Below are 140,964 nucleotides of genomic sequence, written 5' to 3'. Positions count from 1 at the left end.
TATTTTAGGTTTGTTTATGTGTTCTTCCTCCCCACGGCACCCTTGTAATAACAGCACCCAACCCATGTTTGAAGTCATATAAGAAATACCCTTTTAACCACCTTATCTGGTGTACTTCATCTGATTCTAAAACATGACAGATTCAAGGAAGGAAGCTAGCATCGCTGCCTAAACTCCAGGTCCTCTCCATTAATCAATTTAAGCAATTATACACACAATTTTTCAGAAAGTATACTGTGGCCTTGAAAGGAAACACATTATCTGTAACAGAACAGAGAATATTCAATCAAAAAATATATACGTGTGGGAAAGAAAAGGTGGAAAGATGGTCACCCTTGAGATTGAAAAGTGGCTGCTTTCTGTCACCGTATACATGTACATGTAGGAGTTCTAGGTTGTCTTTGCTACTCCGTATATAAACTTTATGAACATGCAAACCTGTGAAAGGCGTCAAGTTCCTAACATCATGTCGGAGCGCTACTCCATATATAAACTTTAGGAACATGCAAACCCTAATCATCGAGTTGGCAAAGCTACCGCCGCCCATGTGCCAAAGCAGGGTATTACTTCTATGCTGTGTTAATTTATGGTGGCACACAATATCTCACTCAATCAAACCTGGCGAAGGGGAAATGGCACAAGTTCGTACTGGAAGGCCAATAAAGAACTGTAGTAACAGTCTACTTCTTAGGACTGCTGGAGTTCTACGACGCAAAGTTTAGGCAAGAAATTCTTCTACCAAACCAGCCCTGAAAAGAACCCCACAGCTGGGAGGCAACTACATAAACCAGGCCACAAGGTGCCAAAAAAGGAGCTGGAGGGGATAACCATGCTTCTTGACAATCTGAGACTCTGAAAGGGTTGGTCCACAGCAAGTAGGATAAGGTTAGGAAAATGGGAGCATCTTGACGAAAGCTAAAAAAGAGGGCTTCAATATAGCATTATCAACATAATTAGTTTGGTCAGTGCAGTTAATGTGCGGACATCAAACAGGACCGGTCTTTGCCTCATTTGACTTTTTTATTCAAGATTTGTTCAGCAATTTAATTTCTTCAAAGCTCATCTTAACTATCCTCGTAGTATTAACAGCAATAATCCACGTGAAATGGAACATTCAAGCAGTAAATACTCATCAAGAAACCAGCTGCACTGCCACGGAGACTAATGAGGAACTACAAACCTTCATTAATAAGGTGCAGATTTACAAAAGTCTGAAAGATACATAAATAAATCATGCAGACTGCAAGGTGCGAACATGTAAAAAAAGTTACAACAAGAATCAGAGTGTAATGTTGTACCTATTTGACAACTAAAAGCAGCAGATAAATCCCATTCCTGAAGCTGTGTTACTTCAGCTTCCATCAATGCATTGATGCTATACAAAAAGCCATCGCTCCTACAATGAGATGCTGCCTTTGAATGAAATAACTGTGGATAGTACAAAGGAGGGCTGCTTTCATTGCAGATGATCTTTTATCCAGCTACGTCCAACCAGAAGCAGGGATTCCCTGCTTTTGAAACCATTCAGGCATGTGGAATCTTTCATAGAGTACAGGTCTCACATCTTTCTGCTGAGAGAGTTGCTTGAGAAGTGGAAGAAGTACATCCAGAAGCTGAACAGCCCATAAAAATGGATAGAGAGGGGGAAAGTAAATGAACAAACAAGATTGGGGGATAACTACGAATTTTAAGTAATTTTAGACCTTTCTACCTGTGTATCGTGTGGTTGTCCTGCAGAAAATGGAACGCATGGAATTCCATTTAGTGGTTGCAACAAGAAACTGAATGGATTGTTGTCAACAATAACAATCCGGCATGGATCCTTGGATATGCAGGAGAGATCTTTCACATGCTCCCGATACTCCCTGTATAGTGTTCATATACAGCATGAGTGGTCTGACAAACTAAAAAAGTAAATCTTAAGCGTAAGAATACAAGAGAAGTTAATACCTTCATTTAGAACTAAATCAACTATACAGAGCATCTGCATTTGATTAACTTAATCACCCACAGCATCATATTGTTTCATTATCAGGAATTCACGTGTTAATCATCAAAACTTTCACACCCACTCAAAACTAGAAAGATGGGTTCAAACCACTAAAAGTGTGGCATAAAGCACTTGTGAAGAATTGGACATATTATTGAAACCAAGCAAATCCATTACAATTAATAAAGAAATAAGATCATTATATGATGCTTAAAGAATGATAAAGTAGCTAGACATCGCAATTCAAGAAAAAAAAAGATGGTAAATATGAAGTCACTAACTAGAATACCAAGGCTCCATTACACTGGAAATTAGTGGAAGCATACATCATCTGGTTTGAGTAAAAAAAGAAGGAAGTGAATTCAAGATCCAACCAACCAATAGCCCCAGAATTAGTCAGGATTGGCAGGATGTGTCCTCAGAAGCAAAGCGTGAAATTAATTTCCACAAAATAATTAAAACCTTATTTATTTTGAAAGCAGAAAAAATTTCTAACATGGTATTTATAACAATTATAACTTATTTGAGGTGTATTAGATTTATCTTGTAAGAACTTAAAAGAAATTTTCTAGTATTTACTTTAACACTAACCACTGACAGATATTACAGATGATTAAGTAAATTTTCTACTTAACATGAAACCATAGTAACTTGAGTTGACATGCAAAAGGTAAATTTTGCACGATCATAACAAGATGTATAGAGAAACTCTAATATATACAACTGGCAACAAAAAAATATATTCCTAAAGACTAAGTTTTAACCGTTTCCAATAAAATCACTCCAGAAATAAGTAATAGTCATAACTCATATCCAATTCAAAAACAGATGTGTGCAGACTTCATTGTAAAATACTGTTAACTGGTGTATACTTGTATATTCAGCAAACTAGAAGGACAAGAACACAGGTTCAACTTGTCCTTGTGAGAGGCCTTTTCATCTAAAGAAGTAAATATCCTAAATTTTGAACAACTGGCATGCTGTCAGCAGTTACAAATTCAAGGAAGAAAGGAATTGAGGTGGGAAAAACCAGAAAAATATAAACACAGCAGCTTGTGCTTACGTGCTAGATGTTGAAGGCCGATAAAGACGCAGACTAAATCGATTTTCTGTATCTATTCTGTCAACAAGTGGTCTGGCATAACCTGCAAACATTCAGAAGTTTTATATCAAACTTGCTAAGAGATTATCAATAAAGAGGGAAGAGATAATATCCAATACAAAGACTTTAAAAGCCAAATGAACAGTGAAGTTATGATCAAACCTTCAAGTCCAGCGGTAAATAGCACAAGCTCTGCAAATTCACTAAGTTGTTTTAGGAATTCATCTAACCCTGGACGCTCAAAGACCGTGACATAATTGATCTTAGGTTTCCCTTCACATTCCTTCAAGTCCCAACATTCTCAAGTCAAAATAGTATATCTTATATAGATATTGCACAACAATTTTACTTAAAATGATTTTCAATAAGAACCTTGTCTGAAGATACGCAATCCAGCTCAAACCACTTCAACCCAGCTTCTGTTGCTTGATCGCGCAGAGCAGCTGGCAAACTAGATGTTTCATAAGCACATACTAAAGTTTCATCCAAGTCAAGAACCACCTGCAGTAAATATCTGGGTATTTTAAAATTTCTAACACGGTTTCATAAAAGTTTTGGGAAAGTAACACATGTTAGAAAAGTATTAGGAAAATACTAAAATAGCATAGTTTGAACACAACCGTTGTTGAGAAGAGACAAGAGCAATTGAATACAATTGTCATTGAGAATAATGGTTGTTCTAAAAACCACGTCTCTCTCAATTCATTAACCACAATTGTTATTAAGAATAACGGTTGTTATTGAGAATAACATCATTTTAACTTTTAGCAAGCAATGCCATTTTTCAAAAAAAATCCTAAATATTTTGGAGTCAGTGTCATGTTGAATAATTATTTTTAAAGAAGCAGAAAAAGAAAAGAGAAAAACCTGCTAACACCTTTCCCACAAAGACTTCACAGATTAGAAAGTTAAATACCTAAGACCAGCAACACATATCAATGCATTGCCCTCAGAATTCTAAACCCTCTCAGCACACTAGCACATGAAAAATCAATAGTAAGATTTCACAGCAGTGCTGTATTTATTCCGTAGACTTTAATTACCTAACTCACATTCCAAGTGACAAATTGAAACAGATATCAAAGCCTATAAACCCAGAAAAGGGTAGTGCTGTTAGAACTTCGAATGTTGAAGACTTAAAGGGAGGTGTAAAAAGAAGAAAAACAGAAATAAATATAACAAATGTAACCCACGTATGATATGCAAATACAAGAAGGTAAATGTAAACACTTGAACACGAAATCATATCATACACAACGGGAAAACTGAGCAAGATGCTAATAATCATCTCGTCAAATGGAACATAAGACGCGAAAATAATCTAAAGCATCTACATACGCACACTTTACTATATCACATAAAAATTAAACAAAGTTTCTAGATTTAACTCATAAACATAATTTCTCAAATAGTTCAATCTACACCAACATGCAACACTGTTCTAAATAGTGGTAACAGGTCATAAAGCTAAAACTAGAATTTCCCAATCTATTACTGTCACCTAATTCGAGTAACTAACCAACACCTTAATTTAGCCTTAACTCTCCATGCCTATCTAAATCATAAAATAGAACCTAGCTAACCGAAAAAACTAACAAACTCGTCAAAAAACAACTCCGTCTTTTTTTGGCATAAATCAGAACACAGACAGAGCCACTTTTAAAAGCAAATATCGCAAAAATAACAGCGGTAAAAAGAAAATAATAAAATAACATTAGAGTCATGAACTAATGGGATTCAATATCATGATACCTTGAGTTTCTGGATAGGTTCGTCTGCGGAAACGGCGGCGGTGCCAGCGGAGATCTCGACGGTAGCGGGAGGAGGATCGGTGGTATCAGGCAACTCGACGAGAGGCAAAGGTTTGAAAGGGTGAGAAGAAGAGAGAGTTTGGGGTCCAACGGCTCTAAGGATCTGTAGCAAGATATGGAAGAAGAAAGCTAGCCAGTCCCATAGTGTCCTCCATAATTGTATTGAACGCGGTGAATAAACCACCTCGGGCTGAGTCAACTCAGCCATTGATGATCAGTAGCTTGTTCGATTTTAGAGGTAATTCAAAATCTGTTTTTCTTGGTGGAGGTAACAGTCTAAGCTGTTAAGAGAGCCAATCAATTTTTTTTTCCTCGCTGTGTGCGTTTGTTTTATTCTATTATTCTATAATTCCGTGCTTTTATTATGGTGATGGTGATGAGGAGAGATGATGTGGGTGTGGTGGTCGGAGGTGAGTTGAGTGATTATTCTGAGATTTGATCAAAGTCAAGAGAAGGATGGGAGTCAAATCTCACGCGCTTTTCGTTACGGGTGGGAAAGCTGGGTTTATTGATGCTTGCCCGGCAAGACCCTTAGCCCTAATCAGGAACAATTATGTTGTTTTATAAAAAATTAAGAAAAAAAGTTAAATTATAATTTGATTGGTATGGTGAAGCCACGAGTTTACTTTACTTGTTGAGTCCATCAAATCAAATTAGATTAACTTCAAATTATATTTAAAAAATATTTAATCTAAGATCAGGATTTAATTAGCCAGATTTCGAGAGGAATTACAATCTCAGATGATTTAGTTTGGAATTTAGTCCTTTGACCGAAGATATGAAATAATTGTAAGATTTTGTGTTTTGATTCCTGATGTATAATCAGTAATCCGACGTGGAGCGGGACATGAATTCGGAGAATTTTTTCCTCTCCCCTTTAGATAATCTGTGTGTTGTTTGACAAGTCCTGGATTTTATCATCCAAACTAAAAATCTTAAAAATTGTGGATTTTATTGAAATTAAAATAATTAATGTATAAACAAGCAATGCTTGATGATGAAGATCATTGATGAGAAGTGACTATCTCCAAATTTTGATATAGTTCGTTTAGTAGGTTTTGTCTACGTTTTACTTAAAATACATATACAACATGTTTAATAAAAAACAATATATAATTTATTATTTATAAATTCTATAATATTTTTATATTTGAAATATAAAAAAAATAAAACAAATTATTGTTGTTTTTAGAGCAGCTAGGTCAAAGAACATTGTAGCATGGTTATATTATTTACGTGGACAGTTGAGAATTTCTTCACTGTTCATATGAATAGTGAAACACATGCGCTATTGTTTCACCTTGACCGAGTTTGGTTCAAAGTTTAAAATATATTGTACCGGGTTCAATTCAGTAAAATAAAAATTATTTTTTATTTTTTAATTATATTTTATTTAAAAAATTAGTGTTTAATATTATTCAATGATACTATATAAATTAGACGGAGATCATTTGATGACGTGGTATTTGAAGAATTTGATCTCAATCCTAATTTTGTTCCTGATTATATTTTACTTGATATTGCTACGTGCTTAAAAAACAAAGAAAATTATAGTTCTTGTCGGATGTATTTTATACCTGATGAAATTATGGATAGTTTAATAGAACAATAAAAAATATTTTATATAAAGTATTATTTATTTCATGACATAATAGCAATAGTTAAATCTATAATATTTGAATAAAAAACCATCAATATTAATATATATCTTTTAAAATTATTTTATAATCTCAATTTCAAAACCATTTTAACCAAATATATTAAATTATTTTTTATTCAATCTCAATTTCAACTACAGTTTTAACCAAACATGTATAGATACTAAATCAACTTCAATCAAAAATATTTTTTATAAAATAATTTTTTTCAAAGTACAATTACAAAAGCTACCATAATACTAAACAGACTTATATATAAAAAAAAAGACAAAATTTACGGAGAATTTTAATTAATTACTCATAGTCAAGTTAAGAAATTAACAACCACGGTAAATATAACCAAAACTAAATGATGGGTTTTTCTTTAATAAGTTATATAATAAATTTTGATTATGTGATTCATATATAGTAGTGAATTTTGTTCTTGAAAATATGTTTTCCGAGGAGGAAAAAAAAAAGCATTCATGCTATATAAAAAACTAAGATCTTCTCCTCCTAGTTGATGTAAAATAGTGTAGTTAGATTTCTTTTAATATAACAAGATATCCACGATTCATTACTAAAAAGAGAAGTTTATGAATGTGTCTATGAAATTATATACGAACTAAAAGGAAAAAAAACATTTTACTAAAGAAATGATATAATTGTAAATTTTTTCAATTTTTTTTATTATAGTGGTAATAAATTTGTAATTTTTAGGGTTTTTTTTTTTTTAGAAAACAAGTTTTTCTTATATATTTTTTTTCTATATATACTTTATATTTTATCGTTTTACACTTGGTCTACTTATAACTATTTTTTAATTATCTTAGTTTGTTTTTGTAATATTGTTTTCTTTTTTTCTAGTCTTTTTCTTTATATATTTTTTTAAAAATATTATTTTTTTTATTTTTCACACTTTGAATATTTATCACTCCACTCACTTGACTTATTGATACCATTCTTTTTATTATTATCTGTAATCAGCACATTTAAAATGCTTTAAACAAGAGCCAATCCATGCGAATGCCTTGCACCATACACTTTGAACTCTTTATTATTGTATGTGACTGAATTCCTCTTTTTCGTCATTCATTCTCCTTGGTCCTGGCTCTATTCATGAAATATCTGTCCCTTTATTATATTCTAGATTGCATATTAAATCTATAACGCATGCCTTGTACTAAAACTATAATTGCAAAACAAAATCAGTAACTTTCAAAAGACCTGGTTTTAAATGGGATTCTGTTAATTATAGAAAACATACTATTCTTCGAGTATATGATATTATATGGCTAAACAACATAGATCTTTCCGTGCTAACTACTAACCAAAAGGCTCCCGATTGAATGATTGGATTGAAGTAAATAAAAGCAATTAAAAGATAAAAATTAAACAAAATATAAAATTATTATTTCTCCTCAATCTAAGATAGATAGATATATATATATATATATAAAAAAAGCCCAAGAAAAAAAAAACATTAAAAAGAAAAGCAACACCCAAAAAGTGAAGGAGTCAAACTTGGCTTGCATGAGAAAAATAGAAACAGAAGAATGAAAGGGGAATAGAAGGATCAGCCTGCTGCTAGTGGTTTTCTGGAAGAAAAGGATGCCTCTGCTCTGATTTTGGGTTGTTTAATTCGTGGCAGAAACAAAAAGGCAATAATGAGGTACAATATTCCACCTTGATATAACCTATGATGGTGTGTGCTAGTTAAAAAAGAAAAGAAAATAAAATAAAATGCAGGTCATGAAATGAAAAGATTAACTTGTATAATATTGTGATAACATTTATTTTTTAAAATGTTTTTTATTTGAAAATATTTTTTATTTTTTTAAATTTATTTCTAATATTATTGCATCATAATAATATAAAAAAACTAAAAATTAAATTTGTTTAAAAACGTTTTTGAAACAATAAAAATAAAGAGGCTGGTTCCACGAAAAACACAAGCAAGCAACAGAGGTCTACGTGGAATGGATACGTGTATGATGGGAAAGGTAAACGAGGAAGGTGATGGGTATGCACGCGTGGGCAGAGAGCGTGTAATGTAAAACAGAGGAGAGAGAATAGAGAAAGTGAAAGAGAAGGGGTAGGGAGGTTTCCTTTTATTGATTAATGAACAGAACAGAATCAGCCACTGCCAAAGAGAAAAGGACAATATTTGGCTCCTTTTATTTTCTTTAACACCTCTGTCCTTCACTTCTGTGCTAATTATTACTTACCACTACTGCTCCTTGTAAAGTGATCATGTCCTGAAATTAGGCCCAGGTGATCTCGTGAACTTCACCGCTGCCCAGAACCAACTACAACCCGTATTTCTTTTTTAAAAAACAATGTTTGAATTTATATTTTAAAAGTATTTTAAATATATATATATATTATTTTTATTTTAAATTATTTTTTATATGCTTTTATATCATTTGATATTAAAAATAATTTTAAAAAATAAAAATATTATTTTAATATATTTTTAAATAAAAATATTTTTAAAAACACAGTCACAAGTAAATATAAAATACATTAGTTTTATCTGATGGGCTGTGTAGCTCAATGCTGACGGTGGCAAGTTATTAAATTTTAATGATTTCTTACCTATACCCTTGGGACACATTTCAAAACAATATAATATGCAAAATTTATAGATTTAGTTAAAACTAGTTTTTTCTTTTTCTTTTTTTCTGCGGGCAATGTTTGGCGACAAGTTTTCTTTAACTTAATTTTTTTTATATATTTTGATATGTTAATTTTAAAAATATTATTTAAAAAAATATTATTTTAATATATTTTAATATAAAAAACAATCATAATTATATTTTTAAATAAATATTTAAATATCTATATGCTAAAAAATCATACAGCATGCAAAGATATAAGGTTAATATCACCAACATTATCTTTCAATAGAAGCTTTAAGCATAGGAACACATACCACACAAGAATGTGCTTTATTGTGAACGACAGAAAAAAATTAACACAAAAAAAATAGAGTTGGGATTGGGAAATTCTTTAGTATTGTCATTAAACTTGATTAAATGAGTGAACTTTGAAAGCCATGATTTAATTCTTTAACTAGTCTAGGTTTTAAAGTAAACAATATAAACTATCTTAGTATAAACTTGAAGGAAATCCAAACAACATATAAAAGCATGATTTAGTTTTGGTTTTTTTTTTAAGATGATATCTTTAAAAAGAAAACATATTGAGATCACAATTTAATGAATTACCCTAACTTTGTGACTTGTCTGGTTGGAGCCATGATTCAGATTATGAACTTCATTAAATTTAATAACCTTTTTTCATAAAAAAATATTTTTTATTTAATTATAGGATAAAATATAATTTTTATAAAATTTATATCTCATATCATATCATAATATTTGTTTAAGATCGCGATAGCTTACAAAAAGTAAATAAAATTTGTCATATTAGCTAATTTTCATTAACCCTGTCAAACATGGATGATTAACTCAATCAAGTTTATTGTTTGTAAACACATAAACTAGAGTGAGTCGAAGTCCCACCCCACCACATGAATCCTTTATTTATACCTAATAATCATTCTCATAAACATACAAACACAAATCTTAGAAGTCGCATAATTTTACGAAAAGAATATTTTATCCATATATAAAAATGTTTATTGAAGACTCAATTATAAAATGATTTATTTTTAATATAAAAAATATGGTTGTTTATTTTATTTTAGGATTTTTTTCATGAAAAAAATAATAATTTTATTTCGGCCATTTATTTCTTCTCTTTTTGACTCTTTTTTTTCCCTTTCTTACTTGCTTCTCCGCTAGTTCTTGATTTATGCTGGTAAAAAATGATTATCCAATAAAAAATAATAGTTTAATTAAGAATTCAGTAGATGGATATCTACATTGACTGAGACTATTACAATAAGGAGAAAAAAGAAGAAAAAAGAAAAAAAAGGGAAGAAGAAGAAAAGCAAAAGAAAATCTATATAGCCACGTTTACCAATTTTCCACATGTTTTTCCGGGAAAGTTCTCCTTTTTCTCCTTCAAAATTTGGTATGGTCCAAGAAGAGGTCTCTCTCTCTCTCCCCCTCGAGTGAATATAGAAATTTGGTTCTAACTGATGCTCCAAGTTATCTACGGCTTCAACTCCAAATAGCCGCCTTATCAGATTTGGACTAGCAAGGGATCAGCTCTAGGTTTTTCCTAGTTTTCTCTAGGAAGACACGTTAATCACATGCCATTTCTATATAGATACCCGAATGGGGAGGGAAAAAAATACCTTCGATTCTTTTTTATAACTTCAAGCTGTCTGTGACTAGTTAGAGTCCCCAAAAAGCGTATCTTTATGTATTCAGCGCAGCCCACTTGTTAATTCAGTGAAAAGTGCTTTCACAAGAATATTTTTTAGATTTTTTTTTTAAATTTAATATTAACACAAGAGCACCTAAAAAAAAAATAGATTTGATGTTTTTATTGAACCACAGAAACAAAAACCGCTGCTGGGCAGGGTATAAAAACGCATTTGCATTGAAAAGACATAGATTTATGTGGCCTTTTGAAAGCACTGCACGCTCGTTGACAGCTCTGGAGGTACATTCCCAATCAAATGATACTTACAAGCCCCACCAAGTGAAGGAAGAAAAGAGAACGCAAGAAAACTTCCTACACAAAATAAATACGTACTCAGCAAACAAGGGTGGGGTATATAATATATATGCAGCATAGCATGTCTGATGTGGTTGCATACACTGAAAACCAAAACTGATACTGGAAGGATGCCTTCCAGAAACAAGAGACATAAACATAGTCAAGAGTGTTAAACTCATCCAGAACTTCAGTAAGAATGTGAAAGCCATGGGTGCTCTAGTGCCTCCTTTGCAGTTAGTCGCCTCAGGGGATTGAGCTCAAGCAAGTTTCTCATGAAATCAATGAATCCAACATCAGAAATTTGTAGATGATGCTCCAGTGAGGACTCTTCAGGAATAAGGTATTCCATTTGATTTGTCTCCTGGACATGGAAAGCGAGGTACGAGTCAGAATTATGATTGGCAATATATTTCATCGTCCTTGAAGACAATTGAACTCAACTAGCATATTTAATCACGTCGTTTTCAGATCTTGCTCTCATGCGGGTAATGTGCTGCCTGCCCTTGTTAAACACTCAAAGCATAGATAATGAAGAGACACATCTCCTTGGCCCTTTCTTAAGAAAAAGCACAAAATAAAAACCTAAGTTGATTAACTATCATACAGAAATTAAATGAAAATGAATGACCACAAGCTGATGGATGCAGAGTTTACAAGAGCGTAATCTTTCCCTCCCTCCTGGATACTTTTATACATATTATATTCCAAAAAACATATTCTGAATGCATAAAGGTAAAAAGTTCAACAGTCTGCCAGTCCACATGTATCTTTTGAACTGAAAGAAATATGACAAACCTCATTTGAATAATACAAATCGTATTCTTCTGTAAAGTACTTGTGCGTTTCCTGTCCCCTCACCAACATCTCTGGATGAATAGGACCCAGCATACCAATCATGCGTGCGAGGATCATTACAACGGCATCATTTGGAAAGAGCACCTGACAACCCAGAGCAAACAATATAGGTTACCAGGAAAAATAATCACTGAACGCTCAAGTCAACCCTGGGCGGGTATAACTAGCAGCAATATCCACTTTAATTTTATTGAATGAAGCAAAGCAAAGCCTGACATACTTCCCCAGAGCACAGCTCAGCCAAGATGCAGCCAAGAGACCATAAGTCAATCTTCTGGTCATAGGGGAGACCTAGAATGACTTCAGGGGCTCTGTAGGAACGAGATTGAACATACAGGCACAAGTTGTCTGACTTAAAGCAACTGCTTCCAAGATCAATAACCTTTATCTCACATCTCCTATAACTCTTTATAAGAATGTTTTCAGGCTTTAAATCACAGTGAATAATTCCCAGGTGATGCAAGTATTCTAGTGCCTCCAAACATTGACGGGTTATGACCTGCGAGCCAAACAACCAACAGCCCACTGTTATACACATTTCTAAACCAAGAGCCGTGGGCATGATAAAAGAATGAGGTCACACCAAAGAATCAGAAGGAATGCTAATATGAATTGAGGCTTAACCTAGCTAACCTGCAATCTGCTCAAAGTGAAATAAGCTTTTCCACCTGATTCTTGACTAAATTTCTGAAATTCATACAGGTTCGCCTTAAGGAGTTCACAAACGATGAAGAGATGCTCCTGTTAAGGTTCATTAATTAGAAAATGTTAGTAGGTGTTCAAGAATTTGCCAGTAAGAGGATGGCAGAAAATTCTTTTAGCAGGCACAGAATAGCATCTATATAAGGAGAGTGATTAATGAAACCATGCCAATTTTTTGGAGAAAAAATTAACTACCCATATTTTCTAGACATACTTGATGATAGAAGTAGTCATAAAGGCGCAAAATGTGATGTTCATCCGCCGGATCATGCTTGTTGACTATCTTCAGAAGTTTAATTTCATCTAGACTCTGATCAAAGAAATCTTTGTCATTTTTAATAATCTTCAAGCAAACATCCATTCCTGTGTGAAGATCATGTGCCTGAATGACCTTACTGAAAGCAGCTGAACCTAGGTATTCCGTGACATAATATCTGCCAGCAATGACAGTATTTAGCACAATGGGCAGATCCTTGTTTTCCTCAAATCCAGTCCTGTAGATGGCATACCAAACAAAAATGAGAACAGAGTTCTAAAAATTTAACCTGCATTGCACAAGCATCAAATCTCTGTAAAAACAAAGTACTAACAGCAGGATTAATTCCATGACTACAAGATCTACAGTAATAGGAGGGAAAATTCTCTACAGAGGCAAGTCTGTACCTTCTGATCAAGAATGGGTGGATAAGTTGCTAGCATCGAGAAACAGGTCAGTATTATCTTAAGTTATATCGATTCCTAGTGATTTAAAACCAGCTGCCAAGGCAGACACAAAAAGTTGAGCTAATTTGCCTATTTCATGGGAAGACCAACCCAATTTTAAGACTCTCTCACTTGACATGCATGCCAAAATTTGAAGCACAAAGCAACACAATTAATCAATCTACTGTCTTCAAGAACCTGTTTTTCCTGTGTATAACTCGCAGATTGAATACTTCATATTCATCCTCCTGGTTATAGTACATCAAAAGTTCGGCAGCATCAATATCTTCTCCACCTATAGCAGCCTCAAGCTCGTGGGCTTCTCCATTTACTTCTCCACCATCTCCGACTTCAAAGTCATCAATTACATTTTCTATGATGTCAGAGGTACTCTTAAACCCTTCAATCCAGTCACTGTTGAGACCTTTTTTACAATAGTAATTAGCATTCTCGTTTCCCATGTGCACATGGGCTATATCATAATCAGCAAGGCCTTCCCCACCTTTTAGCTGAAAGTCACCTAAATCAGTTTCTTTAGAGCTCAAGTAGATATAGTCAACAGGATTCTTGCTGTAAGTCCCTCCTGTTTTTTCACAGCATTTGCAATTGGAGGCTGAACTACCATCCCCCTCAATGTCTCCTTCAAGCTGGTTTCTTATATCAAAATGATAATAACTCATAGAGTGAGCCTTGTTTTTATTATTCACAGACGTGATGTTGAAAAGACACTGCTTATCCAAGTAACCAGCTGTTCCTTCAGTTTCACCTTCAGATTTATCATACAAACCCAAGTAGTTTTCAAACTGCTTCTCAGTCTCTGATGTCATGACAAACTTATCCTCACTCGGACAGCTAAAGTAGTCTGGCCCATTGAAGCAGGGAGTCATGAAGTGGCCATCCTCTTTCTCATCATACCAACAAAAGTCATTTTGCAAGTCAAAATCACGGTAATCACACGCTGTGCCAAACTGAGACAGCCTATCAGATGAAGTTTTTGAATTAGCCTGAGATGGAGAATGAAGTCCATATGGATTTGAGAACTCTGCAGAAACAAAAGGGGGTCAAAATGCTTAATTGCCCTGCCAACTAAAATTGATATAGAATAGCAACCCAAACTACAAGCACAAAGCACGAAAGAATAACCATGGCAGGATACCAGAAACGAAACAATAGTGTGATAAAGAGTTTTGCAGATAGCTTTCATTCAGCATGCAGGCTTCGATAAAATGCTCACACTAACAGATTGCTAATTTATGCGGTATATTCTCAAACTTGATTCCCAGAGATTATTTGGCGTCAGGATCAGTGCTTTGACTAATATACTGATTGCCATATTCTGAAAATGAAGTGATGATGGACTATTAATGGGGTGAAACAGAAAACGAATTTGTAGAAATGATGAAGATGAGAGGTGAATTAATCAGAACAATGGATTCAATATTTTTTCTGAAAACGAGTGCCTTCCAGGACAAATAATTCTTCCGAATTTGACAAGGAAAAAGAAATGACGGAGGGTGAAATAATAAGAAAAAAGTGGTTTTGTAATCGCTAATATGACGTCAAGTCCCTTACTTCAAGTCATAATCAAATAGAAATTTTCAATAACGAGCCATTTACTAGTAGGAATCTTGCAGGCAATTTTGGAGCTTCAATTGCAATGATACTCTAATAAAAGAATAAAAAAAACATATCAATTTGAAAAACTTCCACATTGCAGTAAACCATATGCCATCCATCAATCTACAAAAAATAAGATTTCAATCAAACAACATCAAGTGTCCCCTCTGGAACAACTGATGAAATCGGACCGATTCAGAAAGGATCAGCGTGACCATTTAGCAAAGACGACACGCACAAAACAATAAATTCTTGATTCTAAATTTTTCACGATGTATGACAAGATAAAACAAATAGTATCTGCTTCATCATAAGCAATATGATTGATCAACAAACTCAAGCAGAGCTTTTAAAAATCGTATTACCAGCATAACATAAACACGACTCAAGATTCTTATCTCTTGCGCATTTCTTCATCTTCTATAATGCCTTGATCAATCAAGAGATTTATAATTAAAGAAAAAACAACCAATCAAGAATTATACTTTAATCACAATCAACCAAAAAAACCTGATATAATATCAACGACTACCTGAAGAGTACACACCGCTGGCAGTAGTAGAGGACCCCAAGCTAACAAACTCATCGGCCGACAGAGAACCAGAACTCGGTTGCAACCTCTCGCCACCGCCGCCAAATCCTTCGACCTCCAGTAGCCGCCCATTCGCCTGAATCCTCACGGGTGGCAAGACAAACAAGAACTTCTCAAAGTCAAAGGAACCCAATTCAGTGTTTCTCTCATTCATGTCCTCTTTAAGAGCCAACTCTGCGTCCTTCAACCCATTTTTGCGTAGAAAATCCAACACTGCTTCCACGTCCGGGGCTGCTAGTCCTGTTTCTGTTTCCGGTCCCGCCATTAAAGAAAGTCAAAATATTTGAAGCAAAGAATAAACTCGAGAGCAACGAAAGAGTGGTGCTTGCATGTGAATTAAGTAAATTTGGAGGGTCAAAAGTGGAAAAACGCATAGCATGTTTTAAGGTTTGCATGCCTCTGGCTGTTTTGCTGTAAGGCTGAAGCCAGAGGGAGGTTGTCATGTCTTTGTATTACCAACTCTGGGGAGAGGGTTTTTTGGGGTCACGTGACACGTGGATAAATCAGGAGCATACAAGACTTAAGTGGATGGTTCTGATGGTTTTTTGGTCTCGGTAGTTTTTGGTAGACTGTCATTTTGCTCGTTTAAGGGGACCATTTCCTCCTTTTTATCTTCGAGAAAGCGTGTGTTGATCTTCTTTTTTTCACTTTTTGGTAGTGTGGGGCAGTAAATCTCTTTTCCACTGCTGGGCGTGATTTGGACATTGATAGAATTTCTGGGTTTAATGAGACTCCTTGTGGGTTAATTAAATCAGCCACTGCTTAAAAAGTTCTACCTTGACATTTACCTTGACTTTTCTTGTGTTCGAGATCTTGTTCAGTAGCGTTTTAAAAATAAATTTAGTTTTAAAAAATATTTAACTGTTATTTTTATTTAATATTTGTTTTTGATGTAAAAAATTATAAAAATTCCGAACACTATATTTATAATTTATAATTGCAAACTAATTTCTTCATCCAAAGACTTGAATCAAGTTGACTTTCATTCCATGATATACATGGTAGTATTGTTTTGTTTATAGAAGTTTATTTAATTTGAACCGAAATCCCAAAACCAAAATCAAAATCAAATTATATGCGTGTTAACTGTAAAATCTTGTTTAATCACTTCATAATTGATTTACTTTTTGCAGTTAATAATCTAATTGGATAATTTCATTTGTTCCTCGCACTAATAAACAGGCAAGGTGATATTTGTCTCTCCCCCCCCCCCCCCCCCCTCTCAATGACATTTACACCAACCCACGAAGGATCCTTGTCTGCCATTGTTGTATTTCTACTTCGACTAGTAGAAAATAGCAATTCTGAATCACTAAGAAATAAAAAATTCTTAAGAAAGCTCTTTCACCTTGAGCCCAGGAAGATTCCCAGTCCCCGATTTTACTATCCTTAATTTATCCTTTACTTATGAGAAAATTAAGGTAGCTGCTTTCCTTTGGCTTTTGGCTGAAAAAAAGATGCGAAGGCTATACCAAACGAATAATTGATCACCTATTGTCCCAAAAACATCATGATAGTGCCCTAGTTTTTAATTTCGGTGGTTGGCTACTTTTCATGATCAACAACAGAGACTCTTTGGTATTGGAATTGCAATTGTTTTGTAGAATAATTTTTATTTATAAATATATTAAAATAATATTTTTATTTTATTTTAAAATTTTATTTTTCACATCAGTATATTAGAATAATAAAAAAAAATTAAAAATTATTATTTAAAAAAAAAAACACAAACACGCTACATTGCCATTCATGAAAATTAGTTGCATTTATCACCCTCGAACAATATGTAAATGATAACTTTTTCTACAATCCAAGTAATAACAGTCTTCTCAGCGGTTAATTTAAACTCTCCTTCTCCTCGAATTTAAAGTAGAATTATACTAGTGCTAAGGTTCAAGGCAGTGCTTTCTTATTTTTTTCTGAAAATTAGCTTAGTTTTTTAAAAAATTAGCTGAAAAAACCGTAATTTCCACTTACCTGCGAGTTTTTAAAAAACCGGAGGTGCTTGCAGGTGGGAACTGCTGTATTTAAATAAATTCCAAGTAAAAGCTGCTATTCTTTTTCTTTTTTTTTAAAAAAAAAGCATAACCAATTTTTAGTGTAAATATATCTTACTTTAAACACTATTTCTAACTGTTTCATTTCTCATAACCTTTTTCTACGTATATTATTTTCTCAACTTTCTAACAGGAAAAACACCCTTCATTTTTATAGGTAAGAAGTCTTACTATCTGATGAGGTCTGACTAATTAATCATTGGTTCAAGTCTGATGCGAGGGCTGGTGATTATTTTACTGGTATAGTCTTCTTTTCGTGGGGATCATCATGATAAGTAAAACACCACAACCCACACTTCACGTCATAATGTTGTTTCTTTATGAATTGTGTGACGCAAATGGCCTTTCTTTCACTTTCTAGTCTAGTTTCTTTCCCATGTGACCATCGTAACGATTGATTCAGCTGATGTTTTCCTCCCTCCTCTTCTTCCCCGTTTACTACCATTATTGTCTTCTTACTGTTCTTTCCTCTCCTTTTCTATTGGATTCGAAATTTGAACCAATTGCCCGTCAGGCAATATCAGTAGTAATTCACTGTTACCATTTATATTTATTCAGCTAATTGGAATATGCAGGTGCCAATCCGGACTTGGTGAAGTGGGGGGCGGCTATATGATTTTGATCTTGGAGGGACTATTTTGTAAGAATTGTTTTTTTTTTTTTTTATATAAGTACGTGGGTAATTTTGGATGTTTCTTAGACTTTGGGAAGGTGGCCAGGCCACCCTGGTCATCCCTACATTCGTCACTGGGAACACGTGTATCTATGCCAGTGTGGGAGATGCTCAGATTTTACACCAATTTTCAAAGTTAGGCATGGAAAAAAGAGCATTCTGTGTTTCCGGAATCAACTCAAACATGAAAATGAATCGACCAAGACTGGACAAATCCCGTGGGATCAGGCACTTAAAGGGTTGTGGTAGCAACTCATCTCCGGTAGGAAAAGAAAAGAGAAGCAAAGGGTTAGCAGGATAATGGTTATTTATCAGGCATAAGTAAAACTCATACAATACACCGTGAAGATAGCGCTATATGTGAACAAAATACACCGTGAAGATAGCGCTATATGTGAACAAAATACACCGTGAAGATCAGCAGGTGTTTTCTTCTGTATGTCGAGAATGTACCCAGTATGGTAGATAATATTAAACTTGTTTATGGGACACGTTATATATTCTTTCATCTCTAACCCTCCTTCGTCACTTGAGAACGTGAGAGTTTTGGCAACGAAAAGACGGATTTCCAAACTGAAATTCCTCTGATATATAAGTTTGACTCCCTTATTTTTTCTCCTCCTCTTCGTACATTGACCTCATAAGATCCAAGAACGAAGAAGGGGTATAATTTAAGCGAGATCCCGAAACTACCAGCCACCGGACCTAATTCATGGTAACCCACCACCTTCCTAGTAAGATACCTGCCATCACCCAAAAGTCTTGTCAAGTGTGAATATTGTTGCATGTGATTTTCTTAAGTTGTGACTGTTTGCCACATGCTCATTTGCATTTTTTGGAGCCTCTCGATTGAATGTGCTAACGCTGAAATTGCTCGTATTTGTGCTTCTTGAACGGCTATATAATTTCATCGGATAAAACAATCGACGAGATGAATCTGTATTCATCTTGTAATACAATCGATGTCGTTGCTAGACTAACAAGCAACTAATCGAACAGGTGATTATTAGATCAGTGTCCGAATATTTTCAATTAGCCTTGGGATTTTACCTCTTATAGCTTAACTCGAAATTTGAATTTAGATAATTAAAGAAATAACGCTTATTATCAAAAACTAATTGGAGACACTGTTCACTTGAATCATTTTTTATTTTGAAGTTTTTTAAATTTATTTTTTAATAAGTTCATTTATCCTGATTTCATGACCCAGGTTTAATATGTTATTTTTAATTTTTATAATTTTTTTGTAATTGAATGTTTAGTTGATTTGAAATTAAATTTTAGAATTTTTTTCCTATTTTTCCTTACAAAGTTATCCCTGCCTCGTTAATTGAGTTGTAAATTTAATAAATTAACTGAGTTTTTCTTATAATTTTATTTTTTAATATTTAGTTCATTTGAGATTGGGTTTCATATTTTTTTTTATTTTGCTTTTATGAAGTTATCACAATTTCTTTACTTGAGTTATCAGTTTGACAAGTTAACCCGAGTTAACTCGTGTCATCTTTTTTTTTATCATTTGTTTGGTTGATTTTTTTTTTAATTTTATCATTTACTATAGTTTGATTGAGAGTGAACTTCAAAATTTATTTATTTTTTCTATGGAGCTATTTCAGTTATATAATTCAGGTTGCGAGATTAACATATTAACTTGGGTTAAATTAAGTTGTTTGTTTTCTTAATTTTATTATTTAACATTAAGTTAATTATAATCTGAATTTTATAATTTATTTTAATTTATCTTATAGGGTTAGTTTAATCCTACAATCCAAATCTTGGATTTCATATATTAATGCGGGTTAACTTGCGTTGATTAAATGTGTTTTTATCTTAATATTTTTTAAAAAATATTATCTTGAAATTTTTTTAATTAAATTATATTTTAAATAATTATTTATATTATTTTTGGATATATCAAATTAACTAAGTAATATCAAATTAATTACACATAATTTAATTTATTTTTTATTAAAAAATATGTTTAGAATATCCGAATATTCTTTATATTAAAAATAGGTCGGGTCAACGATATAGTTCTCATCTATAACACCAGCGAGCACCCCTTGTTTTTTCCTAGCTTTTCTCAACGAGATTTTTTGAAACCACATATACGGTGAGTGACGGCGAGTTGCGAGACAGGCTGTAAATTTCAATTCCAGACATCCCTCTCATACTCGGTCCTTGGCTAATTTTTGGATCTTATATTTGTCATGTTTGTTATTGCGATTTAATTAAATCGTGTTTTTTAAGAGTTTTGAGAGTTTTCTTTTAAGCTTTAAATTATGTTTTTTCCAGTATTTTTATACAATTTTAACATATTTATATTAAATTTAAATTTAAATTTAAAAAATAAAAAAAATATTTTAATATATTTTAAAAAATAACCGATAACTGTAATTAATTAGCTAAACAGCTGAGATGGTTCCATGTCCATAATACTCCCCGCCCTCGATTTATGGCCCATCTAATAATGGATTAATATTTATGGCCCATCTAAAATGTGGGCAAGAGGGGAGCATTGCTAAAATTATTAGAATCAAAATGCACTTTTACCCTGATGTGAACTCTGAGATATGCTCCATGCAATCAAATCAGAAATGGTCCCAAATAAAAATAGAAGAAGGAAAAAACAGGGCAGTAACTATCACTTTAAGACAGGGCAAACCCCAAAATCCGGCTTTTGTTTAATTAGAAAGCAAAACTAGCTTGATTGAATGACAGGACACTGTTGGACATGGACGAGACCATTTGGTCTAGTTAAATGCCCTCTTTTCTGTAAGATAGTAACCCCCACGAGAATTATGAATGCTTTTTTCTAGTTAAATATTGTTCACAGGTTATTAATGAGCTTCGGTGCTGGAAAAGAAGAATTAAAAAAGGTTTAGCTCTTTGATGTTTTTTTCTACTTTATTTCTTGCAAAAATAAACTCATGTTTCTCGATCGAGTGAAATGACTTTGTGCTTCTTCTTCTCCCGCTAGTCACCGAAGGTTTCCACAAGCAGGATGGGAATTTCTCGCACAAGGCCGGTTTTTTTTTTAAAAAAAAAATAAAGATAAGCTTGAAATAAAATAATAAAGGAAAAGCCCTAAAGAAAACTTTTCAGAGTGCGAGCTATCCATTTCCTATTCAGTAAACTTTAACTTGAGGTCACAATCAAAGAAGCATTCTAACACTATTAAGGATTAAAACATAAAGTTCTTAAAGCTCGAGAGCACCATGACTCCTCAACACTTAAGTGTAGTTCCACCTCTAAATGTTTTCTTGATTGTCTTTGACTTAGTTTCATCATTGTAATTTTAATTTATTTTATATGATGAATATAAGCTTACATATCATTATTATCAACTTCTTCATTTTTCCAAAACTCAGAACCATATTTTTTAGAATTTATTTAGGGATGACTATGCATTGACCTAAGAGCTTGTTTGTGTTTATGTTTTTTAAAAAAATAATATTTTCATATTATTTTAATATGTCGATGTTAAAAATAATTTTTTAAAAATAAATAATTATTTTAATATATTTTCAAATAAAAAAAATTTAAAAAAATAATCTTGCCATATTTTCAAACTCAAATATATAAATTTAGTGTATTTTAAGTGTGCCTTTGGTGAACCTATTGAAAGAGTTTTTTTTTATTAATGTTTTTTTTTAAAAAAAAAGCATCAGAAAAGCAATGTAAAACAGTTTTCTAAAATGACCAATGGATGTAAGAATATAAGATCAGACACCAATGTCGCTGAGGCTGGGTGTTTTATGATCTTGAGCTATTCAATGGACCCAACCATGACTTCTTTCTTTACCACTTTCTCAGTCTGATTTTCACATGATCTCGGTGCAGTAGAAAGTGACATACCTATTTCCTAAAACCACTACATCGTCTGTAAATAATGTGTTTTAAAACACACACACACACATATTATCCATCCTGGAGAAAGTGAAAATTTGTCAAAAGTTGGGAAACTAATGGAGGAGTACTAGGTTCCCCACTAGCTGAAAACATATATTCCTATTTAGGGTAAAATTCCAAGCAATAGCCAGTAGTCCACTAAGCCACCCCACCCACCTTGTGCTTGTTCATCTTCACATAGTTTTCCCCTTCAACATCTCCATAATTGCCTCTTTACGTGGAAAAGAAAAACTTTTTCCACAGTTCAAGGATCACTTCCATGGTCCTACTCATCTCCTACTAATAAACAGGGATCCGCACAATTAAAAAACAGGGACCATTGATTAGATATCTTTGCTTGACTTTAGTGATTGTAGCCATTAAAACACGGTCTCGGTGGAGGCAAAAAACACTATAGCATATGTGTACCAGATATGGCAAAGAAATACAAGTGTGGAGGAGCTTCCACAATTGTGTGGAGGGCGGGGAGTGGTGAGTTTGTTTCAACTATAGACTAAATTATTTAAGCCGGTTTGATGTGAGTGGCCTCTTAATTCTGGCAAGTGGGGTTTCCCTGCCAGAGGCCTTTGAAATCAATGATATCGGTGTCTTGTCTCCGGCCATCTGTATTTTCTTACACTTCCTTCTGGTAAGAAATTAGTGTCCTGTCAACGGGCATAACAACCGTTTATGGAGATGGATTCCTGATTACAAATCCTCGAGATTTCTTTTACTGCTCACATAAATGCACGAGGGAGCAGCGTTTCAAACCGAGCCAGCACTGCCATGTGATTAGTTGTTTATACAAAATGAGTTTGATACTGGGACTAGGTAGGATTTAAACACTTAATTAGGAGTTTTGCGTTTAAATTTGGCTTGGACAAGATGGAGACCTGCAATTAGTGCGGGTTATTCCTATTATGCAACACAAAGTCCATCCAACCCCTCACTGGCATCAAAAAAAAAAAAAAAACCACCTTGAGGTTTCGTTAATTATATATATAAAAAAAACACTTTTTGTCAGTGCAATGAAAAAATAAACAGCAAGGTTTCGAAGCTCCACCAGTGCCAATACCAAGTTACCATTGGATTAAATTCTGAGAAATATAATTTAATTTGAAAAGTTTTAAATTTATTTTTAGATGTTATATTTCATATTTCATAAATCTCTATGCTATTATAAACCTATATAACTATTAATTTTAAAATTTATAGATTTTATCAAGGTATATATAAGCTAACCTGACCATCTACATAAATAAAAAAAAATTAACATCATATCAGATAAGTACAAAGAAAAAAAGTTGATACTTCATAATAATTATTTTTTTTTATATTTCAAACTAAAATAAAAATAATGTTTGTTACTTGATTCGATCTTCTATTAATCTTCTTTGTAGCACTCTCTCTAAGAAATAATAATTAAATAATTATATTAATTTAATAGCTTAAATTTACTAAATAATATTTTAAAATATAATTTATATTATTCTCTAACATATTTTTTTAGATAAAAGTTCTTTAAACTTAAAACTTGTATAAGTTTATACACTATATTATATTTAATTTTTATAAAATAAATAAAAAATTAAGGTTCAAGCTTATAATCATTTAATTATTAAGATTTTAATATTATATGAAAACATTATTTAATGAAATTTTAAAATATAATTTATATTATTTTTTAATAAAAAAAATAATTCAGGCAAAATCCTGTTGAATACGACGATAGCTGGCACCATCTCGAAGGATTTGAATAGAATGGCCTGAAGAGTCTTCGTAATGGTATGACATGCGAGGGCCTCCTGTATGTTTCTGCACTAACACTAATATTTGGCAGCTATGTCCATGTAATTGGAATGGTATCTCCACATAAGATCTCGCCAAAACTTAGACTGATTCTATTGTCGGCCAGGACTTGTACCAACAATCTGTGTCATGGTTATTATACTGTTAATTTCCACTTGCAATTGATGGCAATTTAACTCAGCCAATTGATGGCAATTTAACTCAGCCAAAAATCCATGTATAATTCTCTTGTTGTTAACTAGTTTTGTGTTTGACAATGGACACGCTATCACATATATACTCGGAATCTCTCGGAGGGATTGAAAAATAAAGAAGCACTGGTGTTTCATGTCGTTTGCACTTTGCTGTCCATGTGCCAAGGCATATCTCCCTACGCTATATTGCTAGAGCTCATTAATCACAAATAACATGTATATCAATAATTCAAGAGAATCAGGTCTCCAATTTTGAATTTTCATTCAAATCCCATATCATAAAAGGATAGAACAATCCAAAGAAGAATGAAAGAAGAGGAGGAAGATGAAACAAAATAATCGAAACCCATGTCTAATGGAGATGAAAGGAAGGAATATTAATCCTAAATAAATCAAAAAGTTAAAAAACGGCTATTATAAACGAATATTCAAAAGGATTATCAGTGCACATGAAGCTCAAGTGATAAAGAGGATTACCATGTTTCTTAAAAAAAAAGGGACTAACCACCTAACAATGCTTTGAATAATATGGCAGCTAATTATCTAACATCTCCTTAAGTATATTTAGTAAAGAAAAGGGATCGAATTAAGAGAGTGATGGGAAAGAAAGCAGAAAAGAAAACATGAGAATGCAAGGTATCGGCGCTTTAATTTGTGAAACAAAGATAAGAAATCAAGAGTGAAGTCAAGTCTATTAACCCTTTATCCGACATGCACGTTGTGTCATCGTCATAGAATTATAGCCAGAATTCCAGTCTCAGAGTGATAGCAACATCGAATAGATTCATGGCGTCCTTCATCTCAACTAATCAAACATATTTACAAGCCGCAGTCTCTAGAAGTTTCATTTCATTGCAGTATAGAACTCCTGCCTATATGAATATCTTGTTTAAATGTTTAACTAATATAAGCTTGTCAGTTCCTCTTTATCGAACTGGGAATACTGTTAACATGATCATAAGCTATGTATCCTTTCAAGATTTTAACTAGTTGCTAGCTATGCACCTGAGCTCTTAGGCATTGGCAGGCATGCTCCCCACACAAGAAAAGAATTTGCTGGTACGTAAAGTTTTGGTGAATAGTTTGCCACGAAAAGTCTGAACAAGCGAATCAAATGTTTGTTTGGTGTACAGAAAATCCTAGTTAGTGCAGTTTAATGTCAAAGGGAAGGCACGATTGCTATGGCTCTCGGTTTGGAACAGCGCATGTACTTTTGAATGGGTCATTGCTTATGGTGGCGTCCAGTTATACCATATATTTATGCGCACCTCGTCGGCTCGTCCTTTTCCTTAGATACTGAAATTAAAACAAAATAAGTATTTCATCATCTATCAAGAATGCAAGCTGAAGAATTATGGCTATGGAATTGTACATGCAGCGCAGATGATAAATTTGTAGCCGATGTTGAAGATTTGATGCTGAGAGAGACTGTGATTGTAAGATTATAGTTTGGAGTCTAAATTTAATGATGAATGTTTGAAATTGTCAAAAATTGAATTCGAGAACTTATTTTATGAGATGGTAAAATGCAAGGATAACTATTAAGTTTTCAAGGAGTATACAACGTGATAGTAAATTTCAAGTTTAAATTACACGTATTTTTTGTAAAATTTTGAGACAAATAGAGTTTTATTCATTTACCTAGATCTATAAAATATATTTTTTAAAAAGTAAAGTTTGCTCAAATCCAAAAAAAAAGAGATAATTATTAACTTATGGAAATAAAAAAAATGAGATAATATTAAAATAATCTAAAAATATATAGAATGCGTGCCATATTTTTTTTTTTTTATGGAAGAAAGAAACTGATTTCGTAGATTTTGAATATAAAACTACTGAATTAAATAGAGAATTTAAAAAAAATATGAAGGCAGAAAAATATATATATTTTTGGGTGTTATTTAATTCTCAAAGTTTAAAAATATGAACAGTAAAAATAATTATTTTTTAAAATATTTTTTACTCGATAATATATCAAAATAATATATATTTTTTATTTTTTTAAAATTATTTTTTATATTAGTATATTAAAATATTTTAAAAACACAAAAAAATAATTTAAATAAATAAATAAATTCTCACAAAACACCTTTCGACACAATTCCTAACAACATCTGAATCAACCAGGTTGTTAAGCAAATTATGTTGTTTAACCATCGCTGTAGGTTGAAGATGGAGAATGGTTTGATTATAGAAAATTCTTAAATCAAATTCAAGCTCGAATCACCGATCGTGATGGCTTTGAAAACACTTTAAATTTATGGAAATGGCTAACACTCATGCTCGTGATTTTTTTAACAACCTGGTTAATGACAGGATGTTGGTAACTAACTCAGGTTGAATCCATGAAGGACTCGGGTATTTGATAAGCTTGTGTCATTAGTCCTTTATGTTTTAGGATTCGGAGATTTTAGACAGGTGATTAGTTTAATTTTAAGTGTCTAGTGGCTAAAAAAAATATTATTACAGTTTTAAGAAAATTAAGTTGTTAATTAGTGCAATATCTTAATCAATAAAATAAAGAGTATTGGTTTGGATATTTTAATTTCTTACGTTAAATATCTTCAATGACCCCTCCTCTGATGCAAGTAGCATGAGGTTGTAAGCAAAATTTTGGTGTAATTAAATACCCTGAGTTAAATGCTGGCAAAACTTTTGCAATATATCTTCGATGGTATAATTAATTGCCGCTATGGCACTTGATAATTGCTTGAAATGTCGGGTGCCCTAATGAAACAATTATTAATCATTAACAAAAACTAATTAAGAAAGGGAAATCATTATTACTCTTGAAAGAATACTCTTTTTTTATAATTTTACATTTTATTTTTTTATTTTTTCATTTAATATTAAATTTATTAAAAATCTAAAATTAAAAAAAATTAAATCAACTACATTAACTCATAAAATTTATAATTTAGACTAATTCTTGTGACTTAAATTATAAACTTTACGAAATTAATTTTGTTGGTTTAAGTTTTTTAATTTTTTAATTAAAATTATTTTTTGAATTTTATCTTCTAATATTTGAAGTAATTAAGAATTATAAGCTTTATAATTTATTTTTTATAAAATTATTTTAATCTAATAATATAATTAATAAGTTTTGTAAATTAAACCAATTAATTTAGTTTATCTGTAATTGATTTTTTCTTCACTGACGGGATTGTAATTTTATTATTTGAGGTTAAAAAAAAAAAGGTTAAGTGATTGTACGGAAACAGCTGCAGAAAAGGAGGAGATACAAGTGAATAAGAAAGTGGTTAGCATATACTATGCAGAAAAAACAAGAGAATAAATGACGGCCACAGAGCCTCCATCCGGCCAAACACAAACTTTATCAACGACGGCGCAACGGCTGGCCCGGTAAATTTTATTAAATGTGAGTTCCATAAAACTTCATGCTTAATTTGTATATTATCCACCACTAATAATAGTTTATAAATAAAATTATCGTCTGAAATTTACATATACACCGATGCCTGCACCCATAAATGATAAAATGTAAATTCCATAAATTATTAATCTTAAACTATTGTATCTGCCACGGGTAATGAGTGGTTATTCGACTTTGATGGTGAGCTAATTAGCCAAAGATACAGTATACCTCTCTCTCGAAAAGAAAAGAAAAAAAGGAAAGGATGATGAAGTAATATGAAAAAAAAATTGTTCGTCCATCTGATTATTTATGCCACCAAAATTGTGTCGTCCATGATGCATGATTCTCCACATTTTGACTTGACTAATGCCAGAAAGATGGTGGAGAAACGGCCCCGTCTAATCATCACTCGGAGGGGAATGTTTAGGGGGGAAAAGGGACAGTGAGCACGAGATACTTGAATAAGTGCGGTTTCTTTCTCTATTTTAAAAATGTTTTTGAAAAAATATAAAATTTATTTATTTTAAATTAAAATATTTTTAATATTTTTAAATTATTTTAATATGATGATATTAAAAATAATTTTTAAAAAATAAAAAAATATAATTAACATATTTTAGCATAAAAAATTATTTAAAAAAAAACGCAACCATTTTGTCAAATAAACTTTAAGTGAGTGATTTATATTATGGTGTTTGTTAAAATATATTAAAATAATATTTTTATTTATAATATTGGCATATTAATATTATAAAAATTATTATAAAAATAATAATTTAATATTTTTAAATAAAAAATAGATTATAAAGCAAAAATAAATCACAGGAATAAGATTCAATTCTTGCGCATTTGGAGATGGATGGGTACATAAAGATAAATAACAATAACGATAATAAAAATAATAATAATAAAGGTGAAATCCCATCACTCTTTAAATAGAAAGCTAAAGCTTATTCATGAGCAATGGTGCTCAGCAGTTTGAATTAATAAACAAGAAGTGAGAGGAAAGGTGGATGGATGTACATCTCTTGCAAAATATCTAGTAGCTCCATTTTTATGTTTTTTTTTCCTGAAAGGCGATGGGCCCACCAAACATAGGAAATTGGTATTCCGTTGCTGGTCCCCGACAAATCAACCAAAAAAAAGTTGATCCCCTTCCCTTTAAATTATTCGCTTGTAGTTTAGCTTCTGTTCTACAGATCCCTATATGAAAGATTGCCTGTGCCAGCAGTACCGAGAGAGAGAGAGAGAGAGAGAGAGAGAGCTAGCTATACAGGAGAGGGCCACCAATAACGTCCTCATAATAACCTGTTTCTGCTTCCCTTCCCACTGCTCATACGGTTTAATGACACTGCAAGTTCTCGTGCTATCGATTTTAATAAAAACATGCTTTTGCTTTCGATTTCAGTGGTTGGATTTTTATAGTATGGTCGTCCGGTAGCATGGGTACCTTCATTTATAGTCGACCCCACATCACGTGTTTAAGAGGGAGGAGGGACACGTGTAAGATTTTTTATTGGTTGTCATTTAAAAGGAGATGGTTAGAATTAAAAAAAATGTATCACAAATCTTTGCCATTTTTTTTATTTATATCTAGAAATATCTTTTAGAGTTTCGTATTTGCCTTGGAGTTTTTTCACTTTATTTCAAAAATAAAAAAATGATAATATCTTTTTTTTGTTGTTTTTCTCAATTAGCTTATGCTGGATCTTTCTTATTTGTTTGCTATTTTAGATATCTTAGCTAGCTGTCTTTTTACTTACCATAGAAAATATTTTTTTTTATAATCCTTTTTCTTTATTCTAAAAAAATTGTTAATTTATTTTTTTTACTTTATTGATAAAGAATAAAATTATCGATTAATTGATGAAACATATTTTATACCATTTTTTTTCATAAGCATGGTTCTACAATTTATTTTTTTCTTAAAATTTATGATCTTTTGTATTTGATATTTTATAATTTTTATATAAGATTAATTTCTATCCAAACATTTTTTCTTTGAATTTTGAAAATAAAATAAAAACTCATGTGGAAAAATTAAAAGAATAAAACAATCCAGTATGAATTAACAAGAGAATTATAAATTTTTCTTTTCTTTTTATCTTTTCAAAAATAATTTGAAAAAAAATATAGCTGGTGAATGAAAAATCAAAAAACAATTTATAGCAACAAATATATAAAAAGTTGGAAGAAGAATTTAACAATCTTTTTTAAAATATTTAATATTTTTTGTCAAAACTCTAATCAATTTTTTTATTTTAAATTGAACCAGTTTAAGTGTCCAGCCCCCTCTATTCAAAAAAACAAAATAAATGGAATATTGGATAACTAGAAAGACCTTTTCTTTTCAAGGGACCAAACCATAAGAATTTAATTATTCATATTGAAAAATAAAGGTATGTTGATAAAAAATAAAAATCGAAGCCTTGAATCCAAATCTAAAATTGAATTTATTTATTTTTCCCCAACCTGGAAATAAATTAATGTTTAAGCACCACCAAGACACCTGGAGAAGAGTTTGAAAAGCATCCCACTTTTTATTTATTTATTTACCTGTTGACCATGGACTGTCGTGGACAGATATCTCTGCAAAAAATCTCTTACAAACCCTAAAAGTACCTCGTAGAATACAGTTTTATCATCAATAAAAGTGCTCAACACGCCCCCCGGTTGCCTTTGCACACGTCCATTGAGAGCAATGCAATAAACAATTTCTGACCAGGTAAGAGAAAGACGAGAGATCTTCCACGCCCAGATTCTAATTCCTTTCCTTTCCCTGTCACAAATTTCCTTTCTATGCCTTTTTCCAGAAATATTTGATTATTATTTGTAGTGGGACAAGAATGTATGTCTCTTTGGCTTTAGAGAGGACAGCAATTTGTCTTTGTTTGAAAATGACAGTGCAGTAAGGTATACATACACTCACCCGCACGTGATCACGCACTTCTAATTTCTAGCTTTATAATTAAGTAACCCCGCGCAACGAACAATATGCGGACAGAGACTCTTACACGTATACCCAGATAGCTGACCTTTTCCCACCCTGATCCTGCTCGCCAAGCATATCTCTTATTAGCGATGCTCGGGTGTTTGATTCCTTAACTACATATAACTATCGTTCACAAAAAGAAAGAAAAACCACCAATGATTATCCAACTCACCTCCACCTCCACCTCCACCTCCGTCTCGGTATTAACATTGAATTTTAAAGGTTATTTGTAAGTATTAGTAGCTATAATTTAATAATTTAAAGTGTTTTTTATTTAAAAACATATTAATTTTTTTAAAATTTTTTATATTAGCATGTAAAAACAATGTGAAAATATAAAAAAATATTTTAAATAAAAAATAAAATTTTAAATCTTTAAAAGACACGATTTCAAACATATTTTTAGATATTATGTTAGTTTTTTTTATAACAGTAATCTAACTGTTAAGATAGAAAATAGGGTTAAACCCAAGAAAATTTGTTTACGAGGGTGGGGAAGAAAAAACTTTAAGATAAATTTTTTTTTTTTACCGTATTTTTGCTTTGTTTCCCGACCCGCCCCCACCGTTTTTTTTTTTGTCCGTGTTCTCTGCGTTTTCCTTCTCTCTAGTCTTCATCCTGTTAAAGGGTTTAGACAGTCTTCTCCTACGAAGGCATGGGAATTCTTAGAAAGAGAGTTGAAATATTTTCTTATATATTGAATTTGGAGTTATATTATAGTCACGGGAAGCGTAGTTACTCAATTTTCCATATCCTGCTACCTATGTTCTTGAATTAGAAGTAACCTAGGATCGGTATAACCGTAGCAACCCGTAAAAACCTCGTCTGACGAGCATCTGTTCCTCTCTTTAATAGTTGTATCGGTTTTGTTTGATTTTATAATTTATTTTTTTTAAAAAAATTAATATTTTTATTTTAAAATGATATTTTTTAGTTTTTTTAGATTATTTTAATGCATTAATTTAAAAAAAATAAAAAAAATATTATTTTAATATATTTTTAAGTTAAAAATATTTTAAAAAATAACTATAACTATAATTTTATAAATTATAAAAAAAAACAAAAAAAACATATATTAGTCTTTAAAAAAATAAAATGTTAATAGGCTAGTAGCGATGGAAGAATAGCAATCAACTTTTATGAAAAATGTTTATAAAAATTGTTTATATTATTTTTTATTCATTTTCTTATTTAGGACAAGGTTGAATAATAAAATCACTAGCTATCAACTTTTATGGAAAATTAAAAGTTAATACAATTTATGATAAGTAGTTTTATATGAAAAAAATAAAAATAAAAATTCCTATTTTATTCATAAAATTAAGAAAGGTTAAAGATATTTTAGTCAAATCAAATGCTTGGACATGTCGTTTATACCTTTTATATTTTGTGTTTGGAAATATAATAGTAATTATTTTTTAAAGTGTTTTTAGTTGATAAATACATTAACATATATATATATATATTAGTATATGAAAATAATTTAAAAATATTAAACAAACTAATTTAAAGTAAAAAATAAATTTTTTAAAATAAAAAATAAACAGATATATAGTAGAAAAAGAAGGCTAATATTTAATTTCTAGACCCTAACAAACTTATAACTGAAGATATCTCAACAAGGGGCAAGCCACTATTAATATTAGCGGCAAAATTAAACTTTACTCTACACTTAAAGGAGAAGTTGCGGTTGTTCAGAAAAATAAGGAGCCGTCCCTACCTGAAGGTGTATTCGCCCATCAACAAAATATTTGAAAATTTTAAACTGTAACCGCCACACATATAAAATATATATAAAAAATTTGACGCGTTGAGTCATCCGTAGAGGACCGGAGGCGGAGTTATTAATAATAAAAGGAGCTACCCAGGAAGCGACATGCGTCTATTTTGAATTCATGTTAAAATTTGTTTTCTAAAATATTTTTTATATAAAAATATATTTTTTATTTTTAAAAATTATTTTTAATATTAATATATTAAAATAATTTAAAAATAATAAATAAATAACTGAGAACCACAGTTCATTGACACTCTCAAGCACGTTACAAATTCAAAGAGAAAAAAAAGGTGATATCCGGGGACCATTAATTGTCTTGTGTTGGGTACTCCAGCACAAAATATTTTTAAAATAAAAATGTATTAAAATATTTTTTTAATTTTTTATATTACAACATCAAAATTATTGAAAATAATATAAATTTATTAATTTAATATTTTTTTAAAATAAATATATTTTTAAAACATCCTCAGATATTTATCCAAACACAATTTAAAACCCACTCGAAACAAGTACTTGGGAAAAAAGAAAAAAGAAACAGCTGATGAATGGCAGGGTCGCCAAAGTGAACGAAGAGGTAGCAACAAAACACCACGTCAAATCAAACACCTTTTCTCACCTCTCCCCCACACCTTGAGTGTGTTCAATAGTTTGCTTTGATATTCCACTCTGATGATGAATGGTAAGTGTGCGGTAGTGGGTGCAAGGCTTATTCTCTCCCTGTCATTTTCAACCTTTACGATTTGAAGCGACCCCCCACTCTCTCTCTTCCCACAATCACATGTAAACAATGGATTCGTAACTCGGCCACTCCACTCAGACGCGACTCAGCTACTCTTGAGGTTTTTTTAATTTATTATCATCTTAAATATCATGCTCAAATGTAATCAAATAGAGGCCTTGAGAAGAAAAAAATCACAGATTTAAAGCGCCAGTGATTCTGCTACTTGATCTCGAGCTGTGAAAAATGGATTCTCTTCGTGGCTTTGAAACTGATCAAGTAAAGGTATGCATGTATTGTTCTTAAGAGCCTAATCTAGCCTCGCTGATCATGTTTAATTATTAGGTCAACTCATCGTTGTTTAAGCACTCCGGGACACAATAATCTCTGCTTTACGAAAAGTGAAGGTTGGTGTCGATAGAATTAGAAAGCTGAACCCTTTTTTCTCTCTCAAAGGACGGGTGTGCTGTGGGCAGTGCACAGCACAGCACGGTACGGTTTGAGAAAGGGTAAACAAAACAAGCTAAATCTATATATGGTTTTTATTTTATATATAATCTTAATATAATAGTTTGATAAAGTTTTTGAAAAAATAACGAGTTTAAAAAAATATTAAAAATATAATATAATTTTAACATGATTGTTATTGAAAACAACAGTTCTATAGAGTAAGTAAGGGTTGTTTTAAAAGCTTATCTTTCATTCAAATTAATTAATCAATATAAAAAATAATTTAAAATTTTATAGAGATTAAATAGCTAATAAATAAAATTCAAAATATAATGAAAGGGGAAAAAATAGATAAGTTGATATGACATAAAAAAAAATAAAAATAATAGGCCACTAAGAACACATCAAGATTTTTTTGACACACTTGATTTCATTAGAAAAATCTAGACGGATCAATTTTAACAAGATTTTATAAAGTTTTAATGGTTTAATGGTTTTTGTTTGAGAATTATTATGAATTTATTTGATGATTTTCTAAGGTATTATTAAAAACATCTCGTTAAAATTTTTATAATAATATTAAGTGTGTCAAAAATAAAACTTTAATATATCTCTGTTCATCCATTTTTTCTTCACTTGTATCTTTTCCTTTTCATGCCACATCATTTTATTTTTTTTATCTTGAATATAATTTTTTAGTTATTGAATCTTCAAAAAAAAATTGAGTTAAATTTTATTTAAATCAATTAATCTGTAAAAGAAAAATATTTTAAAAATAAACACAAAGGAGTATAAAAAAATATTTAAAAAAGCGTTTATATTCAAAATTTGCTATTTTTTAAAATATCTTTTCAACCTGTATTATTCTTTCAATTTTTTTTACCGAATTTTGTTATTTTTTAAAAAAATCCAAAAAATTCTACGTAATTAAAACATGTTTTCTGTAAACTATAAAAATAAAACTCAAGTATAAGCCAAAAGTATTTTTTTCCATTGGATCCATTACCCCTTTAGATTTTTTCCACCTAATAATATAATTCTATAATAGCGAAACACCCGACTTTTAACTTTAATCAACAACTCAACAGCCAACCAGCTGGGTCTGTTTTACCACCGAGCCTAATTATAACCCAAGGTCCCAGACACTCGAGTCAACCTGGTGATCTAACTCATCGCTGGGTCAACTCACCAACAGTACTTTTTTAAAAACTCATTGACTCTCACCCCCTCTCCAACAAAAAAAAATTACACGTAAGCAGACAGTGACGTTGACTGTTACTGTTGGTCCACTTAAACAAAGTGGACATGGCATCTCCTTCTCCCTCCCCCCTCTCAACTCTCAACTCTCAAGCTTAGCTTTATGTTATCAAACACCCACGCCCACTCTCTCTCTCTCTCTCTCTCTGTGGTAAGCACAGAAACAGAAAGATCTTCAGATATATAGAATCTATACTCACCACCTGTCTCTATCTCTCATATCGGACCCCACGTCTCCTCTCCACCTCCTCCACCACCACCACCACCTCCTCCACCACCAACACCATCCCATTATATTTAAGTTTTGAACACCCCTTGCCAAAACACCTACCTCATTCTCTTTCATTTCTTTTTTTATAACCCTACTTTGTTTTTCTTTCTCTACTAATCAAAGCAAAATATTACACATATATATACACACACGCATAAAACAAACATAACGAACTTTTCTTTATCTTGTAAATAACTCTCACCGATTTTACGGGCTATGCCTACGCCGGTAACTACAGCGAGGCAATGCTTAACTGAAGAAGCGGGTCACGCGCTCGACGAGGCAGTGAACGTAGCTCGCCGAAGAGGACATGGCCAAACTACGTCGCTTCATGCCGTCTCGGCTCTCTTATCACTCCCTTCGTCACCTTTACGTGACGCGTGTGCGCGTGCGAGGAATTCTGCGTACTCATCGCGACTCCAGTTCAAAGCGCTCGAGCTCTGCCTCGGTGTGTCACTCGACCGAGTGCCGACGAGTCAACCCAGCGACGACTCACCTCCCGTTTCGAACTCGCTTATGGCTGCTATTAAGCGGTCCCAAGCGAACCAGAGGAGACAGCCTGAGAATTTCAATCTGTATCATCAAATACAACAGCAGCAGCAGCAATCGTCTTCCTCAATTTCTTGTATTAAAGTGGAACTTCAGAATTTGATTCTATCGATTTTGGATGATCCAGTTGTGAGCCGGGTTTTTGGTGAAGCGGGATTTCGGAGCTCCGAAATCAAGTTGGCTATTGTTAGGCCGTTACCGCAGGTTTTTAAATTTTCCTCGTCACGTTTCAAGGGCCCGCCTTTGTTTTTATGTAATTTATTATCAAGCGAGGATCCGGATTCGTTATGTTCGGGTCCGGGTCGGAGGGGTGTTTTCAGTTTTCCATTTTCGGGCGGGTTGTTTCTTAACAACAACAGCAACGATAATAATGGGGATGCTAATTTTAGGAGAATTGGCGAGGTTTTAGCGAGAAACAAAGTGAGGAATCCTCTGCTTGTAGGTTTATCTGCTTATCATACACTTGCAAGTTTCAGTGAGATGGTAGAGAAAAGAAAAGAGAATGTCTTGCCTGTTGAGTTGTGTGGATTAAGTGTCATCTGCATGGAAAGTGATGTTAATAAGTTTATAACAAGTGAGAATTTTGATAAGAAGTGTGTGGATTTGAGGTTTGAGGAGGTGGGTCAATTTGTGGAGAAAAGTTTAGGACCTGGGTTATTGATGAATTTTGGTGACTTGAAGGCATTTGTTAGTAACGACGATCATAATAATGGTATGGATGATGCCGTTAGTTATGTTATCGAGAAATTGACAAAGTTGTTGCAGTTATATGGAGGAAGAGTGTGGCTTATCGGTGCGGCGAGCTACGAGAACTATTCCAAGTTTGTTGGAAGATTTCCTTCCACTGAAAAAGATTGGGATTTGCAGCTCTTGCCTATCACTTCTCTCAGGAATCCTTCAGTGGCTGAATCTTATCCCAGGTCAAGGTAAAGTGGCCTTTCTTGCATTCTGTACTAGTACTTGTTTAGATTTTATAGATATGTATGAATGCATGCTAGTCATTTTTTAATGGTTTTTGAATTTAGAATTTGGTTGTTAAAGTGTTAGCAGTTCGCTCTGGGTTGCTTCTATCATGATCTTTTTAGGGGGACATGATTTGTTTGTTTTTACTTGACTTGCAATTTAAAATAGTCTCTGCTTTTTTCTGATCGAGTCTCCAGCCAATTGTGAAAGCATCTCCAAGCCATGCCTAGTTAAATTAGTGATTTTATAGTGGTATGTGATGTAAGACAGAACAATCTTATTTCTTTGGTTATGTTTCAGTTATTTTACTTTCCATTGCCGAGTACAAAATTATGTATGCTAACTCAGTGGTTAGTTACCAGTTAGGGTGATATGATCTTCATTGGGTTGTCTTGGCCATATCCTTTTTATGAGATGCGGTAGTTGGAGATCAATGCAACTTTCTATTGCATCATGCATTTCGGTGATTTTATGTTGAGTTTCTCATTCTGTCAAATATGCCTGTAGTACTTCAGAGTACTAAACGAGGTATGTGATTTCATTTCCTAGATGAGGTGAATGTTTCACATATAAGTTTATCATAACACTAATATCCACAATTCAGTTGAATGCGTTAGCCTCTTTCTCTTAGAAATGGTCCTTTTTTTTAATTTGAATCAAATTGTTAGCCGAGGTGCATTGCCATTGCTTGTCTGCTGTTAACTTATGAATACAATAATGGTGTTTTTCTTTACCTTGGCCGCATCCTTTACCAGAGTTCCACTGGTTAGGATTGTCAATTGAGGTGAGTTTATCTATATTTTCTTGCTTTGCATACTATGTTTTAAATTTTTTGTATGACATAAAATTAGTCCAGAATATTACTGGTGCATAATCATGCATGGATTTGGTAGCAAGGTGTCAGACTGTTAACAATGTTGTCTATTAAAGGCCACTAAGAGGATCATTTTCCATAGAGTAGATTAAGATTTTTTCAGCTAAAGGGAATTATGGGAGATGTACAATTTACAACTTTCATATTCTAAACCATATTTGAAGGAAAAGTATCAATTGCAATATATTATTACTGCATGAGCCACAAAATCTCTAAAATATGAAATCTTAATTGATACAAGCTGTAACTTTTTTTTTTCGCATTAATAACTTATTCATCTTTTAATTTCAGAACAATGTTTTGGATCTCTTAAAACATGCACTACCAGATACCTTTTAGTCTTGGGAAAAAAAAATTCGCTGTTAAATTTTCTTCAACTCTTTCTAGCTTTCCGCTTGATGGTCAAGCACTCCCTTGCTCTCTCCCTGCTTTACTACTTTGGTGGCGTCTTAAGCCATGGTATCATTCATCCCATAGCCATCTTTATATTGCGTATATGCATGCTTCTTCTGGAAAGTCTCAGTTAAAGTTGTCATCCATAGGTGAGTACTTTCTGTAGTCTATCAGATGCTCACATACTGCCAGGGACACTTGTCTCTGCCCCCACAGTAATTAGCCAACAACTTGTCATTTTAGTTGTCTTTTGATCCTTCAAAATCAACTGTGTAAATTAGCATGAAAGAGCATTTTCCTTCCATAAGTTGAATTACGCAAACAGCAATTTCTTTTATACAGTCTCTTGTTTTGGTGACAATAATAATAATCCATCCTTGAGGTCTTTATGTTTTTCAGGAGCTAAAAATTCCCTACCATTTTAAGATCCTTTTTGTCTGAGCATGTGGACCTTCCTTACATAGGCTGTATGCATGTGTATGATTTCATTTTAACCTTCAATCGATTATAGCCTATATTCTCACAGTTTGGTCTTCATGTGGTAATTGCAGCTTGATGGAGTCATTTGTTCCATTCGGTGGGTTCTTCTCTACACCTTCTGACTTGAATGTCCCTTTAAATAGATCATGCCAGTATTTACCCCGTTGTCATCTATGCAACAAGAAGTGCGAACAAGAAATACTTTCTGTTTCAAAGGGAGGATTCATTGGTTCAGTAGCAGACCAGCACCAATCTAGCATGCCTTCTTGGATGGAGATGGCTGAAATAGGCGCAAACAATGGACTGGATGTGAAGGTGTGTATCGTTTTTAACTTCCAAATAGAATACGCTCTTTTATTTTAACTGGAGATGACTATGCTGTGGTCCAAGTGTTGAAATGTAATATATTGTGGTTCGTAAACCTCTGAATCACTACATAGGACATCATATGTAGTTAACCTGGCTCCCATCTGGTCTCATTGGAAATAGAATTTATGCACCAACAACATGTCTAGGTTTTTACAACATTTACGATCTGATTGCAGGGATCCTTGTTCTAAGCCCAACTTCCCTGTTAGGAACAGGGAACTTCCTAGGCTCTATGCTTTTGGTGTAAAGTTTTGGACAAGAACTGGTTAACATTTCTTTCTTGCAGGATGAATGGAGGGAAAACTATCCTAGAACATTTGATTTAACATACTGCATTAACTTATAAAGAATTTTTGCTATATCCATATAAAAACCATTTCATACCTTTTCAGTGCAGACCAGAGATGATGGAATGGTATTGAGTACCAGGGTTGCAGGTCTGCAAAGGAAATGGGACAGTATATGCCAGCGTCTTCATCACACCCACCCACCTGGGTCAAATACTCATCCCCCTCATTTTCCAGCTGTCGCGGGCTTTCAGCTGGTCGAAGATGAAAAGGAAGATGCTGAAAATCTCAGCAGCAAAGATACAAGTGCACTGCCAAATGGAAACAGATGTGTGAATCTAAATTCATACATTCCCTCTGACTTACAGAAGACTAATCTCAGCAGCAAAGATACAAGTGCACTGCCAAATGGAAACAGATGTGTGAATCTAAATTCATACATTCCCTCTGACTTACAGAAGACATCGAGAAAGCAGTTAGGTTTCTCTCTTCCTGTTGTTTCTGAGGCTATGAGTGATAGCATTCTATCCAAGCAATGGGAAAAACCTTCCAAAAAAGAAGATCTCGAGTCAAGTGGCTTCAGATCTCCATATAGTTTTTCCAATTCATGCACGGTTGATGGTAGTCAAGCATCTCCTACATCTGTGACTTCTGTGGCCACAGATTTGGGGTTGAGGATAAGTTCTATTGGTAATGAACTGAAGAAACCTGTAAACCAAAACCACATGGAGCTTCCACAGGACCTGTCTGGTTCTTTTTTAGCAAACGTTGATCTTGTGCATGGGAGTATCTCTGACCATCGGGCTCAATCATCATCATCTTCTTCTCCTGTCTATGGTGGGCATTTTGATCCCAGTAATGCAAAGGTGCTCTTTAGAGCTGTTGTTGAAAGAGTTGGCTGGCAAGATGAAGCAATACACATTATTAGCCAAACAATTGCTCACTGCAGGGCAAGAAATGAGAAACGCCAGGGAGCAAGTTTCAGAGGGGATATTTGGTTCAGTTTCTGTGGACCTGATAGATGTGGGAAAAAGAAAATTGCTTCCGCCCTTGCTGAGATCATATATGGAAGTACGGAAAACTTTATTTCTGCAGATTTAAGTAGCCAAGATGGGATGGTTCATGCCCACATGGTCTTTGACCGCCCAGAGATGAGTGGCTACACTGTAAAGTTTAGGGGGAAGACCGTGGTTGATTTTGTTGCTGGGGAGCTGTGCAAGAAGCCCTTGTCCATTGTGTTTCTTGAAAATATAGACAAGGCAGATGTGCAGGCTCAGAAGAGCTTGTTGCATGCTATTCAGACTGGTAAATTTGCAGATTCCCATGGGAGAGAAGTTGGAATCAGCAATGCAATATTCGTGACAACTTCAACATTGACAGAGGATAGAGTTGGCTCTTCTAGCAATGGTTTCTCCACCTATTCTGAGGAGAGAATATTGAAAGCCAAAGACTGGCCAATGAAGATATTAATTGAACGAGTTCTTGATGAAAAAATGGGCCAAATTATTACTCCAATCACTGCGAGAAAGGACATCCCAAGTTCTATATTTTTTAATAAAAGAAAGCTGGTTGGGGCAAACCAAAATCTTGACCGCCAAGAAATCACTGAGATGATGAAACGAGCTCATAAGATGTCAGCTAGGAATCTAGATTTGAACCTTCCTGCCGGAGAGAATGACTTGCTAGACACTGATGATGGAAACTCTGATAATAATCCTGCATCTGATAACTCCAAGGCTTGGTTCCAAGGTTTTCTTGAACAATTGGACGCAAGAGTGTTTTTCAAGCCTTTTGATTTTGATGCTCTTGCCGAGAGAATATTGAATGAGGTTAATGGGTGCTTCCACAAGATTGTAGGCTGGGAATGTTTGCTAGATATTGATCCAAAAGTCATGGAGCAATTACTTGCAGCTACCTATTTATCCGATCAAAATAGAGTGGTTGAGGACTGGGTAGAGCAAGTTCTTGGTCGGGGATTTGTGGAAGTTTTGAGAAGGCACAGCCTGAATGCAAATTCTATCGTGAAACTTGTTGCCTGCAAGAGCTTATTTTTGGAAGGACGCATGCCTGGGGTTTACCTTCCGGCAAAAATCATCATCAACTGATGCCTTCATAAAGGGCAATTCTTGTATAATTTAGCATTTAGGATCTAGTAGCTTCTGTTTAGCCTCTTAATCCCATTAATTTTAGGGGGTTTCGCAGGATAGGTATGTGTAACTGTGTATGATGTATAATCTGCGGTTAGTGCTTGTGTGGTATGTCATCTACTTGTTAAATACATAATTAGATTTCTTCATTGCTTTTATCCCTACCGTTGAAGTACCTTTTTTTTTTTTTTTGTAATTCTGCCGGGGTTTGTGTTATCTTAGCAGACACCAATACGGGAAAAGTCATGTTCCTCTTAGCAGAAATGCCATGAAGTAGGCCTTTTCTTTTAGCTTCATTTACAGGATGCCTCGAAGTGAGCAATATAAGAAAACCAAAAGGCCCTCTTGTCATCGTTGTTGTTTTGGGGGTGGCTACGCGTTTTGACACGTTATAAGAAAAATACTTCGCCCTAATTTGGAGGACAAAAAAAAATTTAAAAACATTGACGTGCATTTTTCCCTTATCAATTTGTTAATATTTTATGCATGGCGATTTATTTAACTTGAACTTGAGAGTTTCATTACTTGGGCTCACCATAATCATAAACTGTAGTTATGCTCTCTGTATAAATAAAAATAAATTAAATTAAGTCTTCAATTGACTTATTAGAAAAATGATATTATATATATTTTTGTTCTTTTTGGTGTGTGTGTGGCGGGGGGTAATGCTGTTCAACATGCTAAACTAATGGGTTTGAAAGTCCAAAGCCCAAAACATAAGTCCATTCTCTCACAAAAACCAATCCTGTAACAACCTCTCTCTTACCAAGCCTAGTCTTACACCCAACAAATCGTCTCTTCTGTTGCGCTGCCGTGTCAGACCCCCAAAAGTGTCGCAAAACCCAAGAAACATACGACCTCCCCTTTCCCCTTCTCTCTGTCTCGGTCACTCTCTTCACAACCTCAACAGAAACACATCGATACTCTTCATCTCTCTCCTGTCCTAGCATTAACCCGATCCATTACCAATAATTAATCAAACTTCTACCTGCAATAACATAATTTATTAACTTATGTATGGCGTCCCCTCGCACTGTAGAAGAGATCTTCAAAGATTACAACGCCCGTCGCTCTGCCCTCGTTCGCGCTCTCACTATTGGTATCCCCATGTCAAATCCCTAAATCTCTTAATTATTTATTTAATTTATTAACTAATCTTCTTATATGTATATATTATTTGTCTTGTTGTTGTCTTTTCTTTCAGAGGCTGATGAAGTCTACCTTCAATGCGATCCAGGTTTGTCTCTCGCGCTCTCTTTTAAGCTAAAAGCTGACCAAACAAACTATTTTTCTTCCTAAAGTTTTCTTTGCTATTAGTGTTATGCTGTTTTTGTTATTATTAATTTCTTAGTTCTTTGTGATTTTACTTGAATTTTCCACTATCTTTTGTCTTAAATTCCAAAATTGACCTTGACAATGTATTTAGAAAAAGAGAATTTGTGTCTGTATGGACATCCAAACGAGTCCTGGGAAGTGACTCTGCCAGCAGAGGAAGTTCCGCCAGAGCTCCCCGAGCCTGCGTTGGGCATTAATTTTGCCAGAGATGGAATGACGCGTAAAGACTGGCTTTCTCTTGTTGCTGTGCACAGTGACAGTTGGTTGCTTTCAGTGGGATTCTACTTTGGTGCACGACTTAATCGCAACGAAAGGTGCATTTTTCATTCTAATTTTGATTGTTGATTTCCCTTCACATTGGTTTGAAAATATTGAAGGAAGCTTAGCTTTTAATTCTCCACATTTCAGAGACTTACACTAATTTTGCGTGATGTTAATGGCTTCATGAGGTGACTTGGTGTTCTGATTTATGAACAATTTGTTGTGTAATTTATGTGAAAAATTCAATTACTTATTGTAGCCTGAAGTTCTTGAAATTAGGGAGGGATTCACAATGCCTGAAATCTATAAGCAATATTTGAAGCATAGCACTCGATATCTGCAACTTATTCTTTTTTCTTATTAAGATAAAGTGATAGGCATATAAAATTACTAAAGCTCAAAATTTCATTTGGTTAGTGGCCAAGAAATTTTGCACAAGAGGGTGATAAAACATTTTAAGACATGGAACGGTGGAAGGAAGTATTTTCTTACCACTTCATGAACACTTAAATGGTGACATCGAGAGAAGTTTATGAAAACTCTGTCATAGTTAATTCTAGCACATGAATTGCCTGAAATTTCATGTGCTAGAATTGATATTTCTAATTTATAAATGCTTTCATATATGTAATTTTTTAGCAAAGTAATCATTCTGGACTTCATTAACATCTTAGCTCACTTGATAGGATTATTGTATAATACTCCTTTTTAACAGGATTCAATGGTGTTCCACAGTTACATGTAAAGACAATGTTTTGAAACTGTAAAAGCATTTTTTACCACGTAAACAATTAGCGGTATTGAGTAATAGCTTTCTCAAGTTCATGAACATTAGTACATATTTGACCACACCACTTGTACAAAATGATATTTTAAAATAGGAAATGCAGTTTGAGACGTGTGTGTGTGTTTGTTTGAGTTCCAACCCACTTTTCAAAGTGATTTTCAGGCAAGAAGGCATCAAATTGATGCTTTTTTGAGGTGATTTTTGATGATTTTGATGTATTGTCAAAAATTAAAAAAAAACGTGAAAATTATTTTAAAATATTTTCAATTGAAAAACACACATATTGCGGAGAAAAAGTGACATTTCATGTGCTTAACTAGCTTCTCCAGATCTTAAAGACATGTTCCTTGTGTTTAGTTGATTGAGATGAAAGGGAAGTGCAAAGGGTACTTAGTGGGATAAAACAATATCCTTGCCTAACAAAGCTAACATGTATGTCTATTTTACTTGTCTTCTCGATTTATTTTCAACTGAACAGCTGTAAACAAGATTGCTATTGAATTGGTGTGGGATGTGTTTTTCAGTGAGCTTGTTTGATACCTCACGAAGAATAACTGTTTATTAGCATATTTGCATCAAAATCACTAGGAGATTTCTTCTCAACTTGTGTATAATTTTCCTTTTTTAATAGGAATATGGTTGGTAACTTTTCTATGTTGATGTAGAAAAAAGAAGACATTTGGTTTATTGGGGTAACATTACATCATGAATGTTAAAATAAAAACTGACCCGTACAGAAACACAAAAAACTGAACTTAATGAAGCAAAATGCTGTTTGGGGTATTTGAATCTAAAGAATCAATACTTATGGCTGAAGATAGTCCCCTCGTTTAACTGTTTAATTTGTTGTCTTTTCTTGACTGAAGGTTCGCCCCATTGTTTAACCTCCTGTAGTTGTATTAATTTGTTGTGGCAGAATAGTTTCTTCACAAAATTTTGGATGTGAAGTGGGTTTGATTGAGGATGCAGGTCTTGCATCATGTCTTCAGTATGTGTTGCTTTCCCTTGCCACTCTGTTAGTTGGTTAAGCTGCCTTGGTCAGTCAAGAACTGTAGATTTGAATGTGATGTGAAGTGCCATGTCACTAACTTGTTGCAAAACTACAAGTTTCCTCAAAGAAATAAGTTTTGCTTTATGCACAAGTTATAAAAGTGATGTGGTGCCTTCCCTCAATGGGGTCTGGTTAAGTATTGTTCATCATCTGCCTCAATATATTCAGTGTGGAATTAATTTTAGTTACTCGAGAGGGAATTTTGACCTTTGGAGTTTGCAGCGTCTTGTTGACTTTTTGGGATTGAAGTTAGCAGTTTTGCAATTATGCAGACGCACTCCAGTAGTGCCTGTTAAGCGCTGAAGAGTAATCTTTCCTTTTTCTTCTTCTTCGCCATCTTTTTTTCTTAATGAAACATGTGAGTTGATGATTGGGCTTCTTATGTCAATTTTTATAGTATCATTTGCACTTGTGTTAATTAAGGGTATCTTCTGTTTAGTACGTGTCTTGGGCATGAGCAGAACTTTGTTGGGTTGTGCATGATTGCTCTATGGCCCACATGCACCCCTTTTTCAGAATGTTACAATGTTCTTGGGTAACCAGCCTGAGATGCAGATACGAATATGATCATCGGCATATATGGCACAGAGTGAACTCAAGTTTAAGTCAGGTTGCTTTGGCATATCTCTACCATGCCCAAGTTCACCTCTTTGTGAGAATGTTGATTCATTGGATTCATGCTGTGTATGATGTACATCCTAGGCATGTATCCTGAATAAAGTGAACTTAAAACTGGACAAACATGGATCTTCTTGGGTGTGCATACATATCTCTAATGCAATTGTTTTATGATCCCAGACCTTGTGGATCATTTCTGCTTCCAGGAATTTTTATTCCTGACGAGAATGGTACATGATTGGTAGTGTTGAATAAGCTTATTAGCTGTGTACTGTATTCTGTATACTGAGGACCCTGTGATAGAGCTGCTAGCTATTTTTAATATTGGCTTGCATTATGATTTTCTTTTTATTATCTTGCATTTTCTGTTCTTTTCATGCGCCTATCTCAATGCTTTTTGCACAAATGATTCATATTGAGGTCTCATCATGGTTCACGCGTTATTCTTCTGATGATTTTCACTCACTTGGTGGGTGTGCATTTGTGTATTAAGTCATTGATTTCAATGCTGGCAATTCACGGGAGCATAATTTAGTGGTTTTATGCTTTTTTACTGCAGGAAGCGACTGTTTAGCATGGTAAATGATCTGCCAACTCTCTTTGAAATAGTAACTGGGAGGAAACCAGTAGAAGATAAGCCTAATGCTGACGGTGGTAGCAAATCCAGGAATAACACAAAGGTGAAATTGGTTTTTTCTCTGATCAACTAAAGCATTGCAATCTATCAAATTTAAGCTCCATAAACACATATGCCTTCATTTTATCAACTAATTTTGGATCTATAACCTGCCTATTATATTTCAGAGATCAACTGATGGACAGGCAAGAAGCAATTCCAAGTTAAGTTACGTGGAGGATGAAGATGAGCATGGAGACACCCTTTGCGGGAGCTGTGGAGGGAACTACAATGCTGATGAGTTTTGGATTGGTTGTGACATTTGTGAACGATGGTACCATGGAAAGTGTGTGAAGATAACACCAGCAAAAGCTGAAAGCATCAAGCAGTACAAATGCCCTTCTTGCAGCACAAAGAAGTCTAGGCACTAACAAACAGTCAAAACTTGTGAGGAGATTGACCTCGTTCTCTCTCACTGATGTTGTTCCAATGCACTGATAGTTTTTTTCCCCCCCTTAAAAAATGGAGTTGAGGCTATCTATGGGATCCGTGCTTGCCTAAGTGAATGTTGTTTTAACTTTGGAGTCTTTACACTGAGAAATCGGTCTTAGATTTTGTTTAATGATAGTTTACGGAATGATTAATACTAATGGTGCCACTATTGAATTGCAGGTGGCTCTTTCGGAAGAAATATTCCTAGGACAGCCACAGTTGGGTGCGGTTGTAGATCCTAGATATATATGTGAATGTGTGATTTGCATTTGCAACTAGGATTTTGGACTGCATGTAGACGTGGCTATGCCTCGCACAGCCCCTTTTTTCAACTTGGCTGGTGAATTTTGGAGTACAAATGTCAAAATCTAGAGATATATTTTCATTCTTTCTGGTTGGTAGAATATTTTCCTACAGAGTATGCTGTTTCTAACGCGACTCGAAGGAGTTGGTAGCTTTATTTTTACGTAGGCAAAACTGCGTATGTTAACATGATCCTCGTGAGTCTTGTATGTCATGCGCGGAATCCGACTGCTTTCCCCGATGAATGAGTTCATTCCATTATCAAGGAAAAAAGAGAAGACGAGGAGCTAATCCTTGTTGCATAGCTGAAACCACCCGAGACAATTAATAATAAGCAAAAATCTCAGATGCATTAGGCTTGTCTAATGTCAACTTTACATGAGAGGAGAAAAATCAAATCTATTCCTAACAGAAACACTACATATGGATTCATATTTCTTGAAAAGAACGCAGATTATTATGAAGACAAGCATTTATTTCCATCCATGAAAAATAGATCCAGGCACACCAAGTAATTCCCAGGTTCCAAAATCAAAGGGTTCTTCTGCAATTTATGTTTAGTGCGCAGGCAAATTCTTGGTCCCGATTTGCTTGAAGAAGCTACGCTTCCAACACCTCAGTTCATATTTCTTCGACAAAGAACATGTGATGTCTGCTTGAACATGTGATGTCTGCTTTTGTTTGCTTGCTCACACAGAAAGACCTCCTGTATTTGTTACTAGTCAAAGCACACTCATGGAGCATTTATGATGCGGCACCTTCCTCCATGACTTGGAATTTCGCCACACAAAAATCTGCTGTCTGCTAGAGTTGTTGCTAACTATTCAACAGATAAACCAATATGCCAGCCTAAACTATAAATAAATACACAGATTTTTTTCTTATTCCTTCTTTATCATGTTCTATGTTGGGTTAGGAGGTCGAGGGCAGTGCTGATGCAGGTCCGAAAGGACCTTGTATTACTCCCTAACATTTTACCCGAATCTCAATTTCATACCAAAGTAATTAATTTTCACAAGTTCATCTCCAATGTATCAGACATTTCTCAATTGGGTCCTTTATTCTAAGGCCATCAAGATATTGTAAAGGAAAATGTCAAATTGTCTTGAAAAGGTGTCGTTTTGCTGTATAAAATAATGAGAAATATTAAGACATTCATGGAAGGAGTTCAATTAAGAAAACATTTAGTTCAGTGATCCAATTGAGAAATGGTGGATGCGTTGGGGACTAATTGAGGGTTCCTAAGAGAAGTAAAGATAATAAAAATATTTTTTTAAAAAAGTCCTAAAAAGACAATAAAAGCGGGAGGAGATTGAAGAAAATATATTTCAGGTGACGTTTTGTCGATGAAAAACAAAGAAGAAGCCAAAAACGACACAGGAAAACAAATAATAGGTAGTAGCATTTGCTTGCTACGATCAAGGCCAAATCTAGAAGTTCCTTCATCATCTTCTTTTCTTCGATGGCGCCCTTCTCACCAACGCCCGCAGCAAATAAACGTGCCGAGTCTTTTTTTAGCACGTGATCTCTCTCTCTCTCTCCCCCTCTCCCTCCCTCCCTCTCTCTCTCGTGCATGATGACGGAAACAAAATAACATTTGCCCTCTTTGATTGTAATTATTATAACAACTATGTGATGGAATTACCAGCACCTTCCCCCCCAATTTGAGCATGAAAATATCAAGATTTTCCAATCAAAAACCGTAATTCGTGGTTCACTGAATCAGTCGAATACTGCGTGGCACTAAAGTCCTGCTTTCAGATCACAAGTCATCTTCGGTACAGTTCGGGTGTTTATTTTTTATGGTATTGTTTTAGTTTTAGATTCAATGAAGTATGTTTTTTCTTCTTTTTGTTGGAGTATATCTATATATGTTAAACGAAGATAGAAAAAAAGATAATCTCTGGTGAATGTGGTTGTTTACGTGCAGATAATCATTCTAATACTTGACTGAAATGATTTTAATTTGATCTTCGGGATTTATTTTGAGAACAGAAAATTCAATTGTAATTAGCTTCGTGCTAGAAATCTTGGGATTACATTTGATGGAATGATGATGGTATCCACCTGTTAAACTTATCAAACCATTTATCATTTTTCAGGAGACTTTAATCGACAGCTTGTTTCGAATCAATCGATAAGGTATGCTCTACTAAAATCCATTTCGTTTCCCTGTCATTGATGTGATGCAGTGGTGTGCTGTTTGGATCTCCTTCTTGCTCTTTTCAACATACCCGATCTCATGATTCTCATCTCCAGATCTCTCAGTTAATCCGAGAAGAAAACCAAACATAAAACATACTCATTAGCCGACGCTCTTAACCAAATTAAAGTGAAGTATCAAGAACACACAGCTACCATCTTAAACCTTATCTGATTAATCAATTGGAATTCTTAGAAATTTAAATCATTGGAGTATACGTGCCATGCCGTCATTTGTAAGTGAAAGTGATTGTCGTTTGATACAGGATTTGCATTATTGAAGGCATCGTTTTTTCTTCTTCCTTTTTTTATAAAAACAAAAAAAAAACAAAATACTTGAGGCATGTGCTTGAAAGGGAGGCGCACATGGATTGTCCACCTGGGATATGGAAGAGAAATGGGTTTGAACTACCGAACTCATGTTTGTCTGGAAGGAGACTGCTCGCAAGAGATGGATCCAGTGGTCGGAGGGCCCATGGCCCGCAAAGTATTAAAACACTTCCCTCGGTCCCTTTCTTCTAAACTTTCTCAATTCAATCCTCACAATTAAGGCGTTTCGTTTCCGTTTCTGCTTTGAAGATTATTTTTCATCAACTTACTTCACTTGGATATAACTTTCCTCTACTTTGAAAATGTGATGCGTTTGGCTTCTTTAATTAAAATGTTTTTATATTAATCCCCAAAAAAGAAAAAATCTATTTACTTTCATCCCTATTGAGATATTAGGTGGCATGCATGTTAAGTATTGACCTCACCACTACAAATGAAAGAGTAAGTTTTTTTTGTGGCACTTCACGTCTTAATTCAGTACTGGATTCATCACTGATTTGCACAAGAAAATGCTTCGCCATGTTAAGGAGGGGGGGACCACTTCTCAAGAAGATGTGCACATGGAGAGGTATGTGTGCAAATGAATATCCTTGTCAGCGTGTACGAGCAAGACAAAATAGCCTGGAACCCAGCAAAGAAAGCAATTTTTACAGTAAACGGAACAGAAATTGGGAAAGATTGAGACAATAAATTGCAATTAATGGGTACAAGCTGAAAAGCGGCACTATTCCGACATGCTGCCAATCACAGCTTCGGCGGTGAATTGCTTGCTGGCCTCGACAGATTCTTCTGCAATGAATGGATTGGAAGGGGACAAACTTGAACGCAAAACGTCCTTTCAGTGGAAACAAGCCAGTACATGATCCCCAAATTACCACAACAATCTAGCTAGTGCTCGGGTCTCGGAATCAAAGGAGAATTAAAATTACAGCAGCTGTGCGTGATTAGTGTACGTTCAACGAAGAGTCCCGTTGATAATCAGCACTTAACGCTTATTTTCTATAGATTTCCTTTCGGGTTAGATAAAAGAATAATAATTAGTGGCATCGCCCGACTCCAGACAATAGGAAATGAAAAAAATAAAAGAAAGAAGCAACAAAACTAAGATGGAAACGTAGCTGTCCAAAACACTAAAATTTATTTGGAAGTGTGATTGAGAATGATTTTTATTTAAAAATATATTAAAATAATATTTTTTATTTTTTAAAAATAATTTTTGACATTAGTATATTAAAATAATTTTAAAATAAAAAAATTATTTTAGAATAAAAAAATAAAAAAATTTAAATATTTTTAAAACACTAAAGCAAATATAACAATATATTTATAAGTGGTTCCAGCTTTTTGAGAGGGGAAACCTAAATGTAGAAATGAATGGGAGTTAAAAATCACGTCTGTTTCGATTGCTGTATATGACCTGAGCTTATCTTCTGCCAAGCGATGCAAATGGCAAGCAATCTTGAGAACAAGTAGTTGATAAAAATTGTCGTGCGGATAATCATTTGAAAGATTCAAGTAATGATATTAATTTGATTTCAAGTGGTGTTGTGGTCAAAAATGCCTTCTTGTGTGTTATAATAATGGAAAATACATGTGCTAAATGCAAAGGCCACATTTAGACTCCCTAATGTCTATTTTTATCCATTTCCAACTGATGTTGACATGCTGTGTTTGCAAGTGGATGTAGCTCGCAAGATTTATACTTGCTACGAAAATAATAAATAGGAGCACTTTGTCTCTTTCTCGACGGGCTCGTTATTTACCACAAATTGACAAATAAGTGGCAATACTACACTCGTCCACAATAAGATTGAATAATTGGGAATCTATATGTATGTATATATATATATATATGTATGCATATATATAAAGAGGAAGAGAATTTTGACATGCCTTCTATGTATGTATGTATGTATGTATGTATACAAAGAGGAAGAGAATTTTGACACGCCTTCAAATTGTTATTGTTATTATTATTATTATTATTAAGAACATAATCTAATTGAGAAGAAACGCTACTCTTACAGTATCATTACTTCATTGAAACAATACTTTTTTTAAAAAAGTATTTTAAAATTTATTTTGATTTAAAAAAAAAATTATTATAATTTCATGACTTGAAACGCTAGTTTTATGAGTTAACTCTATATATCAATTAAGGTTTTTTATGGGTTTTTTTTATGATTTTTTTTAATTCCACCATTTAATATTTGAGTTAATTAGAAAACAAGTTTAATAATTTATCTCAATTTATTTTTACAAGGTTATACTAGTCTTGTGATTTTAGTTAAAAGTTTGGGGAGTTAACTCAAATTGATTTAGATTTTTTTTTTAATTTCATCTTTTTACATTTGATTGATTATAAATTGAGCTTCATAAATTATTTTATTTTGATTTCTATTGGGTTATTCCGGTTTCAGGATCCAAGTTTGACAAATTAATTCACGTTGTTGAAATCTTTTTTTCCCTTTATTTTTTTTTTCATTTTCATTCCTCGATATTAGTTTGATTAAAAATTTATCTCTAATATATATTTAATTTATTTTCTATGAGGTTATTGTGGTCTTATAATTTAAGTTGTGAATTTTAATTGTTATTCTAGGTTGACCTTGATTAATCTAATATGTTGTCATCTTAATATTTTTTTTAAAAAATATATCATCTTAAATTATTTTTAGTTAATATATGTTTTTTTGTTGTCCGTGTTATTTTTAGACTTAATAATTTAATTAGATCAAATTAGATCAATTTCTATATAATTTTTTCTTGAAAATATGTTAGTAATACTTGTATATTTTTATAAACATTTAAATAATTTTAATTCGACTTAAAGTATAGCTCATGTAAATAACCTTGTGTTTTCTGATAGCAATGGACTTGAACTTTTCTAGTTTTTTATTCTCCAAAAATATTCCACTGCTTGTATTTTTTATTTTAAAAAATGAATAATCCCAGACAGGCATGGCTACTTTTTCTAAGGAGCCAACGAACTCATAATTGATTGAGGAAGCCCTGTGTCCAGGGGGGATGTGCCCTTGTGAAGTAATCTAGAGCATGGATGACTTTAGTTAAGGACGGTATGGTGACGAATAAAATAATAATAATAAAAAAAATAAAAGAAAATAATATACTTAGTTGTATTTTTTTTTTTAATCACAACATGAATTCTGTCGTTCACTCTTTTGCAATGCAGTTTGCACTTAGGTGGGGGCATTAAACTAATGAAACATCAACATCAACATCAATGGAAGACTAAACCACAACTTGTAAATGCTTCTAGACTAGGATTAGTGACACATAAATGCACCCCACAATCAGCAAGTGCCAAAGACTACCCAAAATTGCCTTCATGATGATATCACATGGATAAATTATACAATTAGCACCCGAAATATAAACAAATAGTGAAATAGTGCATGATGATTTTTTTTAGTAAATTAGTATACTTAGAGGATGTTATAGTTGTGAATTACGGTTGCCTGGGACCGTTATATTACTATTTTGATAAATAACTAGATATTTAATAAAATAATCGTGTTATATCTAAATGATTAGATCATTTTAGTTATTGTTTAGTTTTGGGTTATTTTTATATTTTAAACCTGATTTTTTTTTATAAAATCATAGTTTTTATTAATATGAAATTTTATTTACTTTATAATTTTAAAGAGTTAAATTTTTTACAATTTTATCAAAATTTAAACAAAGTTTTCTCTATATAGAAATTATATTCAAAAAGTTTTTTCTTTTATAAAAAATATAATAAAAACCACAATAACTCCTATCAACAAGTTCTAACTAAACTCAACATATTCTCATATTTTATAATCATAAGTAGCTCCAGGAATGTAAAATGAATAAGAAATATTTCTATGATACAATATTCAAGTAATCCAAAAATATATAAACATAACTCATATAGTTATTTATGTCTATATCGTTTATCAGATGATCTGAGTTCATCGGTAACACGACTGTATCTAACTTATATTCATGTCTAAGTGGTCTTGTTTTCTACCACAACATTATCAAAAGTTAACCTCTCTTTAAAGATTTCAAGTTTAGTGTGTCAAACATTTAACTATCTGAGATGCTATGGTGTGAATTTCACTTTCTTAATAAGTATTATGAAGATAAAATACGATCCATCGACTCTCCTATGACAAAAAGCTAGCCTAATATTAATAAACTATTAATATTAAATTTAAAAATAAATACATAAAATTCAACGATTAATATTTAATTAATATTGCACTTTATAAGTGTGACATATAGTTTTTGCTCTTCAAAAATATGATATTTAGTGTATGTCATGCTTTTGTAGCATGACAAGTTCAAAACTATATTATTTTATTAATTTTTTAAAATGGTACAATTTCTCTAAATTTTTAAAGTTTATTGTGTTAATTTGACAAAAAAAAATATAACTAGACTGATTTTCAACAGCCATTCAAAGGCTCTTATCAAAAACCAACCAAACGACATGCGTTGTCAACTGCATTATAGAGGGATTTTATTGCTATGCAGACACTTAATCACATAGTAGTAAAATAAAAATAAAAATGAGTGAAGTCCTCTCCATTACAAGGCAATAATTTGGATATTTGAATTTAGTAGTTAAAAAAGCTAAATGACAAGAAACATGTGATCTTTAGGTTATTTCATAATAATATACTCGACAAGAACCTTAGAATATCTATAGTTGACAGAATTGACTTTTGAAGCATGATTGATGCATAAAACAATTGATGTCCGAGATCAATTACATTATTATACCAATACTAAACAAATAATTATAAAAAAAACCCACCCGAGATCAATTACATTATTATACCAATACATGTTTGCTGTCCATTTAGATTGAGATAAAGCTCGAAAGACTAAACAAATAATTATAAAAAAAACCCACATATATATATATATATATAAGCAAATGATATGGCTTTCGCAAGTTCCAAAGTCAAAAACGATGATTCAAAATTAAATAATGTCAAAATATAAGTGATCATAAATAGTGGTATTCTTTTATCTTTGATTTTATCTATTCACAAATAAATATTAGATGATGCATGATTACTTCAGCATACGGGATGATGCATGATTACTTTCATAAATAAATAAAATAAACCGTACAGCCACCATGGTGGAGAGTGAATGAACACATAATTATTCTCATTTCATTTCTTGAAAAATCATTTAGGTGAAAAAATTTAGTTAAATATCACAGTTATTTTAGTGTGATGCTGGTGATTCGATAATAAATTAAATGCATGTTTGATAGATATTATGTTGTATGTTATTTTTTAAAATATTTTTATTTAATTTATTTAATTATTTTTATTTCTAATATCTATTTATTAAAATTGTCAAATAAAAATAAATATCAATTTAATATCTTTTGAAGGTAAATATATTTTTTTAAAAATTCAAAACAAAGACTACTGGAATTCTAAATGTCACGTTTTCGTTTTTCCAACAAGTTGTTGCCTTAATTAGCGGGACAATATTTACTCACAAGACGTGATTAGGATATTTTTGGGCCCAGTTTTTTTCCTCAAAAGAGAGAACATATATAGAATAATCTTTATCTACTTTTCCCATTTAATTCTATTGAATTTTCAGATGTAGCCCTCTCTATGATCACAAGATGTACACTTACTCAAACTCTAACCAATGAAGGGGACGGTTACTTTTGGTTTACATTAATCAACACAACACAACACTAGCCAGGAAGAAATTTGCATAAGAATTACTGTCACGTCACCATCATCTTGGAGATTTTAGGGACTCCACTTGGGATTTTCCACGGGGACCCCTCATTCTTATGAAGAGCCTGTACTCGTCGAATGTCATAGCTGGATAGAGAGGAGGCCTGCCTGGTGCCACGAGCTCCTTCAAAGGCTCTATGGGTATATCACTCCTTGGATTGTAGAAGAATGCAAGAGAGAGACGCTCTTCTGATGAATTTACCATCACTCTGTGCTCCACGCTCTTGCAAGTGGCATTGCTTAGCACCTAATTAAACGAATCCACAAAACAGAACCGTTTACTACATCGCTCAAATTAAAAACTAACGAGACCGAATTTGCGACCGTCAATTAATTATAGTTAATTCAATCCCTCGGCGTTGTTCAGGGAATTAATAACAGAAAAAACATTGAATTACATGCTCAAGTGGGAAGGATTAAGATGCTAGTGATTGTTGCGACCCCAATGAATCCAACCTCGGGTCATTTGATTTTGATTCCATACTTTTAGAAACTCCATTTAGGTCCCTCAAGTTAATAATTTTGTGATCCGCGCTTACTATTCACCAATGTCACCCAGTTCATTGTCAGTCAAATAACGACAATTGACAAGATTTTATCGTCGAAGCATCTACTTTGGAATATATTAAAGGCAGGTTGCATTCTGCTCTAGGCAGGCAAATAATACACGTATTCATTGCACTAAATTTGATGGAATGGTTGTTGCGATCATAGATGCGGTTTGAAATTGTGTTATAAATAATATTTTTAAAAATTTTAATTGTTTTATTTAAAATTTATTTTTTATATTTTAAAATTATTTTGATATCCTAGTGTTAAAACTAATTTTTTTTAAATAAAAAATATTATTTTAATAAATTTTTAAATAACAATTACTTTAAAAAATATAGAAGAGCTCTTCGACAATAAGCTACATTGTAAATACATGTATCCTTGTAAAAAGTTACCACTCTTTTTTTCTTTTTTTGTTACAAGTTTGTTACTTGTTTATACTAAAGAGATTGCTGAGAAGTCAAAGACATAACATAAGATTCTATATGGTTGTGTTAATTATCTCCACCACTCTGTATTTTAGATGTAGCATCGAATAACTAATCCATGTTTGTAAAACATGGTTTGATGACTTGTAGTTTTCTAGAGGCAGTTTATTGTTTTCTGGGTCCATGTTCTAAACCCCATTCCATATGTTATGAACGGGGCATCGAATAACTAATCCATGTTTGTAAAAGTCATCGTTATCAAATTACGACAAAAAAAAAAAAAAAGAGACGACGAAATGCTTTCTTGAGGCATGGGCATAGCCGGTGAAAAGAGAGCGAAAATTAATAATAGTACTCAATTATTTTTTGGTGGGATTTAAACTCTTTACTTGAGGAATTCTCATTGTGCAATAGTACTGGAAGTGACAGGTGATGTAATTACTTAAAGCAGAAGAAAGAACATATGACAGGCAAGACTCAAGTCATTACAGATCGTTGTGATGTTCTGATTATGTTTTTTTACGTGGGAACAGTAACGTTTGTCATGTGATGTCTAAACGATCGAGAGGCTATATATGTGTTTTTCTTTCTTGCATCAAGAAACCTTCTAGGTTCATGATCCACAAGTTCAAGCTAAGAGAGGAAACTATATATTCATGCCTTTCATTGAGACCACTCGCTCTAGAACGGGACCAAACGACAAGTTCTTTGAAGGAAAAAAAAACACTTTTGACCAATTGTTGGATAAAAACTTGTTACTACCCCATCAAAAATATGACCCCTCCATGTTCCCTATACGTTTCAAAATCTCATCCAAACATATATATAGATAGATAGATAATCTAGTGAGAGAAACAGAGAAAGTATATGTTACCTGAATTTGATCACCAATATTAACAATAAAAGCATCTGGAACTGGCTTTACAGTGATCCAATTCCCATCTTTACGGACTTGAAGACCAGGGACATGACTGTCCGGCAAGAGAAGGGTCATGCCACCGGGATCCGAATGTGACGATAAACCAAGGGTCAGGTCAGGCTGTGGACATTTAGGGTAAAAATTAACTCTAAGGCATGCCCCAATATTTTCTCCACCAAAGGCATTTTGAAGTTGTTCCTCTCCTAATCCAAGGTTTATTGATAAAACCTTCATTAACTTCCCACACAGCTCCACCAATTGCTTACCATATTCATCAAGAACTGCCCTACAAATTCATTAGCAAGGCTTACTTAAGACTAAATTGAAATTGTTGGTGTTAAAAAAAAATCCAATCGTAGTAAGGTAAAATCCAAATACATGGTCGATATAAAACAGTTTATATATATATATATATATATATATATGAGGCTAGAAAAAGTGTAGTAAATTTTATTATAAGAATTTACTAGGTACGATGTGTAATAGGAAATCAATACGACACTTGAATTTGCAACTTGAAAAGCGTTCGGCTAATCTTAATTAATTGGTGTGCTAAAAACAAAAAAGAACCAAAAAAGGAAGCATGGGTTCTAAAAAGGGATTGAAATATACACACGCACACACACCTGCAATCAGCTGTAATGGCAGGCCATTTGTTATAGTCCTTCAATGGTAAAGGAAGATAGTGCAGGAAGTAGTAATCACTCCAATCAAGAATCGCTCCTTTTTCAACCCCTAACCGGCTACCATAACCTTCATAAGTCTTGGGTGTGTTTGCATAAGCTTGCTTAACCTCCATGGGCGAATGAAAGAATTGTCTCCATACTTCTCGAGCACGGTCCATCAATTGAGGGCTAACACCATGGTTAATAACTTGAAAAAATCCCCACTCCCGGCATGCTATTGAAATTTGGTCAAGTATTGTGGCTCGAAGAGCATGATCATCACCATATAGCCTGGCAAGATCAATGACAGGGATGTTCACATCATTCGAAGTGGTGGAATTTACGGATGGCCTCTCAGGCATGGGCTTGACATATCGCTCTGGAATTAGGGGCATGCCGCTATCGGACAAGGATTGTACACGGACTATAGGTTCGGGCCAATCTTGGAGCTTATTCATGACGTTGTGGAGGTTTGGTCTCCAAGGTTGATTCTATGTATATGATTACAGGTACCGTGGAACAATAAACATAGTCTTTAGTAATTAGTTTTGAGAGGGAGTAAAAGAATGAAATACAGGCAAAGCGGTCTAAGTTCAGAGAGAGGAGGGGATAAAGGCACAAGAGAAGAACGTAAAGAGCAGTAAATATAAGGGGAGGGGAAGTGGCAGGTGTAAGGAAAGTGAAATCGACGTGAAAGAGAACGTGGAAAAAATGGTGTTTAAAATATCTAAATGGGCGCATGATCATATATATCCAGATATTATATACTAGCGTGTATGTGTGTGTGCGCGTGTGGATTTTGGGTTGAGATTGAGTGAGAGAACAGCCTTCTTCAGTCTTCACTGATCTTATGTATGGTGTTTTTTGCAGGAGTACTGTCGAATTTGTGTGCAAACATGCGTCTAATGCTATATATTTCTATTTGGGTGATTGTGGCCGAACCAAAATCCAATTCCCAATCTCTTCTATAAACCCAAAAGACCTCGCCACAATTACATTTCAGTAGCCTGAAAAAAAAAAACACAAAGAAAAGTCAATTTAATTAGACATTTTTAACTTCTTTTTTTATGAAACCATTTGCTACTCTTGTTATGATGGCCCATGCATGAAGAGGACCGTCTACTCTTTTCGCCTCCGTGCTCACTTTGGCTTGCTCTTCTCCCTTTCATTTGATGTGAACCACATACGCCAGTGTATGGCCACTCAAGAGAAAGTGTTCGCCAATGGATGATAGCAGTAATGAGAAGAATTCAAGCCTTACTATCTCCATCTGGCATTCCATTCTTACCAGAAAAATAAAGATCTTGCTAGGTAGAATCCTAAATACATGAATGAGATATCGTTTTGTAGCTAGAAAAGCAACGTTTAGGTTTTTTTTTTTAAAAAAAAAACTCTGTGAACCTCTGAGCAAAATATAATAAAACCTGTAAATAAATAATCTTGATTAAATAATATTTTTATTTAGTCTTGATTTCAATTTAAAATTTAAATAATACTTTAATTAAATAATAAATTTTTATGTTCTTAAAAGTATTAGCTTATAGAAGTTTAACGGTACGTAAACTGAATTTATACTATATGAACAATATATAACGTCATTTTTTGTATAATATACGTGAAAAAAACATTTGTCAATATAAATTAAATGTCTTGTTCAAATATATTTTGGTTTATATGTAATTAATAAAAAAAAATATTCCCTTACAGATCAGATCTATATAAATGTCAAACAAAAACTATTCCGAGGACTATAGATACATTGAATCACGAGTTATTTAAAAGTGAATAAAAACAATTAATTATTAATCGAGTGGATAGCAATGGCTATTGAATTGGTCGACTAGACACAACACTCCATTCACAAGCTGACGCTAGCTAATTTCTATCACCCGACTATATATTTATGTATTTATAATTATTTATTAATTGAGAATGAAAGGGCCTTTTATAAATCTATAATTAGTATATACATCGACACCAATTCCACTATAATTACTTTAATAAATCTATTAAAATTAATTAATGGGTTTTATTACCAGTTCATTACCTGGTAGTTGACATTGTCTATCCCATGTTCTTTTGAACAGATATTGGCCCCAGTTAACGTTGTCTAGAACCATCGACACCATATGTATATTGATCAGTTTAAGTCTGATGGGTTCAGAGTCTTATTCTAATATATAGAAGAACAAAAGAAAACAAACTAACGTTAGTTAAGGCGTTGCATCAGACGCATGAATTATATGTAAAATAATTTCAATATACCAATGATATAAATGCAGCTGAAAATTAGTAAGTTATATATTTTCTGTCATCATTGATTAAGTATTGAATTGTAATTGTTCATCCATTTTTGTGCTATCAGCAATAATAAGTCTTCTAATATACGTCGAACTTCAGAGTTTTTTTGTGTAGATGAAAAACACAGATCTTCCAATAACATCTTTTTTTATTAGATTAGAGACTTTTTATATATAACCCAATTTTTTTATTACTAAAGAGTCTAATGAGCTTTAAGCCTTAATTGTTACTTTATTTAAAATCTATAAAGATATTTTTCTAATATTTTTTCACTTAGCTTATATATGAACCCACTAAAAAGTTTTAATATCTTCATAGGGTTTAAAATATCTAGTAAGTAAAAATACTTACACTTAAATTAAGAATATAACATATGAATCATAGTAATTACACTTTATAATCAAGTATTTTTTTATATGTATTATAATATATTGCATCCAAGAAAATAAATACTTAATGAGCAAATAAACTTTATAAATTAACTATTAATAAGTTATTCGGGTCCAACTTTATATATCCTAATAGATATAGAAAATAATCATTTTGATCTCTAAAAATAACATAAAAGACTTTTAGATAATCAACAACAACAAAAAAAAAATCAAACATCAAATAGATTAGCTACATATATATTATTCACATTATCTTTATACTCGTGATCATTAGCTTCATGCTAATATGCTCAATGAGAACTTCATGTTCTTTCACTTTTTTCCTCATAATGAGATACTTTATGTCAACATGTTTGTTTTAACTTTTATTATTATCATTTTTAGAAAATAAAATTGCAACTGAATTATAACAATATATTTTTATTGGTCTTGATATGGAATCAACAACTTCAAGACCAGAAATAAAAATTCTTAACCACATCATCTATATCAATGCTTTATAACATGCAATGAATTCTACTTCTATAGTAGATGAAACAATAATAGTTTGCTTAGTATTTTTTCAAAACACAACTCTTCTAACAAGAAGAAAAATATATCATGAAGTAGATTTTTTTATGTCTATGCAACTAGCAAAATTCGAGTCTAGGTAATCAATCATCTCAGGGTAATGAATAAGATCTTTGGTTCCTTATAGATACCTATTGACTTTCTTAGTAACTTTTCAATTGTTCATTCATAGATTGCTTTAGAACCTTTTTAATTTTACTACTTTAAATGTCAAGTCAAGTTTTGTATAGACTTATGCATAAATAAAACTATCAACTACATATGTATAAGGAATATTACTCATCCGCTCATTTTCCAGTGTATTTTATGGGCATTGATTCTAATTGAAGTTTTCCTCTTTGATATTAAGTGCTACTAAAAGTGTACTATTTGTCATTCTTAATCTTTTGAAGACTTTTTTATTAGAAGCATTTTGAGACAGTTTTGATGTTTTTTGAGACTTGTCCCTACAAATGTTTATGTCAATTGCACAAATGACTTTACTCAAATCCTTTATATTAAAATTTTGAGAAAAAAATTGCTTTGTCTCATGTAGTAAACTTAAATCACTATTTTCAAGTATAATATCATTTACATATAGAACAATAAAGATATATTTACTCTCACTATCTTAAGATTATAACGTTATAAAATTTAATACACCATTGTCAGGGGTCTTGCTTCAGTTCATATATAGATTTTTTTTAGCTTACAAAACAAATGATTATTTGTGTTATCACATAAACCTTCATGTTGGTCTATAGATACCTCTTCATTCAAGTTTCTTCATTCAAATTTCTATTTAGAAATGTTGTTTTTATATTCATTTTATGGAGTTTTAAATCATAAAAAGCTACCAATATCATTATTATCATTCTTAAAAGTGGAGAGAAGGTTTTATGATAATATATGCTTTTCTTTTGAGTACAACAATTAATAACAAGTTTAGCTTTATATTACTTGATATTACTAGAAATATTTATTTTGGTTTTCTAAATTTATTTATAGTCAATGATTTTAAATTCTTATTGTAATTCTAATATTTATATAAATAGAGATTGTATGATGAATAGAACTTACTAATTCTTTAATAGTAAATTAATAAATAAAATGCCAATAAATAATTTATTCATACCGAAGGCCTAGAATAAAATCCATCCTTAATGTTTATTTATTATCCTATTGAAAACAACAATCTCCTTACAGGGTAATTAAATCATATAAAAACAACAATCTCCTTACAGGGCAAGCCATTGCGTTTACAAAATAATTGCAATTAAGCTATGTATATTATGAGCATGATAATTTAATAATCCTTAACATGATTATCAAAATAACTTGAGATGTTATGTCTACTTCTAAGTTAATTAACATCACAATCAAATAATAACATACTTTATTATCAACTAAAAACTTTATGGCTACTTCTTAGTTAATTAACATCACAATCAAATAATAATATACTTTAATTTTAATAATCATGTAAGTTGTATCATGATTGTTCTTTAGTAATTTTCTACAAATAAGTAAATATTAACAGAACCCAAAAAGTATATTTATCCTTCATAGAGGATTGAAATATCCAAATATCCAAATAATTTATGCATGCTTATGCAAACTCCATTATAATTGAATAACAGTATGACCCCATCAACTTACCTACCAGACATTCCATATCAATTGATATGCATCCTGGGAATGTGGTTTAGTCATAGACTAATTTTCCCTAACTAAATGCCTCTCACGAGGTAAAAACATGCATACAACGACATTATGGCCTTCAAATTTCATATTCCCCGGCAACCCTTTTCAATACTGTATTTCTGGTCCCCAATCTACCCTTCTGTCTATAATTAATAATCACAGGATATCCATGTGGGAGGATAATGGTTATATAAATATTAATAAAAATATATAAGATTTTTAAGTTAACTTTTAATATAGTAAAAAAATATAACAATGTTATAATTACTATAATGAAATACTATTTTCTTAGTACTTGTATAATAATTAACAAAAAAATTACAATGTTTTCACTCTATAGTACCGTTACAGTAAAAACAATGGGTAAAATTTACGCGTATACGCAAGAAAATATTATTTCCTTTTTAGAATATGTATAATGCACCACGTACTTAACCACTGCCACTTAGAGAAGGTGAAAGGAAAAGGTGCTCTACAAGGAAAAAGTGTCTGCAGGTGACGCGCATCTGACTTCAAATGGTGTACTTCGATAATGGTGTCGTAGGACCACCGGTTTCTCTCTGCCGAATAAAATTTAAATCGGCTCGTAATGGTCCAGAACATGAAAGCGACCACTATTTATCTATTTCCCCAAAACGCCCTCTTCAATATAAAACCATCAATTTTCTTCCATATATTAAAAAAAAAAAAACACAAAGCTTATATGTTTCTTATAAATAAGGGAACATGCTACACCAACCCACGTTTATACAAAGTTTTTATCAATACATACCAAGTCAAATAATAAATAGCTCAACCTTTTCATTAATGTTTTTAAAATAAATAAAATAGCTAAAATAAACTAGGAAAAAACAAACTATAGGTGCTTTTTAATTCTCAAAATAGCCTAAAAAATATGCTAAAACAGGGTATTGAGATGTACAAAATGACCGAAGCTAAATGGTACAAGCTTTGAAGTGTTAAATAAGCTTTTCATTAGCGTCTTATAGGTCCCACATCGTTTCATGAATTAAAACTTATGGATGTTTGACGGTCTATTTGATATATTAAGATAATATTTAGAAGGGTAGTTATGGTTTATTTTTTAAAATAATTTTTGATATATATATATATCTTCTTGATTTATTTATGGCGTTTTTAGGATTAAAAATAATTTTTTTGAATTTAAGAATCCAAAGCTAACTTTTTTACTACTAGAAGTTACTAGAGAATTTTAGCACATGATAGCTTATTAGTTATTTTATTAAAAAAATCCGACAAAGAATGCATCAACTATCTATTTTTTCTTTATAAAAAAAGTGTTAGGCGTGCCTAGGATTTTTTTATTTGGGCTAGGTGTACAGGTCAATTCTCCAAGCACCCAGTTTCTTTTTATATTATTCTTTATTTTTTAAATTTTAAATAAAATTTACAGCAAATAAAATACTTAAAATAATTTTTTAAATATTATCCAATTTTGGTATATCTTTTTAAAATAATGTTATATTTTTTTTTTATAATAGTATCAATAATTGCTTTGTGAATTATTATATATATAATAGGATCCATACCATCATGATTTGAGTTCATCAAAATTCTTTTACCAGGTATAGAATAAATATATTTATCTACATAGATACCTATAATTTAAATTGCATAAATAAGCAAGCTTTTGCGCAAGTAATAGGCTAGTTATCTCGAAATAGGAGGGTGGTTGTTTAAACTTTCAACTTTCCAAGTTGTAACCTTCAGTGGACTGTCTTCGGCTTAAGGAGCCTGACAAGGCTGTAGTAATTTTATCTTTAACAAAGGATTAACATCATGCTTGACCTACAATCCTCCGGAAAATCACCATTAATGTCATGCATCGGAGCTGTTCACATTCACATGCATACGGGCGCCGAGACCATTTTCTCTGCTACTCCTGCTAGTTTGCTGGTTTTGATACATAGTTTGCTGCTTCTTTTAATAAAAACTTTACATAATTTATTTCAAAGAATTGTATTTGATCAAATATCTCGGAGCCGCGTTGAGAGATCGGAAAAACAAACGATGGTTGAATTTATGAACGCAGACGAGGGATTGGCGTGTTTAATTCTTGGAGATTTAAAAAGGATATTTATATGAAAAATCAATCGATTAGTAATTCAATGGTGCTTTTACGGAAGAAGTGAAATCTCACATCGAGTGTCGTTTTCGTTAAATCTAAACTGCAATTCTACAAATGTTCCATTTTTATTATAATTTAAGAGCCTTGCAGCGCCTGTGGGTAATAACCTGTCAATCAAGAATCCAGATAAGATTTCGAGATACAAGTTTCCAGCACCCGTCGAGTTCGACTGTTACATAACATATATCCAGAAAAGCCATGTGCCATTACTTTCCCCCCTTTCACTCTGTCTGCTCTGGGTCTAATTGAACTATGCACATATAGTGGCTGTCATGAGTCATAATGTTTTGCACCTCATGTAGGGTTCCGGGGAGGGGACAGCGACAGGGACAGGAGCTAGTAGTTATGCGGCCGTGCCTAATTGACGAAGGTCAGGTCGCCAGCTCGTGTTCTCATTTACCCACTTTGTTTTCAGTTCTGTTATATCCCGTGACGGGACTAAAATGACCGGTCAGGAAGGTTTGGACTTGTGCTTTAAGTCATGGTTGATGAAAATTTAAATTTTTTTTTATGTTTTCAAATTATTTTAGTATTAAAAGTAACTTAAAAAAATATTTAAAAAAATATTCACCGTCATGATGCAAACATCATTGAAATAAAAGGCGAAATCACATTTTTCTTGTGAATACAGTCAGCTAATTTTTTAGGGAGGAGGATTAGCGGAGTTGCTTTCGCAGGACAAATCAACACAGAAATCAAGAGCCATCAACCGTACTATTAGGTAGCATATATTTTCAATGTTTACTTTTTACTAGAGATGTTGTTTTCTATTTTTCAATGAAATTTAATATTAGATATCTGATTTGGTTATGCTAGTGCGATGTAAGCGAGCTTTCCCCCCCAATCCATGAGGAGAGGAATGAATCATGCCCGGACTCCGATTCCAGTCTTATCCTCCATGATCGTCAAGCCAAAAAAACAGTATTTGTGTTGACACCTGAGCAGTTTGAAAAAACAAAACAAATAAAACAGGGACTCATTTGTCTTGAAATTCAATATTTTTTAGAAGCTTTTCGAGATGAGAAATAAAATTACTTTCAAATAAATTGATGCCAATGCGTCCATTAAAAATTAAAAGAAATAATTAAGAATATAATCGGCGAGGCCATGCCATAGGTTGGGGGGGTTTCTTCGAAATAAAACACGTGACGAGAGGAATGGCTGAAAGGATAGATAAGAAATTGGATGTTAAGGTACTAAAGCGCAACTATTTTATTCTATGAGGATCACCATTTACATATTTGGCAAACTTCGTGAAAGGCTGCAGCCAGCGCTGATAGTTTTCACTTGTGAGCAAATTTGTTTTTATCATCCATGATTTGAAGTAACCGCTACTTTGGTTAAATTTGTTTTTATTTTCTATAAATGAATTATGTAAACAGAAACATTTTACTTACTTTTTCTTAATAATAATAATAATAATAATAAAAGGTTACCCCAAGGCTTGAATTTGCATGTCCCATTAACATCGAACTTGATCAAAGCTGAAATGGACCATCTTCTTGCGTGGACAGACCTCATCCTGGCCTTATGGACTAACTCTTGGCCCAGTTGAGCAACATCCATCCCATCTCACTGCCACCAATAAGAATTAAGACACAGCGTCCATACGGGAAACAAAAATCAAAATAAATAAAATATAGCATAAGCAATATAGAGCTTCGCATCTACTTGGTCACGTAAAAAACTTACTTTCAATTAAAATTAATTTCTGCTTGGAAGAATCTAGTTAACGAACACTCGACGATCACTCCAAGGCAACAGATTGTGTTCGATACAAAATAGTGCAGAATTAAATAATAACTGCGAAGTACACATCTATATACTTGCCTTTTCTCTTATAAGTGAATTTTCACTTGTTCGTTCAAAGTTATATATGTTCACAAGAAATTGGGTATATCTATGGATCCTTACGGACAGTCACAACTAATTTTTCATGGCATATAAATAATCATGCCTCGTTAGTCCTAGTCACTCTTGACAGGATGATTAAGTTTCTATTTTACTATTTTTTTATTTTTTTTAAGAAAAAAGGCTAGAGCATGGCATTTTTATCATAAGAGAGACATAAATGCTGATTAAGCTTTATGCTCACTGGCTATATTTGCTAATATTGTTCTTATTTGAAGAAACCGCGCTAACCACGTTAAGTTGTGGATTAATGGAGTGGACTGGCAAAGTGGATCAAGGAACTGTTTAGTTGCTTTTAACTGGAGATTGCTAAGACAGCGACAGGAACCAGGACATGGAGCCATTTCTTGTGCTAAACGAGCCCAACACTGTTAGGATTGCATCATACACCGGCCCTAGTTGGCATATCCGAATAGCTGTCATTTTATCCAAGTTCTTCATGCTCCCCCAAGCATGTCATCAATCCCTCGAGTGATCATTTATGTTTTCGATGACTGATGATCAGGCTTGTTATAGCCGTGTTGTTTCGAAGGCAGACAAAATGGTGAAACGTGAATTCCCATTTCTACATCGTTTTATTACTTCGTGAAAATTGAAATGCATCTACAACACCAAAGCTGTGCAGATGTTTTAATCTGAGAGCAGATTATTTTGATGGTTAAGATGGATTGGTTGAGCTCTAAGAAATTTTCTATTCAGCCGAATCCATGCCCGTGTGAACGATAGATAGTTCATAAATTCCATCTTCAAGGCTGAGCTCAGCTGCATCATGATGTTATTGTTAGGATGAGTTACTGATGAATGTACAAAAACAACACCTTGGAAGGCAGGTACGTTTGGATTGGGCAACCAACATTGAGAGCATTGTTTGTGAGGTAAGACAAGAAAATCGAGATTGTGAAATTAAAAAAGAGAGAGAGAGAGAGATGAATGCTGGTAGTATTTCATTGGATAAACGAGAGGGACAGAAGTATGGACGTAGTGGAAGGCTGAGTCAGGCATATCCTGTCACCCACCGAAGTTGAAGAGAAACGCGTTAAGGAGTGGTGGCCTGGACTGCCCTTGGCCAAAAGTTGGAATCTTTCTTCAAGCGGTCATCCTTCGGTCCACTTCTCTTCTTCTTCTTCCTCTTCTTTTCCCAGACGCCATCATTCACTATCTTTCACATCGAATGTTTGCTTCAACGCACTCACCTCATTTCTACTTTTTCCCCGCCCTCCTTTCCTCTCCCTGCCTACCAAGGTGGAATGCAAATTAAATCACTTTCTCGTTTTACATTTACACGAGTAAACTTTGATTTAAACCAAAAAAAAAAAAAAAACTAAGAGGAGGATTTAGTGTTTCATTGTACTATAAAAAAATTACTATATAGATTCACGTAATGACTTTTATCCTTGAAGTTCTTTCTATGTCTGGTCATTAATTTTATATATTTTTTTAATTTTATTATTTCATGCTACAATGATGGGTGATCAAATTTGACAGTTTATTTTGTACGGATTTCTTTTAGGTCTTCATGTTTTTTAAAAAATATCTTAATATTAAATTAATTATTTATTTTTCATGAAAATATTTTATTTGATTAACTAGGAAAAAAAATAATATGAGAGGATAAAAACCAAAATAAGGGTAAAATATCATCCATTTGTTTAAAAAGAATTTTTTTTCATGGTAATTTTTATTTTTTAGTCCAGTCATCTATTTATTTTTTAATTTTATCTTTTAATATTAATTTAATTGATAATTTAGCTTAGTGACATGTTTTGTATTGTTACCTCTCTTAAGTTATCATAATTTTTAAAAACATCTCATATAGGCTGGTTCTTGATTTTATTATAATTTATCAAGTTTTGTTGTTTTTAAGAAATTAACTACAAGGGGATCAAAACTTTACAATTATATACAAAGCTTTATTTTATTTATGTCTTGGTCTTTAAATCGAGGAGGGAGGATCGTGAAAAAAATAATGAAAGAGAAAGAAAAATATTGGTTATTTTGATTTAGTACACCAAAATGCTTAGATTTTATGTCAAAATATTTTTATTGACAAAATAAATGACATTGAAGAGTTTTGAGTTTTTTTTTAAAAAAATTATTTAATGAGTTAGGTCGGGGTTGAGATATTTTTTTTTTGTTGGATTTGGATTCTTTAACCAATTCAAGATAGATTTCTTTTTTAGTCGGGGATCTACTTTCATGAGATTATGAGAGTGTTTTTGATATATTTTGAGGTATAAATGACATATTGTTTGTTTGTTTAAACAAAAATTAGTAAATAATGTGCGAGATTAGAAAACAAAAAAAGAAAGACTCAAGCATGTATGCCTTGTCTAGTAGACCCAGACACACTCTCCATGTCTGGTAAGCCCACATGCCTAGGTTCCTCTTTAAAAGTCTGAGCATGGTAGGCCATTATACTATGCAAGTAGTCTATTTTTTCTCCTAATAATTGATATTAACTTTATTAAAAATCTATAATTTATTTTAAATTATTAGAATAACTAGGAATGATTTTTATATGTTATTTTATTTGATTTCACTTGGTTTTTACTTTGTTGAGGAATCATTCTTTTCCTATACTTATTAAGTTTTGAGTTAATTATTATAATTTTTCTTGTTGCTGAAAAACATGTTAGCATTCCATTGATATCTTTTTATATTAAAAAAAAATTAGGGCGATGTAATTTTTATATTATTTAATTTAATTTAATTTATTTTTTACTTTGTTGAGCCATCATTCTTTTCCTCTACTTATTGAATTTTGATTTAATTATTATAATTTTTCTTGTTGCTGAAAAACATGTTAGCATTACATTGATATTTTTTTATATTAAAAAAAATTGGCTTGACCCTTAGGGCGATGTAATTTTTATATATTATTTTATTTATTTTTTACTTTGTTGAGCCATCATTCTTTTCCTCTATTTATTGAATTTTGAGATAATTATTATAATTTTTCTTGTTGCTGAAAAACATGTTAGCATTATATTGATATCTTTTTATATTAAAAACAATTTGGCTTGGCTCGATGTGAGTCAATTATCTAGTTTATGTATGCATTTAATAATTACGTTGATTAGGTTCATTACAATTTATTGTTGAATTTAACAATACAATGGCTAATGAAAAGACCTACAAGTCTTTTAAAATGAATGGGGAACTTTTGCTTGACTCTGTGGTAAGAAAAATCAAGAACTGTTTCTTAGATAATATAAATAATTTCAAAAACTCTATCGAATCTTTGTTTACCATGGTTAAATCTCGTTGATTGTTTCTCTGTAGTTTTAATATAAATAATTGTAGTATATGTATATATAGTTAAATCTCATTGATTGTTTCTTTGTAGTTTTAATATAAATAATTGTAGTATATGTATATACTCAAGGTCTCAGACATCATGATAGATGGACTATGAAGTTTTAAAATCAAAAAGGAAAACGTTAATACAACAACTCCAGATAATCATAGATAAACTAACCGACAAGAACAGGTCAGTGATTATATTCTCAAGGATGTCAAAATTTGTGATCTTAAGGAAAATAGAGTTAAATATGCTAAGATATCTTTTGAAGGGGCATATGAAATGGGATTGTGCTCTAAATCTTACTTTTTAGTATTTTTTAGACTAGGAATTTTTATTTTTTTTCACAAGTTCTTATGTAGCCTTGGAATTTGACTTTGATCATTTGAGATTTGTTGTCGGCCTTACGAAGATTTATTTTTTAATTTGCATGTGAACCGAACACTGGTATGTTTTGTTGGTTTTACAAGTTATCATAAATGGCCGTGTGTTAATGCATTTTTACTATTCGGGATGGAGCCAACAGCTATACTTGAAGATGTGAAATTAGTAAGCTTCACAAATAAAAAATCAATAATAGTAGAATTTGTTTCTTGGTTGATGTTGTTTTATGTTTTGCAAAATCATTTATTTGTCAAGGGAACCAGGTTATTTTTAGTGGATATTTGAAAATGTAGTAACCATTATTTTTAAAGTGTTTTTTATTTAAAAATATATTTTTTATTTTTTTAAAATTATTTTTTATATTAAAATACTAAAAATATTAATTTAAAGTAAAAAAATTAAATATTTTAAAAATAGTACAAAAAATAAACACATTCTTAATATACAATTATTGCATCGCCACTCGCATCTTTTGTTTGAAAAAGAAGAAGCTAGCGCAACAGTAGCTTGGATAGCTGAAGCTGCTAGTTTGTTTGCTTTACTGAGGAGGTTATTTTCTTGTCTGTAGATGATTTTCTATGTCCATGGTATTGCAATCGTTAAAAGAAGAAGAAGATGATGATGAAGATGACGACGAGAATTGTTTTTTTACAAGGAAAAAACAATATGATTGCTGGAGCTTTAATGTCTTGCCCTTGCATCTCTCTATTTTCTCTTAATAAAATTCTGGCCCCTGTAATTCCCCTATATCCATTAATGGATGCCAATTTCCCCATCAAATCACCTGTCCTTATTAAAATTTTAACTTGAAAACAAACAAACAAAAAAAAAATCAAAGTGATTTTGAAAGAAATACAAGGAACATCACTGCTACAAGATAGAGGATCATTCAGGGAGCATTTGTATTTTCATTATAATTTTTTTTATAAAGTTTTTTTATTTTAAAAAATATTAAATTCATGATTTCTTAGATTTTTTTTTTATGATTTTAATACTTCAATATTAAAAAATATTTTTTTATTTTAATATAATTAAATGTACGATTGATTTTCATATATTTTTAATTAAAAAATGCAAATAATGAGGTTTTGTTTTTCTTTGACGTTGCATTGACCAAACAGAATCACACTCACTGTCCCGCGCGTGAGATAAGAATTGGAATACACACGCTCAAGTGACGAGGTACCCGTCGAGTCGGCAAGAGAAATGTGGGGTCCATGTCAAGTCGAAAAATTAATTTGCCATTCATTTCCATTTCATTTATTAATTTCAAAAGAAGAACAGCAGAGTTAAGCAACTGTTAGCCTTCACCCACCCTGGTACAGAAAGAAAAGTAGCTCTGCCTTTGAAGATTTGACTTTGACCAAAAAACCCAGAGAGACAGAGAGAGACAGGAAAATTCTTACTTTCCTCTCTCCTTCCTCCTGAAGAAAATTCTCACATATATGCTATATAGAACCCACGACCGGGTCTTGTTGTAACAGCTCACCGCTCCCTTCCGCCTCATCATTTGAGCTAAACGAAGCTCTTCTCTTTCCCTACACTCTTCTAAAAACACTTGAAACTTAACTAAAGACTTCAATTCATTAGCTGTTTCTTGCTCTTTCCATCACAAGTACTGCTCATAGGTATGTCCTTGTTTATCTTACAGAATGAAACTAGCATACTTGCTAATTTAATTTTCTATGAATTGTAGGTGTTGGTTAAAGTCTGAAACTTTTTTCTGGGGCTGCTTAATCTGATTTCTTCTTCTTTTTAGGTGTTCTTGTTTTGTTGGAAATAGTAGCGATCTTAGAATAATAAGTCTCTTTTTGTTCTTTTATGGTTCTAATTCTGTTTGTGATTTTCTCTTGGCTTGTTTGGAGAGGAAATTTGTGGAAAAAAGCATTAGAAGTCGAGGAGAAAAGTTTGAAATGATTTAATTCTTGTCTTCTTTATCATCATTAAATAGTTTTGCTACTAGCATATAGTTTTCCAAGACTTGATATAGGTTTTTTGACCTTGTTATTTCTTGATTTCATTAATGAACTGTATAGAATTCTTGATTATGGTATATTAAGTATGCTTGTTATAACGATGCAGGACTTGGGTATGTGCACAGGCTCAAAGAGTGATTTGTCCCCCTTAAATCCGATCATGGAAGACGAATCTTACAGTCAAAAGGGAAGTCCCTTGTATAAATGCTCAGTTTTGCTCGAATTGTCTGCCTCTGATGATCTTGCTGGCTTCAAAATTGAGGTTGAACAGAAGGGTTTGGATATTGATGAGGCAAGCTATTGGTATGGCAGAAGAATTGGGTTGAAAAAGATGGGCTTCGAAGAGAGGACACCTCTCATGATTGCTGCCTTGTTTGGAAGCGGCCATGTTTTGAAGTATATCATTGAAACCGGCAAAGTCAATGTCAATAGGGTGTGTGGCTCGGATAGGGTCACTGCCCTTCACTGCGCTGTTGCCGGTGGTTCCGATTCGTCAGTTGGGGTTGTCAAGCTCTTGCTTGATGCATCTGCTGATCCTAACAGCGTTGATGGTAACGGAAATAAACCTGGTGATCTCTTTGCCCCTTCATCCAAGTGGCTGTGCAATTCAAGGAAGAAGTTGATTGAGTTGTTGCTAAAAGGCGAAAGTTTAAGTGAAGATGAAGAAGAGAAACTGATCATAACGCCTCAGTTGGCAAGAGAGGGAATTGAAAAGAAAGAATATCCTCTTGATGTGACACTGCCAGATATAAACAATGGAATATATGGTACTGACGAGTTTAGAATGTACTCTTTCAAGGTCAAGCCTTGCTCCAGGGCATACTCTCATGATTGGACCGAGTGCCCATTTGTCCATCCAGGAGAGAATGCAAGGAGAAGAGACCCAAAGAAGTACCCTTACAGTTGTGTCCCTTGCCCTGAATTTCGCAAGGGAACATGCCAGAAAGGTGATTATTGTGAATATGCACACGGTGTTTTCGAGTCATGGCTGCATCCTGCTCAATATCGTACCCGGCTTTGCAAGGACGAAACTGGTTGCGCACGAAAAGTTTGTTTCTTTGCACACAAGCCCGAGGAATTGCGTCCTGTGTATGCTGCTACAGGTTCAGCAATGCCTTCACCGAGGTCAACTTCTAGTGCAGTGGACATGGCGACTTTGAGTTCGTTGGCCCTCGGATCATCATCTCTGTCGTTGCCTGGTACATCAACACCACCAGTGTCCCCCTTGGCCGCAGCCTCCTCATCTCCCAAGAGTGGAGGCTTGTGGCAGAACAAAGTTAGCCTTACCCCACCTGCTCTGCAGCTCCCAGGAAGTAGGCTAAAGACAGCTTTCTGTGCTAGAGATTTGGATTTGGAGATGGAATTGCTTGGGCTGGAAAGTTAATCTAGCCAACTCCAGCAACAGCAACAGCAACTAAGGGATGAGATATCTGGTCTCTCCTCGCCCTCCCACTGGAGCAGTAGGATGGCAGATCTGAAACCTACCACCCTTGACGATGTTTTTGGATCTCTTGATCCTTCTTTAATGTCTCCAATGCAGGGAGTCTCATTAAAAGCCAGCACACAAACCCAGTTACAATCTCCAAATGGGCTTCAGATCCGCCAGAACATGAACCAACTACGTTCAAGCTACCCAGCTGCCAATCTCTCATCTTCTCCAACTAGGAACCCAACTTCATATGGGTTCGATACATCCGCTGCAGTAGCGGCTGCTGTAATGAATTCAAGGTCCTCTGCCTTTGCAAAACGGAGCCAGAGTTTCATTGACCGCGCAGCAGTACCCAACCGATTTGGCCTCACTGCAGCTGCTAACTCTGCATCAATGATGTCCTCTAATCTTTCCGATTGGAACTCCCCTAATGGGAAATTGGACTGGGGCATTCAAGGAGATGAGCTGAACAAGCTCAAGAAGTCCGCTTCCTTTGGATTTCGAAGCAACAATAATTCTGCGACAACAGCTGCCAACTTGACAGCTTCACATGTTGATGAGCCTGATGTTTCTTGGGTTAATTCGCTGGTTAAAGATGTCCCCCCTGCTGGAAGCACATTTTTTGGTGCTGAGAAGAAATATATTCGTAGTGAAGGAGTTCCCGAATCGCTGCCACCATGGATGGAGCAGATTTACAGAGAACAGGAGCAGATGGTGGCATAAACGGCTATGCTATTTAGCTTATTATCCTGACAAATAAGTGTATTTAAATTTAGGAGAAGCAAAGTTGATGCTAAAGCAAACTGCAGATCAAAAGCAAAAGTGGAGCAGCAAGTATGCTCGTCATTGATAGACCAAGTGAGAATGAGGATAAAAATTAGGTGGAACAAGGAGAATTTTTTTAATTATTTTATATCCTTATTTTTTTTCCCTCCCCTCTGGGAGAATGTACTTTATATTTCGGTGGTGGAAGAAAAGAGTAATTATTTTCTCAAATACTGCAATCCCAGAAGGAAAATCCGGTGCCATTTTCCTTAATGACTTCAGTGTAAACCTTAATGATAATAAAGATCTTGATTGGTGTCATGTATTGTTGTGGTTTATTGATATTCTTCATTGTAAACGATACTTTTTCTTTCTTTGTGTTTTTTTTTCTTTCTTTGACAGGAATGGCATCTGTGTTTAGAACTTAGGCACAGAGCCGCTTGCTCATGGTACAGTCCTGCGAGCAACTTGAGTGTTGCAGTGTACACTAGCTACGCCATCCTTTTAATCTTCCAATTACGTAGTTCTTCCATACATTTCAAGCTATTGTTGGGTGACTCTGGGTTTTATATCCCTGTCGTAACTCCTGAAGTGCTCTAAAGAATGTAGTTACTATCATATCTGTAGTGTTTTGTATTTTGTGTTTTGAATGCCAAGATTGCCAGGACTCGTGCGTGGCAAGAAGGTTGAGACGGTCGAATTTCGATTCAAGCCGTGAAACATTAGATCTCAATGGAAAACAAAGGCTTAGATTGCTGAAAGGAATCGGTGGCTTATCCATTTCATGATTTTTTAGCTCATACACCAGACTGGGCTTGGTGTACATGTACTTTCTCATGGCTGAGCAAGGAGCTTCAATAATTATTTTTTTCTTGTGTAAATCCTTCCGTTACTGCCTCGAAACACCTAAATCTGCTCGTGATAAATTAATTATCTTTCGCAGCAAAAGAAAATCGCACGTCAGAATGCAAGAATATATGCTTCACCTAAATTTTGATCACTGATGCTTTGCATTTTGTTGAGATAAATTACCAGAATTTATAGTTTTGTTTGAATTATAGTAAATTAGCATTTAGTTGCTGTAATTAGGTAGATTTCATGCAATTGAACATGAATTATATGAAATTTTAATTAATTATGCTTTAATTATTTACGAGTTAATAGATAGTAAGGTTTAAACCTTACGTAAGTTAGAGATTAGTTAGATAGGGTTTTACATATATTGCAGGTATTATTTAAAATTTTAATTTAAAAGTTATTTGTGATTTAATAAATATTACGGTTTAAACACAATATCTACCAAATATATCATGGTTTCTAACCGTGATTTATTTTTTTCATGTCATATTTAAGAACCTTGACAAGCATATAATTTTCCTATTTCATGAATATTTTTTACATCTATGATATTTTAACAATTTTTTTAATCTTATGCGCTCCTAATAAACGTAAATACCCCTTGATCCATACCAGAAGTTTTCACAGATCGAGGAGTGATTGACTTTTCTTTTGTTATGTATCCAGGAAATTTCTCCTTTAAAGTTGAAAAGGACACGCATGCTGGCTTCGATTCAAACCATGATAAGACGTGTGAGTCCCACATCTTTCACCTCTGCATTTCTTGGTCTCTCGGCGATGGAAAAATATACGCAAGGTGTCGAGATGTGTAGCCAGAACCGCCCATGAGCGTCATTCTCAACCATACATTATTTTCCATCATCCTGAGATTGAAGTTTCTGCTCTCCTTCCTTAGTATTATACAATAATAATTTGGCCGACCACAGACGTTACTGATGCTTCCACTTTTTGGATATTATTTATTGAAAAGACGTAACACCACAAAGATCTACACGAGCGATCCTTCTTGCCCCCCTTGCATCATTGCATGCATTATCTGTATTTGGGCTAATTTGTTGGGCCTGAGTCTATTGCCGGCCTGCCAAATCATGTGAAGAAAATCTGCATGGCTGCTCACCTTTTTAAAGAGATCCATCGCCGAATGGAATTTCCTTCCGAGGAAAAATCACCAAGCCGCTTCTCTCAGGAGTCAAGAGAACGATCGACCACGGGACAAATAAGTAGTTAAAAACCGAGCCTAGCAAAATTTAAATAAATGAAACAATTTCTTTATTGTGTAAGTCACGGTGCCTGCCATCAGGGTCCGAATGCCTTTCGCGTTTTGTTTTTTCAAGTATTTTATTCTGGATAATCAACATTTTATGTAAGATTAAAATTGAATAGATATATGATCAGGTATATACAATTTAATCGTTTTATTGTGAGTTTTCTTTCATATTACTATCTAGATTCAAACTCATCAAGAGACAGTGAAACAATAAGTTTTTTTATTTTTTTATTTTTTTAGATACGTTCTGATGATGATTTCTCATATCTAATTATAAAAGGTTTTGTTCTTAAAAATAAAAAAAATTAGTCTAAAAATTCCTTAATTTTTTTCAAAATTATTCGCCACCTGAGAAAACATCTAAAGAGTAACAAGACAACTTAGTTTCGTAGCAATCATAAATGAGGTAAAATTTTTTAAAGAAATTGTTTTTGACTGCAGAAGAATGTCTCTCCAAATAAATCCCAAATGGACAAAAAAATTATTTGGGCCAAAATGCATCCAACTCACTTTCCCAATCCATCAAAATGCTTCCAAACATTCCATTAGGGGCCTCTTTCAAGCCCACCTAACCCAAATTCGCTGAATTTTGTCAGAGATACTGTGTTTTATTACGAAGTGAAAAGATTTTCTTAGCTCGCCATCTAGCACATAACTAGTATTTAGCTCACGGTTTACTTAAATTTTTATTTTTTAAAATATATATATATATATGTTATTTTATGTGTTTTTTACATAAAAAATAAAATATGAATTAAAATTTTTATTAAGATATTAAATAAATTAATAATCATCTATTTAAATAAAAAAAAAATAACAATAATAACTTAAAGATAATAAATGTAGATGACGATGAAGATGTTTAATCTTGTAAAATAAAATATTTATCCAATTATATTTATTAAATTAATTTATTAAAATTAATAAAAATAAAAACACAAAATAAATTGAAAAAAATATTTTATACAGGATCAAACATATTGCAAGTATTATCTAAAAATAAATTTATTTTATTTCTAAAAATAAATTTATTTTTTATTGAAAAAATAAATTAAAATAATCCCTTAAAAAACAACACAAATAATTTAAAAAATATATATTACAAAAAGTATGCAAAACTCATGATATAAGTTATTAAATTGAGATGAACAGGTTGAAAAAAATTAAAAATAATTATAAAATTATTTTAAAAATAAAATGAAATGATATGAAATGAAATGATAAAATAAAAAAAAATAAGTAAAAAAAGATATTGAATCACATTATTACAAATAAAAAAATTATAAAATTTAATTTTTAATAAAAAATAAAAATATCTAAAAACTAATTATTTAGTTTTGGATGACGTATCATATGACGTCTACCTGTCCCAAACACAGCTTACTCGTTGGAGCAACAATAAACATACTCCAACACTGTTTTTAATAAAAAATAATTATGTAATATAAAAATACTAAAACACCTCTATGCCTATGAAAATTAAAAAATAATGTGAAAATTACAAAACCGGATATTTTTCGACGGGCCATCACGAGCAGAACTGAGTGGATATTGGAAACGTGTCTGATGCATGTTTTACATAGGTCTAGGCTGAAACTATCTCGTAGTAAGTGGATATGATTAAGCCTTTGGAGTCATTGAACTGAAACAAATAATTGTGTGCTGTATGTTCAATAGGTAAATTACTTTGTTTCAGAAGCAGCTGTGGAACTGAAATACCTGTAAGACAAGACAAAAACAAAAAACTCAATTTGCATCTAGATCTCTCAATTTGCCTGAAGTTTTCATTTTATGAACCCACGCATGCATAATTCATAGTCGCATTAATGATTTCTTTTGTATCGCCAATCTTGTTTAAGGTTTCTTCCTAAAAATAAACCTACGATCCTGTGTGCAGTAGCATAGGATTTAACCGAGCACAGTTTGAATTACACCCATCAAAAGAAGAATGGATGGCTCTTGGTGGGTGGGATTAAGCCTGAAGACGTCATTGAAGCTCTTTCTATCCTCAAACCTCACGGTATTGTTAGCAGTGGTGTTCGTGGCTGTATGACATTAGTTAGGATCAATCATGAATAGTGTCGTTTATGGATGCTGTAGTGATTGGTCATGAGTAAAAAGAATTCGTTCCTGATTGCCTGACTTGAAATCTGATGTGCATTGAGCCATTATTACCATGAGATCCACGGAGTTCATTTATTTGAGGTGAACGGTGTGAATGTGGCATAGGTCAGTCCGAGGCTGAAATCCACTCTTTTGAGAGGCAGCTCGAAGTGTATTTTCTGCATATTTAGTGGTAAGATTTTTTTTCCCTTGGTATTAGTAACTCGCGCCTATGTTTCCAGCACAAACAAGTTTTCATGAGACTTTTTTTCTACTTCCAACTCCTGACGCGGATTGAAGACACAATAAGAGGATTTACCACTGTTTTTTCATCTTGAAATTATAAAAGACTCATCTTCTACCAATTCTATAAATAGAATGTAATTTTGGTTGAACCAATGACTAGCAACTAACAAGAAATCACTCCCGCAAAAACATTTCCCTATGACCGGGATTTTAGTAGGAGGCGGCATCCCCTCTTAGTTTTGAGTAGGTGGAACCATTCTGTTTTGGTTCTTCTCCTGACCGGGTGATCCAGGAATTTCCCTATGATTTTATCAACTAATATTTCGATATAGAAAGATCTCCTTATTTCTTCACCGCGGATTCTTGCGTCATTTTCTTGAAAAGATATTATATCACCGTGGGACACTTTCAAATGAGTAATGCTTACCATTCTATTATTCACACAAACCCTTCGATGACTTATCAGCTAAGCTGCCTTGCTTGGGGAATACTTCCACAAAAAATGGAGACGAACCAGAATAACGTCCAATGTTTTGTTGATGTGGCAGAATATATTTCGTTCCAATGAGGTATCAAGGATTAGGAGGATACTTGATGATTCTTTTAACTGAAGGTGAGCCCGACCTCCATTTTTTTTTTTATCCATCTCAATATCAGAAATTCCTTGAATCCTGAGTTGGTGGTTAGTGCATAAGGGAACAAGGGAGGCAACAAGCCAAAAGATATAGATTTTCTATCACAATACATCATATAGTAGTAAACTTTCCGTGTCCATGTTGCAGCATAACTGGCCCAGATTAACCATCTGCGACACCTATTATCAAATAAGAAAGAGAAAAAAATGCGGGGGAGAATGGTTGTCCCCAATGACTGAAGACAATGTCGACAACTTGTCAGAAGTTAAAATGAATGGTCACAAAGAATCTTGGCTTGGTTGGCTTCACCTTGATGCCTAGAAACATATGGCTTCTTCACTCTGTTTTCTCTGGTCCATAGAGCTTGGGATCTGTTTGATAATATAAAACATCCCCAGCGTCACTAACATAGTGATCTTGTTTCATGCTTCTTATAAGTGTTCCCAGCAAGTAGAACGGAAGACGTCCAGATTTCTTTGGTTCTCGGTAGTACTTCCCGAGTACAGGCTTAGCTGCTTCTGTCTGTAAGATCAAAATGAACAATCATTACAATAGATCCAGAAGAAAGTGAACCACCTAAACAAACATAATATAGTATAATTTCACTTACTGCTTCGACTAAGTGGTAGTGGGGGATTTGAGGGAAGAGATGATGAATCACATGGGTCCCGATATCATGGTGGATGTTGTTAATCCATCCATAGTCACGGTCAAGGGTTGTAAGGCCTCCTCTCAGATAGCTCCATTCCTATTGGCAGCCAGAAAGTATAGAATATAGATATTAGTTTAGGAAATTTAACACCACTAGCTTTCATATCTAGTGGAAAAAATCGACAATTTGGTAGGAGAAGAAAGATGACTGGTGAATATTGACAAGAAATGTAAGACCAAGGCTAAGGAGATTCATCTGCCAACCTTTCCGCGATACCAAGGAAGTTTCTCATCATGTCCATGGTGATGCAAGTAAGTGACCAAGTCCAACCACATGACAAAAATCTGCATTTATAAGCAAATTCGATCGTATGAATATAGGCACTAAAGAATAATTGTGTTATAGAAATTATAAAAAATGGTAAAGAGATAGGTAAACCAAGAACTAAACCTACCCAATAGGGAATGCCATAGAGTTTAAGCATTTGGACAGGACCCATTACAAAGGATAAACAAGCAACCAATGCTGCCATTGCAGTCCAGCAGGCAGTTGAGGTAATAACATCTTTCCTCTCATTTGGGGCAAACAAATCACTGTCTGGATGGAAATGAGAGCCCTTCTTTCCTGGACTTCTACTCCACTGTAAGGTCATTGAAACCCGTATTATGTAACAGTTATCAGTCCATCAAAAACTCTCCTAAGGTTAATCTTTAGATTTGGTTAACTAAGATGCTAAAGGCTTACCAGATAAACAGGGAAAGCAAGCATAGGGAAAGGCAAAGTGAATCTCAATGTTCTTGTGACATTATCCAAACTCTTGTATATTTTCTCAGGCAACTGCAATAACAAAGAGTATACATCAATGAGTTCCAAGTTTGAAAGAAGAGAAACCAGATTGCTTGAAACAAAGAGGTCACTGTTCACAAAAACTCACTGGTTGCCACGATTCATCATTCTCAACATGTCCATGGTTTTGATGATGGGTTCTGTGGCTAATTCTCCTGTAGTGATCATCAAAGTTGCAAGCATATCAGACGGTACGAAATAGATAAATTCCATTAAAAACTAAACGTGACACTGAAATACTTGGAATTTAGCAGGATTGCAGGAACTAACCATCCATGATAAGGAACAAGGATTGAAGAATGAAGGAGATGACCCAATACACTATTCAGCTTTGGATTATTTGAGAAGCTTCCATGACCACTGCATAATTATAACGAAACACCATCCACATTAGAAACATAAAGCAAATGCAGAACTAAAACACAAGCAAAGCTGCAGATCTTTCATGTTCAGGAAAGAATTGGCCATAAAGTTCTATACTGAAAGCAAATTAAAACGGAAAATAAAAATTCAAATTCAAGAAACAGAAAAAACATGAATTTACCAATCATGGCCAAGAACAAAGAGAGCCCAGAACATGGTCCCCTGAGCAAACCAGTATAGAGGCCAAACAACCCAATTGTTGAAGCAAGCAGCAACAACAGCCAATCCACAAACCACAGCAACATCTCTCACGACATAGCTCATAGATCTCCACGGATTTTTAACCCAACAATGTTTTGGTATAGCAGCTCTTATATCAGCTAATTTGAAAGGTGGTGGAGCACTAGGGTCGAAAAATTCACCTTCATGCTCATTAACACCCTTAACGCTCTCTCTTTCTTTATCTTCCTCAATTACTGGAACACTAACCGGAATAGCAACATTCAATGCCCAGTTTCTCTGTCTAGACCAACTAGAGACCTTGAAAGAAGAACCAAGATTGTAACTTTTGGAGACTGGCGGTTGTCTAATCTTTAAAAGATTGGTAGTTTTTGATGCTAAGCCAGTTCGGCTTTGATGGTAAACTCTAGGAAGGGGTCTTAGGCCACATTCTGATAACACCCAGCTAGCCATTGAAGACCCAGAAGCAGAGAAGGCAAGTATATCCGATTCTTGCTATCTCAGTTCATACAAGAGCATAAAATGAATGGAAGCCTAGTGAAAGAAAAAGGTACAAAATTTGCAAAGTTGATGAAGAGATAACGAAAGGGCTTCTTTCCTCCACTGCCAGCTATAAAAATCTCGACTTGCGCTGCTTGTAGCTTGTCCTCTCGTCTTAATGCGTCCACGTATATATAGACACACACACAACTGTGTGGGGGTTTACTGTTTAAGGTATTATTTTATATTAAATAATAGTTGTTTTTAAAGTATTTTTTTTATAAATATATAAAAATAATATTTTTTAAATTTTATTTTTAACATTATTATAGGTATAAAATAATCTAAAAAATATATAAAATAAATAATTTTAATCCAAAAAAATTAAAGATTTCATAAAATACAGTTTCTACCTAAAAAAAGTTAAAAAACTAGGTTAAATGGATTTTTATTAAACGATGGACAGTCTTTTTTTAAAAAAAATTCCTGCATAAATATAACTTCTATGATAAAAATTATTTACAAATCTCATTTTTATATGAAAAACGAAAATACGATAATTCCTCCAATCATAGGTCCTGTAGTGTAATTGTGGCTGCCACTAATGAGCTTCTGAAACAGTGGGGTGGCGTGGGAGAACAAAACTTCAATATTGACCCGCTGTGGTCTTCTTTTATTTTTTGAGGGCAATGGAGAATCACATGTGCGAAAGGAGAAAGCAGACTGGCGTGGTCAAATCTGGAATGTTGGTAGTATATACTTATTTTTGTCAAGGTCGTCATCTCATAGAGTCAATTCATTTATTCTCATTTTCACTAGCTTTTCAACATAAATGAACTCTCTTTGATGTTTCGTTTTCTCATGTGCTTCACGCAACGGCTATTTTCTGGCACATGGTCGGCAATAGCCAGCCGGCCACTATTCGATTAGAAAGTTTTTCTTGATGACTTTTGTGTGTTCATTAGATTTTTCAGTTTGTTCTAGTTTTTCCGACAATTTAGGTCAAATAACTGGTTCGTACGTCTTAGGTTTTAGGTGTTAGGTAATGAAAGCTGGCAAGAGCAAAGAGAAGATTTCAAAATTTCAATCAACTCAAGCAAGGAATTATTCATATTCCAATCTTTTATTGTTTCACCAATTCCTCATCTACGTCATGAGTGCGAACATTAAACTTTCTGTTTTGATTTTTGTCCATGTGTTAGTGATTTTTTTTTAAAAAAAAATAGCAGGTGAGGTGAGAAAACTTTTTTATAAACTAATAAAATTGGAATTTTTTTGAGAAAAATAACACAATTTAAGAAGCTTCAGCATTACTAGGAGTTGCCCAACTCTTAAAAATACTTGCGCCTTTAATATATATAAAAGAAATTAAAGGGTTGTACTATTGGATATTTGCATATTTAATTTGTGCAACCAATGAAAATTTAAAAGGATGCGCTACTCTCCAATGATGCAACTCACTAGAAAGCAGCGCAACCTATTAAACTTTTAGTAGTAGAGCTATTCCCAGTAACACAACTACCTGAAAATTTGCTATTTCTCCAAAAAAAAAAAATCAAAACCATGCTGGTTCGCAAAAAAATTTCCTCCCTTACTATTTTTTTTTTAAAATCCATATATTACCACATAATCAACCTAGAAAATGTATAAACATCCTATCCGTAATCAACCTAGAAAATGTATAAACATCCTGCGCATACAATGCTGCAATATATTACCACATAATCAACCTAGAAAATGTATAAACATCCTATCCGGCTGCAATAGAAGTTATTTTCGGTAATTTTATCACTGCGCATACAATAGTTTCTTAGTTTGACACTTCCGAAGGATTGATTTAGGTAGAAATAAGAGGAAAAAATCATCAAAGAACAATCGCTTAGATATGGATTCATTTTAACAAGGGTACCGACCACCCTTTAAAATAATATACTACTATATCTTTCCGACCAATGAGTTTGCCCCCACAATCCCATTTTCAGCCAGCCATACAAAGGTGCTCTAAAGTGCACCAGCGCCACTCAGGAAATTAATCGAATAAAATACGGTAACTCCGATCATTCTCCACCTTTTTTTTAAAAAAAAAAAAAACTTATTGATGCTCGGAGAAAACGTGGAAACATAATGGTCAAAGAGGGCCCAGACCGTGCCCAAATGTCAACGGTTAATAATAGAATAATATACGTTTTTATAAACTACTCACCGTGCCCAAATGTCAACGGTTAATAATATAATAATATACGTTTTTATAAACTAATCCATGCAGATGAAAATAACATTCGGTGTGAAAAAGGAAAAAAGAAATAAGAAGATGCAGATGAGTTGCTTTGACTATTCAGAATATACACGAACGGATATACACGGCAAAGTACCAGTCATCAAGATATGCAAAGAAGAAAACTGGTACTGATGCCGAAAACTTTAATGGATCGTTAAGGATATGAAGCAATGGCTACCTCATTATCAACGGTGGGCTTTCTGGGAAGCCAGACGAATAATGTATCAAACCACCACTAGGTGGCAACAGATGATCATATGTTCCACCATTTGCGTTTCTCCATTTGCTTGGCAAGTTCATTAGCCATTGATGCAAAGTTTTCAGCGCCACTCTGCAACTCCGCTGTACGCTCACTGAGCCTCTGTTATGAATAATATAAACGTGAAGAAAATAAAAGACTAGGTCAAAGCAAATCACTACAAGAATTTATTCAAGGTGTATATTTACAATTAGAATGAGTGTTGATGATGGTGATTTAACAAGTCTCCTTGGGCTTCTATCGCAGGGTTCATGCCTGCTTTTAGGTTTCAGAACGCATGTTTCTAATTGTTTTGTTAAAGCCATTTCAGATGTAATTCTTTAACTGTCGTCAACGCAAGAAATTAAACTTCGACATCAAGACCAAATATACCTTGAGTACAGTTACTTAACCAGAAATTTTAACTGTAATATCCACTCCTCAGAGTTGCACAATTTGATGTGGGAAAAAAGGTTCCGTGTATTTAAGTTGGCTATGGTACCTCAAATCAATTTATTAACAATTCTCTTAACATTAAATGAGAGAATATCCAAAAATAAGCAAATGCTAACCTCAATCATATGATTTTTTCAAGCATTTAGTTCAACTATGAGATGCCATTAGATTGGGCTACGATCGCAGCCATTATCAGATGGTTCCCAAAAGGTGGGGCACTAGTTAACTGTATTGCAGGTATCATTTTATTAGGTTCGGTGCAACATGGGCTAGAACAATTCATGGATGGCTCTTAAAGGGAAGGTCAAATTGTCAAGTCAAGTGGGGCCTAAATTGTTTATCCAAGTTTGGCATGTAATGACTTGCTTTCAGATAACTTTATATCGAGGGCATAATTTCAAAATCTAGAGCCTTCTAGGCAACAAAAATTTCTTCCGGAAGACTTTTCATCCAACGAGTTCATAAAAGGGAACCAAAATTAAATCCATCACTACCTCAAGCTTCTCCTGGCGTTGTATGAGCTTATCCTTTGCACGTGCAGCTACAGCAGAGACATCCTGGAAACACAAACCACCATGTCAGAAAATATATTATCCACAAAACACCAGCATTTTAACCTTTCATGTTGAATTACCTCCTTCCTATATTTAGCCTTAATTTCATCGGCTGTTCTGAGCTTCGGCTGTGAATCAGTACTTGCACCTTCAAATAATCTTTCCCTTTCTGTTCCCCTATCTGCAGAGCAACAAAAGGAGTGGTTAGCATGAATTAGCAAGTCTACCAAAGTAGAAGATTTGGGGTACCTTTAGTATCATTCTTGCTCATCATTTCAGATGAAGATAAGACAAAAAGAGGTTCATCAATATCAATGTCATCTGCAGCAAACAGAAGCACAGTCAAGAAAAGGACCAGACAAGGAAATAGAGGAAGATTCTTGGAGCAGAGGGATACAGAACCTATACGAAGCTCCACAACTTTTTGGTCATCCACGAGGTCGATGGAAGGCTTTAAGAAAGGAGGGCTGGAAAATATGCTCTCTAAATGTGCAAAATTATTCTTACATACTTCAAAAAGATCTACATCGTGCTCTGCCATGCTCCCTTGGAACCCCTTAATCAAACCACCTAAAATTCCAGAGGAAGCACCCTGTGACCACAGAAACTATTTACACAACACCATAAAGTTTTGGGCGAAAAACAGAAAGCCTGAAATAGAAATTCAACCTGTGTTAACTTCTGATTGGGAGATAAACTGATAGTGGCATCAGCAGTAGCTGTAAGTAGTTTATCATGAAGGCTAGGCAACGACTCTGGAATCCTAGAATTACCAATTTTTTGTAAAATTGTAAACTGTCTTTCCCATCAAAGTTCCTGGTCATAGGTAAATAGATAACACACCCACAAATAAGAGTGTGGAGAAGAGAGAGAGACCTGAAGTCATTTTCACAGGCCAAAAGAGATATAGCAGCAAATTCACACCCATTTACCTATAAAACAAAAATTTATCAATCCAAGTTAGATATCTACATGCCAAAACTTTAGTTGGTTTATGGGGCTTAAATATATATCAACATTTAACAGAAAGCGAGCTAAAGTTTATGTTCCCTGGCTAACCATGCATCATTAACAAGTTCCAAATAAATGAATTTAAAGCATTACAATAATCATGGCAAGGAAGTCAAAAGTAAGAACAGATGCAAGTCATATAGAATCAATAAGTAAAAAAAGCAAACGAGTTTCTTGTACTGCCCCAAAATCTGGAAACATGAAATAGAGCCAGTATATAACACTTCCATCAACTCAAATATTTTCATATCATTCCCATCTTCTTAGTTATCAGGAGCTGTTCCAATCAGTTTGAATGTAATGCATCATTTATCACTTGATTGCTCAAGCCCGCATTTCCTTACTCTTTATACCAGGAGCCTGCAACCTATACAAGCACTAGCAATGATCTAGTCAATCACAACGCTCCGTTGACTAAATCTCAACTTATCTCCAGTCCTTACACTATAAGCATTATGGTCAATTCTGTCTTTATTATAGGCTGGAAGAATCTGTAATTTGTGGGGTTTATGATTTTTCATTTTAAAAAACGAGATATTTTGCTTCATTTCAACTGTCACTCATCTCTTGTTGGGCCAGTATGAAACACACGATCATGTCCAAGCTGGATGAAGACCTATTAAATAAAATGGCCAATATATTAATATAACCAAAACATGAAATATGTCCAAGGCTAATCATTTAGTGCCTGCTTCCAAACCTGTCTTCCCTGCCTATTCAATCTGGTTGTAGCTTTTTTCACCAGTCATTTCAAGATCTATGTCGGTGCACTTAACTCATATACATCTCATTTTAAAAAACCTAACATTCTTGTAAATTATATTTTAAGCAATTTTACAGTGGATTTTCTGTGATGCCAAAATTTATAGATCTCTCTCTCTCTAGACCAACTGTTGCAAACACCACACCAAATCAGATAGGAAAAAGTGCAGCATATCAGCAAGTTTCATGCAACTAGTCAATGAAATTTGCCTGTAAGATTTACCAAATCTAAGGTCCCATTTGGTATGACTTCTGCAAATTAATTTAGGTTATTTTTTCACTTTTCACACAGAAGAAAAATTATAAATATGTTTGGTTAGAAATAATTTTTACCTTAATTAAAAAAAAAATGTTACATAATTGATTCAAAAATTTTATTTAGTTGAAAAATAAGAATTTTGAACTTTTAACTTACTGATTCCATCTCATACCTCCTCCCTTCAAAAAAAATTGGCTTCAAGTCATTTTTCACCCATCATAATTCCAAATCAAATTATTTGTCACGAGTTATTTATGAAGGATAACTTTTGAATTATGACTTTAAGTTAATTGCAAGATTTTCTTTCTTCAATTTTCAGAAGATGGTAAAAAAAAACCAAGCGATTCAGAAGATTGTAAATCAGAATCCATGTGCTGGAAATATAACATGATGAAAATGAATTCTGGTTCCAATAAAAATAAATAAAAAAATCTAACCAGAATAATGTGCGCATTTTCAGATGAACATATTGTCTTCTCCATATTAGTCTTGAAGTTCCACCTTAGGATTGACATTAAAGAGCTTTCTCCAACCACTTCAAGATCTGGTAATGATCTGCAAACACAAATTAGCTTCTATATGAAAACTGGTTGCTTGAGATAAATGATTTACTAAGATTCATTTATGATCATTTTCCACTTAGAGTTACAGTTACCTGAGAAAGCAAATGAAAATTTGCAACATCAATTAAACAAGAGAAGAAATAATGAGTGCTTTACCTTATTTCAATGTCTCCAGTCTGATAGAGTAAAATGACCCCACAGTCTTTATCATCCTTCTTGAACTGTGTACTCCAACAGCATGGTTTCATGAGATTTACCTTTCGGATAGGATTAATGTCCACCTAAAATAAGAGAGTTTTACTAAATGGAAAGTGGAGGTACAGATGGTGAAACCAAAGACTGATGCAAAAAAGGGCACCTCATTCAAAGAGTACAAATCCAATGCATCCTCACAACAAAACAAAAGAAGAAAATTTTTGACTCTCTGCTTAAAATGGGAAGCTTTGGCAGAGGCCTCGTGGTCAACTTTAAGTGGAGCACTTTCACTGCAAGCAACATCTGGGACAGGTTTGCTTTTGGGCTCGCTTTTCTGAGATGAATTAGATACATGTTTTCCACTAGACATTTCAGAGATCATGTCATCACCTTCTGCATGGAGAAAGTTTTCAGAAATCCATACAATTCGAAGACAGCAATTAAGTGTATCCTCTGCTCAGTTGTCAAAAACACTTACCTATGATATACAGTGATGGTGAAGTCAGTTCCTTTTCAGATTTTATTGATTGGGAGCAGAGAATACCACCAGTGTTGCCATCTATGACAACAGTATGGGCATCTTTGGTCATAACAAACACTTCCAACCGTACATGATCTTCCATAGTTTTGGATTCAGTGTCCTCTCGATTATTTATTAAGTCACTAGACTCTGAAAACAATTTCACAGTCAGGGAAGTGACAGGTGAATTGGAGCCAGATAGACTGTCAGTAAGAAACAACACTGATGATGTACTAGTGTCGAGCAGGGCTACCTGAAACATCAAATTGAAACTTCAGCTCTTGAAACTAATTTGGTTGATAATTCAGCATTACCAATTAACAAAGAGAAAAAAAACTAAGCAAATTATTCCAACCTGAGCACAATGAAATCCCACAGCAAGTCTGGTTCCAAAATTTGCAAATTGCAGAGCATATATAGGAGAACTTAGGAAGGAAAATACAGCTGTACATTGAGGTCCATCCCCTTGGTCCAGAGTGTAGACTGCAAGATATTAAATGTTAAAACTATAGACTAAAAAAGAAAAGGAACTTCAATCATAGTAGGCTGATACATAATGAAAGTAAGTAACTTTCCTATCATTGCAAAAAAACAAAAACAAAAACAAAAAATAATAGGCTCTCCAATTTCTCCTGCATCAGTTGAACAATTATCACTTTTACTCATTCAACTACCCATTCAGACCAAAACCACCATCTGATAAAAAGAAATAAAAGCTCAAACCACACCAATTTTTTTAATGACTGACTGCATAGCACATGTTTGTTGTAAGACCAGTTACCAAGTTAAAAAGTAATGAACAATAAAAAGAATCTTTATAAAATAAAAACTCTCAGTTTTAATCTTTAGAAAGAAAAAAATCATAATTATCCATGAATTCTTCAAATAATAAAACTGAACTTAAAATAGAAATATGTAGCAGGGGTGCCTCAATTTCTAATCAACCAAGCTGCGCTGACTGCTGATGGTTCTGATGAACATTTAGATTAGTGAGCAAGAAGAATCAGTCTATCTTCCAATTATGAAACAGAACTTCAATCATCACGGAGAAATGTAAGACATTCTTAATAAGCTGTCCTATAAGTATTGTAAACTACATTATGGTGAAATTAGTTGGCTAAAAGTCAATACCTCAAGTCCATTCCTAGGCAACTAGGAGAGTGTAGAATGCCTCTTTCATGTTATTGAAAGATAGCACTGTTTTTCCAATACAAGTTCTGTTACAAAAGATTGTCGCAGACAAAATGGAAACATGTTGACATGACTATCAAGTGGAAGAGGACTATCAGGGAAATAATACTTGCTTACACTGTGAAGAGCTTATTTCAGAATGGAAATCTGAAACTTAAAGGTCAAACTACAAGTTTTAGAGTGACAAAATGGAACCACAGGCAATCTGCTATACAAAACAAATGCCAGCGACATGTATCTTATATAACTTTTCAGATCGATCTAGAGTCATAAAACTAGCCTATCAATTATTATCTGATTGTTAGTAGTTCCTCAACCAAATTCTCAAACCCAAACATCTGAGAACTTTCTGCAATTTTTCTAAACTAAATTTGGAAACAAATAAATAGAGACATCTTTATACATATAAAAAGTATACATAGGGCGATACCTTCTTTTTCAGTTCCCGTCACGAACTTCAAAGTCATCTCATCAGCACTCCGTACAAGCTTATATAGACGAACCTACATACTCTCCAAGAGAGATAGAATTAGTAAAGCAGTAGACCTCAGTAGTCATAATGAAGCACTAAAAACTGATCAACTCTTACCATACCACGCTCATTGCCAATAGCTAAACTTAAGGTATCTGAGCAAAACTCCAAAGCAGATACTGATGCATTAGCATCAGCATCAGCGACATTGATACCTTTGACCTGAGCATCATTCAAATTTGGGGCTATTGATCATTAATTTTAATTCAACAAGGGATGCCATGTTTATGGAATTTGAAAATGAAACTTACAAATTTGTGAAAGTACTAACCTCAGGTCCTAAAACATAAATGAGCGCAAATGTTGGATATGTGGCATCCCATATTTTTACAGTTCCATCTTTGTAACCTGCTATATATAATCTCTCAACCTGATACTTTTCTGCATCATGAAGTTGGCTGGGAACTCCTCCAGTCAAAGGCCAATTTGTACTTCTGGGACAATGTGTTGCTTGAAGTTTTCTAGAAGAAATCTCCTAATAAGAAGAAAAAAAATGAGAAAGAAAACATTTTATTTTATTTTATTTTATTTTTGGAGGCTGAAAAACAAGTTGGTCAAAGTTTTGCAGTTGAAACAACTCATTTGTCTCCTTGGTTGTTGGAAGATTTATAGGAAAATGATTCTAGTGAAAACGATGTTGAAAAAAGAGCACAACTGGCATGTTTGGTTTCTAGAAAAGTTAGCATAAAGCAACTTTATCTTTTTCCCTATTAAAAGCAAGGTGAGACTTGAAGGAAACTAGAAACAAATTTTTTTCTTTTTTTTTTTGATAGGCAATGATGTTCTGGCAAGAATTTGAGCCAAGAGAACCTATAGTCCATGGTAGTTCAATGGGATTCCAATGAAACATTTCTTGTGGAAAAGTATTTTTTGGTTGGAACCACTTATATTCTCAATAGCCAAGCACACAAGTGAAGGAAAACCATAGAAGATTTTGAATTCCTTTTCCTGTCAAGCAAATGGAATCTATCCATAGCCTCTGGGCTGTGATTAAAAAGAAGGAATGAAAGAAAAACCTACAAAATACCTCAGAAAGAGCCTTGGAGAACTTCCCATCTCTAAAGACCAGACCAAGTTTTGCCAGAGTTAATTGTGGTTCAATAGTAGGTATGACCATAGGGTACTGCATAGAAGAAACATAATTCCTTTTCTCCACCAGGGATATTGAGGAAGACAAGCCAGCATCATTATAAAGATTCAGCTGTCCAGGATTCGTTAATATCATAGTGCTAGAAGTTCCCATAACACCACTACTTGGTAAAAGAACCATATCAGCAAAAGAACCATTAAGAGTAAGATCAACACGCCTGGTGCATTTTAAACTTTCTATCCCAGAAGACCAATCAAGGCTCAAAATCTGTATAACATAGAGATGTGTTAATACAAAGTGGGCCCCATCTAGACTTAAATATTGAAAAGAAAGACTGGCAGATCAGTTTTTCATCTGATTATGGATTTTAAGTCACTAAATTCTCGCAAACTCTAATATGGTATAATAATACATAAAAATCTAACACCCTAGTGAAAAAGGAGACTAGCAGTGCTAAGCCAATTTTAGCTTCTTTTTTAAAAGAGATACTTTCAGTCAAAAAATACCCTTCCTCATCTCTGATGTCTTTAGGTATTAATGATATACTATGCAATTATTTTTTTTCCTTTCTATGGAGAAAATAAAAAAGCTCTTATCTCACTTCATTCATGAAATGTTTCTTAAATCCCCAGTTGGGTGAGATAGGGTACCATGATAGGTTTTCATCCATTGGTATGAGAAAACAAATATGAAAGAAAAAAACTAAACTGTAAGAAATTAATCCTAGTTAGAAAGCACACCGTTAGAGCTTCTTCAGATCCAATTGCATCACCACCATAAACAAATAGACAGCCATGACAGTCATTATGCGATCTGTGTGCAGACCAATGCAAGACAATGACAGGGAGTCTCCTGTCGCCTGTGGATAACAGCAGCTTAACAACATCATTTGATGATTTTTCAGCATGCATATCTTTAGCAGAAGTAGTACTTGATAGGTTCCACAACAATATATCTCCATCAACATAACCAACAGCAAGAACTGACCCATCAGTAGATGCCCAACAGAGGGCAGCTATCTCTTTCTCCAATGGCTGATAGTCTGATATATCATCAGAAAGCTCAGGTCTGGTGTCTTTGTGAGAATCAGTTGTTATTTTACATTTCAATTCAAGATCTTTATTCCCTTTAACTAGAACAACTTTATCTTCAGAGACAGACCAGATAATAATCAATCCATCCTCATATGCAATCAACACTCTGGAAAAAGACAGATTATTTGAAATGCGTGAGAACAGCATAAAAGAATTAGGTGCATTATAATACACCTATTCCCTTATTTTATATGGATCTAAAACTCGTATGGTTAGATACATGCACACAACTTCAAGAGAAGAAGGATTAATTTAATCTAACGAAGCATACCCATCTCTTTCCATATTTGCAAGTGTCTGATTCTACATTTTAGGAAACATTTTTGGGTGCTAGTGTTGATAAAAGCACAAGCATAATTACTAAGTTACCAACCCTTACAGATGGTCCAGAGGCCGGTATCCAGTCCACATGCCTCTAGAAGCAGAGAATTACAATTTATGAATAGAAATAAGTCAGCCGCTGGTGCATAGTAGATAAATCATAACCACCAACTCAACATATTGAGATGCATGAGAAGAAAACCAATATTTTTTTAAGAATGAAAAGAAAAGAAAAAACATGAGAGAGGAAACTTAAGCAAATCTTGTCTTACTTGTTTCCTTGAGAAGAAGGTTGGGGTAGAACTCCTACAACAGAGCGATTTTTAGGCGATGACATCCCAGATGCATCTGCAAAATGAAGCAAACGTTTGGCACCACATGGTAGCACAGAAATAAATAGGTCAAAAGCACATAAAGTAAAGAGAGATGGAGATATAAGGGATGGGGGGGATGGGGGGTTGGGGGGGAGGTCAAGGCAAAAAACAAATTAACACGACACCAGTCACTTTGCAACTGTGCTAAACCATAATCATCTACCCAAAAAGAAACTAAAACAAAAGGTGATCCTTCAACAAGGGATGCGGTAGCAGTAAATAAAAAAAACTAATGCAAAAGAGGTTTGAAGAGAAAATGTTCACTTAAACCTTATCAAACCGAACTTAAAATGAAATCATTACCAGCAGCTACATCTGCAGGAACATGGTATGGCATTGGTACAAGTTTAACTTCTTCAGCATCATACTTTAACACATACACCATCCCGTACTCATCTCCAACATACATGTAACTTGAGCAAGAAATAACAGAGAATGCAGTTATGTTGGACTCCAATTGTAAAGAGGAAGCAATCTGTCTTTGCTCTAAATCCCAAACCTGCCAATATTGATAACCTATTAATACACAAGCTATATGATTCCTAGTACGAGATCAGATTTCAACATAAGCTTGCATAGCTACAGTAATCATACCTGGATCTCATTTTCATTTGACACGCTTACTAGGAAACCTTGATTTTGTAGAAACTGTCAAGAGATGCAAAAAATGATCGGACATTCTCTGACATTCGATAAATAAAATAAAAGGGATGGCAAATAGCTTTGTTGAAGCATATAAAAATCACCAGTTTCCAAAGATCAAAATATTCAAAAAGCTTACAGCAGGCAACACATTGTACAAATTTATTAATCATGCCCCTTCTATCATATTTGAATAACCAAATTACAAAATATGTAGAAACAAGTAATCAGCATGTACGAGAAAGAAATGGGGGGAGATTTTGATGAAGAAAAGGGAAAAAAGTGTCTACACACGTATATTCTAGTGGAATTCTGTTAAGCTTTAAACAATCAAGTGTGCATATGAACTGATATCATAAATTACCAAAGAAAAGAATTAGGAATGCATCAATCAAAATGAAACGACAGGGGGAGAAGAAGCGACAAAAAGGTGCAATTTACTCTCCACATTTGAACTTACAAACCTCCAAGTATTTAAAGGGTAATTGCTTTGGAGAGACAAGAAGCCCTTCAATGTTATTACCACCAATCACTTTTATTCTGCCATCCCTGCACCAATTAAAGAAACGGGGGGGGGGGGGGGGGGGGGGAGTCAGTAAGAAACCTCGTGTTGATTCCTTCTAATGCCTGAATTTTAACTTTTCCAGCTTCTCTGCCAATCACTCGATATTCAAAATACGGTAAATGCAAGACATTTCATACAGTAAATCAAAACTGTCAGTTCGCAAAACAGCATCAAACATACTTACTTAATAGAAACTGGAACAATTAAAGTAATCGCGCAATTACCGATTGTTACGACTTCGAGAAAAAAAAAAAAAAAAACGTAGACTCACAGTGTTCCAATTGCTAAAAGGCTTTGAATGTGATCAAAAGCTAAAATAGAAGCAGTAGAAGGGATCCCATAGTGAAGAGCAATCCGTGGATTTATATCTTTAGGTGTCAATACTCCCTTTGACACATTATCCTGCACCTGATTAAATTAGCATGCATAAACCGAGTCGTTAATTCCAATAATTAGCACTTATCCAATAAACTAAGTAGCTTAAAAATTGAATTTGCGCGCGAATTTCTATGATTGCATGGATGACACTTCCTTTGATTGACGAAGTTAATATATGCATCGAAGGATTAAGTTGCTAAATCAGAGCAAAATTTTGTTTAGCAACCTGGTTTATTGTAAAAGTAAAAAAGAAATCAGTACCTCCGCGGGTGGTGGTGGTGGTTGTGGTTGTGGTTGCGGTGGTTGTTGTTGCTGAGGCGGAGGTGATTGTTGTTGTGCGGTGTTTCTTTGAAAGAATTTGGAAAACATGGTGGATCGACGAGGGAGCTGATCTCTCTTCGTTTCGAATTCAAATTATCATGTACTAATATGACGATCAGAAGATTTTCATCGGTTTTTTTTTTCCTACTACGATGAACGGTCACACGGAGCCGATGACTGGTTGGTCTGTTTGCTTCTTTCTTAGGCGAACTTTTGCCTCGTAGGAGAACGGAGGACGACAGCTATTTCTCCGTGATTAATTTTGTGCTACATGGCATACATTATCTCGGAATTTTGCAAAAACAAAGTGGACATCACAGGATAATCTTACTACGTGAATGGTAAAACTGATGAAAGTAGGTTTTTCTTATTTATTAAGATTGATGGGAGTAATTGATCGAAGACGAAATGTAAATTGGAATGGAATTCATCTGGAAAAAAAAAGTGTAGAATGAAATTAATGTGGAACGAAGGATTTAGTGTGTGCAATTAAAATTGGTTGGTTTGACTGATGGTTGTAGAGACATTTATTTTCTAAAATATTATTTTACTTTAAAATATATAAAAATAATATTTTTTATATTTTAAAATTTATTTTTATATTAACATATCAAAATAATCTAAAAATATATAAAAATTTAATTTAAAATAAAAAAATATTTGTTTTAAAAAACATTTTTATTATTTTTACGTTTTAACGCCATTTTCATGTGATAAAAACATGTTTATCTAGAGATTATCCAAGTCAGTTAACGACACGTGGCATAGCTATAAGAGGATGTCACTGGAAAGAAAAAAGAATAATGCTATCTCGAGTCTTGGCGACTAGTCCCCGTTATTAGTATATCCTCGAAACTCCCAGAACCATACAAGAAACAGGAAGGATGGAGAGAGTAACATAGCATTGAGCATTACACCCATAGATACATGCATGCATTTGAAACGTTTCCATGTTTTGTTTGGGTTTGTAATGTTTGTTTTTGTATTTAAAAAAAATAAATTTTTTATTTTTTAAAATTAATATTTTTTTGATATTTTCAAATGCATTGTTAAAAATAATTTTTAAAAAAATATTATTTTAATATATTTTTAAATAAAAAATACTTTAAAAAACAAGTATAATTATACTTTCAATGAACCCTGACATGATATCATTTTTTTGGTTATCATTATAACGTTTTAAAATAATAGTAGAAAAACCCTTTCACATAAATAGGCGTTCCGTCCATAGGAAAACAAGGGAGAAGGCTGCATCCTCTGGTCTCACATTAGCTTAGGTGGAGATAAATATGTGATTTGTACAATCTCTAGATACTTTCTTTTATGTAACTCGCATGTGATATTTTATCATCGCCGGGTCAGATATCTAGGGAGAGCATTGGGCCTTCTACCCTCTTGAAAAGATAGGCCTGGTAGTTAGGCTAGATTTGGGCCATTACTACAGCCTGTTTACGGAGCCCAACTCATAATCTCTCACTTATGAGACCAAGGTGAAGTCATTTTTTTTAAAGGTGTTTGATGTTTACATGCTGTGGTGGTTAAACTATTATTTATGTAAATTTTTTATTTTTTAAAAAAATTAATTTTTAATTTTAATTATTTTAAAATATTGATGTTAAAAATAAATTTTAATTATAAAAAAATATTATTTTAATACTTTTCTAAATAAAAATAATTTTAAAAATAACTTTTATCAACTTCTTAAATAATCTATTTATATCGTAGATTTGCACAAGCTTGTGCTGAATATTTAGGCTTTTATCATCAATTTCAAATTTTGACCATCAAGTTTACACAAATCTTTTTCCTAGAAATTATACTCGTACTAAAATAAAATATTGTTTTCACGCAGAAATAGCAAAATTATAGATTTTGCTAAACTTTTTACTATAGTGGTTAAAAAATTATATTTTTTTCAGAAAAAAAATTTTATATTTTTTTTCTCCTTATATTTGATATTTTTATCATTTTATACTTAGCATGTTTATCACAATTTTTCATTACCTTTATTTTTTAATATTTTTTTGGTTTTTCTCCTTTTTCCTTATACTTTTTTTTTGGAAAAATACTATTTTTTATTTTTTACACTTTGAATAGCTATCACTCTACACTTCTTCTATTTATATCTTTCTTTCTAATCTTATCTTCATTCTTCTGTATTTTTTTTAAAATTATATTTTTTTAAAAAATTATTATACAAAGAATAAGGAAATAATATTTTATTGTAGTAATTATAATATTATTTTATTTTTTTACTACGCAAAAAACTAGCTTAAGATCTTTTATATCTTTATCAACATATGTGAATTTTTGCTATATATTTATTATATATAAATATCGGATCTTTTATATCTTTATCAACATATGTGAGTTTTTACTATATATTTATTATATATAAATATCGAATTTTTGATTTATAATTATATTTTTTATTTAATATAAAAAAACATGATAATAATATCTATATATTAATTCTCATACATTAAAAAAAAATCACCCTGCAACAAGACAAGTTGAATAGTTAAAAATCATTTTAGATTTCTTTAATAAAGTTAAGTATAATATCTATATATTAATTCTCATACATTTAAAAAAAAAAATCACCCTGTAACAAGACAAGTTGAATAGTTAAAAATTATTTTAGATTTCTTTAATAAAGTAAAGCGAAATTTTTAAACTATAAGCTTTTAGAAAATTGAGAGAATTAAAGGGAGTAAGAGTAATAATTTTGTAGTGTGGATTTTAATTGTTGATCGGCACAAACATATGGAAGAAAAACTATATAAATTATAATAATTTTTAATTTATTCTTTGATGTTTTTTTTTCAGGTTAATATGAATATTTAGACTAATTTATGTATATTTTAACTAATTTTATAGATATTAAAATTAATAATTATATAAATATCTAATAAATTAAAATTTATACTAATAATTTTTAAAAAATAAATTTAAAAGATGATCACTACTCTTGCACTAGCCTCATTGTTATTTGATTGCCTTCACAGTTGACATTTCTTTGTGATTCATACATACGTCACCTTATTTTATTGATCACTACCGAAACACTTGGAGGCCAATCCGATATGTTCTGGCAAACCCCATATAAAAATCAACAATCCTCTGTTATCATCAGCTCTTAATTATGGACGCTATAGTCCATGCAGCTCGTTTGAAGTGTGTGCGTGCGTGGCTAAGAAACTGACACAGTAATTCCTTTGTTGAAGCTCTGTGCCAAACCTTGATCGCCATTGCCTTACCCTGGAAAGAAAGGGATTTGCCACCCAAAAGAAGCAAAGTGAGCAAGTACACGATCTTATGATGTTGTTGTACTTACTACTACTAGCTAGTTTCCTTGGCATTTACTTTTCTCAAACATAAAGTTACTAATAATTCAAATTTGGTTTGCCTCAGGATTAAAATCATCATTAGTGGAGCCTTAATAATTCATCAACTGACTCAGGGTGGTTGTTGGTGACAAAGAAAGATCACATGCTGCTCACCAAGGGGGTAAAGTGAAGGGTAGAAGCTCAGCGTTTATAAATATAGAAGATAATTAACTAGCACCAACTTTAAACGTTGACATTTGGAATCATGATTTGATGAAGTCTGACTAGATGACCACCGTTATGATTTTGAAATACAGAAGTTCGCAACAAAACTCTACTGAAAGTCCCACGATCTGCAAATGAACTAGAAATCTTCCCACGCTGTTGTATCTACAGACTCTAAACTGAGAAAATGAAGGTGTTTGGATCGAACAAACGTAGTTATGATCGTCTCTGGTGTGGGTCTTACTATTCTAACCTGGGGCGGTAGAAGAAGAGAAATCTAACTAGAACCGTGGATATAATTTATTTATTTTTATCATATGCTGTGGATAATTAATTGATTAGTCATCATCTTGATTATTATTATTGAAGTTGCGCATTTTAAGAACGTCGTCTTGTTCTAAATATACTGGTGTTCCAGAAAGAGAAAAGGAAACTAAACAAGACTAAACCGTTCTATCCTCAATTATTAATAATCTGTCCGTGTGTTCTGATCATCCATTACAATCATCTTTTTGGCCTGCTATTCTGGTCTTCAGGTGGTCCAAGGATATCTGTGCTTCCACATTGCTGTCTAAAAGCTCTTTCAGAGTAACCCCACATAATAGAAAACATTAGAGTTCAGTTTAATCCTTTTGCATGGTACCATAGGACCACCGTTGTGTCGCTAAATAATCAGGAAATAAGCTAAGATATTGCCCCAACATAGCTGCGGATTTTAAATCTCCATTTAACGTCATCTCATTTTTCATTTGTATCAGGAAAGAAGATTGAGAAATTAGTTTTTTTAAGAATTTCCATCTATGTAAATTATTAGCAGTAGCAACAATACAGAACCTAGTAATTCTTTATCAACATCATAAATTTCCCTATTAATTCTTGATCTACTGAGTTGGTCCTTCGATTCTATGCTCTCTAGAATTGTATTGGCCTCAAACAGCTTAATTTACGTTCAAGCATCCATGCCAAGATCTAGTAGACTATAACATCTGGTCAGTCATAATTAAAACCTATATGTGTTCCCATATTCGCCTATTATTTGGTAGACAAAGACCAACTAGGCAAACTTTGAATTCACTTCTCTCTTTGTTTCATTCTCTCTTATGTTTTTTGGAACAAGATGAGGAAAGTAGTTGGCAAAAGGGATAGAGAGAAAAAAAAAAAAAACTGAGAGAGACAACTCTCCATCCACCAAAAGCCTTCTTAACCAGTTACTTGAAGAAAAACTCGTCTCACCAAATCCAATATTAATCTAACAAAGAAACTAATACAATGTAAGTCTTTCTCTTTCTATTTGTCTCTATCTTATCTTATTTAGCTCCGTGCCTCTCTATATTTCCATGTCTCTCCCTTCTCTCATCTCACCATTCTTCTCATGCAGCCATCAAGAAGGAAGTCACCTCTCCTCTCCTCGGTAACCGTAACCATGAAGCTCAGGAAGAACAGCAATCTCTCGGTATTTGTTGTCGTATCCTCTGTATTTCTCTTCGGTGTCTTCATGTACAATGAGGACGTGAAATTCATTGCTGAGTTCCCTTTTTCATGGCCTAAATCTCAAGAAGAGCCATCAAAAGGAGCCACCCCAATTCAAGAAACCCTCGAGAAGGTCCAAGAATTCCCCGCTTCTGTTGGTTCAAGAACTTCATTGGAAGAACCTCAAGTTGATCAGGGCCCTGAAGAAGTTCAAGAATCTGACAACTTGAAGTCTAGTGAATCAAAAGAGGACGAGGAAAAGATTGAATTGCCAATCATTGAAGAGGATGATGAAGACGTTGAATTGCCACCAGAAGAGTGTGATCTTTTCACGGGACAATGGGTTTTTGACAATGAGACACGTCCTTTGTATAAAGAAGATGAATGTGAGTTCCTTACAGCACAAGTGACTTGCATGAGGAATGGAAGAAAGGATTCTTTGTACCAGAATTGGAAATGGCAACCTAGAGATTGTTCTTTGCCAAAGTAAGCACATATTTGACCATTTCTTGAATTTTTCTTTATGGGTTTTTATTGATTTTGGTTCATCTGTTTGATGGTAGTTTTTATTTCTACGTTTAATTAAGGTTCAAGCCAAGGCTACTGCTAAACAAGTTAAGGAATAAGAGGCTTATGTTTGTTGGGGATTCATTGAATAGGAATCAATGGGAATCAATGGTTTGTTTTGTTCAATCTCTAATCCCTCCTGGAAGGAAGAGTCTGAACAAGACTGGATCTTTAGCTGTGTTCAGAATCGAGGTACTCTACCCTGCTTCGTATGCTTTTCAGTGTGAATCAGATGAACTCGTCATGCCTGGTGTTTAAAGATGTCTATAATGCATTTAGATTTTATCTTCTAAGGTGCTTATAAAAGTGAAATGCTCCCGTTGGCGCCAGTAGAATTTTCAGTTCACTTTCATATCAAGAAAAGCAAATTTCTTTTCATTTGCACAGCTTTTAATACTCTCGTACCTGTATTTCTAGGTGAGCCGAAAATGATAGTGTCTCGGAGCTACCAAATTTAACAACAATTGATCCATGTATAATTGATCGTGTAACAGTACTCCATGTGCCATTTTTATCTGGTTTTCTATTTTCCCGTCGAACTCGTGATTCCTGTATTTATTAACTTGCTAGAGAAGCATTACGTTATTTTATTATATGAATATAAGTGGCTCGATCCTACAAGGAACAGGAAAAAAAATGAGCAGACCTTCCTCGAGATAGTACTATATTATAGTATGGAATCATTGTTCTGATGTTTTTTTGGTTTTCCCGTAGGACTACAATGCGACGGTGGAGTTCTATTGGGCCCCATTTCTGGTTGAGTCAAATTCAGACGATCCAAACAGGCACAGCATCTTGAATAGGATAATCATGCCTGAATCAATTGATAAACATGGTGTTAATTGGAAAAATGTCGACTACCTGGTTTTTAACACATACATTTGGTGGATGAACACTTTCAACATGAAAGTTCTGTAAGTTACTTAACGCACTAACTAGGTGTTTTAACTCAAAATCATGCATGGGGTTGATTTATTTGTTATTTGATGATGGGACAGACGTGGCTCGTTTGATGAAGGATCCACCGAGTATGATGAGATCGAACGGCCAGTAGCGTATCGGAGAGTTTTGACTACATGGTCTAAGTGGGTGGAGAAAAATGTGGATACCAATCGTACCACTGTCTTCTTCAGCAGCATGTCTCCCCTTCATATCAAGTAATGCTCATATCTGAAATTTTGTTTCAGATCTAATCACTATAAATTTTCCCTCTTTTTTCTTATTGGGTATTGCTGTTTTCGTTTCTTAATGATTATTTGTTCATAATTGCATTCCTGTTGTCTCTTTGTCTTGTGATTTTGAGGACAAAAAACATAGAAACACTCAGGTCTTCACCATGTGTGTGTGTGTATGTGGACTGTGGGAGGCCCAACCATTTCTTTATTTCAAGTGAAAAATTGCTCAACTAGGTTTTCTTCGTTAATCAATTTGGACCGTGTGAGGCCCAACCATTTCTTTATTTCAAGTGAAAAATTGCTTAATCATTTTGGACCATAGGAGGCCCAACCAAGCACTTTAATTTAGTTCAGTTGTTGTGTTTTGTTGTGCCAAATTATTTGATTAGGTGATTTCCGGTGGGCGGAACTTGAAATTGGGCCCTGTGATCACTAATCATGATTTGACAGATTGATAATTAATTAATTAATCTCTGCTTGGCAACGGACTGTGTATAATATATTTTCCAACAAAATACTATACGTGTGTGTCTCTGTGTGTGTGTGTGATGGTTGCTTTTCGATTTTTCCAATTGATCATTTTATTTTCTCGGACAATATGACACTGATGTGAGAGAATGACAACGGAACAGGAGCTTGGACTGGGAGAATCCGGATGGCATTAAATGTGCCAAGGAGACAGCCCCGATTCTGGATGTAAACATGAAATTCAATGTGGGCACGGACCGCAGGCTTTTTGCGGTTGCAGCCAATATTACTGGATCCATGAAAGTACCTGTCCATTTTATCAACATTACCAAGCTTTCAGAGTACAGAAAAGATGCACACACTTCCGTCTACACTATCCGTCAAGGCAAAATGTTAACACCGGAGCAGCAGGCGGACCCGGCAACGTATGCCGATTGTATTCATTGGTGTCTGCCGGGGTTGCCCGACACGTGGAATGAATTCCTTTACGCACGTATAATTTCTCGCACGTGACCCCTAGGGATAGGAATTAACACGTGCGAGGCCCCTTTTTTTTCACCCTCCTCGACATTGTTTTGTTTTTCCTCTGTAATTTCTCCTCGTCTCATCTTTTTAGCTTCTCAGAGCTTCAATTATAGGTCTGAGCGGTCGTCAACATTGTTTTGGCACCTTGTTCCGCTTTATTTGACGGGGGGGGGGGGCTAGGCATGAGAAAATCCAGGTGATCGGATTCTTCATTTGTAACATTATACTACTCCTTTTTACATTATAATGCCCGTCCGGTACTTGTACAAGTCATTGCGAGAGGCTCGGCCTAAGAGCTATATCGTGCCCTGCCCTCGGAGGAAAAGGAGGTTGGGTTCCAGGCGAGCATATGCCCAATCAAGTTTAAAAATGAACAACACATGATACACGTTTGAATTGTGCAATGCACGTGTGAAATAAATAAAGAACAAGTACAAATTTCTATGTTAAGTGCAAGTGCATTCATGGCAGTATTTTTACTTTTCCATTTCTATAGGTGGTTTGTGATTTCTCAACGGTTTCTCCCATTTCCATTTTTTTTTTTTTTCCAGCACTAAATGCAACCCCCTTATTCCTTTGAACAGATGGCTATGTTGCCCATGTACTTTGGAAGGGAATCTAGGAGCACCGAAAACGAATCACCATGTGGCAGCCTCGTACAAATTAATTAGTATAAAGTCTGTCCAAGCAATCACTTTCATATAGCTAAGTAGCGCGCTTCATGCTTGAGAGTATTTATTATTATTGATGCTTCGTAATTATGTTTCTAAAAAAAAAATTAAATTTCTTAATATTTTGATATTGTTATATTGATATTAAAAATTATTATTATAATATCAAACAATATTTTATTAGATGTTATTGTGATACTTTGACAGTAATATTAGTGAGTTGTGAAAAATATAAATCGAATAAAATAAATGATTAATGATGATACATGTAACAAGTTATTTTCCTGGCTGAGAGCGTGATAAAATAATATTAAAACCAATCTTGTCTTATTTGTGATTTGCCTGCATTTTTTGAAACTTTGATTGCAGAATGACGAAACATTCCATAATGAAGAAAGGATTGTAATATTCTATATCCTACATCGATAAATATGAGAATTATAAATTATATTAAAAAAATGACTAACATATTTGAACAATAAAACAATGAACAAGAAAAACCCTTTTTATTCTCCCGAGCATGGTGCATGACAATTTTGCTTGAAAAAATGAAGGTCAGGATCTAGAGACTGGGATCGAAATTGCAAAGATTTGTTTGTCAAAACTGGCAAGTACAAATTATTTAATCTACAACACCCTCTACTAAGCATTTGTTATATTTCGTCATTTAAAAGTATCACTTGGGTTTCACTTGAGAATAAAAATTTAATAGTTGTTGTTTTAAATATTAATATTGTATAAAATAACAAATCCTAATTAAGAAATAAAATTTTTATTCAGTTTGATTTTATGTTCTTAAACTATTTTTTTGAGTTTTTAATTTGATATTTTAGTTTTTTTTTAATGTTGCAAGAGTTTATTTAGGTGTTTGTAGGAAAACAGTTGGTCTAAATTTTGATTTTCAATTAAAAAACCCATAATTTTCCAACTATTAATAAAGAGTGAAATCTAAATAAAACAATTGAAAGATAAAAAAAATATTTTTAAAAATAAATAACAAATAATCCATATCTTACATAAAAAAACTAGGGATATAGGTTTAGGATAAAGGCCAACATGAGTGGATTCTTTTTCTAAAAGCCTGAGTATACAAGGCCACCGAGGCTAGGTGTGCATGACTAGTTTTTTTCTTTAATTTTTTTTTGTTCTTCAATTATTTTTAATTTCAATTATATTATTTAACCTTAAAAAACCTTTGTTTTTTTGTTTTTTTGTATCAAGGAAAAAAATAAATTTATTAAACTTAATAAATTCTATTATTTACATTATAAATTTGATGAATTAAATTATAAATTACCGATCCAATATGTCATATCATTTAAAATCATATATATATATATATATTTAATTTTATCTATTATTTTAAAAAAAATCTTTATCCATGTTATTATATATCCAAGTAAAAAAAAGGTTAAAACAAGATAATTTAATTAAATAAAATTCATGATATAGATAATAAGTTTGGTGTGCGAAAACAACAAATAACCATGTTATTATATATCCAAGTAAAAAAAAAGTTAAAACAAGATTATTTAATTAAATGAAATTTATAATATAGATAATGAGTTTGATGTGCTGAAACAACAAATAAAAATTGATTTAATATATTATTATTTTAATATTTTTTTAAAAAAATTAATTAGTCTTGGTGCTTGGTTTTCTACATAAATAATTGGTTTCAACTTATTTTTTATATAATGATCATGATTTTAATATTTAAATCACGGGTTTAAATCAATCAAAATTAATTAAATCTATTGAATAACTCTGTCAAATTTATTTTTAAATTTATGTTCTTGGATAAAAACATGTTACGAGGCAATAACCTGGTGCCTGTAAGTAATTTTATGGTACATCATAAAAAATGAAAAATATCTTCTTAGTTATACCCTGGATCCACTTGGAATGAGACCTTGTTGATCAGATTGGAACTGCTAAATATGCTGTAAACCCAACACTACTCATGTCCGAGAACATGACTTGTTAAGAACCATTACAAGGAAAGTGAGCGAGCACTCTTTTATCAATCGAAGAAGTAGAACAACACTAAGAAACGGGGCTTTAGTTCTCCAGTACAATAAATGAGGTTTATGTTTGTGTATAAATGAAGTATTTTGTGTTTTCTTGAGCTTTGAAAGATTCATATCAAATTTCGACCTTGTAGATAGTGCTATGCCTTTGAAGAGTTATTATAGTTTATCCTTGACTAGAAAAAAAAAATATTGTTTTTTCACGTTAAGACGCTGCAAAGATGATGTATATTGAGGGTCTTATTATTTGTTAAAAGATCTCTAAATGGAAACAATATTTTTTAATTAATGTAAATATTCAAGTTAATTTATACATATCTTTGACTACTATAGATTCAAAATGTCAGGTTCTTAATAAAAAAAAAATTAAATGTCTAAGCGGCGAATTCAGAATCCGATGTCTGGGAGGACCACTGCATATTTACACTGGAACTTGTTTGAAGAGTTTCAAAGAAAAAAACAGAGTATTTTGAAATTCTTGTAAGCTTTTATGGGCCAGGGCTCCCCTTGGCCAGTTGGCTCGCCAGAAACAAAAAAACAATAGAGAAGGTGGGACTTGCTCGGCTTAACAAGAGTGTTTTGTTTACCTGCTGCGTCATTGTCGTTTACACAAAGCACCACCCAACAATAATTGTTTAGCACGGGATGCATTCCTTTGGGGTAAAATCTAGTGTATTCATCACCAACCATGTGGAATAAAACATCATATTACAGCATACGGCAAGATAGATTCAATTCATGTGTCATAATCTTTTAATAGATGATAAAATATTACTAATTAAAGTTTAAATATATTAACTCATAAACCATTAATATTTCCTAAACACACAGCACAACTAGATTGATTGATATTGATTATAATATATACTCTCTGGCTATGCTGATCACAGCTATTTTTGCATTTGATTATTGCAATGGATCGTGCATTTAGCTTGGTTGAATCTACACAGTAAGTGACAAATTCATCATGAGCTGACTTTAGAATTGTGTTAATGGACCAGCTGGCTGATGGCAGAACTATTAGGGCAGAGGTGGTGGTGTGACATATGGATATTCAATCATTTCTTTCGATACTGATGATACATCCGAACTGCTTAAAGTTTATTATTGAGAGTAACATGACAGCACTATTCGGTACTGTTAGAAAGATACTGATAAGATAATAAGATAATGTTAATTATATCTTGAAAGAGGAGTAAACAATATTTTCATTAACTTTAAATAAGATTTTTAACAAATTAGAACTACATTTAATAATTTTTTAAAATGTAGTTAAAATTATTTTGTCAAAATTTTTCTAATAGATTGAATGTGTTAGAAATAAAGTTCTAGTGTATCTTTGATGATTTATTATTTCCTGCTAATTAGATGTTTATAAAAATTTAAATTAAATTTTATAATTATTAATTAATTTGATTCAAAAATAATTTTTGAAACAGATTTTTATGTTATTTTTTAAATATGTTTTTTTCTCATAACTGTTTTAGAATTACAAAAGGACCAAAATAAGAAGCTCCTTCCTGTTGTCATCTCCTTGTACTCCATCTAACCAGTTCTAGGTTGCTGCGTTCGGGTATATTCAATGTCATTAATTCCCTGCAGATCCAACTATAAATGGAGTACTTACTACCATTACTTTCTTATGATGGTTTTCTTGTTACTTCTCTTCAAAATCTTTATGTACAGTGAGAATTTCAAGTCAGTATTTTCAGGGTCATTTTTGTTATCGAGAAATGAAGTTCATGGAATCAGAGAGAAAGATGAGGAGGTTGTATTGCCACCAAAGGACTGTGATCTTTTCACAGGGAAATGGGTTTTCGATAACGCGACTCATCCTTTGTATAAAGAGGAAGAGTGTGAGTTTCTCTCTAGGCAAGTAACTTGTTTGAGGAATGGAAGACAAGATTCCTTGTACCAGAACTGGAGATGGCAACCCAGAGATTGTTCTTTGCCCAGGTAAGTACAAGTCTTTGTACTTTTGTATGTATGTCCTGGCGAGCTTCCTTATTATATATACGCATTTGCTAAAAACAAATATCTATTGAATTTAGTATGTTTTTCTGGATCAAGGTTCAAATCAAAATTGTTGCTCGAGAAACTTCGTGGAAAGAGGCTTATGTTTGTTGGAGATTCATTGAATAGAAACCAGTGGGAATCCATGGTTTGCCTCCTTCAATCTGGTGCTCCTTTGGCCAAGAAGAGCCTGAGCGATTCTGGCTCTGCGTCTATTTTCAGGATTGAGGTATCTTTTTATCTCTTCCTTTTAACCAGTTCGCTTTAAATTTCATTAGTTTTGAATGGTGATATATAATCATGGCAATCTTAATTGAAAATCCATTCTCTCTTTCCCGTCACTTAACTTGTTCAATTAAGTCAACTCAAAGCCTATTCCTGTGATCATTAATTTCATCTTTACATGATTACCAGCAACTAATTAGTATGCACATCCATATTCAGTGTTGCATTTGCATGAAGGCCTATCAATGAAGGGACACATATTCCATTCGTCTTCCATGTCTATTGAAATCAAATGGTAGATGTATTCAATGCAATGTACACTGGTCTAATATACGTATCTCTCCTTATGTTGATTTAGGACTACAATACTACTGTTGAGTTTTATTGGGCACCATTTTTAGTTGAATCGAATTCAGATCATCCATCGAAGCACAGTATATTAGACCGCATTATCATGCCAGAATCAATCAACAAGCACGGAGACAACTGGAAAGGTGCAGACTACCTGATTTTCAACACATACATATGGTGGATGAACTCCGCTAACATGAAAGTCTTGTAAGTAAATCAGGCTTTTAGTCTTCTTAATTGCAGAAAGTATTGAAGCCTGACGTTTCCTATTTGGGATTTGATGGAACGCTGGAAGAAAGCAAGGAACATTTGACGAAGGTGTCACAGAATATGATGAGATCGAACGGACAGCAGCTTTTGGAAGAGTTCTGAGGACATGGGCCAAGTGGATTGAAGAAAATGTAGATCCTAATTTAACTTCTGTCTACTTCATCAGCATGTCCCCTATGCATTTCAGGTAAGCTAAATTCTCAAGGCTTTATGCTCATTTTCTTTTCCTGGTAGTAGTCATCGGTGAAATGATGTCTTCTAGTCTCTTAAACCACTATGATACAGTGAAAGATTTGAAATGACGTTGAATATGGATGTGCATATGCAAATGCAATATTAGGAGCTTGGATTGGAACAACCCTGACGGGGTCAAGTGTTCAAAGGAGACCGCCCCAGTTCTCAACACGACCACACCGTTGAATGTAGGCACTGATAGCCGGCTTCTTGTGGTTGAAGCAAACGTGACTCAATCGATGAAAGTGCCTGTTTACTTGCTTAACATCACCACCCTCTCAGAATACAGAAAAGATGCACATACCTCGATCTACACCACTCGTCAAGGTCAGCTGCTCACAGAAGAGCAGCAAGCCGACCCAAAGATCTATGCAGATTGTATCCATTGGTGTCTCCCCGGTTTACCAGACACTTGGAATGAGTTCCTATACACACACATAATTTCTCACACTTGACCCATTGGAATATTGCTTTCTCCAAAGGTGTAAAAACTGGACAGTCAAATTGAAAAATGGAAATTTGATAGTTCTGCTGTTATTATTATTCATTTTTCAGAGTTGTAAAATGCAGTCTGGTCTCTTCAGTTGTTTTTTAATTAACGTACACTGAAGTCAATTACCATGGTTTCTCAATCTAACAGTAAGCTCGACTATATTGTAGCATGTACATTACAGTCAGCTCTGTTGTCCAATCATACTCTATTGTAGTATCTGTAGCATCTAGCTATGATCTGAGAAAAGATAGCCTTATATTCTGCTTGCTGCAGGCTGTCAAGGATGCATCTTCATCATCCAGATCTTTCAAGGCTCACAAAACCTCACCACATCGATCATTCAAGTCACAAGGTTCGCTGCATCAATCCTTATGACTTGTTGCTTACAGTTGCCCATTTCAATATTTTAGGAGTAATTTCCCATCCTGTATATTCGGTCAACGTATATCCTCCACAATATATGTAGAAAGACGTTTACATGTTCAGTTGATCAAATATTCTTCCATAGCAAGCCGTCAACCACGTTAGCGTTGCAGAACATCTTGCTAGGCGGCGAGGATTTGGGGGGGAATAAAAATATACCAACGATCTCAAGGCAATTATCTTATTTTATTTATTGTCTACATTTTTTAAAGGGTAAAAACTCGAATAAAAAATAAAGAATAAATAGAGGAATTCATTTGAATTTATATCGTCTATATGGTTACTGGAATTAAAAAAATATAAATAATTTCTATCAAGCCAGCTCATTTGGCGGTGCAGGTTCTCAGTTCTCTGCCTCAAGTTATCAAGCCAGCTCATGTGGCGGTGTAGGTTCTCAGTTCTCTGCCTCAAGTGACGAAACGGGGAGAGAGGTTCGTGTTGGTAGATCACTTCTTAAATGCGAACCCATCCTCTAAAAAAATTGTAGGGACGTCCAGACTAATCCACTCACGTTGATAACAGTAACCATTAAAATTTTCAAGATTAAGCGCTTGCCTTGTGGGAAGCTTCATAAATTAATGTGTGAAATGGCAGTAAAGGTGTTTTTTTTATGCCATTTATTAATTAAGTGGAGAGTTTATTATCATTTGATTTGATTCATCTTTGAACTTGAAGGACTCCGATGCTGCCATAGAGTTTTACTGGGCTCCTTTTTCGGTCGAGTCCAATTCAGATGCTGTATCAAATAGGAATGGTCTATCGGACCGCATATCATGCCTGAATCAATCTCAAAACATTGAGATAACTGGAAGAGTGCCGATTACCTTATATTCAACACATATATTTGGTGGATGACGTCTACTTATACAGAAGATTGTAAGTACCAAGTCTGTTTTTCATCTTGCATCCAACTCTAGTGCATATACAGTCAATAATTTTAGCATAACCAAGAGGTTTTTTATTTTATGGTGGAGCTATGGAAAAGACGAGGAGGATCATTTGGTGAAGGCCCCATAGAGTATGATGAAGTTGAGTTGCCAATAGCATAAGAGAGAGTTTTGAGGACGGGGGCCAGATGGGTGGTGGTAAATGTTGATCCCAAGCATTCTTCTGTTTACTTCAGCAGCATGTCTCCTACCCATGTCAGGCATACCAATCTCACTCGTAGTCCTTCTTTTAGCACCAGATTGCTGTTTATTTCTTACTTTTTATGTTCATTTTTGTACCTTTTTCATCCAAAATTCATCTTGCCCTGCTTCTTCTTCACTTCTACTACTTTTTTGAATAAATTAGGCAGTATTAATTTATTTAGTAGGATTTCAATTTCAAGCTGACAATGTGCATTGAAAATGCATTAAACCAATCCTAAACAAGTCCAAGCCATTGGATGTGGGAATGAACTAGCAACTTTTGTTGATTGCAGTGAATGTGACTCGTTCAATGAAAGTACCTGTCAACTTCCTCAATGTAACCACACCCTCTTGAACATCGGAAAGATGCACTCACGTCGATTTACACAGCTGTTGAAGGTAAGTTACTCTCGCCGGCGCAAAAGTCTGGCCCACTCAATTATGCTGATTGTTTGCGCTTGTGTCTGCCTGGAGTGCCTGATACATGGAATGAGCTGCTCTACTCATATATCATCTCTCGCACTTGAGCTCAAAAGTTTTCTCTGTTAATATAATTTCTTTCGTGATGAAGGCATATAGCAACTATCTAAACCTCAGCAGCTTAGTGTTGATGTTGAATTGTTGTAATTGGAATGATGGGAAAGAAAATGAAACAGCATAACGTCCATTGGCGTAGCATTGAATATATATATATATAGGTGCGAGTTATAGCCCTTTGATTAAAAACCATTTTTTCCTCTGTTACACTTCGATAAAAGAAAAGAAAAAAATCTCATTCCTTATTAGAATTAGTTGAAAATTGAAATACAAGAGGGGAATAATAAAAATGAATGACACCTCGACTAATTAATGTATAAAAATGCCACGCCATTCACCCTCGTAACTGGTTGAAAAGCTCAATAACTGGTGGATAAGACATCTTATGAAGCATGAATGAATTCTGGGCTCTTGATCTTCCAAAATCAGTTCCTCAAGTACTTAATTCATTTCTAAAATTGATCACTGGTTATGTTAATGCATGATAATCTACATGCTCCATGAATTCTCTCAACAATAAGAAAAACAGAAAGGAAATCTGTGACTTGATTGAAATGTGTTTGTCATCAGATTGACTGTGATATATATAGTTGTTGCGTTTGGCATTTCGGGATTTGGAAGAACAATCTTTGACTCTTCTTCTTCTTGTTATCATTTTTCTAATGGTCTTCGACTCTTCTTATTTTCTATTTCCAACTCGAGGCCAACTCCATAGCCTCAAACACAGAGTCTAAAAATCCGTGCCCCAAAACTCAGGTCTGATAGAGCCCATGCACACAAAAGTAAAATTAATCTCGTAGACGATTGTCTGCCGCCATGCGAGTGTTAATTGAAAACGTTGCGGAGTGCTCTCAATACCAAAACTATAAAGTCTAGGATCGATTACGTGAGTTATATATTGTATTCTCTGAGATCAAATTTATTCTGAGCAGTGACGAAGCCAAAGACGTAGCTTCGCCCATGCGAGTGTTCTGATTCTGTTTTTGTTGGCAAATGGTGGTATTGTCCCTTTATGTTTGTGAAGGAAAATACTTGCTTGTCGTTGATAAACAAAAGGGATATACATATATCCATTTTCTATGAAATGACACTCAAACAACAATGGGTCAGTATTTTCTCTTGCAATAGTAACGATGTATCAGGAGATTTTGTTCATGCGGACGTAAATGTTGAAACAGAGGCGGTTGGTGTCATTGGGACGGAAACTCGTTGAGCCAAATAGAGGAGGAAAATGTTTCCCAGGTCTGGATAAGGAAGGAAAAGCAATACCTGTGGGTTTGGATGATGTAATCGCTGAAAAAATCAACCGGGATCAAGAACGTGTTGGTTGGGTCAGATGGAAAGGCAACGCGAAGAGGGTAGAGAAGAGAAGTATGGAGGAATAGGTGGGTGGAAGAAGTTTTGATGCTGTATATTGGTTGAAAGGTATGCACTGGGTGTAAGAATTCAGGCACTCTCGCCATATTAGGTGCAAATGGGAGTAGGTGATTTTTCCATTTCGTTGGATTGTCTCCTATTCGGATGTTTTCATGAGACTGCCTATAAGGGCTATGAATAAACAACTTGTTAAATTTTTATTTTTTCCATTGAAATTTATTGCTTGATCATGTACACATATGGCGCGCTGTTCGTGTGTGTGAAATTGGAAGCAGGTTTCATGTCCCTGTGGTATTGAGGTCATTTATGGAGTAGATATTTAGAGGGCGATCCTTTTCCTTTTATAAGCTCAATAATTTTAGTCGGTCTTTTGCTAAAGGCTCGAGAGCAGTTTGAAGTTACCGAATTCTTCAGATGGTGACCCTACAACTCCATGCATACATATCCATTTCCTCTACCAATAATGGGATTAGAAAAGGTGAGAAAGGAAAATGGGAGTCACAAAGGAACAGTGGCAGTTTGACTTGGCTTTTTGCTTATTGAATTCATTTACAGTTTACTAACCACAGACAACCTAATATTTTATATGTAGGTTTTTGATATTATTGAACTGATTTATACTGGTAGTACTCTTCTGCCCTCAGAGACAGTCAACAATGAAGCATGTTAGTGGCAACAACAGGAGATGCCAATCCTTCCCAAGTTTGATTGTTACGCTGTTCTTCTTATTTTTCCTGGGGTTTCTTCTGTATAATGACAGCATGAAGTTCAGTGCGTTACAGGTTTCAAGACCTCCTAGTCACCAAGAAATGCTGCGAGAACCTGTCAATTCCAAAGTCCCTCCAGTTCAAGAAACTCCCAGTGGGAATAAACATGACCGAGATAGGAATGCAGAGGGGGGTGAAGACGGTGATAACCAAATAATTAATCTGTCGATGACACTAGGTGGTCCAAAAATGGAGCTGCCAGCTTTTGAAAAAGAAGATGCTGATGAAAAGATAGCATTGCAACCAGAAGAGTGTGATATCTTCACAGGACATTGGGTTTTGGATAACAAGACACATCCTTTGTATAAAGAGGATGAATGTGAGTTTCTGTCAGAATGGGTGAGGTGCTTAAGGAATGGAAGGCAGGATTCTCTATATCAGAATTGGAGGTGGCAGCCCAGAGATTGTTCTTTGCCAAAGTAAGTGTACAGTAAATGGTCCAATTATATTCATTGTTACAGCTAGATTCATTCTCGGTTGGACTAATATTGCTCAATTTTTAATATTCATTACCTATCATCAACACTAGTTATTCTTTCTGATATTTTTTTCACTCAAGCAAGAGTGTGCTAAATATTTGTAATTTTGATTTCAAGGTTTGAACCAAAACTGTTGCTGGAGAAATTGAAGGGGAAAAGGCTTATGTTTGTTGGAGATTCCATCCACTTTAACCAGTGGCAATCCTTGATTTGTTTGGTTCAATCTGCCATTCCACCAGGAAAGAAGAGCTTGGACTATGCAAGCTACATCACAGTTTTCAAAATTGAGGTATCCCTCTGCTTCATACTATGCATAATCGGAAAGAAAGAACAAGAGTGAAAAATCTGAATGAGTGACATTATGAACATATTGCACACACTATTCAACTTTTCACAAGCCCCAGGTTTTTTCTACTGGCAACCAAGATTCTATGTCTCACTTTGAATTTCAAACTTGCCAGGTCAACTACCTCTTAGATTTATGTTGGATACAGCTTTCAGTTGTTAGCGATAATTTTAGTAGCCTTGAAGATCATGGAAAACCCTTGGTATCTCATATATTCAAGTTATGTCCATTTTCTACAAGCATTCATATCCGCCAAGCTACAATGAACAATCGGCATGTCCTTTTGTAGCCCATCTGTTTTTGGCTGGAAAAATTGAGTTTCCACTACAACAATATCTAAGAAAAACGGTAGCTGACCCAATTTCAGAATTATGACATTCATCATTTTCATCACATCATCAGATTCAAAGATAAACCGCACTTGCCAACCAAAAATCAAAGATGCATTGAACAAGTAGTGAAGGACTTGCTTATGATTAGCCCACGTGGTTTTACTTGAATTTCCACTTTCCAGGACTATAATGCCACGCTAGAATTTTACTGGGCACCATTTCTAGTTGAGTCCAATTCAGACCCTCCAACAATGAGAGATGGCAAATCAGACGCCATTATAATGCCTGAATCAATATCCAAACATGGACGTAACTGGAAAGATGTGGACTACCTAATCTTTAACACATATAACTGGTGGCTCAAGTATCCCACAATGAAAGTTTTGTAAGTACTCGGCGAATTTTACTTCTTTTTTTCTTTTTTGAAACTTGTATATATGGTACAAATTTTATGGCATGGTCATGATCATAAGGTTAACTTTTCCTTTCTGGTTTGTGGTAAAGACGAGGATCCTTCGATGAAGGGACCACGGAGTATGATGAGATCGAACGGCATATAGCATATGAGAGAGTTTTGAGGACTTGGGCCAAGTGGGTGGAAGAAAATGTTGATCCCACTCGCACCTCAATTTTCTATAGCAGCTTGTTTCCTCAACACTTCAGGTACAAAATCCAACCAAATTTACTTTCTTGTGCAGTTGATCTTTGTCGTATCATCCTCCTAGTAGTTAGCACTTGGTAACACCACGACAAGGAAGAAGAGCACGTCTCAACTACTCTATGAAAACCTTGAAACAACTGCTCCAACTAACACTTCCTTGCACGAGTTAGTCAAACCAAGCATTAATAGCAATTTCTTTTAAGAATTTTTCGTGAGATTAACAGATAATAATTTATGCATGTAATAATTCACTTCTCTCTTTACACTACAGTGCTAGGATTATGTACAAGTAGTCACTTATTAAGCACTTATTTGTTAAGAGTATAGAAGGAAGTGATTTCTTAATCATACTCTGTGTAGTATAAATCTTCGGAATTACATGATGAAAGTGAGAATTTGGATGCAAATGCATGAACAGGAGCTCAGACTGGAACGATCCAGATGGAGTTAACTGTGCCAAAGAGACCATGCCAATACTAAGCAGGACGGCACCAGTGAATGTGAGCGCAGACAGGCAAGTTTTTGCAATAGCAGCGAATGTTACTCGGTCAATGAAAGTGCCAGTTCACTTCCTCAATGTAACCACCCTCTCTGAGTACAGGAAAGACGCACACACTTCTGTTTACACGGCTCGTGATGGTAAATTACTTTCGCCGGAGCAAAGGTCCAATCCAGGCATACATGCAGATTGTCTCCATTGGTGTCTTCCTGGAGTGCCTGATACGTGGAATGAATTGCTTTATGCGCGAATCATAGCACTCTCTTGACTTCAAATTCTTTATTTTTTTAGGCAAGAATACGAGTTCGTAATTGAATTTTATGAAAAACAATGATATGAAGCTCTTATAACAATTTGAAGATCCATGGCTTCATCAACATCATTATCATCATATGACACGCAAGAAACTCGTGTTTAAACCCAATTCTAACACGAGTTAGATTGGTACAGTGTTATGGGTTCAACACAATAAGTAGTTGGCAAATTAATTTTTACGACAATTTTATTTCTCGCTGTTGTTTCGGAGAGTTTTTATTTTTAATTTTTTTAAAGACTCGGAGAGTTTCGATAGTAATAGTAAAAGGAGAGGATTCAAATCCATTTAAAAAAAAGTATGAGATAAATGAAACATCCAAAGAGACAGGGTTTATCCAGCTTTTTGAATGATATCATCAATTGGGTGCTAATAATGTGGTGGAAGAGATAAACACGGAGAAGATCAACGTTAATTTAGCGGTGAATCCTAGAAAGGACGAGGTATTTGAAAAAAATCAGAGTCGATCACTACGAAGGACTGGGCTTCAAATATTTTCTATTGGATGAGTAAAAGGCCACACTGACGCCAATCGCCTGGAAAGCATCGACATTTACATCGATCATTACAGATGATGCCAGAACTGCAAACCACTGAAGATTCCAAGATAGAAGCAAGGAATTTTTCATTGGGCCATCTACCTGAGTTCATATAATTAAAATCATTTTTCAATCCTTCTGTACAATGTAGCAGCTCTACCAGACACTTCCTTAGTGATCCTAGAAAGATGGATTGAACACTGCTACCTCTTGTAGGAGTCCATCTTCCACTCTCAAGGGCCTCCTTATAGGTCAATGCTAGCAGCAAACAGAACATTATTTCAGTATTGTTATGCACGTAGACTTCGAAAGCGTTATGCACGTAGGCCTCGTTTATTTTATCACTACCGCTCTTTTTCGTGTTATTGAGTATCTGGTGTGGTTCGGCTTAAAGCTTTTAGGCGTGTTTGGAAACTATCTTCCTTTAAAAATTAAACAAAATAATAATAATAATTTATATTTTTATATTATTATGATGTGTTTATATTAAAAATAATTAATTTTTAAAAATAAAAAATTATTTTAATTTATTTTTAAATAAAAATTATTTTAAACTACAACTACTATTAAATTTTTAAAAACATTCATATATTCTAATAATTTGATCCATAATAACCAAGTTCAACCTACATAACCCATTGAAATCAAGTCAGATGGGTTTATATGTATTGGGGCTTGATTTCTCCTTTACTGTACCTAATAATTTGTAATTATTCCCTGTATGAAAGAAATAGTAACCTTCAATTCAATCAATTTTTTTTTTTGTATGTGCTAGCACTTTTAAAAAATCAATTTGAATGCTAACTCCTAGATTCATACATTATTTAAGTGTGTTAGAAAATAATTGTTGAATTCATTTATAAGTGGAAACATGAACATCACATCCAATGATCTTGCATTTTACTTGGCCATTGATATAACAACTTGCATTTTACTTGGCCATTAATATTTTAACAAACACTAAACAAAAGATGAAGACATATATATGAAGGAAGCTTGTTTACAGCTGATTATTTTAAAAAAAAATTAAAAGAAACTTTTCATGAAAAATAAGTATTTTCTCTAGCTTGAAACTATAAATAATGATTTTATTCAAAAACTCAAGCTGAATTTTAAAGATATAACTTATATTATTTTTTAACATATACTTTAGAACAAAAGTTTTTTTGGCTTACAACTTCTATATATTTATACTATTTTATACTTTATTTTTATTAAATAAATAATAGTGAAATTTAAACTTATAACTATCTAGTTAGTAAGATTCTGATATTATATCAAATAAATAATTCAACTAAAAATTTTGAGCTGTTAGGTAAAATTTCAATAATATTTTATATTATTATCTAAAATACTTTTTTAAATAAAAAAAATTTTGACTTAAAATTTATATATATCTATATTAACTCGTGTTTAATTTTTATTAAATAAAATAAAATAATAAAAGTCAAATTTGTATTTACTTTATAATACTTTGATATCATATTAAAAAAATACTTTAATATCATATTAAAAAAATTTAAAAAATTTCTGAACTTGGTATATGATAGTTCTTTGTCTAAGAATTTAAATTATAAAGTAAAATCTTAATAAATAATTTATATCATTTTGTAATAGAAACTGCAAAAACATATAATTACAATTTTGGGGAAGATTCATGGAAATTGGTTGGATGAAATTTATTCTGTATTTATTTATTACATAAATAATATGTAATTTTGCTAGGGAAACTTAAATTTAAAAGACATCTCTCCGCTTAATCCCAGCACCATGATTTAAGACTCTGTGATATGATCGATGCGCGTGATTATGACATTAGTACCTTTAATTAACTAAATTTAATTGACTCAATTTATCACCAGTAATGGATTCGATTTGATCGACGTGTAAAGAGACATCTTGCCTATTTTCAAGTGACATGTAAGACATATACCAGTCCCAATGATAACACGAAAGATCTGAACTTGATAAGGAACCAAATCGATAATTGTCGTAATTTGAGACATCTTGCCTGTTTTTAGGTGTGGCCAAGACATGTATCAATCTCAACGTTAACACGATTATTGACACGGAAGATTCCAGTCAGCAGTATTGATACCTCTTTCCCGAATATACCCCGTTCTTTTTACGACCAAATTCATCAAATTAGGCATAGAATTAAAATATTCTGGCTGACATGGATTTTTTCAGTAACGGAATATCACCTCGACAAGGAGTTACATACGACCTTCTGTGACAGCGCTATGTAATTCAGAGGCGTATCGTCACTCACCTCATCATCTGGTTAATAACTACCATATATGTATATATGATCTCTGAAATTCAAAGGCGTATCATCTCACGAACGTACGGGAAAAGTTTCTTCGTTATTTTGTCCAAAAAGGAATTTACAAATCTCTTGATAGATTACCAGACCAGAAGTGTCTGCCACAGAGACTCCACGAAATGTACCAAAGACAACCAAACCTGCTGCTGCAACATCCACCACACTACATATGAATTTAGCTCTTGGTCTTGAACTTTGACTCGTCGATGGGGATACCCTCCCTCTCTGCGCGTTCTCCACCAGACTCATCCGTGGTGCTAAGCCCACCCTTGCGTCCCATTTGTTGGTACCCCTCTGTCCCTAGCTGTTCCTTCCTTGTCTGTCCTCCACGGCTCCTCCCTGCAAATAATAAAGATAATACTAATAGTTAGCAATAATAAATCAGCAAATAATACCGCCCGGTATTGCATAGAAAAAAATGTTATGTATATACATGCATATCTACACATTATGCACTTATACTCATTATCAAAGAGACGGTATCAGTGTATATACCTTCAGCCAGGTGTTCTTGGGCTTCAAGGCTTCTACCCCCAGTGCCTCCAGGGATTACTGTCTCTCCTCTCCTTGCCCTGGCATCAAGCTCCTCCCTCAATTGTTGATTGGAAGACATGTTTTCCTGCGTGTTAAGTCAAAGAAAGCACACCAAATTCACCAGAAGAGTAGTTGCTTTACGAGTCGAGAGATACAATGGTGATGCTAGAATACAGATCCCGCAATATATAACCATAGGCGTGAGGAACCAGCTTCTGGATTGAGTGACAGGTGGTGGATGATGCGGCAAAAGAGGAAGGGATTCAATGAGACACCTAGGCAATGAAGAGCCAGGAGAATGACACGAGTCTTATTCTTGGGTCAAGGGTCCCACTTTTTGACACGTTCTCGATCTTTAGCCGCTTTCAAGCCGAGTACCTTTTTGTTTTTTCTTTTTTCCACGAAAGGGTTCAGTGTCCGTTCAGCGGTGACACCATTGTTTCGCACCATTTTTTTTATATATAAATATAAATTAATTTTTGTATATATTTTTGGATTTGTGAATGTTGTCTTAAAGAAATAAAAATATAATTTAATAAATTTATAAATAAAGAATATTATAGAAAATAATATTTATTATTGTCATAGGTATCTTCTGAGTTTATATTTATTATTTTTTGCCTTGTCATTTTTGTTAAGGTAAAAAAAATAGATTTAAAAAAAAGATTGATTTTGAGAGAGAAGACGAAAATAGACTTTAAGGAAGAAAAAAAAAACAGAGAGAAAAGAGAGATAAAAAAGATAAGGAGAGAGTTCTGCAGTTTCTACAAAATTACTTCATTCATTGCTTAACCTTCACCATTTTCACGCTTATAGTATTTATAAAGTAATGGCTAACAATTTATCAACTAGCTCTAACTCTGTTTAGCAACTAACTATCATCGCATGACTTGTTATCACATGCTGAAGCAACCACCGTTATTGTGATCACGTGGCAAATTGATCACTATTTCTGCATTTGTTACTCGTTACTACTAAAATTGTTGTCTTTTCTTCTTGTGGACATAGGAATGCTTTTATTGTAACAACTGCAACAAATATCCTCCTTCCATTAATTCTGCATACACAGTAAAAATTATAGTTAAGATTTATATACAGTAAATAATATATATATATATATATATAATATTTAATGATTATGTAGTTGTAGTTATTTTTTAAAGTATTATTTACTTGAAAATATATTAAAATAATATATTTTTATTTTTAAAAAATTATTTTTCATATTAAGGTATTAAAATGATCTAAAACACCAAAAAATATTAATTTAAAGTAAAAAAATAAAAAATTATTAATTTTTTCTAGAAATATTTTTAAAATATAAAAACAAATATTTTTTACAAAACTCGATAAAAAAAATATGCAAAAACTGCTTCATAAAAACTATATTTTAACTTAATTTTTTAATGAGCTTCATAATATAAAATATAATTTTTACTATTATCAAATACTTTATTATATTTTTTACATCATAAACATAGAAATACATAAAAAACAAACGAATTACATATGCCTTTTATCGTTATTGCACGTGCAGACCGCAACCCTTTTTTATGGCGAGCGGTCATCTAACTATAAGAGATTCGGTCGGGAGAACCGGGTGTGGATGCAAAATTTCAAGCATTCCATCGTCTTGAAAATGGTCACGTGATCAACTTTTTTTTTTTAGATTAATATGGGTGTCCGGGTCAGCTTGCGTGCATCATGATTAATCTCACGGGCCCTGAAATTAACGACCATGTAAGCCTCCAGTGGCTATTATATAAGCAACCAAGGATTCAAATCTGAAACCATAGAGGGAGTAAAACCCTTAATCCTAAATCCTTACTACTTGATCACCACCTAGATGGTTCATGATCAACTTTTAGATACTTACGTTGTTATATATACGAGGTTTGCTTTTGCTTATGTTTTCGATTCACTTCGATTGTTAGTAGGAGTAGAACAGTGCAATTAAGCATTTTGATTACAAATTTTGGCTCTTACAAGGGAGGATCGGCAAACTATTGAGCACGAAGATCGTGAAAAAACTCGAAGGTATGGTTTGTATTTTTAACCTTCAAATACTAGGATTCCTTGAGAAGTTACACTATCATTCGATTTTGTTTTATTTTGTTTGCTATTATATCTTATATCCACAAGTTTTATTTTGCTACGAGATGTAGTCTATTTTTATTTCTTGCAACGCAAAAACAAGGTGCACGTGTTGTTGATAATTTTTCTTACTACCAATAAATAATTTAATTGTAAACTAAAAAGTTTATATATGTTTTTAATAAAATAAATTAATAATTATATTTACTAGTAAATAATAATAAATATGTTGATTCCAGCTGAATATTAAATGGAGAAGCTAAGATAGATATTTTATTTTTTGGACAAAAAGTTGAATATTTATTTAACTTTGAAACCTAGACTTGATTTAACATTGAAAAAAAACAGTGGTGTTTTTTTTGTAGTTATTAATCCATAACCATGTATATAAATTAATTAAAAATTTATATCAAAACATTCAATTCAATGTAAAAACGTTTGAATTTTTAGAGTTTGGAAATATATAGTTCATTAGCAGGTACAAAATATATGCCTTAAAAAAAATCTACATTTCAAAATAAAAAAGATTTCCACTGTGCATAAAAGAAAGATATTGAATACATGTCAGTATTAGCATGTAAACTCAACTTTATATCTAATTAATAATGCACCAAGTCAATATAGGGGTGTTAAAATCATCTTGAAAGTAATTTAGTTTGGATTGATGTGTAAACTGGTCCGAGAAAAACTTTGGCATCGAATTAAAAAAAAAAAAAAAGCAAGCTAGAACACTAGTATAAATATTCCTAAAAAGCAGACTAGTATCTTTTTTTCGCATTGTATGCCTGTACGTACATCACGTAAAATTTTAAATAATATGAAATAAGTTTATCAAACCACCCTTTGCGTAGTACCCAGTGACACTTTATGTGAATATTAAATTATAAAAATGCTGAAAAATATATTGACAAAAGCTAAAAATTAAAATGTGAAAAATAATAAATACATAAAAATTGTCCAAATTATTAAATTAAATCTTTTTTTTAATATGAGATTACTGGTTATTTTTTATTTTATTTTAACTCACTTGTATGAAAATATTCATAAAACTTTTGTTATTGTTTTTTTATCGCCATTATTAGTTTTAAAAGAATAATCTTTTAAATAAAATAATTCTTAATTTTATGCTGATAACTATATTTTTAATTTCTACTCGTAACATATATAATTAAAATCTAAAAATAATAAAACATGTTAAAATTAAAAAAATTATTAAAATAGATTTTTGTTATTTTTTCAGAACCATTGGTTATTTTGTATGTAATATTTAACTTATCTAGAAAAAAAAATTATATGTTTTATGATAGATTACAATAATTAAAAAAAAGTTAGGGCGAGAAAATCCAAAGCAAGAGGATGGTGACTTTTTTCTATTTTTGGTGAAGATAGGAAATTTTGTGGGGCTTTCTTTGCCCTTCCTTTAATTTTTTTTTCTTTTTAATTAAAAATAACATATTATTTTTTAATGTGAAATTAAAAAATTTTAAAAATATTTTTTAAAACTTTATTATTTATAACATATATAGTCTATATTCATATAAAGTTTTTCTTAATTTTTTCATATGAAATATTTAAACTTTATGTTTTTATTTTTTCTCTAGTTGACCCATAAAACCTAGTATCCGACCCTTAACTGAGTCAACCCCTGGCCGAGTTTAATAATTATGGTTTGACCCTTCAATTTTCAAAGCAACCCTTCCATTTTTCTTTCATTTAGGTGTTTTTTTTAATTTTATCTGTTAATATTTTTTTCATTTATTTTTTTATATTAGATTTGGTCTTTATTATTTTAATTTTTTTTATCATTTTCTTGATTTATTTTGTATTTCAATTTCATCATGCTTTGTTCTATTTCATTTAATTTTCATACCATATTTGGTGTCCATTCATTTTATTACCATTTGTTTTTTTTTGGATTATCAAGGATTTTACTTTGTAATTTTGCAGGCTTGATTTTTATAGGATGACCTAGTTTTATAATATAGGTCGTAGGTTTTGAAAATTAGCTTAATTTGACATTAGTTTTTTTTTAAAAAAATTATCATTCAAATTTAGGTTATTAAACCTTTAGTTTTGTAATTTTTATGTTTTTTTATGAGGTTATTCCTGACTCGTTTCTCAGGTCATATATTTGTTAGTTAACTTAAGTTTTATGATCCCCTAATGTTTTTTAATAATTTATTTAGTTTTATATTTTATGATTTAGCTTGTTTAAGAGTTGACCAATATTATTTTATTCAATTTCTTTTATATAAAGTTGATACAAATTTGACATGCTTGCTAGAGTTGTTTTTTAATTTGTTATTTAGTGTTTAATTTATTATTAATTGAGTTTTGAATTTTTATTTTATTTTATAAAAAAATTTATTTGTTATAAGAAAGATTGTTGAAATATTTTATAAATATTTAGAGGAATCTTTTATAGTATTAACAAGGGTGTTTTTTCCCCCTATTAATCACTGTCGCTTTCTTTCTCTGACCAGACTGGTCACATCTCCATGTTCCTTGTCTTGTGTGCGAGGGGATCTGCGCCTACGTACTATATAATGGACTTGGTCACAGCCCTCCGTCCATGTTGTTTGTGAGGTGAATAGATGGGCGCTCGCAAAAATAGAAAGATCCTCGACATGGAATTATAACTTTCAGCAAACTTGTTATAATCATCACGGAGCAATTCAATGGACGATCTAGAACTGGAACAGAAGCAAACTACAATACGAGAGAGCAGGCACGGTGAACCCGAATGTTCATGTACTTGCTTACCAGTATTCTAGCCTGGTCGTAATAATTAAATATTGTAATTCTAGAAAGGTGGGGGCAGTCTTTCAAGAACTTCTAGTTGATTCGTCATCACAGTCGATACATACATGTATATATATATACAAAAAGCCATAGCAATTTGTGTTGGCATTTTCATTATTGTTTATCCTCCTCTGGAAAATTGTAGACGCATGCATGCATGCATGCATCATCAGTAAGACACACTGTAACGTATTATGAACTTATCATGACCTTGATCAAGGATCAGATCACGTCCTCCGATAAAATCCTTCTCCTCCCCGGATTGATTTGCTTATTGGATTCACTGTTTTAATCTCATCCCCTAGAATAGAAATTTACAAGATATCACCGGTTTAGAAATGTCACATAGCTAATTACATAAAACATGGTTAGTCTGTGAAAACTAAAATTTCACACTCATTATACTGGCATGGCATTTTCATGAGTTTTAATATTTACCAACATCATCAATCGAAGGTGTCTAGTTCAAATACTTTATAAAGAAAAGAATTAGTTCATAATGTTTGTTATCTGAAAACTTATTTAAATAATAAATTTTTTATTTTTTAAAATTATTTTTTTATATAAATACATCAAAATAATAATAATAATTTAAAAATTTTAAGAATATACTATCAATCATCATATTTCTAAACAAGCTCTTATTTATAATAATAATTGTTGTTTTTAAGTATGCAGTAATATTTTAAAAGTTAATATTATTATTTTATTATTATTTAAAAAAAATATAATTTATAGTTGTTTATAAATCATAATTATTTTTAAAAACCAGAACTTTTATAAATGTACCCTGGTAGCTCAATTCAATATTCGAATTTCTTAACATTTGACCACCGTCGACCAAACCTCGTCCAAGTAAAACCAGCAACGTGTCCCAAAAAAACCAAGTACTCATGCTCTTCACGATTTTTCTTTTAACGAAAAATAAAACAAAAAAAGAACCAGTCTGTCACTAAGAGCCAGGTAAATTATCATGTTTGACCATTTAACGATTCAGTCCTCAAAATTAAATTCATTAAATAATGATAAAACAGGCCCACAGAAGACAAAGTAACTTTAATTTCTAAACAACTGTTTGATATAAACAGTCTCAGTCAATGGAGAGTGCAATACACGTCGTTCTCTTTATTCACAAATTGAACTACTGACCCGGTCAAACTCCAGTCAAACACTAAAATCCCTCCACGCTCTCTCAAAACGGCGTGAGTAATATTTACATTTAAAACAAGCAGAAAAAATTAACCATCGTTCAAGCCAGTCAATCCAAAGTCATCTCTCAACACGACGCCGTTATACACCATTTCCACAGTCGCAGATATTGAATCGCCACATGCTATAATTAGCAAATTCACCCCCTCGCCTTCGCCTACAAAAGGGAAACCAGACAGAGAGAGGCGTTAGGCATAAACCAAAGAAAGGCAAAGAGCAATCGGAAATTTTTGAAGCTTACAACGAAAACGACATGTCCTGCAGTATAGCGTCAACGATACCAAACTCACCAATATTTCAATCACCGAGAATTCCTTCGATATTTTGCAAGCCATGTCCGTCTCCATCTCCTAGCACCATCAATGGTCCACAACCCCCGGCATCATCATCGTCCTCACCGTTGCCGCCGTCCTTACCGTTGCCGCCGTCTTTTTTATCATCGTTTTCGTCGTCGTTGTCCTCACCGAAGTCACCTTTATCTCTTCGAGTTAATAAGGAGACAATATTAGAAACAAATACAGATACTTTGTTGAAGAGAAAGAGGCCGGGAAGGTTAAATATACCGGTGGCGGGAGTTCCGGGGTTTGGTTTAGAGACCTCGAAAGGAGAGGAGGAGAGAGTGGAGGCTGTAGAGGTCGAAGGAGATGGTTATTCTGTTTATTGTAAAAGAGGAAGGAGAGGTGGGATCATGGAGGATCGGTACTCTGCTTTCGTTGATGTTAATGGAGATTCTAAACAGGTACCTGCAACCCTGCCCTTTTATTTCATTTCTGCAAGGATAGGTTTTTATTGAAATGAAAATTTGTATTAAATAGAACATTCTTTTTTTATGTTACAGGCTTCGTTTGGTGTTTTTGATGGGCATGGAGGGCCAAAAGCCGCTGAATTTGCAGCAAAGAATTTGAATAAGAACATCATGGATCAAGTGTCTAGTAGATGTTTAGAAGGAATTGAAACGGCAATTAAAAATGGCTACTTGAACACAGACGAAGAGTTTTTAAAACAAAATGTTAACGGTGGTTCTTGTTGTGTGACTGCATTGATACATCAAGGCAACCTCGTGGTTTCAAATACTGGTGATTGTCGTGCAGTTATGAGTCGAGAAGGGGTCGCTGAGGCTCTCACGTCTGATCACCAACCTTCCCGCAAAGATGAAAAAGACAGAATTGAAGCCTTGGTAAGTAACTAGTTCAATCAATGGCGATCATGCCATGTAAGAAAGTGAAAGAGAAAACGCACTGTAGCTGAATCTTTTCGTTGTTGTCCTTTTTTCTTTATAGGGTGGCTATGTAGATTGTTGTCATGGTGTGTGGAGAATTCAAGGGTCTCTTGCTGTAACGAGAGGAATTGGAGATAGACGTCTTAAGCGATGGGTGATAGCAGAACCAGAAACCAAAGTTCTAAAGATTAAACCCGAATGTGAGTTTTTGATCTTAGCCTCGGATGGTCTCTGGGACAAGGTAAATTCTTGCAACCAAATCCACTTAGGATGATCCTGTCCATTTACGTATATATGATTAAATTTTAAAATTCCCTCTTTTCCAGGTTACTAATCAGGAGGCAGTAGATGTAGCTCGCCCTACATGCATAGGCGTTGATAAGCCGGATCCCTTCTCTGCTTGTAAAAAGCTAGCTGAGTTGTCATTAAAGAGGGGCTCAATTGATGATACAAGTGTGATGATAATTCAATTAGATCGCTTTGTTCCGTAACTTTGCCTTTAGGAGATGAACTCTTCTGCTAGTGTTCATTAAAAGAAACCTGCAATCTCAGAAGTTGGGAGGCCAGCTCTTCAGAATTTTATCTTCGCTGAGAAGGCAGTTAGTTTGGTAGATGATCACGTTCAAGAGGTGCTGTGGTATAGGAATAGGAGGGCCAGGTTCTTGTAAATTGTTGTATATGCAAAGCTAGCTCTACTGAATCAGTTTTCTATGAAGTAAAACTGAAGTAATAGCCTTTAGCCTTGTACTCGAGTTCTCAACTACGCAGAAATTAATTAATCTTAGATTAATAAAAACGTTTTAATTATAACGTAGATATCCTAATAACAGCTGCTTTGATATTGGAATGAAATAACAGGCTGAGATCTTTCAGCATGTGGGGTTCTCACGGTTGACCCTTAAAGCTTGCCGTTTCTGAGGTTTTGAAAAGTACCTTCTACATGAGTGGTGCAAGTTAACCAGTGGAGCATTTGCGTTTGTTTTGTTATAGGACCAGGTCAGTCTTGTTCGGCAGCCGTCCACTTCTAAGTGTTTCTTTTGAGCATGAGGCCATTTGATTGGTGCCATGGTTTCTAGACATTTTTGTTCTACAAGGGTTGGTGCAATTCAGATCCTGTTTCGGCTCTCCTCCTTTTGGTGGCGTTGGAGCGTCCATCTTGTTTGACTCAATCAAAATAAATAACACCAGTTTATAGTGTCGACTTAAGCTGCGGCTAAAATAAGATAAAAAAGAAAGGATCTAAGTGATAGGAAATCATTTAATTATTAACAACAAGCAGGAAAGTACTGTAATATTAAATAGCACTTTCCCCACATGTGTTTCGTATGCCATGTAACAAAAAAAATTCAACTTCTTTTTAATTTAACCCGACATATGTTTTTTACAGGGTTGTTTTACTTTTTTTAATATAAATTATAAATTTAATAAGTTAATTAAATTAACTAGATTTTTTTAATTTTATTTTTTAATATTGAGTTAATTAATAATTAAGTTTAATAATTTGTTTATTTTACTTTTTATTAGATTATTTTGGTTACATTACCCAAAAGTAATGCTTAACAAATTAATTCGAGCTTACTTGAGTTTTTTTTAATTAAGATCTTTTTTATTTTATCATTCAATACTGAATTAGTTAAGAATTAAGCTTTATAATTGGTTTTTATTTTTTTATAATGATATATTTGTCTCATGATCAAGGTTGTTGATTTTTGTATTTTAACATGAGTTAAATCAGGTCGATTTTTATTTTATTTCTAAAAAGTTATCTCGATCTCATTTCCTTCAACATTGGATTTATTTTTTATTGGTTGGTTCCTATCTCATGCCCGAGTTACGGATTTAACAAGCTAATTCAACTTACTCGATTTTTTTTTAATTTACTGTTTACCTCAATTTCATCATTTAATATTATTGTGTTTGATTGAGAATCAGGTTTTATGATTTAGTTTGGTTTGATTTTCATGAGATTATTTTAACCTCATTACCTAGGAATAATGCTTAACATGTTAATTCATATTGACTTGACTCATTTTTTGTGTCATTTTTTCATTTAGGTTTTTACAAATTTCATTGTTTAACGTTGGGTTCGACATGATCGATTAAGAATTGAACTTTATGATTTATTTTTATTTATTTATTATGAGATTATCTAAATTTTATAACTAGAGTTGTGGATTTAACAAGTTAATTCAGGTTAAATCTGGTTATTTTTTTTTTTTAATAATGTTATTCATGTCTCATGATCTAAAACGTAGGTTGAATAGATTGAATTGAGTTGTTTTTTATGTTTTTTTAATTGATTTTTTTCTAATTTCATCATTCACCACTGGTCTGATTATGAATTGAACTTTATAATAGTCTAATGACCCAAGAAACGAGCTTGACAGGTTAACTCGGATATTTTTTTAGATTTTTTTAATTTTATCATTTAACACTGGGTTGATTAGAAATTAAGCTTTAAAATTTATCTTGATTTGTTTTTTATGTGGTTATCATAGTCTTATAACTCGATTACGGATTTGACATGTTAACCCGGTCGTGAATTTAACATGTTAACCCGAGTTGACCCAGGTCAATCTAATATGTTATTATCTTAATATTAAAAAAAATTTATATCATCTTGAATTTTGTTTCAGACAAACTGCATTTTTAATTGTCATTCATGTTGTTTTTTGATTCGCAATGTCAACTAAGTCATGTCTAGTCAACCCTTGTATGATTTAGATTTTTCTCATTGAAAAAAAAAAACATTAACAATGTCTAAATATTTTTTCATGTTCAAGAAAAAATTGAGCCGGCCTACAACATAGCATTGGTCAATGATCTAATTAAACCTAAATTGAAAAAACAAGAACAAAATAAATAAATAAAGGAAATGCACAAAAAAAAAAGATGGTATCTCCTTTGCTTTTTATATGAATACAGAATTAGGTGAGTAAATGCCCTGATTTTTTTTAAATGTATTAGGTGTTGATGTAATTTGTAAATAACTAATGAAAAAAAAATATTTATCCCATATTAGAAAAAAATATTATTTTCTGAATGTTTATAAATACAGGTTGTTATTATGTAATAAATTAAGCGAAATTCACGATAAATGGCTCTTCCAGTTGACTTCTTAATTCTATTATATGTGTGTGTGTGTGTGAGTGAGTGACTTAGTACTTAAAACTCAATATGATAGTGATATTAATTTTTTTTTCATAATTAATTATGATATTTATGATTGCTAGGACAAAATTGAATAACAATGATCCAGTTTAATTCAAAATACAATTATTTTTGTTAACAATTATAAAGCAAGTTTCATCAACAACTATGATGTTAACAATTACAATATTTCATTATAATATTTGAAGTCTATATAAACTTGTTACCATGCATAAAACATACATATAAAACAAATATATTTTATTTCATTTGTTTTTTATTTTTATTCTTTTGGGGTTTTAGAGAACTTTGGTGTATGCTAAAGATATTGTTTCCATTTGAGATAAATAAACACCCGAAAAACAATTTTTCAACACTTTTAAACTAGTTTTTATTGTTTTTTCATTTTTTAAATATTTTTTTTATAACATTAGACAAATGGACACAGACAAGGGGCTAGCATAACCCGAATGCCTGAAAAAAAACAACCATCATGCTACTAAAAAAGTTCTTAAATTTTAGGGTTAATACTAGTAAAATTTAAATTATTGTCCATTTTAAAAATTATCTTGCCTTTTCCCATTATAAATTAATCCCGGCTTTGTCCCTAATTAAGTAATCGATGATAAAGCATGTTGAATGACACAAGTTGATTAATCCATCATCCATACAATCAAGGCTAAGTAGGATGATATCTAAGATTTCATTGATTTTATATGATTCAACTTGCATACCATATAAAGATTTCTGCTCCTCTTCAATAATTTTGCATGTCATGGTAGTTAAGTTGCTGATTAAAACCTTTTTTTTCAGACAATTATCTAATGGGAGTGGAAATATTTGAAAGTATGATAGAGATTATTTTTAAAATAATTTTTTATTTAGATTTTTTAATTTAAAAAATCATTATTAATATCTACACATCAAAATAATAAAAAAAAAACAAAAAACATTTTGAAAGAAAAGGATTAAATTTTAATATAAAGTAGGTTCAACCTCAATTTTAAACAGGATCTTTATTATCAATGGAGCATTGCTCTGGGAAAGGCATCAAGTTATCAAAATAGATGGATCCAACACGTGGACATTATGTGAACTTGCCCACACTTCAAAATAATAATAATTAAATGAAATATATATAATGTTAAAATCAATAATAGGTTTTGACAGATAAAATATTCAAGAGAAATTTCAAAAAAATATGCTTTGAAAATAAAAAAATAATTCTGAATAATAGCAGTGGAAACGAGAAATAAAAGTTAAGAAAGAACTGCGTGAAATTTAAAAAGATTCAACTTCAGTTAAAAATAGGCAACGTTACCGTAAAATTGTAATAGGCATGTAAATTAAACAAATTATAAAAAGAAAAAATAATACTTCAGAATAAAAAAATGGTCTTAGGGACCAAATAAAATAATCAATACGGTTCTATCAATGATTGAATAAGAAAATTTAGATTTTAATGTAAAATCACATATTAGCCAATTTTATACTAATGAGCATAATTCTCAATTCAACTGTTGGGTTGTATTAAAATCTTATAGGTAGTCTTATGAAACATTGCTCTATACCAGGTTAAAATTTAAGGGTGATCTAGTTTTTGAAAAACCATGCGGGAATATTAATAATTAAATAAAAAATAACATGTGGGCTCATGAATGATATTTTTATAAATATGTTGGAAAAATTGGAAAATTCAACTTCTCCCCCCTTTAAAATGCGGCCATTGCTGAAAAAAATTAGAAGAGAAAAATATTAAAAGCTTCCTTAATAAAACCTTAAAGAGAAACCGATATTTAAAGAAAGATAGATGAGAGAGCGAAAGTTGAACACAACTAACTCAATAATCATAGAGAAAATCAAGTGGCAGAAAAAGAAACAGAGAGAGGAAACTCACAACATTAAGAGAAAAAAGAAGGAGGAACAAAAAAATTCGATTGATTAACATTCAAAGTTTAGAAGATTATCAAGTAAGACAAACTCAATTGTACAAATTTAAATAAAGATTAACAAAGTTTAGGCAAACAAATTAAATTTTGATTTAGGTTTTTAAATACCAAACTAGGAAAAAGTGAAATTTTAAAAATGTGATGTTTTGGATATAAAATAAGATGAAGAAGACGATTATAAACAAAGCATAATTAAAGAAGAAAAATTAAGTGTTTATGGTGAAAATAGTACAGACTAATCATTTTAAGTGGGGATGAGAACTTTTTGGAACCAAATAAATTCATGTCAATTATATGTATTTAGCATATTATTGTGTTAATGTAGATTGAAATAGATTTAATTATGTTGTTTAGTTGTAGTTGAATTTTAAATATAACTTAGAAAAAAATTGCGAGAAATTGATGAAATAAATAATTTATAGTTGTTTTTGAGTTGTGAAATACAAAATAAATGTTGATAATGTTAAGATTGTGCGAGAACAATTTTGGGATGTTTTGATATACACAATAGCTAGGATGACTATACAAATTGAACAAAGAAAAAAATAAAAGTTGGCTATGTAATTCAATCGATGATAATTGGTTGAATAAATGCTTGATTATTTATATTCAAAAAATATTTGAAGGTCTTGATAATTAGAAGATCTTATAATATTTTTAATATATAAAATCTACAGAGAGCAATTGAATATTATGAAGATTTTTTCATGACACATGTAAATTTTTGAATTTTATATTAGAAGATTGTAATTTTTTAATTTCGATTAATTTAATTATATCAATTCTAAACCAAGCTGATTTATAATATCTTGGATTGTGAAATGTAAAAGGCAAAATTGGCACCCAAGTAGTTTTCTCTTGGGTTCGTTGGCCTTTCAAATTTTTTTGGCTATTAGAATCTACAATTATCTTTTCTCGAAAATTCAACTATTATCATATTATCATCATTGTACAGTTAAAAAATCTTAGATAAACTTTGTGTTTCTCAAGAGCAGGATCCTGTTACATTTAACAGCTCCTCCCTCGTAGTCTAGTTCGTTCGAAATTGTAATAATAGTTATAATTTAAAGTGTTTTATTATTTAAAAATATATTAAAATTTTATATTTTTTAAAAATTATTTTTGATATCATTATATTAAAATAATATAAAAAATTAATGTCAAATTTTTTTTTAATTTTTTTTTAAAAACACTGGTTAAACTGTCCGCATCCCCAAACATGCTTAAAAAAAAAGTCTTTACTGGCTCAATTTCAATTTAATAGAATTGTCCAGGTCAGAGAGCAGCATATCTAGACAAAGTTTAGCATTCCTTTTTTATTTTTTATTTTTTTTTATGGCATTGTTGTCTGTGAGTATCGATCGGAGGTGGACGTCTGACTAGAAGTCATGTAGCATGCTCCCAAGGCAATCAAACATTCAAGTAAGCTCACGAGCAGTTCGAGCTTTGATTTTATAATCGCACAGGAACCTATCGGGGATATACATGTGCGTAGTCAGATGGCATTTTGTGCATCTACTGCGCCGAAGGCTGTAGTCACAGATCAATCATACCAACGTAGAAAGTAAAACAGAGATGCCTTCTCATCCAATTCTAAAGCACGGTTTGTTTTTTATGTTTATGTTAAAGTTTATTTGTTTTTAAAAACTTATTAAATTTATATTTTATATTTTTGATTTTTTAATATATTAATATTAAAGATATTAATTAAAAACTATTTTAATATATTTTAAATAACTTTTTTAAATACTCATTATTACAATACAAAATAATCTTAGTTTAGATTATGATGTGCAGATCATACCATCACCAACTCCATGGTAACTAAAATGCTTAATACTAAAATCTTAGAAACATGATTTATTTTTATGGGTATATAATAATATGGTATTAATTGTTTTTAAAATATTTTTATTTAAGAATTTATTAAAAAAATTTTAATTTGTTTTTAATATCAGTATATTAAAATAATATAATTTTTTTTAAAAATTTAATTTTAAATAAAAAATTAAATTTTAACCGCCATCCCGCATTTAAAAAAAAGTTTCATCATTATCACCTGCATATTTTCAAGCACTACATGCGCACACAAGCGAAAAGCGAAAACAAGAGGGGCCGGGCCATGGACTCATGGGTCAAGTCCGAATCTGACATAGAAAAACAAACCAGACTGCATTCCGAGTCAGCAAAACGCACAGCTTAACACGTCTGCCTTTCGTTAAGCAAGATTTTTTTTTTTAACCTGTACTTTTCTCATTTCTTAAAATGGTCAAGGAATTCACATTCCATTTCCTTTTCATTTATACCGGTCTATTATACCGCACAGTGACACACCCTTCTCCCTCCCCACTCCTCTCTTTAGATCTCTCTTTCTTTTCTTTTGATTCCGAGGGAATATTATAGGGTTTTATCGCTGCTTTAGATCTTGCAGCGATTTGAATCCTCAACGTTGTTGACTCTCAAGTCGACGGTTCAATTTCAATCACAGATCTGATTAGCACACTCTGAGCCGTCGATCTAATCAGCAACCATGGCGGCGGCTAACGCCCCGATCACCATGAAGGAAGTCTTAACTGTAATTACTCTCACCCACTCCTGTCTTTTCGCTTGTTTTTCGTTTCTTTCTAAATTGAGGTTCAGTTTAGTTAGAAAATTGTGCTTCGAACTGAAATATGCTCGGTTATGAGTAAAATAACAGAGTGATCAATCATTTTTTGCTCAATTTTGAATCCAGAACGTGTTGATTTGTAATTTAGCTGGACCTGACACGTGAAAAGTTAGCTTGTGCTAGAGTTTCTATAGATCTGATACTTTGTTTCTATGCCCAGATCTACTGATTATATTGTTACAGGGTTTGTAAGTGCTTAGCTGCTGTAATTATTTGATTTACAACACTTCAATTTTACAGTTTCTTTGAAAATGCTAGCAAACGATTGGTGATTTATAAGTTAGGAGGAGCTGAGTTGGTGAATTTTGTGTGATCTATTGTTTTTTGCAGTTACCGTCTATCGGGATTAGTCCTCAGTTTATTACGTTTACAAATGTAACGATGGAATCAGACAAGTATATATGTGTACGGGAAACAGCGCCTCAAAATAGTGTTGTAATTATCGATATGAACATGCCAATGCAGCCATTGAGACGCCCTATCACTGCAGATTCTGCTCTCATGAATCCAAATTCTAGAATCCTTGCTTTGAAAGGTAGGATTTGATTGCTTGAATCCTCTGGTTCTAATTGCTGATAATGCATCGTGCATGTTGCTATTCTTTTGATCGTTTATGGGTATTCATAGCTTTTTTAGATTTTTTTTTGAAGGCATTGTTTTCCTTATTTGGAAGTTTGTGGACAATCCCTATTCCCCTCAGCACATGAGGGCAGATGGTCTAAGTTTTTCTCCTTAAAGTTTGTTATGACTTATGATCCCTTGTAAATGTATGTTTTTTACGCTAAAGAACTCAACCAAATGGGTGATACTTTCTCTTAAATTTTGCTCTCCTAAGATGTGCGACGACAATTATCCCTTAGGCAAATATGGAATTAATGCTGGATATCTAGTAGCGTTCTATTGAAGATTAAAACTGAACTGGATATGTTATCTTAATCCAAACAGGCACTATGATGTGGAATTTTTCCTTTTTTTTGGATTGCTGTACTAGATATAATGATAACGTGGTGATAGAGAATTTTTAAGCTGATTTGATTAATCAGACCTGGATGTCATATGTGGATTTCTGTGATTTCCTGTCTGTCTAGGAATTTTTTATTAAGCCATGTGAAAATGTCTTGATTGTCTGAAGCATATTATTTATTTGAGCACGGTTGTGCACACACTTGTGATTTTATCTAGATATTTTCCTTCTGCTGATGAATTGGGGCATTCTTTTGAAGCCCAACTTCCGGGAACTACTCAGGATCACTTACAAATATTTAACATCGAGCTGAAAGCAAAAATGAAATCATACCAGATGCCTGAGCAGGTATTAACTTTTTTAACCTACCTCGTAACTTTTTGTGAGATGCTATTTGATGATCGGTATTGTTTTCACTAAAGCTGTAGTGATTTAGGTTATCTGAACCATGTCCTTTTGCTTTATGCCTAGATTGTCTTTTGGAAGTGGATAACCCCTAAGATGCTGGGCCTGGTTACACAGACATCAGTTTATCATTGGTCTATTGAAGGTCAGAATCCTTTTGCAGTCCTGAATTTGTGGCATAACTTGCATATCTTCTTCACTGGCTTTTTTAGTCTTACTACTCTGCATGCTTTCCAATCCATGTTGTCACTTTGTTCTTTATCATTTTGGAATTGTTTCTCTTATATGCATGCAATTGTTCCATTAATTTAGGTGATTCTGAACCAGTGAAGATGTTCGAGAGAACTGCTAATTTGCAAAGCAATCAGATTATAAACTACAAATGTGACCCTTCTGAGAAATGGTTAGTTTTGATTGGAATTGCTCCTGGCTCACCTGAGGTATGTTGTTGCCTTTGTTAGTTTTTGTTTGAAAGCTGTTAAATTACTCTGTTTTTTTTTTTTTCATAAAACAATACCCACCACTTTCTTAGGAGAAATTTAGAATTTCCATGATTACGAAGTTACTTAGGCATGCTAAATATAGTTGGCCATAGTATTGGATGTTCCTGGGGCTTCTGAAGCTTGGTTGCTTAAAATCAAACTAGCAGGCGGGGCTGAACTAGCCAACATAGTGATGTGACCTCTGATTGGGGTGTTTATGGTCATGAGATAAATTAGGGAACAGCTCTTACCACTGGTTGGGGTGTTTATGGTCATGATATGAATTAGGGAAGAACTCTTTCTGACTGTTTTTCAGCTGTCTTTTTTCTTCGTTACAATTTATTAATTCCCTCTGCCATTTTGCCTTAAGGTGGTTATGTTACTTGTTTATCTTTTTTCAACAGTTTTGACCCATAGTTTGTTAAGGATAGCCCTTATTACAGCTTGAGTTTACGAGGTTTATTTCTATATGAATGTTTTGCATAACCTGATGGTGTTAATGGTTTTAATTACTGATGTATTTATTTTCAGCGGCAACAATTGGTTAAAGGGAACATGCAACTTTTCTCTGTGGATCAACAACGCAGCCAAGCTCTTGAAGCACATGCTGCATCATTTGCACAATATAAGGTATGGGTTTCTCTGAACCATAACCCTCCTTTTCTTTCTTGTATCACATTTTTTTTTCCTTTTATGCAACAAGGGTCCTTACATTTATCGTGTTGAGCAGGTTCCAGGAAACGAGAACCCTTCCACTCTGATTTCTTTTGCCACAAAATCTTTTAATGCTGGGCAGATTACATCGAAGTTGCATGTTATTGAGCTTGGTGCCCAGCCAGGTGAGTCTACTTCATTCACTGTCTCTATGTCTCTTGTTTTTCCATTTTGCTTTCTCTATATGTTTTCCTTTTCTTCTTTTCTGTCTAGTGTCGAGCAACATGTTTAGAATCTGTTTAACATTGTCTTTTGTGCTTATGATCAGTTACCTTGAAACGACTCCCTCTATTACCTTACCCTGGATTTGGAGTTCTGAATCATTCATTCCTGGTCTTAACATTTGCATCCTTGTTACAGGGAAGCCATCATTTACGAAGAAACAGGCGGATCTGTTCTTTCCTCCTGATTTTGCTGATGACTTTCCTGTGGCAATGCAGGTATCTGCTACACCTTTTTTTTTCTGAACTTTTATTGATCAACAATCCCTGCTAAGTCATAAATCTTTTAAATGGCAGATATCCCACAAATACAGTTTGATTTATGCAATCACGAAGCTTGGGCTGCTATTTGTTTATGATTTGGAGACAGCTACTGCAGTATACCGGAACAGAATTAGTCCAGATCCAATATTTTTGACAGCCGAGGCTTCAGCGGTGGGAGGGTTTTATGCCATTAATAGGCGAGGCCAGGTGTTGTTGGCTACTGTAAATGAAGCAATGATTGTGCCATTTGTTAGTGGCCAGGTGTGCTCATATGCTTCCTTTCTTTCTTTGTAACATTTGATGAAATGCTCTCTGGTTTTGGATTAATCTGACCATCCTTGTTATAGTTGAATAATCTGGAGCTTGCTGTCAATCTCGCCAAAAGAGGAAACCTTCCTGGTGCTGAGAATCTGGTAAGTCATATGTTTCTTATTCTTTTTTTATTTTAAGAAAAAAATTACTTTTGTGTTTCACATGTGATGAGAACTCAGTTGCCTGCTATCTTGGGGATCTCAGGTTGTCCAGCGTTTCCAAGAATTATTCGCTCAAACAAAGTATAAAGAAGCTGCTGAGCTTGCTGCTGAGTCACCACAAGGCATTCTTCGAACTCCTGACACAGTTGCTAAGTTTCAGGTTCTCTCTTTGTTTTAATTCAGTGCTAATGTTGTATCTGTTCAAGTTTTATTCTCCATTCAATTTTGATGAAATTAACCATAGCAAGCTGTATCTATCTATTTGAAACGTGCAGAGTGTTCCAGTGCAACCTGGGCAAACCCCTCCCTTATTGCAATACTTTGGGACCCTTTTAACTAGAGGAAAGCTTAATGCATTTGAGTCGTTGGAATTGTCCCGCCTTGTGGTCAATCAGAACAAAAAGAATCTTTTGGAGAACTGGTTGGCAGAGGACAAGTTGGAGTGTACTGAGGAACTGGGAGACCTTGTGAAGGTTTGATTTATAGAAAAATTAGACAGTTGAAGCTTTTTTGAGATGCCTCATTTTTGCTGTTTCAGCAATTTCTAACTTGTATTTATTGATTACTTAAATGATGTTGATCTTGTTGTCATTGTAGACAGTAGATAATGATCTTGCTCTGAAAATATATATTAAAGCTAGGGCAACCCCTAAAGTTGTTGCAGCTTTTGCTGAGAGAAGGGAGTTTGACAAAATTTTGATATACTCGAAGCAGGTAAAGGACAGTTGTTTTTTTTCTTTTGGCATTTCTTAATTATACCTCTTTATTGTTACAATGTTTCTTAATTATATCTGTTATTTTTTTTCTTCTGAATACCTCCTTTTATTCCTGTTCTTATTATGTTATTTTTGATCAATTATGGGTTCTGATCCCATTTGTGTTCTCTTTTGTTGCTTTAGGTTGGCTATGCTCCTGACTATTTATTCCTTCTGCAAACAATTCTCCGCACAGATCCACAGGTACCTTTTTCAATGACTTTAATTTGTACTTGTTTGGTTTCAGACAAAAAATTATACTGTATGTACCACCTTTTGACGTATTTATCTCAAAATAAATTTGTTATTAGATGTTTTTAATAAACTAAACTTTCCTTTGAATTTGGACTGTAGGGTGCTGTTAACTTTGCTTTGATGATGTCCCAAATGGAAGGTGGCTGTCCAGTTGACTACAATACCATTACCGATCTCTTTCTTCAGGTTTGCCCATGTTCGTCACTTCTTTTGATTTGCGGATTTATATAATATGAAGTGCATTGGAAATCAATTTTTGTTGGTCGCAAACTTTATCATGCTGTCATTCTGTGCGATTCACTGTAACTTTAATGGATGTGTCCCTGTCTTCCTTTAGAGGAACCTGATCCGTGAGGCAACAGCCTTTCTGTTGGATGTTTTGAAGCCAAATTTAGCAGAACATGGTTACCTCCAAACAAAGGTTTGTTGGTTGACATAGTTCTCCAAGAAACTTTGCAATTTATATCTGTATATCTTCACACATTTCCGGCTTTGAGACTCTTTTTTTATGTAGGTTCTGGAGATAAATCTGGTAACATTTCCTAATGTAGCTGATGCTATTCTAGCCAATGGGATGTTTAGCCACTATGATCGTCCTCGTATTGCTCAACTCTGTGAAAAAGCTGGTCTTTACATCCGAGCCCTGCAGGTGATTACCTGTTCTTTTTTCCATATTATATGCAGACCTATTGCCATTCCTTTTGAGTGAATATTACCTACCTTTTCTGCAGCATTATACGGATTTGCCAGATATTAAACGTGTGATTGTGAATACACATGCAATAGAGCCACAGGTATCTTTTGTCAACTTATTGTATTATATTCTTGTATTGGAAATATCAAGTTGCTCATGTAATTGCTGTTCTTTGCAGGCACTTGTTGAGTTTTTTGGCACTCTTTCACGAGAATGGGCCCTGGAGTGCATGAAGGATCTCTTACTGGTTAATCTAAGAGGCAACCTTCAGATAATTGTTCAGGTACATAAAGTTTGTCATGAGTTGTTTGTCAAGATCTTCCGTACATGATGATGCTAACTCATGTGCATCTGTGCAGACTGCCAAGGAATATTGTGAGCAGTTGGGTGTTGATGCATGCGTAAAACTTTTTGAACAATTCAAATCATATGAAGGGCTGTACTTTTTCTTGGGGTCATATTTGAGTTCCAGGTAATGTGTTTAGCGAATCAGATTTTTTTTTCTTTTTGGTCTTGATTTGGTTGTTTAAATTTATTTATTTATTATGTGGTCCTTTTTCCTGTGAATCATGTGGCAGTGAGGATCCTGATATACATTTTAAGTACATCGAGGCAGCTGCTAGAACTGGACAAATAAAGGAGGTTGAGCGTGTTACTAGGGAGTCAAATTGTTATGATCCTGAAAAGACAAAGAACTTTCTGATGGAAGCCAAGCTTCCGGATGCAAGGCCTCTAATAAATGTCTGTGACCGTTTTGGTTTTGTTGCTGATCTCACACACTACCTCTATTCAAGCAACATGCTTCGTTATATAGAGGGTTATGTTCAAAAGGTATGCTAGTTTTTGCCTGTCCTATTGACTTTCAAATGTTGTATTGATTGTCATATGATTTTGCTCATTTTTTAGTATTTGGAAATTGACATGATTCTCTTGACAGGT

General features: G+C 33.3%; 14 protein-coding genes and 3 long non-coding RNA genes across 32 annotated transcripts in view; 10 read left to right on the top strand and 7 right to left on the bottom strand.

The window, feature by feature from the left end:
• Nucleotides 1–1,122: 1,122 nt before the first annotated feature.
• LOC105133584 (Haloacid dehalogenase-like hydrolase (HAD) superfamily protein) lies at nt 1,123–5,359 on the bottom strand. Its single transcript, XM_011037638.1, has 6 exons — nt 4,845–5,359; nt 3,465–3,593; nt 3,255–3,375; nt 3,054–3,135; nt 1,712–1,865; nt 1,123–1,613 (listed from the first exon to the last, which is right to left on the bottom strand). Exons 1-6 carry the CDS (start codon nt 5,109–5,111, stop codon nt 1,482–1,484), a joined length of 885 nt encoding a protein of 294 aa, XP_011035940.1. The 5' UTR covers nt 5,112–5,359; the 3' UTR covers nt 1,123–1,481.
• Nucleotides 5,360–10,975: 5,616 nt separating this feature from the next.
• Nucleotides 10,976–16,170, bottom strand: LOC105133583 (serine/threonine-protein kinase ppk15-like). Of its 7 annotated transcripts, none has more exons than XR_843826.1 (8): nt 15,581–16,163; nt 13,633–14,476; nt 12,947–13,226; nt 12,664–12,771; nt 12,251–12,529; nt 11,971–12,114; nt 11,276–11,536; nt 10,976–11,190 (listed from the first exon to the last, which is right to left on the bottom strand). XR_843826.1 is itself a non-coding variant. In XM_011037637.1 (8 exons), exons 1-8 carry the CDS (start codon nt 15,906–15,908, stop codon nt 11,363–11,365), a joined length of 2,235 nt encoding a protein of 744 aa, XP_011035939.1. In that variant the 5' UTR covers nt 15,909–16,170; the 3' UTR covers nt 11,205–11,362. The 7 variants fall into 7 exon arrangements, 6 of the variants coding, with proteins under 6 accessions (XP_011035939.1, XP_011035937.1, XP_011035934.1 ...); XM_011037637.1 differs by lacking the exon at nt 10,976–11,190 and adding an exon at nt 13,271–13,350 and having other exon boundaries at nt 11,205–11,536; nt 12,947–13,227; nt 15,584–16,170; XM_011037635.1 differs by lacking the exon at nt 10,976–11,190 and adding an exon at nt 14,591–14,770 and having other exon boundaries at nt 11,205–11,536; nt 15,584–15,665.
• An 18,744-nt stretch (nt 16,171–34,914) lies between these two features.
• On the top strand, nt 34,915–41,340 carry LOC105133582 (uncharacterized). Of its 3 annotated transcripts, none has more exons than XM_011037630.1 (4): nt 34,915–36,589; nt 38,445–38,688; nt 39,140–39,316; nt 39,407–41,340. In XM_011037630.1, exons 1-4 carry the CDS (start codon nt 35,331–35,333, stop codon nt 41,132–41,134), a joined length of 3,408 nt encoding a protein of 1,135 aa, XP_011035932.1. In that variant the 5' UTR covers nt 34,915–35,330; the 3' UTR covers nt 41,135–41,340. The 3 variants fall into 3 exon arrangements, with proteins under 3 accessions (XP_011035932.1, XP_011035930.1, XP_011035933.1); XM_011037628.1 differs by having other exon boundaries at nt 39,140–39,329; nt 39,420–41,340; XM_011037631.1 differs by having other exon boundaries at nt 39,140–39,379; nt 39,470–41,340.
• A 581-nt stretch (nt 41,341–41,921) lies between these two features.
• On the top strand, nt 41,922–46,878 carry LOC105133581 (PHD finger protein ALFIN-LIKE 2-like). Of its 2 annotated transcripts, XM_011037627.1 has the most exons (6): nt 41,922–42,275; nt 42,381–42,413; nt 42,603–42,825; nt 45,788–45,908; nt 46,033–46,291; nt 46,517–46,878. In XM_011037627.1, the coding sequence occupies exons 1-5, from the start codon at nt 42,194–42,196 to the stop codon at nt 46,273–46,275; spliced, it is 702 nt and encodes a 233-aa protein (XP_011035929.1). In that variant the 5' UTR covers nt 41,922–42,193; the 3' UTR covers nt 46,276–46,291; nt 46,517–46,878. The 2 variants fall into 2 exon arrangements, with proteins under 2 accessions (XP_011035929.1, XP_011035928.1); XM_011037626.1 differs by lacking the exon at nt 46,517–46,878 and having other exon boundaries at nt 46,033–46,515.
• A 1,311-nt stretch (nt 46,879–48,189) lies between these two features.
• LOC105133580 (uncharacterized) lies at nt 48,190–49,410 on the top strand. The gene is made up of 2 exons (XR_843825.1): nt 48,190–48,444; nt 48,742–49,410. It is a non-coding gene; the product is annotated as an uncharacterized LOC105133580 (long non-coding RNA).
• A 5,295-nt stretch (nt 49,411–54,705) lies between these two features.
• Nucleotides 54,706–58,343, bottom strand: LOC105133577 (leucoanthocyanidin dioxygenase-like). The gene is made up of 3 exons (XM_011037625.1): nt 57,465–58,343; nt 56,794–57,124; nt 54,706–55,186 (listed from the first exon to the last, which is right to left on the bottom strand). The coding sequence occupies exons 1-3, from the start codon at nt 57,959–57,961 to the stop codon at nt 54,938–54,940; spliced, it is 1,077 nt and encodes a 358-aa protein (XP_011035927.1). The 5' UTR covers nt 57,962–58,343; the 3' UTR covers nt 54,706–54,937.
• On the bottom strand, nt 55,923–56,781 carry LOC105133576 (uncharacterized). The gene is made up of 2 exons (XR_843824.1): nt 56,574–56,781; nt 55,923–56,496 (listed from the first exon to the last, which is right to left on the bottom strand). It is a non-coding gene; the product is annotated as an uncharacterized LOC105133576 (long non-coding RNA).
• Nucleotides 58,344–71,506: 13,163 nt separating the features above from the next.
• LOC105133575 (zinc finger CCCH domain-containing protein 47-like) lies at nt 71,507–74,689 on the top strand. Its single transcript, XM_011037624.1, is given in 3 exon segments — nt 71,507–71,822; nt 72,277–73,574; nt 73,731–74,689. Coding segments are annotated over 2 exon segments (1,881 nt in total). The 5' UTR covers nt 71,507–71,822; nt 72,277–72,285; the 3' UTR covers nt 74,323–74,689.
• A 4,852-nt stretch (nt 74,690–79,541) lies between these two features.
• Nucleotides 79,542–82,229, bottom strand: LOC105133573 (omega-3 fatty acid desaturase, chloroplastic-like). Its single transcript, XM_011037619.1, has 8 exons — nt 81,516–82,229; nt 81,242–81,331; nt 81,060–81,126; nt 80,870–80,962; nt 80,580–80,765; nt 80,389–80,469; nt 80,084–80,221; nt 79,542–79,995 (listed from the first exon to the last, which is right to left on the bottom strand). The coding sequence occupies exons 1-8, from the start codon at nt 82,025–82,027 to the stop codon at nt 79,810–79,812; spliced, it is 1,353 nt and encodes a 450-aa protein (XP_011035921.1). The 5' UTR covers nt 82,028–82,229; the 3' UTR covers nt 79,542–79,809.
• A 2,047-nt stretch (nt 82,230–84,276) lies between these two features.
• LOC105133574 (syntaxin-binding protein 5-like) lies at nt 84,277–95,840 on the bottom strand. Of its 4 annotated transcripts, none has more exons than XM_011037620.1 (23): nt 95,339–95,838; nt 94,971–95,107; nt 94,599–94,683; nt 94,087–94,140; nt 93,796–93,991; nt 93,391–93,466; nt 92,444–92,903; nt 91,641–91,970; nt 90,885–91,088; nt 90,671–90,775; nt 90,500–90,584; nt 89,246–89,373; nt 88,849–89,143; nt 88,534–88,763; nt 88,332–88,456; nt 88,050–88,167; nt 86,457–86,512; nt 86,250–86,343; nt 85,983–86,172; nt 85,830–85,901; nt 85,661–85,761; nt 85,521–85,583; nt 84,277–84,693 (listed from the first exon to the last, which is right to left on the bottom strand). In XM_011037620.1, the coding sequence occupies exons 1-23, from the start codon at nt 95,444–95,446 to the stop codon at nt 84,586–84,588; spliced, it is 3,420 nt and encodes a 1,139-aa protein (XP_011035922.1). In that variant the 5' UTR covers nt 95,447–95,838; the 3' UTR covers nt 84,277–84,585. The 4 variants fall into 4 exon arrangements, with proteins under 4 accessions (XP_011035922.1, XP_011035923.1, XP_011035924.1 ...); XM_011037621.1 differs by having other exon boundaries at nt 88,534–88,760; XM_011037622.1 differs by having other exon boundaries at nt 90,512–90,584.
• Nucleotides 95,841–100,149: 4,309 nt separating this feature from the next.
• On the top strand, nt 100,150–103,604 carry LOC105133572 (protein ESKIMO 1-like). 2 transcript variants are annotated; one of them, XM_011037617.1, is made up of 6 exons: nt 100,150–100,223; nt 100,331–100,908; nt 101,010–101,181; nt 101,704–101,903; nt 101,988–102,146; nt 102,797–103,604. In XM_011037617.1, exons 2-6 carry the CDS (start codon nt 100,376–100,378, stop codon nt 103,143–103,145), a joined length of 1,413 nt encoding a protein of 470 aa, XP_011035919.1. In that variant the 5' UTR covers nt 100,150–100,223; nt 100,331–100,375; the 3' UTR covers nt 103,146–103,604. The 2 variants fall into 2 exon arrangements, with proteins under 2 accessions (XP_011035919.1, XP_011035918.1); XM_011037616.1 differs by lacking the exon at nt 100,150–100,223 and having other exon boundaries at nt 100,275–100,908.
• A 3,756-nt stretch (nt 103,605–107,360) lies between these two features.
• LOC105133571 (protein ESKIMO 1-like) lies at nt 107,361–109,709 on the top strand. 2 transcript variants are annotated; one of them, XM_011037615.1, is made up of 5 exons: nt 107,361–107,814; nt 107,929–108,100; nt 108,455–108,654; nt 108,743–108,904; nt 109,003–109,093. In XM_011037615.1, exons 1-5 carry the CDS (start codon nt 107,441–107,443, stop codon nt 109,055–109,057), a joined length of 963 nt encoding a protein of 320 aa, XP_011035917.1. In that variant the 5' UTR covers nt 107,361–107,440; the 3' UTR covers nt 109,058–109,093. The 2 variants fall into 2 exon arrangements, with proteins under 2 accessions (XP_011035917.1, XP_011035916.1); XM_011037614.1 differs by having other exon boundaries at nt 107,362–107,814; nt 109,058–109,709.
• Nucleotides 109,710–110,749: 1,040 nt separating this feature from the next.
• LOC105133570 (uncharacterized) lies at nt 110,750–111,682 on the top strand. The gene is made up of 2 exons (XR_843823.1): nt 110,750–111,014; nt 111,291–111,682. It is a non-coding gene; the product is annotated as an uncharacterized LOC105133570 (long non-coding RNA).
• Nucleotides 111,683–113,280: 1,598 nt separating this feature from the next.
• On the top strand, nt 113,281–116,484 carry LOC105133569 (protein trichome birefringence-like 28). Its single transcript, XM_011037613.1, has 5 exons — nt 113,281–114,097; nt 114,275–114,446; nt 115,018–115,220; nt 115,340–115,498; nt 115,915–116,484. Exons 1-5 carry the CDS (start codon nt 113,568–113,570, stop codon nt 116,261–116,263), a joined length of 1,413 nt encoding a protein of 470 aa, XP_011035915.1. The 5' UTR covers nt 113,281–113,567; the 3' UTR covers nt 116,264–116,484.
• A 2,850-nt stretch (nt 116,485–119,334) lies between these two features.
• On the bottom strand, nt 119,335–119,859 carry LOC105133568 (em protein H5-like). 2 transcript variants are annotated; one of them, XM_011037611.1, is made up of 2 exons: nt 119,669–119,859; nt 119,335–119,533 (listed from the first exon to the last, which is right to left on the bottom strand). In XM_011037611.1, the coding sequence occupies exons 1-2, from the start codon at nt 119,784–119,786 to the stop codon at nt 119,349–119,351; spliced, it is 303 nt and encodes a 100-aa protein (XP_011035913.1). In that variant the 5' UTR covers nt 119,787–119,859; the 3' UTR covers nt 119,335–119,348. The 2 variants fall into 2 exon arrangements, with proteins under 2 accessions (XP_011035913.1, XP_011035914.1); XM_011037612.1 differs by having other exon boundaries at nt 119,335–119,512.
• Nucleotides 119,860–125,934: 6,075 nt separating this feature from the next.
• LOC105133567 (probable protein phosphatase 2C 25) lies at nt 125,935–127,841 on the top strand. Its single transcript, XM_011037609.1, has 4 exons — nt 125,935–126,551; nt 126,651–126,989; nt 127,093–127,272; nt 127,358–127,841. Exons 1-4 carry the CDS (start codon nt 126,066–126,068, stop codon nt 127,520–127,522), a joined length of 1,170 nt encoding a protein of 389 aa, XP_011035911.1. The 5' UTR covers nt 125,935–126,065; the 3' UTR covers nt 127,523–127,841.
• A 6,544-nt stretch (nt 127,842–134,385) lies between these two features.
• The window catches only part of LOC105133566 (clathrin heavy chain 1), an 11,145-nt gene continuing 4,566 nt past the window's right edge, over nt 134,386–140,964 (top strand). The window contains exons 1-22 of the mRNA XM_011037608.1: nt 134,386–134,705; nt 135,129–135,333; nt 136,022–136,110; nt 136,234–136,312; nt 136,480–136,607; nt 137,181–137,279; nt 137,380–137,488; nt 137,724–137,803; nt 137,882–138,109; nt 138,196–138,261; nt 138,365–138,481; nt 138,597–138,794; nt 138,919–139,035; nt 139,221–139,280; nt 139,431–139,517; nt 139,669–139,752; nt 139,846–139,980; nt 140,063–140,125; nt 140,204–140,308; nt 140,385–140,497; nt 140,604–140,856; nt 140,963–140,964. The exon at nt 140,963–140,964 is cut by the window's right edge and continues 135 nt beyond it. Of these exons, the coding sequence (XP_011035910.1) occupies nt 134,661–134,705; nt 135,129–135,333; nt 136,022–136,110; nt 136,234–136,312; nt 136,480–136,607; nt 137,181–137,279; nt 137,380–137,488; nt 137,724–137,803; nt 137,882–138,109; nt 138,196–138,261; nt 138,365–138,481; nt 138,597–138,794; nt 138,919–139,035; nt 139,221–139,280; nt 139,431–139,517; nt 139,669–139,752; nt 139,846–139,980; nt 140,063–140,125; nt 140,204–140,308; nt 140,385–140,497; nt 140,604–140,856; nt 140,963–140,964 (2,462 nt within the window). The 5' untranslated portion in view covers nt 134,386–134,660. The remainder of the gene's footprint in view (nt 134,706–135,128; nt 135,334–136,021; nt 136,111–136,233; nt 136,313–136,479; nt 136,608–137,180; nt 137,280–137,379; nt 137,489–137,723; nt 137,804–137,881; nt 138,110–138,195; nt 138,262–138,364; nt 138,482–138,596; nt 138,795–138,918; nt 139,036–139,220; nt 139,281–139,430; nt 139,518–139,668; nt 139,753–139,845; nt 139,981–140,062; nt 140,126–140,203; nt 140,309–140,384; nt 140,498–140,603; nt 140,857–140,962) is intronic.

Source organism: Populus euphratica, unplaced genomic scaffold (assembly GCF_000495115.2).
Source record: "Populus euphratica unplaced genomic scaffold, PopEup_1.0 scaffold36.1, whole genome shotgun sequence".
Taxonomy (NCBI): domain Eukaryota; kingdom Viridiplantae; phylum Streptophyta; class Magnoliopsida; order Malpighiales; family Salicaceae; genus Populus; species Populus euphratica.
This window is presented reverse-complemented; position numbering and strand designations above follow the sequence as displayed.

Coding starts and splice junctions, on each gene's coding strand:
- LOC105133573 (XM_011037619.1), bottom strand. CDS start 82,027: ATGGCTAGCTGGGTGTTATCAGAATGTGGCCTAAGACCCCTTCCTAGA. Junction 81,127..81,241: donor CTTGTTCCTTATCATGGATG/GTTAGTTCCTGC, acceptor TGATCACTACAG/GAGAATTAGCCACAGAACCC. Junction 80,222..80,388: donor TTCCTTGGTATCGCGGAAAG/GTTGGCAGATGA, acceptor GGCTGCCAATAG/GAATGGAGCTATCTGAGAGG.
- LOC105133584 (XM_011037638.1), bottom strand. CDS start 5,111: ATGGCTGAGTTGACTCAGCCCGAGGTGGTTTATTCACCGCGTTCAATA. Junction 3,136..3,254: donor ATTTACCGCTGGACTTGAAG/GTTTGATCATAA, acceptor GAATGTTTGCAG/GTTATGCCAGACCACTTGTT. Junction 1,614..1,711: donor GACAACCACACGATACACAG/GTAGAAAGGTCT, acceptor TGGGCTGTTCAG/CTTCTGGATGTACTTCTTCC.
- LOC105133568 (XM_011037611.1), bottom strand. CDS start 119,786: ATGTCTTCCAATCAACAATTGAGGGAGGAGCTTGATGCCAGGGCAAGG. Junction 119,534..119,668: donor CCAAGAACACCTGGCTGAAG/GTATATACACTG, acceptor GCTAACTATTAG/TATTATCTTTATTATTTGCA.
- LOC105133574 (XM_011037620.1), bottom strand. CDS start 95,446: ATGTTTTCCAAATTCTTTCAAAGAAACACCGCACAACAACAATCACCT. Junction 91,089..91,640: donor TCTCCAAGGCTCTTTCTGAG/GTATTTTGTAGG, acceptor TCTTCTTATTAG/GAGATTTCTTCTAGAAAACT. Junction 84,694..85,520: donor AACGCCAGGAGAAGCTTGAG/GTAGTGATGGAT, acceptor TATTCATAACAG/AGGCTCAGTGAGCGTACAGC.
- LOC105133571 (XM_011037614.1), top strand. CDS start 107,441: ATGTCATTAATTCCCTGCAGATCCAACTATAAATGGAGTACTTACTAC. Junction 108,101..108,454: donor CGTCTATTTTCAGGATTGAG/GTATCTTTTTAT, acceptor ATGTTGATTTAG/GACTACAATACTACTGTTGA. Junction 108,905..109,057: donor ATGTCCCCTATGCATTTCAG/GTAAGCTAAATT, acceptor ATGCAATATTAG/GAGCTTGGATTGGAACAACC.
- LOC105133583 (XM_011037637.1), bottom strand. CDS start 15,908: ATGGCGGGACCGGAAACAGAAACAGGACTAGCAGCCCCGGACGTGGAA. Junction 12,772..12,946: donor ATGACTACTTCTATCATCAA/GTATGTCTAGAA, acceptor GAACCTTAACAG/GAGCATCTCTTCATCGTTTG. Junction 11,537..11,970: donor ATTTGTATTATTCAAATGAG/GTTTGTCATATT, acceptor TTCCATGTCCAG/GAGACAAATCAAATGGAATA.
- LOC105133572 (XM_011037616.1), top strand. CDS start 100,325: ATGCAGCCATCAAGAAGGAAGTCACCTCTCCTCTCCTCGGTAACCGTA. Junction 101,182..101,703: donor TAGCTGTGTTCAGAATCGAG/GTACTCTACCCT, acceptor GTTTTCCCGTAG/GACTACAATGCGACGGTGGA. Junction 102,147..102,796: donor ATGTCTCCCCTTCATATCAA/GTAATGCTCATA, acceptor ACAACGGAACAG/GAGCTTGGACTGGGAGAATC.
- LOC105133581 (XM_011037627.1), top strand. CDS start 42,194: ATGGCGTCCCCTCGCACTGTAGAAGAGATCTTCAAAGATTACAACGCC. Junction 42,276..42,380: donor CGTTCGCGCTCTCACTATTG/GTATCCCCATGT, acceptor CTTTTCTTTCAG/AGGCTGATGAAGTCTACCTT. Junction 42,826..45,787: donor CGACTTAATCGCAACGAAAG/GTGCATTTTTCA, acceptor TTTTTACTGCAG/GAAGCGACTGTTTAGCATGG.
- LOC105133569 (XM_011037613.1), top strand. CDS start 113,568: ATGAAGCATGTTAGTGGCAACAACAGGAGATGCCAATCCTTCCCAAGT. Junction 115,221..115,339: donor TATCCCACAATGAAAGTTTT/GTAAGTACTCGG, acceptor TTTGTGGTAAAG/ACGAGGATCCTTCGATGAAG. Junction 115,499..115,914: donor TTGTTTCCTCAACACTTCAG/GTACAAAATCCA, acceptor ATGCATGAACAG/GAGCTCAGACTGGAACGATC.
- LOC105133582 (XM_011037630.1), top strand. CDS start 35,331: ATGCCTACGCCGGTAACTACAGCGAGGCAATGCTTAACTGAAGAAGCG. Junction 36,590..38,444: donor GAATCTTATCCCAGGTCAAG/GTAAAGTGGCCT, acceptor TGGTAATTGCAG/CTTGATGGAGTCATTTGTTC. Junction 39,317..39,406: donor AAAAGGAAGATGCTGAAAAT/CTCAGCAGCAAA, acceptor CAGAAGACTAAT/CTCAGCAGCAAAGATACAAG.
- LOC105133567 (XM_011037609.1), top strand. CDS start 126,066: ATGTCCTGCAGTATAGCGTCAACGATACCAAACTCACCAATATTTCAA. Junction 126,990..127,092: donor AAGACAGAATTGAAGCCTTG/GTAAGTAACTAG, acceptor TTTTCTTTATAG/GGTGGCTATGTAGATTGTTG. Junction 127,273..127,357: donor CGGATGGTCTCTGGGACAAG/GTAAATTCTTGC, acceptor CCTCTTTTCCAG/GTTACTAATCAGGAGGCAGT.
- LOC105133577 (XM_011037625.1), bottom strand. CDS start 57,961: ATGAATAAGCTCCAAGATTGGCCCGAACCTATAGTCCGTGTACAATCC. Junction 57,125..57,464: donor GCCATTACAGCTGATTGCAG/GTGTGTGTGCGT, acceptor ATGAATTTGTAG/GGCAGTTCTTGATGAATATG. Junction 55,187..56,793: donor ATATTGGTGATCAAATTCAG/GTAACATATACT, acceptor TCGTTTAATTAG/GTGCTAAGCAATGCCACTTG.